This window comes from Enhydra lutris, unplaced genomic scaffold, assembly GCF_002288905.1.
Source record: "Enhydra lutris kenyoni isolate GAN:26980312 unplaced genomic scaffold, ASM228890v2 scaffoldscaffold57, whole genome shotgun sequence".
In the NCBI taxonomy this organism is placed as follows: Eukaryota; Metazoa; Chordata; class Mammalia; order Carnivora; family Mustelidae; genus Enhydra; species Enhydra lutris.
In genome coordinates, this window is record NW_019154141.1 from 10,147,218 (window position 1) to 10,291,396 (window position 144,179).

At 39.2% G+C, this 144,179-nt stretch overlaps 3 protein-coding genes across 7 annotated transcripts in view; 2 read left to right on the forward strand and 1 right to left on the reverse strand.

Moving 5' to 3' along the window:
• Positions 1-11,253, reverse strand: part of LOC111158127 (myosin light chain 4) — a 12,526-nt gene extending 1,273 nt beyond the window's left edge. Inside the window, exons 1-4 of the mRNA XM_022519995.1 lie at positions 11,053-11,253; positions 8,103-8,130; positions 1,892-2,041; positions 384-557 (exon numbers count right to left, since the gene is read on the reverse strand). Of these exons, the coding sequence (XP_022375703.1) occupies positions 384-557; positions 1,892-2,041; positions 8,103-8,130; positions 11,053-11,169 (469 nt within the window). The 5' untranslated portion in view covers positions 11,170-11,253. The remainder of the gene's footprint in view (positions 1-383; positions 558-1,891; positions 2,042-8,102; positions 8,131-11,052) is intronic.
• Positions 11,254-27,005: 15,752 nt separating this feature from the next.
• Positions 27,006-100,463, forward strand: LOC111158104 (cell division cycle 27). Of its 4 annotated transcripts, none has more exons than XM_022519947.1 (19): positions 27,006-27,185; positions 42,320-42,395; positions 53,186-53,333; positions 54,965-55,090; positions 58,500-58,597; positions 59,348-59,502; positions 59,602-59,813; positions 60,778-60,892; positions 63,572-63,687; positions 70,759-70,858; positions 71,843-72,050; positions 72,254-72,426; positions 76,032-76,184; positions 77,786-77,994; positions 80,111-80,228; positions 89,504-89,632; positions 95,275-95,349; positions 96,155-96,311; positions 98,133-100,463. In XM_022519947.1, the coding sequence occupies exons 1-19, from the start codon at positions 27,159-27,161 to the stop codon at positions 98,213-98,215; spliced, it is 2,478 nt and encodes an 825-aa protein (XP_022375655.1). In that variant the 5' UTR covers positions 27,006-27,158; the 3' UTR covers positions 98,216-100,463. The 4 variants fall into 4 exon arrangements, with proteins under 4 accessions (XP_022375655.1, XP_022375657.1, XP_022375656.1 ...); XM_022519949.1 differs by having other exon boundaries at positions 96,219-96,311; XM_022519948.1 differs by having other exon boundaries at positions 72,257-72,426.
• A 21,069-nt stretch (positions 100,464-121,532) lies between these two features.
• The window catches only part of LOC111158065 (KAT8 regulatory NSL complex subunit 1), a 180,705-nt gene continuing 158,058 nt past the window's right edge, over positions 121,533-144,179 (forward strand). The window contains exons 1-2 of one of the 2 annotated variants that reach the window (XM_022519871.1): positions 121,533-121,631; positions 122,666-122,803. The gene's annotated coding sequence lies outside the window, so the exon portion shown is untranslated. Of the gene's footprint in view, positions 121,632-121,846; positions 121,886-122,665; positions 122,804-144,179 lie in introns of those variants that run through there. The other variant, XM_022519870.1, reaches the window with a different exon arrangement.

Sequence of the window (144,179 nt, forward strand, 5' to 3'; positions counted from 1 at the left end):
GGGAACTGGACATCCAAGCTTTGCAGGGAGAGCCAAGTGTCTTAGATCTTTCCTACTCTCCAAGGCCTCTTCCTCTGCCCTACAGCCAGCACTGAGGGGGGTGGGGGACCAGGGACCCCATGATTGAGGCAATGATAAGGATGGGAGCCCTGGGTCCCACATCTCAGGCCTCAGCCCTGCCCTGCCAACTGGGTCTCCTTTCCTCCCGCCCAGCTGAGCAGACCCAGTTGGGGGAAGATAGTTCCTGAAGAGCCTGGGGAGACAGGGCCTGAATCAGGACGTGATCCTCAGGAAGCAGGGACCCCCACCTACCCCCTACCTACGCCACCTGGGCACTTCCCACCCCCCCCTTCCACCCCCTCAGGCACCACGAGCCTGCATACCCAGGGTGGCGAGGACATGGCGGAGCTCAGCACCCATGACCGTGCCGTTGCTCTCCTTGTCGAAAACACGCAGCCCCTCCACAAAGTCCTCATAGGTACCCTGCTCCTTGTTGCGGGAGATGTGCTGCAGAATGGGCAGGAACGTCTCGAAGTCCAGCATCTTGGCATTCATCTCTTCAGGCGGGAAGGAGAGAGGATGTGATGTGACTAGGTGCTCAAGGGGAGCAGCAGGTCCTCAGGGGTCCTTGCCCCGGCTCTGCCAGGCCAGGACCAGGGCAGAAGGGGAAAGCCACGGTGACTCCACCCAGACCTCTAAGCCCCAGGTGGCCAGCCAGGTGCGGGGAGCCGGGGCGGCCACGGCAGGATTTGAGGGGCCCAAAGGCTCACAGAACCAGGCCTCACATTCACAGTTTAGACTTTTGACACGGGATGGACACGTCCCAGAGGTAAACTGATAGGATTGTAAAGAAGGAATTTTGCATCATTTCTCCTTTGGGTCTCATCCCTAGACCACATTAAATGGAGTAAGGCTGAATCAATCATTTTTACAAATTTGCAATTCTTTCGTGATGAGCCAGCCCACCTCTCCCACACGATAGCATGTTAAAAGCTTCATTTTTAAATACCACAGATGTTGGCAATTCTGTCTTCTATAATAGCACAGGGACCTTCAAATATGGAAGCGCCCAGACACCTTTGACTTCTGACAAGCCCTGCTGGTCCTCTGGCCCTTTCCTCCACACATCCTTCCCCCACACTGGAGTTTTCACCAGCAGGAGGAGGAGGGGAGGGCCCAGAACCAAGGAAAGGGGAAGGGAGCTATATGGGGCCCAGGAAGCCTGTAGAGAAGCCTGGGGGGCTCCCGCCCAGGTCTGCCTGTCCCCACCGGGTATGACACCTTTTGGAAGGACATGTGTGTCAGAGCAGCTGTTAACTCTACTACTATGCATAACAGATGACATTCACAAATGGGACACATTCCCCTGCACTCCTTTTGAAACTCATTCACCAAAACCTAGTGAAGGCAAATGAGCAAAAGAGGCATCTTTACGGAGCTCATCTTGAGTCTGCTTTGACTTAAACGAATCATCTGCGATCTTCAGTGCTCTCACCATCATAGGAAACAAAGTCTTCGTGATACAATTCATAGTGGCCACAGGACATTTCAGTGCATTAACACTGCAACTAGCATACTGGGCGTGGGGGTGCGGGCAGGTGGTGAGTGGTGAGACCCCCAGCTCACCTCCCTGTACCCTGGGGTGTCAGAGGAACACCCTGAAGCAGGTTCTTCCTGCTCTCCAGGAGCTCCAACCTCACAGGGAAAACAAGAGCAAGCCCTGGCCACATTCTTCAAGAATCCACTGTGGGAGACTTCCATAACTCTAGCAAGGGGAGAAGGGTCACCTGGGGAGGAAGTCTGGTCTTGAAGGGCTAACATGGGAGAAGAGAAGGAGCCCCAGGGGCCTCGGGGCAGACACCAGGAGGTGGAGGCCCAGGCCCACGCTGACCTTCAGGCTTGGGTTTGCCCAGGACACGCAGCACCTCGGCGTTGGTGGGGTTCTGGCCCAGGGCCCGCAGCACGTCCCCGCACTGCCCGTAGGTGATCTTCATCTCTCCAGTCGGCGTCCGGTCAAACAACGAGAAAGCCTCTTTGAACTCTGCAGAGAGAAGACCCGACTGCAGCCTCCCCGGGGCAGAGAGAGGACGGTGGCCAAGGGCCATCGGCCTCCACCCAGGCTGAGAGCCGGTCACTGCGGCTGATAAAACATTTCAGTGTTTGCCCTTGGCCGTCATTCCAGCCCCTCCCTGGAAGCCACCCCACGCCATCTTCTGACAACCAAAGGGGCATCCGGGAGCCTCCACGATCTGTTCCAGCACTGGGCCTGGGATCCCTTCTATCAGTTCTGTCACGTCACCTGAATCCCCCCAGCGGGGCTCCTCCAGCCCACTCTCCCGGCCCTGCTGCAGGGGAGGGGTCCGGCTGTCAAAATGGCAGGGAAGTAAAAACAGCACCGGCTCAGAAGTCCGGATTCCCAGCTTCTCAGCAAAGTGCAAACATAGAGAGTAAAGCTTCACCCTCCCCTCCCTTTCCCCTTAACCGGGTCAAAGGAGGTGGTTGTGCACAGAGGCCCTTTCCAAAATGTTAAGACCTGTTCAAGAGTCAGCGAACAGTGCTGCCTGTTCCAGGCCAGTCTGACCACCCCAGCTCTGCCACTGACCTGGATGCAGCCTTGGGCACGCTGCTCACCTCGGCGGGCCCTCCTTTGTTTTAGCTCTAAGTACGGACATCATGTCCACCAGAGTGGGTTGCCGGGGGGGGGGGGGGGATTATGAAATGTGCAAGTGGCTGTCTAGCACATGGTAAGGGAATCAACAAAGGGTGGTTATTATTGTTTCCCTAGTTCTGGAGCCGGCTCGGAGCTCTAGGGGCTAAACGCCCCGAAGTTACCAGGGCAGGTCTCCAAGGAGCAAGGTCAAATTAAGGCACTCCTGGGCCCTTTGGAAAGAACCTTAATTCCTCATGAATGTGGATTCAACCAGTCCATTACTGGGGATAATTTGGACTGAAACTGGCAGAGAAATGGTTTGACTAAACGGATTAACAATATAAACCGAAGACTGTATGAACCACTTAGGAAAAAAGCTGCTTTTAATCCTCACCAAGGACTCTAGAAACACTTAGCCCTTAGAGGTTGCCTACGGATTATTTACAAATCACTCCATATATCAAAGCCATTCCCCAAGATGTTTATTTGCAAGCCTTTATTAGCCTTTGTAAGAATTTAAAAGATACAAAACCACATGTCTTTCAATTACTGAATAATTAAGTTCAAATTCCATTTCCATTGCTTACTAGCTCTGAGACGTTGGGCAAGTAAATATTTAACCTCCATAAACCTCTTCTCCTCTATAAATGGCACCTACCTCATAGGATTTTTGTATTACATTCAAATTAGATATAATAATGTATATTTAAAAATCTTAACAAAATGTCCTGTGTATAGTAAATGTTCAAACAATGCTGCTAGTCTTATCTTATTGCATTTAATCTCAATTTTACCACTTAACTATGTGATTCTGGCCAGGTTACTTAAACGTCACTGACCTTCATTTCCTCCTTTGTCAAAAGGAAATAATCCCTTCCTCACAGTTTTGTTAGAAGAATCTAATTTTTTTCTTAACTTTTAAAGAAATTAGCATGGCTTCTGGCACAAATTCATTGCTCAATAAATATGTTAGTTGAAACTGAACTCAGAACTTTTCTTAAAAAAAGATTTTACTTATTAAACAAAGAGAGCATGAGTGGCAGGGAGGGGCAGAGGGAGAGGGAGAAGCAGGTTCCCCACTGAGCAGGGAGCCCATTACGGAGCTCAATCCCAAGACCCTGGGATCATGACGAGCCTAAGGCAGACGCTTAACCAACTGAGCCACCCCGGTACCCCTGAACTCAGACTTTTTGATCTCCTAGTTCATGCGGAAGAATGAGGTCAGATTTGATAGGAGAAGGAGCCTCCTCATAGAAGAATATAACGATCTTAACAGAAAGGTGGAACATGAGAAGGAAAGCAAAAGAACTGTGACCTATGATTTGATCACTTACAACAGACCAAGCTCTGAGCTGATAACATCTAAATCTTTTTTCTTTTTATTTTATTTTGTGTTTTTTAATTAACATATAATGTATTATCTGTTTCAGGGGTTCAGGTCTGTGATTCATCAGTCTTACACAATTCACAGCACTCACCATAGTACATACCCTCCCCAATGTCCACCACCCAGTCACCGCATCCCTCCCCTGAAACATTGTCTAATCTTTCAAAAACCTTATGCTAGGGACGCCTGGGTGGCTCAGTTGGTTGGGCAGCTGCCTTCGGCTCAGGTCATGGTCCCAGCGTCCTGGGATCGAGTCCCACATCGGGCTCCTTGCTCATCAGGGAGCCTGCTTCTCCCTCTGCCTCTGCCTGCCATTCTGTCTGCCTGTGCTTGCTCTCTCTCCCTCTCTCTCTCTCTGACAAATAAATAAATAAAATCTTAAAAAAAAAAAAACTTATGCTATAGGTATAATTATCATCATTTATAGACCAATGCACATGTGACTTCTGGTCAACTATTCAGAACACCAAGAAAATAGTGAGGAGGAAGGAGGAGGAGGGAAGGACCTGCTGTACCCGCTAATGCTCCAGCCCTCTGCCAAACCTGGTATACACATAAACCCCAAACACTCAAGCTTAGGGCTGCTACTAGATTGAAGACAAAGCCAGTGTGATCTTGGGGTATATGAGAGGCGATATTCATGGGCTCAGAAGAAACCTCTTCTCAACAGTCTGTAGTAGTCTGGTCCTTGCTAGAGCAATGACCAAAGGTGATAATCCCTGCTATTAAGAATATGGAAATCTGGACACCTGGGTGGCTCAGCTGTTTGAGCATCCAGCTCCTGATTTCCATGCAGGTCATGATCTCACTGTCATGAGATCAAGCCCTGCCTCCTAGCTCCGTGCTCAGCGGGGAGTCTGCTTCTCTCCTCCCTTTCCCTCTCTCCCCCCTCCTCCCCTCGGATGTTCCCTCTTTCTCAAATGAATAAATAAATCTTTAAAAGAGAGAGAGAGAGAATATGGAAATCTGGAGAGGAACCAGTAAGTCAGTCAAGAGTTAAAAACTAGTTTCTATAAGGAAAAAAAAAGAAAGCATTGAAATAAAATGGGGCCATAAAGCTAAGACTGGATTTGATAACTACAAATAAACAGAGGATATCTAAAGGATGCTGAATAGAGTCACAGAATTTCTGAATTGAAACAAACCAAATATTCTTACTTTGCAGATAAGAAAATTAAGGTTCAAAAAAGTGACTTTCCGAAGTCTCATGGCCAATAGTGGCAGAATTAGGGCCAATAATAAAATCTTCTGATTCCAAATAACATTCTTTCTAGCACAAAATGAGAAAAACATCTTCAGCTTCATCAAAGAGCAAATGAAGAGACAGCAGGAGTAAAATACAAATAGAAACTATTCCGATCCAAAAAAAAGGACATCTTCAAGATCAGAGGAATGACAGACTGAAATGAGTTAGACCAGAGCCCTGAAAATCTTCATGGAGAAAGGAGGCAACCAGCTGTCCCAGTTGGCTTTGACCACGATTCCCATTTGGGAAATGAAAAATTTTTTATCATTAGTTGACTCTCTAGCCCTCACGAGTACCACCATGCTTGTATCTACAAACAAGTGTATATTTAACTAAAATGCATTTCAATCAACTTTGAGTATTTTACAGCACACCAAACTATTGACTGAAAGTGAATGTCCACAGGGTATTGCAAAAGCCAGATTAAATTCACTAGTTTCAAAATGCATCTGCTAGTTCTCATGCCCTATTTGTGAATAAATTAGTATCACTTTTTGGGAAGGCAATTTCACAATAACTATTACAATTTAAAGTGTAAGTATCCTTTGACCCACTTCTAGAAAGTTCCCCGGGGAAAGCATGCTGATAGCTCCCAATTGGAAACAATCTGAATGAAGGTCTATCATTATCAGCCTGATTCAATCAAAAGGCACATCTGCCCGCGAGAAGCTATGTAATTCTTTGAAAAAATGAAGTAGAACTGTTTGTTAACTATAAAAAAACACCAAGGAATACTGGGGTGCGTGGGTGGCTCAGTCAATTAAGCATCTGCCTTTGGCTCAGGTCATGATCCCGGAGTCCCAGGATAGAATCCCACATCGGGCTCCCTGCTCAGTGGTTCTTCTTCTCCCTCAGCCCCTCAACCCACTCGTGCTCTCTCTCTCTCTCTTTTTCTCAAAGAAAATCTTTAAAATAAATAAATAAATAAATAAATAAATAAATAAATAATACCAAGGTATCTTGTTAAATAATATATACTAAATATCAATAATTCCAAATATGTATTAAATAAAAGATACAGGAAAGTCTCTATCACATGACTCAATTTGTGTAAATTTTCTACATACATACTTGTATACCACTATATATTTTTCCTGAGGGACACATAGGCGTATTAACAGTGGTTATCTTCGGAAGAGGGATCAACATGACAGGAAAGCAAGAGGAAAATATTTTTATTTTTTATTTACTTTCAAATAGTATATGAGTTTTTGCTTTTGTTTTACCATACACTGGCATTGGCTTACTTTTTTTTTTTTTTAAGATTTTATTTATTTATTTGACAGAGAGAGACAGAGTGAGAGAGGAAACACAAGCAGGGGGAGTAGGAGAGGGAGAAGCAGGCTTCCCACTGAGCAGGGAGCCCAACGTGGGGCTTGATCCCAGGATCCTGGGATCAGGACCTGAGCCGAAGGCAGATGCTTAACGACTGAGCCACCCAGGCATCCCATACTTTTAAAAATATAGTAAGTGCTGGGTGTCTGGGTGGCTCAGTAGGTTAAGCATTTGCCTTCAGCCCATATCATGATCCCAGGGATGGAGCCCCAATTAAGCCCCAGATCCAGCTCTGTGCTCAGCAGGGAGTCTGTTTCTCCCTCTCCCTCTGCTCCTCCCCACTTGTGCTCTCTCTCTCATGCTCTCTCTCTTTCTCTTTCAAATAAATTAATTAAAAAAATAAAAAGTAAGAGTGCTTGGGTGGTTCATGGCTCAGTCTTCGGCTCAGCTCATGATCCCAGGGTCCTGGGATTGCCGAACCTACTTCTCCCTCTCCCTCTGTTGTACTCCCCGCCCTCTCTCACTTTCTCTGTCAAATGAATAAATAAAATCTTTTTTTTTTTTAAACATAAGGCTAAAGGAAAGCAATTATTATTAATAAATAAATAATAAAATTGCACACTTTTTAAAAAAGAAGTAAATAAACTAAAATACAGTATGTGCTTAAAATCAAGGGGTTGGAGGAGATGACCTTCCAAGGTCCCTTCTAACTCCTATGATTTTATGTCCTAGAGGCATGTGGTGGGGAAAAGAGAGGGGTAAGTTGCAATGGCAATGAGCCCAGCTATAAAGCACACAGAACATGATGAAACGTTCTATTCTCAAAACACCAGACTCCTGCTGGAAAAGGGGCAACAATCAGGTGGGAGGGTAGGAGATCTGGAGGCTTGTCTTGAAGCTGCTGGTAACAGCACTTCATAGAACATTGCGAAAACAAATTGTCTTCCTCAAAGATGGAGAAGGGTTGGTGATGGGGATTACAGGTGGACTAGACACCCCCAAGTCACCATTAGCCCTGTCGCCATGAGCAGGTGATACCCTCAGCAGGCTACAGGATGACGGGAGAGGATGCCTGTGACCTGAGGAGGGCTTTCCTATCACAGGAACAGAAATGAAGGTTCTAATTATCTTGAATAGTGGGTTTTGCTGGTGGAGGGGAATAAAGACCTGTTTGCTGTGCATCTATTAGGTGCCAGGCAGTCTGGCAGAACGGTTGAGAACCAGGTCTGCAATCAGCTTGCCTGAGTTTGAGTCCTGGCTCTACCACCAGCTGGCTGTGTGAGACGGGGCAAGCTACCAAACTTGTCTGTGCCTCGGTTTTTCACAGTAAAATGGGTGCAACAATTGTTCCTACCTCCTGGGGGTGTGGTGAGAATTAAGTGAGTTAATCCACATAAAGGGCTTAAGTCATCACATATCCTGGGTGAAAATGAGCAAATATGGGTGAGCGATGATGAGAACGGGGATGACTATGAACCCGTCCTCCTCCTCCAGGGGAGGGTGACAGAGGGTGTCCTGGGGGAGGTGCAGCTGTTAGTACTCACCTTCGATCTGGTCGGCCGTGAAGTCTATCTGTGGGGAAGGAAACACAGGAATGAGGCCTGAGACAGCCAAAGGCTTCCAGAGGGAAGCAGAAGTAGCTTCTACCACGGTGGGGGGGAGGGACCTCCTGCAGGGCACCAGGGGGGGGGGGGGGGGGACAAAGGGCAGAACCCCAATCTCCTGACGAATGAACTACAATCGGCTATCAAATAATGCAGCCATCAGAGCTCCCTACCACGCATGAATGATGGCTCTGAACGAGAGGGAAAGAGAGAGAAATACTCCAGAGAACTCTAGAACCTACGCTGACTCCCCCTGGTGATCGCTTGCGGTCAGATGTAAATTGCTCATGCTAACTGGCCAGAAACTGCCCTCACATTCAGCCCAACTCCACCATCTGCCCACAGTCAGACTTCTTCTCCCTTTGGGCACCCACCACTTCCCACCCTCGGCCTCCCTTTCCTCCCCCCATCCCATCCCCACCCTTTTCCTCGGGCCATGTCCCTCTTGGGCATCCAGACAGCAAGCCTCACTTGGGTGCACCCTCGAAGTTTCCTAACTATTCCTCAGTCCTGCCTCTAGGGGTGCCCAGGCCCCCCAAAGCCAGGGTTCCCACCACCCGGGGTGAGGATTTTTGTTACTGTTCACAGAGATGCCTGGCATAGAGCAGATACTCAAAAAATATTTGTTGAGCGAAGGAATAAATTTTGGATTCGCCCCCACAAGACATAATAATTCACTGCTGAGTACAGAAGAGGCAGGTGGGAAGTTCTGAAAATGAATGACAATGAACAAGCATGAGTCATCATTGTAATTTGGGATTTTGTGTATTATTTCATTGTCCTTAATCTGCCGCCACCCCCCCGCCCCCCGATCCCCTTTTGGGGGATTGGTAACCAGCCCTGGCGCCTCTTTTTCACGGACGGGCATTTCTAGTCCTAACTCTGCAGCTTGTGCTCTGCCCCCTCAGGCAATCTCCCCCCACCCCCTTAATGAGGACCTCCAGGGTGGCTGGAATGATCTAGAAGGAGCTAGGAGAGTGGAGGGGTTACATAGGGTTGAGAAGGAAACTAGCTGTGACCAGGACCAGGCTTAGCCGTAAAGATACCCCTGAAATAGAGTAAAGGATGCTTTGCACAAACTCGCTGAGGGAACGGTGCGGTTGCCTTGCCTTGTAACCCGGTAAGTCCCAGGCGTAAATGTGTAAGAGAAATGAATATAAAAACATAAAATCAGAATCCATGGTCGTAACCACCCATATTGAGCTTAAGTTTACTTTTTTTGTTCTGTCTTTTTGAGCAGAGTTTTCAAAGCAAAGGAACCAGAGAAGCACAATAATAGGAAATCATATCCTTCCAATCATAAAGGATACCTTTTTTTTTTTTTTTTTTTTAAGCAATTTCAACAACCCTCAGGATTGGGAGATCCAGATGTGGGAAAGAAGACTGCAACCACGGGAGAGACGGTGGCGGAGGTGGGTAGATGGAGGGAAGTGATGGGTCAAAGAGAAAGCTCTGATCTGAGACCACTAGGCAGCTGTCGCCTGGGCCAGGCTGCCTCACAGGAGGAATGCATTATCAGAACAAATCAGAATAAGGGCAACCTGATGGAGGCAGGGAAGAGTCAGTTTTTCTTGTGAGGCTCCACCCATAGTGGGAGTAATGAGTGACCCAGGTACTTTCAAGGTCTTACATGATTGCCTCCACGTGTACCATAATCAAGCCCAGGGACACGCAACTGCCTCCATCTCTTGGCCAAGCCAGTGATGCTTGACCCTGACTTTTGTTGGGATTACTATAGATCAACCCCAGGGTCCTCGGCACACAGGCAAGGTCTCCTGGGTCTGTGGGTGGAGGGAGGAATCCTGAGAGGGCTAGGGAGGGTCACCCAAAAATTGGAGCCCAGAGGTTCAGTTTCCCTAACTTCTTGTCACGGAACCGGGTCCTGAGTCTTACTTTGATCTGATCCCTCACCACCCCCAGCCCTGCCCTCGTGGCTATCCCCAGGGGCCCACCACTCCCAACCTGTTATTAATAGCTCTTCATACCAGTAGCACTTGACCTCTTACATTCTGGTGCCAAGGCTTAGAACTGCCTCACTCTCCAGAGGCTTCTGACCCCTCCTTCCCAGCCCCTCCCAGTTCCATTCCTTCAGCAGCTGGGCCAGATAGCTGGGAGGCCTGAAGTGACTGAGTCAGCAGGCAGGCAGGGCTCCTAGACCAGCCTCAGGGAGAGGAACCTTCCAGGGTGAGGGGAGCAGGGCCAGCAGAGAGATCCAGACCCCATTCCCTCACCAGGTTAGAGGCAGGGTCTCAGCCTGGGATGGGCCTGTCCACTGCATACCCCAGGCAGGAGGCCTGGCTGAGGCCACAGAAGGAGGAGGACCACTTTGGTAGGGGAGAGAAGGAAGCAGTCTCCTCTCGCCTTATCTAGAGCCTCTCTGCCCCCAAGACCTACCCACTGCAAGGGTCTTCTCGAACAAAGCCTTGCCCAGACCTCCGGCTCCCTCACTGCTTTACGTCACTTACTCCAAGTTGCACTGGTGACTATCATTATGTGTCTTTTCTCCAGAAAGATAGCGTACTACCTCTGAGGAAAGGGTCAGTCATTTTCTCTTCACTATGATGGCTCCCACAGCGCCTTAAAATTTAAGGCTGAGTAATTGGTTGGTTGTACCTCCCTGCCATCCCCGACTCTGCTGGGTCAATCTGGGGTGACAGAGCAGGGCTTCCTCAGAGCAGAAACCTGTTCCTGAAGGGAAAGGCCTACAACCCCAAAAAACCCTCACCAGCCCTAACGCCAGCTCCACCACCTCGGGCACCATGATGGGGGGCATGGACCCCCACAGCCGTCAGCCCAGTCCAGCCTCCAGGAAATAGAGCTCTACGGTCCAGGACAGTCAGAATCCTGAACGTGATCCCCACCTCCATCCCAGTGTCTAAGCTTCACTCACCTTTACACTCTTGGGGTCAAAGGCAGGTTCCTTGGGGGGCTCAGGAGCTGGGGCAGGGGCAGGGGCTGGGGCGGCCTTGGCCGCTTCCTTCTTGGGCTCAGGCTTCTTGGGAGGCATGTTGTCTCGTTGGGATCTTCGGTGGAGATGGGAGCTAGGAAGGAATCGAGATGTGGCGCCTGAGAGATGAGACAGGAGACTGGGCTGCCTCCCTCCCCTTTTATCCTGGGCAGCAGCCCCCACAGAGGGGCTGGGTGAGAGCAACAGCAACTGGTCTGACTATAAAAGGAAGAAACACCAGCAGGGTACAGCTGACAACTGTGTATTGTCACCAGGTTTGGGACGACGAGCCTCCCCTCCCTCCACACCTCACACTCCTCCTGGCCTCCACCTCTGGGACCTGCTGACCCCTTCCTGCCAATGGCTGGAAACCCAGAGGGGCCAGGAAAACAGACCCTCTCAAAAATGCCAGAGTCCAGCCAGAGAGATGAGCTGACTTGAGCAGTTGATAACCCTCACACAAAGCCCAGGGGAGGGTAAGGCTTTTTTTAGCCCCTCCTGAGCAGAGGCAACCCACTGCACATTCCTTTTAAGCCAGGCTCCTCTAAGCTGAGAGCTACTCTGGGGCCTCAGCTCTGCCCTGAGGCTCAGCTCTCGGGCCTGGAGCCCCAAAGCAACAGCTGGTCTGGCCAACCCACACCATCCCCACACCCTCCCAATCCACAGGGTGAAGCCCTCCGAGGATCCTCCAGAGCCGGCATCCCAGGAGCGCCACCGACCTCAGATCCCTGGGCTGACCCCCTGCCACCAGCAATCTCAATCATTCATTCAACAAGTACTGGGCGCTGAACCTGTGCCTGGGGGGCCGGGGTGAGAGCCAGGGAGGGTGGCTAAGAGTCGGCGTGACTGGAGGTCAGAAAACTTGGGTCTTGTTGTCGCTATACCTCTAACTCACTCTGTGCCCCTGGACTCTGTGTGTGGGCGTGGGCGTGCATGTATATAAGTTCGTGTGTGTGTACGTGTAGGGCCCACTGTGTACCAGGCACTGTGAAGTGCTAGAATATAAAGTCTCATTACACCTTCACCACAATCCTGTGAAGTAGATATCATTATTACTCCCATTTTACACTTGAAGAGATTGAAACTAAAAGTGGTCAGGTAATAAGGTCACTCAGCTAATTAGCTATCAGCTGGATCAAAACCCAGGTGTGTCTGATTTTAAAGTTTTTGCTTAAATCGTTGAGATCAGAATCCCATTGACGGGGGTGGGGGGCAGGTAGTGCGTACATGGTGTGTTTGTGTGTTCATCCGAAAGGTCAGGATGAATACATACTAAAGGGCTAGAAAGAAACACCCCTGGGACCTGGGGGCGGTAAGGAAGGGGCAATGATGGCAATTCGTAATTTTGCACTTTTTTTCACTTCCTCTATTAATGGAAATTTTTAAAACAAGCATATACTGTTTTTGTAAAAACCGTTGAAAGCCTATAAAATGTTCAGAAAACAACAACAAAAAAGCTTATCCACTGCACAGAATTGCTTGGAGCTGAACTTTAAGACTCTCCAGTTCAGAGGAAAAAAGTCTAAGCTGAGAGAAGCCGAAAAGTCACTCTGCCTCTCTGGGCCCAGTTTCCTTCCTGTGAAACAAGATGGCTGCGCTATGGACACCTGACCCCTACTAGCGCCTAAGTCCAGTTCCAGGTGCCTGGGGCCCACATCTGCTCCTTCCCCAGGCTCCATTTCCCAGACCTTTCTGAGCTAAAAGGGCCCTTCGAGTTGGTCTCATTCTACCTGCTTTTGTAGGTGAGGAATCTAATGCCCAGAGAGACTTTTCAGTGGCCTGGAGACATTCAGCCATTTAGAGGCAGAGATGACCTGGCTAATTCTGGCTCCCCATGCGGTGTGTGGAGCTCTGCCCCCGCCCTGCCGCTCCTTGAGCCTAGGTGTGCTCTCACCACTGGTAAGCAGAGGGGCCTTCAAAGGAAACTGAGGCAGGAAAAGAAGCCAGGACTTGCCCGAGGAGATACTAGAGAGAGCAAGACCCGAACCCCGGACAGCACTGGCCCTGGCTGGGACAGCAGCCATTGGCCCTTTCACCTCACCCTATTTAACCCCTCTTCTGCTTCACCTTCTCTGTGCCTTCTGACTCAGTGTCCCCTGCTTCTAGGGGCCTTGGCTGTGCCCTTCCAGTTTCCCTATCTTTCCCTTCCCTGACTTCTTCATTCCCCCAGGGATTGGGAACTCAAGTTACTGCTGGTGGTGAGGAAGGAGGAAAAAGGAAACCCAGCCTCTCCTCTCCTCTCCCCCACCACACCCCCTTCCCAGACTAGGTGTACTGTGGGGTTTGCAAAGATACACAAACTGGTGTTTGGTGGAAAGCTGCAAACCGGAAGCTGGAAGATCCAGACACCAGTCGTGACCTTGCCAGCCACTCCCCCTCTCTGGACCTCAGCTTGCTTATCTCTAAAATGAAAGATCATGAGGAGCTTTCAGGGTTCAGCAGACACCCCAGGCTCCCTTAACTCGCTTGTGGCTATAAGGGACGCACAGAGGCCAGGTTGGGAGCTCCCCTTTCCATTTCAATCAGCACCACTCCTGTGTTTTCCTACACCTGCATCAATCATCAAAGAAATGATTCTGCGATTTAATGAGATGCTCTTGTATATCCCCTTCCAGTTAAGAAACAAGTTATTCTAACCATTCTAGTAAGAAGTTCGATCTTCAAAAGGCAGAGTCAGGAGTTTCCTCTTCTTTCATTTATCTTTCTCTTTTTTCCTTTTTTCTTTCTTTCTGTTTTAATTCTCAGGAGGATCAAAATACCCAGTCTGCTCAGGAACAGAGCTCTGAGGTTAGACAGCTGGTTGAGCATTTGCAGACATGATAGGGTGTGCAAGTCAGGGACAGGGAGGCATAGGGCTGAATCCTGCATTGGCCATTTCCTAATCTCGGGCCCAGTACCCTAAGGACCCTCAACAGTAAACATTTCCTTATTATGAGATCTGTATGAAACGATGACGTAAGCAGAGCACCACAAGCCATCCCTGGCACATTAGAAACACTTAGAGCTGTTAATTTCTTTTTTTTTTTTTTTTTAAAGATTTTATTTATTTATTTGGCAGAGAGAGATCACAAGTAGGCAGAGAGGAAGGCAGAGAGAGAGGAAGGGAAGCAGGCTCCCTGCTGAGCAGAGAGCCCGATGCGGGACTCGATCCCAGGACCCTGAGATCATGACCTGAGCTGAAGGCAGTGGCTTAACCCACTGAGCCACCCAGGCACCCTAGAGCTGTTAATTTCATTCGCTTTCCTAGATAAAGCCAGATGTGTGCTGGGGTGTCTCGAACTTCCTGGAAGGAACTCCAGGAGAGGGGAGCCCATGGGGGAGGGACAGGTAAGGTGGCAGTAAATACTGGGATTGTGAGGTGTGGCTTTAGGAGTGAGGACGAGGCGGAGAGGGGTGGGGGAGGAGGGGCGGCGGCTGGGTACCCATGGTGTGACATATTTGTGGCTCAGAAAGCATGTAGCAGGTCCCTGGGGCCAGGCAGCCTGTCCATCAGCCACACTCACACAAGGAGCCAGCCTGCCTGAAACCTTAGGTGACAAGCACCCCTGCGGGGGAGGAGACACTACTCAAATCGGTTTCTGATTCTCTTTCATCAATATCAGCTAAAAGATTCTGGCACTTCAGAAGCAACTAGAGGAGAGTGTGGCTTTCCAGAAAGATCCATGCCTCAAGAGTCAAGCTCCCTGCCTCTGGCCTTGCTCTTGCCACAAGTCAGGATGCCCACAGGTCAGAAAAGCCCAGGAACTCAAGTCAGAGTTGTACTTCCGCGACCCTCATTCTGCTTCAAGGTCACTGACTTTTACCTTCTTGTCCCTTTAGAGTAGCTGGTACCAGGTCTTTGTCATAGGCCTCCTCCTCCAACGTTTGCTGACCAAGCAGAGTAAAGGAAAGAAAGAGGAAAGGACAGAAGCATAGACTGAAAAGGCAAGTACAGTAGCGTGTACTGGCAGCCTAACCCTCGTCTCTGAGGCCTCTCATGGTTCCCAAGCCAGAGGAGCTCCAGCCCACTGCAACGCTCCCGCTGGAAGGACGTCAGACCCAGTACATGGAAAATGTAGGACGAAATTTCACAAACCCATTTACAGCCCGCGTCAAACCCGGGGACAGACGCATAGAGAACTGACATCAGCCCTCATTTGGGCTGGGCTTACACTCGCTCACTCTTCTCCCTTCCCCTCCAACCACACACATCCTGTGTCCTGTCCTGAAAGAGATCCATCAGAGTCTCCTGCCTGGGATCAAATGCTGCTGACAGCAGGCCTGGCTCTTAATGCCTTGTCTCTGTCACCCTCCCTCCTCTCCTCTGGCCAGTGTCTCATAAGCTAGACACCATGGGGCAATGCCCTGGCCAACACGAAGCTGTCCCCAGAGAGGGCACTGGGTAAATCAGGCTCTACTGCAAGTCAGGGGGTAAGAAGGCCCACTCAGGAGCCAGACTGCCCGGGTTGGAGCCCTGACTCAGTGGGCTAGGCAAGCTAGTTCACTTGTTTTTTTAAAGATTTATTTATTTGAGAGAGAAAGCACACATGTGAGTTGGGGCAGTGGGAGGAGGCAGGGTGCAGAGGGAAAAAATCCCCAACAGACCATTCCCTGCTGAGTTCAGAGCCTCGATCTCATGAGCCTGAGACCATAACCTGAGTTGAAATCAAAAGTTAGACAATTAAACGACTGAGCAACTCAGGCACCCCTCGAGTTAACTTTTTTTTTAAGATTTTATTTATTTATTTGAGAGAGGGAGGGAGAGCAGAGAGAGAGAGAAAGAAGAAGGCCAACTCCCCTCTGAGCAGAGTCGACGGGAGGCTCGATCCCAGGACCCTGAGATCAGGACCTGAGCCGAAGGCAGATGCTTAACAAATGAGCCACCCAGGCACCCCTTGAGTTAACTTCTTTACGTCTCATTTTTCTTATCTGTAAAATGGGGCTGCTAATATAACCTCATAGATTGGTCATGAGGATTATGTGAATTGGAGGAGAGAGAAAGTAGGGGCCAGGAGTGCAGCAAAAAGGCTGCTAGGAAGTCGAGGCAAATCTAAATTTCCATTGTTCTTGGATCCTAGCTGATTGGAATATGGGATTGTTGAGCCCAAGGGTCAAGAAAGAATCCTTGAGACATTTTATGGTGCAAAAAGGTGTTGGGTGACATGCCTAGAACAGTGCCTAGGACAGAGCAAGTACCGAAATAGCTGAGCCTGGGTCCTGATTGAAATAGTGTGGTGGCTGCTGCCTCTCCCAAGATCAACAGTGGAGGAATTATACAGAAAAAACACCAAGAAATTAAAAGAACTGTGAGAAACCCCTTGGATGAAGGGTAGCCCTGTTTTGAACTGGTGTGTGTGTGTGTGTGTGTGTGTGTGTGTGTTGGAAGGGTGGCTTTGGTTTGGGGAAAGATGCGGCCAGGCATGGCTGTGGAATGACCCAAAAAAAAAAAAAGGAGTGCTGGGGTTCTGATTTTTTCTCCACTACTGCCCTTCAACATACAGCGATGCCCCATCGCCTGTGATTCAGGTGCTGGTTAGAGTAACATCAGGGCCCCGGAGACGCACTGTGCTTGTGAAGAGCTAGTAAAAAAATAGGTAGGGAGCAACTGAACATCAGACAGTGTTTTCTCCCTCCTACCCTAACCTCTCAGGGCTGGTGAATTGCAATAAATCTCCCCTACTAAATATTAATATTTCATATTAATAAGTACTAATAAAAGCATTTATACTAATAGTATTTATTAATAAATACTAATAAAAACATCTCCCCTACTAAAGCTGCTCCACTCTGACGGGGGTACGGGGGACTGTTCTCAGTACCAGGGCTCATTCACCTCCAACCCTTACCCCCTGAGCTCAGAGGCACTAGCTTGCCCTGTTGGCTAAGCAACCTATGTGCCCTTAGGTAAAATGACAAGACAGATGAGGAGCACAACTAATCCAAAAGGATATAGCCCACTTGATTACAGATGGTACCTGAAATAGAAATATGACAACAGACAGGCCAAGATTTAAATGGAGATTAGTAAACATGGCCAAAAGAGATGGAAGGAAATGTTACCAAAATGATACAGAACAAGAAGACATAAAGAAGGACCAAACGGAAATATCAGATATGAAAAGTATAATAGTTGAAATAAGAAAAAAAAAATTTCATAAAACAAACGATATGTTAGGTCTAAAAAAATTAATCATTAAAATAGAAAACACAATAGATTTGAAAAGTAGCCATGATGGACACAGCTGGGAAAAATAGTAGGGTATTGAAAGGCAAAAGAAAGAATATCTTCCAGGGGTGCCTTGGGTGGCTCAGTGCATTAAAAGCCTCTGCCTTCGGCTCAGGTCATGATCCCAGGGACTTTGGATCGAGCCCCGCATCGGTCTCTCTGCTCAACAGGGAGCCTGCTTCCTCCTCTCTCTGCCTGCTTCTCTGCCTACTTGTGATCTCTATCAAATAAATAAATAAAATCTTAAAAAAAAAAAAAGAAAAAAAGAATATCTTCCAGAAGAAAAAAAAGAAAGGTAAAGGAATAGAAGAGCTAAGAAATAGGGGGGATAGAAGTTGAAGGGCTTTGTGGCTTAGAAGCACAATCAGGCAAGTATACATCGGACAGAAATCTCACTCAAGTTCAGAAGAGGCGTGAATAAGGACGTTCTTGCTGCAGCATGACTTGTGGCTGGAGGCAGAAGCAATGTGGGTCTCCATTACTATATCCAGAAGAAAGAGTGATGAGTAAGAAGCTGAATAAGATATAAACCACAATTACAGTTCTATAAATTTAAAATACCTGCATGTAATCTCACTGATATCATATTGCATATGAATGAGCTCAAATGGAAGGTCCAAGGAAAGAAAATGCTTATTCGCAACTTAGCTAGATAGGTACAAGAATTTATGCTAAAATTGAAGCCTCTCACAATGCAAATTAGTGCACACTTTTCTAACATAAATATGCAGATTTTAATCAACAGCATTATGTAAACTGGCTGCAAAAATGACAAGAAAAGTTAAAATGTTTTGTGCATACTAATAAATTTAGTTGCTTTTCCATTTATGCAGTATCTCCTTGAATTTGGTGTTAGCAATACTGAGTGGACACAAGAGTTAGTGAGTTTACTTGACTTGGACATACTTTTTTTTTTTTTTAAGATTTTATTTATTTATTTACCGACAGAGATCCCAAGTAGGCAGCGAGGCAGGCAGAGTGGGTGGGGGGGGGAAGCAGGCTCCCCGCTGAGCAGAGAGTCCTCCTATATGGGGCTTGATCCTAGGACTCGGAGATCATGACCTGAGCCGAAGGCAGAGGCTTTACCCACTGAGCCACCCAGGTGCCCCGGACATACTTTTGATACTGAAATAATTCTTTTAAAACAGAGGAAGCAATTTTGTCCATTTGGATGCAAATATTAAAGGAAAATGGGGTTTTTCTGGTACTTGATTTGGTTATTGGAAAATTTTCAAGTATGCCTGGAAAACTTAGGTATGTGAATCTACTTTTTCAACTGTGAAATTATGAAATCTAAATACAGATCAAGTACTTGTGATGGAAGTATTGAGACATGCTGTAAGAAAAAACACATACTGGGTTTTGAAGACTTAGGACAAAAAAAAAGAAGAATACATATCTCAATAATTTTTATATTATTTACATGTTGAAATAACACATTGGCTATACTGGGAGAATGATATATCATTAAATTTTATTAAGTACACACATACTAGAAGCATCACTCATTATTCTAGAACACATACATCAAAAAAAATACACACTGAAAATATCTGAAGGTCGCTTATGGTGAATATTGTTTGGATGGGATGGAGCAACAAGTTAAAAAGGAATAAATAACTAGTTAAACAAAAAGCTTGGTATGGACCAGTGATGAAAGAAGGCTATATAACTCAAGGAGAATGATTAACTCAATCTCCTGTAGCGAAGATTCCTTATGACCAAAGATAAAGGAAAAAAGCAATGAAAACCTAAAATCTTAGTGACCCTGAAAACCCAGAGAACCAAAGGTAAAGGCGGAGAAGGAGTGGAAGGGTCTAAAATCAAAATTTTAAGGGCCATGATAGCACTGGCCCTCAGAGCACTTTAAATAATCCCATCCAGCTTCATTTCCTCAGCTGTTTAGCATAAGTGGCGAATGCTACACGTTTGGCCCAATCACTCAACAGTCCATCTAAATGGCTGAAACTCATGTCTGTGCTGTGATCAAGGCGGTGCAGCCTAGTGATGGATCTGAGAGCTGAACCGTGGGAGGAAGACATTGGGAGGGCCCCGACAGCAGGTGGGTCTTGGAGCCCGCCGGAGAATCCAAAGCAGAGGGCAGGACAGCTGGTGTCTGGCAAAGTGATTTATAGTTGAAAAGCAACAGAGAGCAAGTCAGAATCCTCACCAGTCATCCCAGCTGCATTCCCCCAGACATCCTGGCAGCTGCAAGGGACTTTAGAGGTAAAGACAGAAGTAGGGGACCTGCCCCAGGTCACACGATGAGTCATGGCAGATCTGAGACTAGAACCCAGGACACTAAGGGGACAGTGGGAGCTGGTAGAGCCAATGCAATTCCCTCATGGAGAGTCCTGGCCCCCAAGAGGACAAGGAAACAAGAACACATCCATGACAGCTAGCCCTGTCATCCACAGCATGGATGGCTCTCAGTAAGGAAAAAGAGACTCAACACCTTAGCAAGCACTTTTTCTCAGCATTTGGGGACATGTTTTTAGAGCTAAAAATAATTCTCTTTTCTTGGTTTCCCTTTCCACCAACAACTTCTTTTACTTCTCAAATTCTGACTTCCTCCCTAGCACCCCCACCAGTGACTTATCTGTGCCTAGATCTACTGCTCTTGTCTCTGGGCCTTCTCTGCTGTACTTATCACACCAAAGTTCTGTCACTCACCCTGCTCTCCTGTATCTCCTTTACCCAGAATACTCTCATTCATTCATTCATCCATTCAACTAACGCTTATGACATCTACAGTATGCACATGCTTTTACTAAAATGAGTTAGAGCCTATCCTGCCGCCAAGACGCTTCCTGTCTGGTCTGGAGGATGTGGATAAATAAATAGTTTGAAGGTAATGATAAATACTCTCACAAAGGTTTTATAGGGCATCACATAACCAAAACAGAATGCAGTTCATTCTACCTGGAAAATCTCGATTTTTTTTTAAGATTTTATTTATTTATGAGAGAGAGAGAGAGAGAGAGAGAAAGCACGAGCAAGGGGGAGGGACAGAGGAAGAAGCAGACCTCTGCTAAGCAAGGAGCCTGACTTGGGGCTCAAACCCAGGACCGTAAGATCATGACCTGAACTGAAGACAGACATTTAACTGACTGACCCAGGAGCCCCTGAAAAATCTCTACCTCCAGCCCCAACTTCTTTCTTAAATTGTTCAAGCTTCACATTTTCTTTTCTTTTTTTTTTTTTTAAGATTTTTTTATTTGACAGAGAGAGAGAGATCACAAGTAGGCAGAGAGGCAGGTGCAGAGAGAGAGAGGAGGAAGCAGGTTCCCCGCTGAGCAGAGAGCCCGATGCAGGGCTCGATCCCAGGACCCTGGGATCATCACCTGAGCTGAAGGCAGAGGCTCAACCCACTGAGCCACCCAGGTGCCCCAAGCTTCACATTTTCAATTAACATTCCTTCTTTTCTCACCGGAGGCCGCTTCAAACTCAGTATATTTTGAACCTAGTTCATCACCTACCTCCCAAATCATACACGTGTGACACACAAAACAAACTAAGAGCAACAACAGGGTCTACTCGAGACAACTATAGTGTAGACTCAAGACTGGCACATAATCACATCTGCGTTGAATTCACTGCCACGCAATTTATGCAGAGAAAAATGAAAGTGTGCCTAGGACCTAAAAAGGAGAGAAACAGAGAATCTACTATTCGGTGAACATCCTTTCCAGAGAAAAGAAATATTTTTTGTCTAGCAGTCAGTCATATATGTCCCTTCTGAGGAAAAGGAGGTAATAGCCAGCAAGATCATTCTATTCATTCTATGGTTTGGTCTGCCTGCGCTCAGTAAGCAGCCTTCTGCTTGGAATCTAAATGTCCTAAAGAGAAGGAACTGGAGAAAAATATTTCTCACTGTAAAAGAGTAACATGGAACTATTTTCATTTTGCATCTTTTTTTCGGATTCAGCTGATGAGAGAGCAAGCTAAGGGCAAAACACAAGAGCTGATAGCCCGCAACCCACCCGCCTCCAAGGCCCCATAAGGTGGGATATACATATAACATTCCTCAGGTACCAGAACCGGCCCAAGAACAAAGGCAGGGGAAAACAAATGGTCAACTGATAAAGATCACAGTCCTGTTGAACATGAAACTTCACTATAGTTTGTAACTGTCTTCATGAACACAATCTTAATAATAGCCAGACCTCCAGGAACCTATAGACTCAATTTCCTGGAGTCCTAGTATCATCTTCACCTCCGTAAGATAGAAAACCCTCTATGATCAGTCACTTGGCACAATCACAATGCAACTCTTTCTGCCCACAGTCCTGGCCCCCTGCTAAAATAAAAACACCTTTTGCACCGTAAAATGTCTCAAGAATTCGTTCTTGCCCACCAGGCTCAAGGATCCTGTAACCCAACCAGCTAGGATCCAAGAATAATGGAAATTTAAGAGTTACCTCGATTCCTAGCAGCCTCTTTGCTGCCCTCCTGGCCCCTATTCTCTCTCTCCTCCAATTCACATAATCCTCAGCTGTTAGCATAATCGTTCTCAAATTCCATTCTCGTGAAGTCACTCCCCAGCTCAATCACCACCAGCAGCTCCCTAGGTCTATTTTATCAACCTAAAGTCATCAGTTTGGAACCCAAAACTTATCAACTGTTCCCTACACTACCATTTCAACCAAGCTTATACAGACTCCCCTCCAGGCAAGCCAATTTGTTTATCTTCTTCTCTGTGCTTTTGAAGTCTGCCTACCCCTCCCTGCCATAGGCCAAGTAGCCCATCTCAGAGCTCACCTCAACCAGGATGCATTTCTGATTAGCCTCAACACTTCAGACTGCTTTGATTTGAAATCCCTTCGGGCCTTATGTACAAAACCAGCACGCTCTCTGGGTCCAGAAAGGGAGAGTCAGAAGAGCATCAACTTATGACCAATAAGAGATAACACTGAGTGATCATGTCTTTTCGTCATCGGATACATTTATAATATCTTAATGACTTTATATTTGTGCGGGGCACTCTACTAGATAATGGGGACATCAGGGTAAGCCAAAGTCCCTGCCTTCATGGAATTTCTATTAAACAAATGTAATTAAAATGACCATACATACTACAAAGGGAAAGAACAAAGATGCTGTAAGAGAGAATCATAGGACGGAGCTAATAATTTTGGTTTAGGTGGACAAGGAATATTCGGAGGACATAATATCAAGGCCTGAAGGATGAGTTTGATTTAGCCAAAGAGCAAGGGCAAAGTATTTCAGGAAGAAGAAGTAATATGTGTAAAGGCTTCCATTTTAATCAGTCAATATTTTTTAAGCATATACTAAATATATAATACTTTCCAAAGAGCAATATAGGGAAATATAAGACGGTCTTCCCTTAGGGAGATAAGACATAAATCATCTTGATTACATCGGAATGCTCAGGATCCTAGACCAAACACTGCAGTCTGGGTGGATTAAACAACAGAAATGTGTTTTCTCACAGTTTTGGAGGCTAGAAGTCCATGATCAAGGTGCTAGCCACTTTGGTTTCTGGTGAGAGCTTTCCTAGCGGCTTGTAGATGGCCACTTTCTTGCTATTTGCCTCATGTGACCTTCCTTCCACCCTCTGAGGTTTGTAGCATGGGCCCTCTGAATTAAACTGACAAAAGACAGATTAACAGAATTTTAAAAATAAGAGTTTAAAAACAAGAGGTGGTTAGGACTTGGGGCTTATCTGCTGTCTTAGCAAACAGCAATAAATTTGTGGAGAAGTGACAAAATAGAGGGGAAAAGTTTTGGCCTCTGGGGTGGTAAGTTATGGAAAGGTAAATACACGGGGAAACTAATGGAAGAAAAGGGTTATTTCGGCAAGTTTGTTTGTGCAGACCCAAATCAGTGCCAACTCCTTGTCTCTAGTGATAATGGTTGTTTTCCTCCTGCTGGTACAGGAGAAGGGAGAGGAAGCACCTTCACAAAAGGAAATTTACGTCCTGCTTTTAGGCAGATAGTGGGAAAGCAAAGAGCTCTTTTTGTGTTTGCTGCTTCCTAATTGATTTCAGGTCAAAATAATCCTTATGCCAAAGTGACATATTCTGGTCCCCTTCGTGGGAATGTAGAGTATAACAGGGAGATGAGACAAGGCTGAATAAGGAGGCAAGGACTAGACCTTGGAAGGCCTTATAAGAGAAGTTAGGGGTGCTTGGGTGGCTCAGTTGGTTAAGTGTCTGACTCTTGATTTTGGCTCCGGTCATGTTCTCAGTGTCAGGGGATCGAGCCCCTTGTCAGTGGGGCTCTGTGCTGGACATGCAGGCTGCTTAAGCCTCTTTATCTCCTTCTCCCTCTGCCCCTCCCCACTTGTGCACTCACTCATGCTCGCTCTCTCTCTCTCAAAAAAAAAAAAAAAAAATAGTGAACAGGTTTGAGCAATATCCTGAGAGCAATGGGAAATCTTGAGTGGGGTGGGAAGATTTAGGAGGGAGTCCTAACATGATCAGACTTAGTTTTGAGGACAGGTAAGGCTAGAGACAGGACGAGACATGAAGGTACATCCAGAGTAAAATTTAGTAGGGCTTTTGTCATTAGATGCTAGGGTCAAAGAGAGAGAGAGAGAGTGTGTGGTTTCAGGTTTGGGCAACAGAAAGGGTGCTAGTACCTTAAATTGGGGTAGGAATGCTTCAAGTATGAGGATGGGGGATGTCATTCTGACCAAGCCCCTGTGAGAGGTCCAGTTGACAGCTAGGCATTTGAATCTGGAATTCTAAGAAACAGTCCGGCTAGAGATAGAGATTTTAGAACAATTTTACTTTTTTTTTTGAGAGGGAAATGGGGGCCGGAGACAGAGGGAGGAAAGAGAGAGAGACTCTTAAGCAGGCTTCAAGTCCAGATCGGAGCCTGACTTGGGGCCTGATCTCACAACCCTGAGATCATGACTGGAGCCCAAATAAAGAGTCAGATTCTTCATCGACTGAGCCACCAAGGTGCCCCTGGAATAATTTTAGATGAAAGTGGAGGTGAAGAGAATGGATGGGTTTGCAAAGAACGAAAGCGTAGGGTGAGGAGAAAGCCTAGAACGAGCCCCTGAACCATTCCAATGTTGGGGGCAGGGGGACAAAGGGAACTAATGAAAACAGAGCAGTAGAAGGAAAACTAGGAGACTGTGGTCAGAGATGCCAAAAGAAGGGGATGATTTGACCAAGACGGAGGAGGAAACACAGCCGTAAAAGTCTCAAGATCAAGTAACAGAAGAATAAGACTGCAGCCTCAACAGGGACAAAAGAAGGGTACAGACAAGGTGCACTGAAGGAATTCAGAATGGTAAACTTGCTGGGGACCATATTTTAGTGCGACCTGCATCTTGGCACTGATATCAAGTCTAGCTTCTTGAATAGTTCCCTAAAAGCTGCCTCCGAATCTGACTGAGCATGAAACAGACCAACAGGCAGGCTAAGGAGAAGAGTTAATTTACCATGTTTGGAATAATGTTTATTGCAACCCAGATCTGCTCACCAGCTAAACATATGTGGATAATGGATGACAGACAGCAGGACGCCCAAGTGGTTGCTGGATGGCAAGTTTAAGTAGGTCAATCAGGAACACAGAAGGAAGTAAAAATGCTTTAAAAGATCCCACCAAAGCACAACTTCAAACAATGTGGCCTTGCTGTGGATGAGCAGAAAACCACAAGTGTTGTATTAGCCCAGTGAAGAACACTTAGAAAAGAGATGCTTTTGGGGGGGGTGGGGGAGGAAGAAGGGGCGCATTAGGCAAATTCTAAGCTTTAGAACCAGAACGTCAAGCATCACGGTCTCTCTATTTATTCTTTTTAAAGATTCTATTTATTTATTTGACAGAGAGAGAGATCACAAGTAAGCAGAGAGGCAGCAGAGAGAGGGGGGAAGCAGGCTCCCTGCTGAGCAGAGAGCCCCATGTGGGGCTCGATCCCAGTACCCGGACACCATGACCTGAGCGGAAGGCAGAGGCTTAACCTGAGCCACCCAGGTGCCCCATCATGGTCTCTTTAAATGCTGACTCTAGATAAACATTTTCACACACAAAAATGTCATCATTATGCATGCTGTGTTGTAAGTTCCTACATTTAGGTTTACAAGAATCTCTTGTACAAGTACTTTTCACGCAGCATGTTGTGTCAAAAAGAGCTGTGTATGTAAAATGACCACAAGCTTAGCATGATCAATGTCATGTGGCAATTTAAAATGCAAATACAACTTTAGTCTACTTTAATAGAAGTTATCCAGATAGGAAAAGCAATAGTCTCATCGTTCTCTGCATTTATCAGAATAAATATGGAGTGTTGCATTCAGTTCAAAGCATCAAATTTTAAGGGCGGTATCTCTTTCTTTGCATAACCATTACTAGATTCTCATCTCCTATGTGGTAGGTTGTTTCCAAAGATGGTCCAGAAATCAATCGCTCAGGGGCACAAGCCTTTTGCAGCGTCCCTTTGCTACTCCTCCCATCTAGAGGTGGAATCTATTTCTCTCCCTTGAATTCAGGTTGGCCCTGTGTCTTGCTTTAATCAACCAGAAGTGATGGGGTGTGACTTACAGACCTAGGCCCAAGACAACCGATTTTCAAAAACTATTTTCATCATCCACCAAACCCCCAAATTTTACTAGTTCCCTGGTTCACACATTTTGGGGGGAGAGGGAATAGGAAAGAAATTTGCGAGAGCCTATTATGTGTGTTAGACATACCAACACACATCAATGCATTTAATTTTTAGTCTTTTTTTTTTTTTTTTTTGTAGACTAAGGAAATACAAGTTCAGAGATGTGACTTGCTTAAGGACCTAAAACTAGTTAGCGCCAGAGGTAAAATTCAAAATCAAGCCTCCGGATTTCCCAACACACCACAAACACACCTCCGGATTTCACAACACACTGCCTTTCCTATCAGGAATAAAAATTTCTGCCTGCTTTCTGAGATTTTCAATGATCTGGTCACCTAAGTAATTATTTTCCAGTTAATGCCTTAACTCTTAACCAGACTGATCTGTTTCCCTTCACTTACCAGTTTTCTCTTCTAATTCTACCCATACCTCAGAGTCCAGTTTAAGTCTCCCTTTTTACCTCCATGAAACCTTCCTCATCTTAATCCCAATTTATTTCCCTCTCCTCTTAATTTTGACATCACTTATAATGGGCACCACATAACGCTGCACTCCGCTCCATTGCTTTTCCTTTAAAGAGACCGTAACGTCTTCAGTGTAGACAGCCCCGGATCCAAACTAAACCTTTGAAGGGTGGCAATCCCTCCAAATTTCCTATTTCCCTTTGAGCTATGATAAGTACTTCTGCAATGATAAATGAACTCAACTCAACAAATACTTCTTGATTAAGGTCAGCCCCATACTCTCGTGTTTTATCCTCTGCTTAACCCACCGCGCATCAACAGATCCGCAGAGGTTGAGCGGCGAATGGAGACCATCGATAGTCCAGCCACGTAAAGCTCCCCGCCCGCTTTAGCAAGCCACGCCCAGCCGGCGCGTCGCCGATTGGGCGTGGCCCAGCCTAAGGTGGCCGATTGGGCGTGGCGTGCGTGACTGAAGGCGTGGCCGAGGGGAGAAAACTACGCTCTGGATCGGACTCGGTAGTCTCCGGGAAACCTCGATAGTTTCCGGCAACGGTCTCCTCCTCCGCCGACCGGCCTCGGGCGTTTCCGGCCTCCTTCGGGCTTTTCCGTCTAGCTCCCGCGCGGATCTCTCCACTTCGGCTATTTCCGTGTCCCGCTCGGAGGTACTCGGCAATCGCTCGGCCTCCCCCATCCCCCGGTAACGGTCGCTGGTGAGTTTAAATGAGCCGGGGCTGGCCGGGCCGGAGCCGCTACGGGGGGGGGCCTGAGGCACTGCAGAAAGTGGGCCTGAGCCTCAAGGATGACGGTGCTGCAGGAACCCGTCCAGGTAATGATAACCCCGCTCGCTGAGGCTTGGCTCGCAGCCTCGGCCGGGAAGCCGCGTATGGCCACTCCGCGGCCTGCTGCGGCCTAGGCCCGGCTGCTTCTCCCGCCTCCCCTGCTGCCGGGTCCTGCCTGTCTTCTCGTCGGCTCCGAGGCCTCGCCCGCAGCCCGAGCCGTGTTACCTCAGGTCCCGCGTTGCTTCCGTCCGCGGTGTGAGCGCGGTTCGGCGATAATGCCGCCTTCCCCGGGCGGGTCAGCGTCCGGCCAGCCCCTCCTGTCAGTCCAGGGGCCTGGTCCCGGCCGGGGTGAGAGACGAGGGACTGGGGGCGGGGGCCGGAGACTCGCCCCAGGTGCTCTCTCGCCCAGAGGATGATTGGGAGGCACCTTTGATCAGAGCTTGGGCCACCTTCGTAACGGTGGGGCAAGTTGGCGGGGGGTGTTTGGTTTTGTTTTTGTGCTCCGGGAGCGGGCGGAGGTCCGATAGGATCGGTATTTTTGATCCCGATTTCTGTTTTGGTAACAGACTTCCTAGCCCACGTTCCTTTCCTCGGTCGGTGAATTCTCCCCCACCCCCCAACGGTGATCTGGGAAGAGAAAACTCCAAGGCCCAGTGCTGAGGGGCAAGCACCTCTACGGGGGGAGGCGGGGGGGCCGGGGGGTAGCAGCGGCAACTCTAGGGGCTCTCCCCGTGACCTGTGATGGGGATCCAGGAGTGTTTTATTGTGCATGTTGATAAGGCGTTCAGGAAATGAAAGACAAATAAGGGTTTTTACATCCATTTCACTGTCCTTACGACACCAGGGTATGCTTTGACGCGCAGTGCTCGGTTGGCATGGGAGAAACCCTATTGGATTTGAAGTGTGATGCAGTGCCAAGTCCCCCCCCCGCCCCCCCGCCATCTCAAGAAACTGAATCTTTTGTCCCTTCCTGACGGACCAGGTCTGGGAGACTTTCAAGTCACCGTAGGATCTTTGCCTGGAATAGAAGAGTTGACCTCTACCAACTGCTGTCATTGAGTTATGGGTTTGCTTTACTTGGAAGTTACAAAGCAAATCGATTTTAGAAATTACTTCATATAACCCTTCATAAGCCTGTGATGTCAAATGATAAATATTTTAATGCGTTGCCACTTCCATATTTCCTTAATTTTTCTAGGCAGAATGAAATAGAAATTTCTCCCAGTTGGCTTCTTCTTTACATACAGCTCTTTACATAGAAGAGCTATTAGTATTGGAACTAATGTAACATAGGATTCTGTCTTGGGAAGTTTACCTGTTTGTAAATTGTATCAATGTTTCCAAAGCTATTTCTTGCCATCCAAATCCCTCTTACTGGTAAAGGGTCCCTTTTAAGATTTTTTTTTTTTTTTTTTTGAGGCCTAATGTGAAATTAGTAGTTATCTGTACCTTCTTAAATGGATAAGCAGATCACTCAAGTTGTTTAATTTCTGTTTCATATCCTTGTAATTTTGTCTTACCTAATGTTACATTTGCTTTCTCTGGCCCCAGAAGGCTTCTCAAATGATAAACTAGTTTCATTGTTAGCCTATAAACACTATTTAATAACAATTTCAACTTGTACATAAACATGGAAAAGAAAAGAAATGTGTAGCCTACGCCTATAGAGTACCCATCAGGTTTACTCTTTTTTCCTTACACGTAGCAGTAATGCACTTCAGGATTTTTTAGGCTTAAAAGTCAAATATGTCGCCACCCCCCATACTACTTTTGTCCATTAGATTTGGGGACTGTGGTAAGAAGTTTTACAATATGGCTACGTGAGAATTTTGGTTGTAATTTGTGGTAGAAGAATCCATTCAAGATGGGGTGGAGTAAACAACTTTAGCTATGATGATGAACAACTGATTAGGGATAGGGCTGAAAATGGGAAGAATTGGCAAGGAGAAAATAAAAACAGGACAGATAGAATTTTTTTTTAAAAAACTATGGTAAGTAATTTTACTTATAATGGAATGAAAGTTTGTTGGAAAATTGTTTAAGGCATCATGAAATTACTAGGCATAGGAAAAAGTTGAGAGGAAAGATGAGCAACTGTTTTCTGTGTTTTTTTTTTCTTTAAAGTTTTTTTCTTTACCATGGAATAGCCAATCTGATAAACCAACTAAGCCTAAATATTAGCTCCTCCTCCAAATTGTCTCTCATAGAAAAGCATTACTTTATATATGCATCTTTACAAACATCTCTCCTATTATGAGACAGAAATTCTGTCAGTTATTTTTAATATAACTGTTTACGAAAGACATGCTAGCCTAAATGACTTCAATCAGTTTTAATTTGGATATTTATAAAATTCACCTGATGAAATTGATTTTAAAAAAGCAAAGACATTTTAATGGATTTATCAATTATTCCTGGGGATAGAACTTCACAGAAGTGTTGGATGAAATTAAACAAGGCTTGTAAAAATCACCTTAATAAGCAGTATAGTAAATGGGTACTATACACATAGTATTGGTTCAAACAGATTATTTAGATAGTGAAGGAATACTTTTGGCTTGGAATAAGATGTACAAGGACAGCATCTTTTTTTTTTTTTTTTTTTAAGATTTATTTATTTGAGAGGGTAGAGGTCAGAGGGAGAGAGAATCCCAAGCAGACTTCATGCAGAGCTTGGAGCCTGACACAGGGCTTGATCCCACCACCCTGATATCACAACCTGACCTGAAACCAAGCATCAGATGCCTGACCATGCCACCAGGCGCCCCTACAGTTAAAGCATTCTAACATGGATTCAAAGGGTACCATATTTCAAATAACTTAGAATTGAAGGTGTTGTAGTCAGGAAAATTATGTTAGATAACCCCCCCCCAAAATGGCTTTGTTGATATCTAAGATAGATGTGAATAGTTTTAGTGAAATTATTCTGTTCAATGGAAGTAGAAAATTTCTAAATATATTTTATGACTTTTAAAATATATATGTTGTAACTAAATTGATAAATCAATAGGCATTTGACTATTTGGTCGTTATTCAAAAAACTTATATACTTGAGTTTGCTGAACTCATTTGTTTATGAAATTTTCTTTTAGAAAATAGATTGCCTTATATTTAGGTACAGTGAAGACAGTGCTGTATAGTACTGAACTGAGAGAATCAGCTTTGGGGAATGGAGGTGAAGGAGGAGGTCATTGCAATATATGATAACTTAATTCCTTTACGGACTAGTGTCCTAATGTAGCCCTTTTTGTGCTTATGGCCTATAGAGAAAGCATTAGACAAATAATCACAAATTAATAATCTGTGAAAAGGGCACTATAAAGAGGGTGTTAGGAGAGAGAGACCTAATAGGAGGGATTTGACCTAAGCCCAGGTGTCCGGTTTGCAACTGAACCACCAAAAGAGGTACTGCAAAAAAGCAAAAGTTAAGAAGCCGTCTTGGGGAAAAAATCAAATTGGAAAGAATGTTATGCACCAGTTATGTACCAAGCACAGAAGAATATAAAAGACATTCGAAAATCTCTCTAAAAGTGGTGTCAGGAAAGTCTGTTTTGAGCAAATAACATTGAAGCTGAGATCTGAAGGTTGAGAAGGAAACAGTAATTTGAAGAGCATTACAGGAAGAGAAAAGGGCACGTGCAAAGTCCCTTAGACATAGCAGAACTTGGTGTTGAAATAATTGAAAGGAGGCCAGTGTGGCTGGAGTTGCATATTAAAGGGGGGGCCATTATAAAGACTTCACTTTTCATTCTAAGTATATGGGGGGGTCCTTGGAAAGATTTTCAGGAGAGGATTGACTTGATCTGACGTAGATGTTAGATCTCTTGGTTACTATATATGAAATGTAATGAGAGGAAGGAGGCAAGAGTAAAAACAGTCTTAGGATGAAAATAACAGACTGAGTGGTAGTAGTGGAGTAGAAAAAAGGTTGATATTCATGAGCTGTTTGGAGGTAGAACCAAGGAGATGTGCAAATTGATTGAATGGGAGAGGATGGGGATCAAGAACATCTGCCTGGATTTCATCTGGGTGGTACTGTTGAATAAAGGAAGAATCCTTTGAGAGGGAGACAAATCTGAAGAAGGACAGTCTATTTTGAACAAAATAAGTTAGAGATGTTTGTGAAGCCAACCCGTGGAAACGTGGAGACATAACCTCTGATCTTTTGAGGGGTCTAGTCTTATTGGGAAGATAAGAATGTTTAACAGGAACAATTGGATAATGTTATAAGTCAAAATGTATTTGATTGCATAGATACTAATAAATTCAGGAAGTAGATCCTTTTAGACTGGAAAAATAGGAATGGTTGTTGGATGGAGTAGAACTTAAAGCTTTAGAAGATAGGAAGGGTTTGAATTGGTAAAGAAGAGAGTGTTTTTGGCATGGAATAGCATGAGCAAAAGCCCAAATTTGAGAATGGTGTTTAGGAACCAAAAACAAAACAAAACAAAACAAAACGGTAAAATATCATAGCCTTGGTTAGAATGGGAATTGAGAGTAGGAAGACAAGGTTTTGCTAGCCAGGGAGAATCAGATTTTACAGGACTTAACCCAGGTTGAGGGGTTTAAGGTATTGGTAATAAATAGCCATTGAAGGTTTTGAACAGAAGGATTTGTAATAAAAGCACTGCTTTGGGAAGGTTAATCTGGTACTGTTGGGAAGAAGGGACAAGATAAGAGTTAGAGAGACATAGAGGCTAGTAAAATAATCCAATTACATGGTAATGTACACCAGGGTTTCTCATTCTTGGCATTATTGACGTTTAGGGCAAGCTAACTCTTCGTTGTGGGGAACTCTTTCGGATGTATTGTGGAATGTCATGCAACATCCCTGGCCTCTACCAACTAGGTGCCCCCCTCCGTTTGTGACTACCAAACACCCCCCCCCCCGGCATTACTAAATATCCCTTAGGGGGGCAAAATCACCTAGATGGAGAACCACTGATGTAGACCTAAGCTAAATTAGAATTCTAGAAATTAGATCGTAATGTATAACAGGAAAATTCCACAGTGATTTTTTTTTCCCCTTACACCTTCTTATCTTGTCCAAAGCTTTTATTATCCATTTTTTATGGTCCAAAAAAACGACAGCTATTTTCTTTTGACAAAAACAAGAATAAAACAGGGTAATTTATATGGTCACATTTAAGTCTGAATTAGTTGTACAATTTATAGAGGTTTGTTTACATTTTAAATAATGCTACATGTTTAAGAAGAGCAAACAAGGAGGGAACTTTGCTATTTCATTTTATGTTGATTCATCTTTTAAATTATTGCAACCTAGGACTAACCCATTCATTTAATCATTAGGAAATATCTTTAAAAAAAATTTTTTTTTTTTTTGAGGATGGGGCCGGTGTTGCTCTGTTTTTCTTCATAACTTTAGCAGCATTTCATCCCTCTGGCTTTAATATGTAGAACTCCTGAGGTGAGGCACTGAATAATTTGCTTTTAGGGGCAAGTCCCTACCAACAGTTGAGCAGTAGATAACTAGCCAAGGAGCAAGTCTTAGCCCTGCTCTTTATAAGCTACCAGTCTGTAGTACCTTAGAAAATAGTCCATTTCCCTCCCATAGAGACGCCATCACTGAGGGACTCTGAGGTGCCTGAGCAGAGTAGTGATGGAAGCTGTTTGTGGGGTTTTCCAAGCAGCAAATTATATGTCTGGGGTATATGAGAGTTTGAGTTGTCTGCCTTTACTATCGCCTTCTGACCCTCCTAAGAATTAATTGGTAATAAAGGAATGATGTTCTTCTGAGCAAAGCTTGCTTTAAAAAAAAAAAAAAAAAAGATTTTATTTATTTATTTATTTGACAGAGATCATAAGTAGGCGGAGAGGCAGGTGGCAGGAGAGGCAGCTGAGCAGGGAGCCCGATGCAGGGCTCCACCCCAAGACCCTGAGATCATGACCTGAGCCAAAGGCAGAGGCCCAACCCACTGAGCCACCCAGGCGCCCCAAAGCTTGATTTCTATATCAGAAATGGATAGAACCTTTGATTATAATACTTTTTCATTTCTTTAATTTTAATAGGACAGAAACAAATCCAAAGTTCTAGGACTTTATGGCCATTGTATATAAATGTGTCACATCTTCCTGGTGATCCGTAGTACTAAGTTAGCTGCTGAATCATTTTTGGGTCTTTCGTGGCTTATATGTTAACAAAATAAGCAATTGTGGCAGATATGCTGGGAGATGTTCTAATAATGGAAACTGTAGATGTATTGAATTTGTTTATATTGGGAGACAGGAAAGGATAAGGTTTTAAGTGTCTACTATGTGCTAAGAACACCATATCTGTATCATGTCATTTAATCCATGTCCAAGAAATAGAGCTCTATTTTCCAGATGAGAAAATTGAGGCTGAAAAAAGTTAAATAATTCCCCTAAAGTCATACTCTTGGAAGTGCTGGCCCACAGACCTCCAAAATTAAATCCTGGGTATAGTCTTTCTATTCAATGGGTTCTTTTCTTTACAACAAAATTAAACAAGTAGATTCTTAGGAAATCCCCGTATTTTATAAAGGAGTATTAGGTGATAACTATTCTCATTACAAAAGAGTAATTCTGTGTGCCACAGAGTTTCTTTAAGTGGAGATTTCCAGGGATCCTTAACTATCGGACATACTGTTGACTCTTGAGCAATGCGGGGAGCTAGGGGCACTGACCCCCATGCAGTTGAAAATCATTGTAACTTTTGACTCCTCAAACACTTAACTACTAATAAATTGCTGTTGCCCGGAAGCCTTGCCAATAACATAAACAGTCAATTAACACATATTTTATTCATGTGTTATATGCTGTATTATAATAAGGGTCGAGGAAAGAAAATGTTATTTAAAAATCATAAGGAAGAGAAGATACATTTACGGCAGTGTACTGTATTTATCAAAAAAGATCCACATAGGGGCACCTGGGTGGCTCAGTGGGTTAAAGCCTCTGCCTTCGGCTCGGGTCATGATCCCAGAGTCCTGGGATTGAACCCCGCATGGGGCTCTCTGCTCAGCAGGGAGCCTGCTTCCTCCTCTCTCTCTCTGCCTGCCTCCCTGCCTACTTGTGGTCTCTGTCTGTCAAATAAATAAATAAAATCTTTAAAAAAAAAAAAGATCCACGTGTAATTGAACCTGTGTAGTTCAAACTCATGTTGTCCAAGTGTCAGTCACATAATAATACTGAGAAACTTAAGGCTAAGACTAACCTAAGATGCTAAGAGTGGGAGGACTAGCAGAAATCAAAGATCAGCTTGTTATTCATTCAACATATATTAGTTAAGCATTTGCTTACGAAGTACATAACAGATGCTGGGAATCTAATAATGAGCAAAACCAAATGTAGTCCCTAGCTTTCTGGAGTTTGTATTATAGTGAGGAAGACATTATTCAACTACTCTTATCCTGTAGTATTACAAAGGAAAGGTACTTGATGCTGTTCGAGTGTGTAATAAGGATACCTGACCTCATCAGAGGTCCCCCAAAAAAGCATTCCCTGAGAAAGAAGTCCAAAGAATGAATCAAATCCACACAAATCAAGTTTGTGTGGAGGAAAAGAGGAATGTACCAGGTAAAGTGAACTATGTGTGTGTTTAAAGGACCTGTGGCAGGAAGCTAACCTGACAAGTTTGAGGAGTTGAAAGAAAGTTGTCCTAACACAGAGAACATAAGAGAACATGCTACAAAGTGAACTGGAGAGGTAAACATGGACTATACTACCCTCCCTGGTTTCGTGCTTTGGATTTTTATTATTAAGGACAACAAGAAGCTGGTGAAAGATTTCAAGTAAAGGGATAATATGATGAGATCTGATTTGTGAAAAACTCATAGAGAAAGAATGGATCGTAGGGTGGAAAAGAATTCAGAGAAGACAAATAAGATACTATTAAAGTAATCCAGAGGGGGAAATGATCTGCCTTAGAAAGTAAATGTTTTTGGAGTTTCTTCCTTTCATATTTATTGTAGTTACCTAATTTAAATGAGTATCATTTTGGAAGATGCCTATATGCACGGTACCTGAAGCCTAGGTCACGTGTGGTCTGGTGGAACACCACAGGGACAGATACATTCTTACGTGGGTCTAGAATTCAGCCAAGTACTGTACTAGGTTTATCTCAGAGGTAGTGTTTTTATCCTATTTTACAGATGACTAAAATGAAGCTCTTGGTCATCTTGGTTATTAGTAAGTGTTAGAGAGTTAGGGTTAGGGTTCATCTGCTGTGAGTTGGTAGTTGGGTGAATATATTAAATATTCAAGATATTGTTGAGTCACATTAGATTTGAACACCGTTTAACCTGTTTTCTGAATGACTTTTTTTGCATTATTCTTAGTGCAAATGTTGAAGTTCTCTCAGGAAAACACTCATAGTTTATCACATTACTTTTTATCTGTGTCTTTTCTGTGTCATAGTACAGAGGGACAGATAGCAGAAATTCTGTAGTATAGTTGACCTACTGTTACGTGCACTCCTTCCCAGCACCACACATTTTTGTTCTAAGGTTCATCTTCCTGTTTGATAAAAAAACAAAAGCATAGCGGTACCTGGCTGGTTCAGTTGGTAGAGCATGTGACTCTTGATCTTGGAATGTGAGTTTGAACCCCACATTGTGTGTAGAGATTGCTTAAATAAATAAACTTTAAACAAAACAAAAGCACAGTGGCCACAATGACGGTGACCAAATAGGGGCCTGTGTAATAATGCCTGGGTTATTCATAATTTTGAATTCATAATTCAAAATAAATAATTTATGTTGGGCAGAGATTTGAAAATCCAGTATATTGGCTTTCTACAGCCCACCTGAAGAATTTTATTCTCTCAGGTTGGTTGTCTTTTACTTGTTTTGGCTTTTTTTAAAGATTTATTTATTCAAGAGGGAGAGAGGGAGAGAGAATGAGTGAGCACGGGGTGGGCATATTGAGTAAGATGACAAGGCAAATGATCTGATGGTATGAAGGGAAGTATATGGCATGATCTAGGTTGCTATTAACCAGAAAAATCTTAATATCTTTCAGGTATTAATAGATCGCATCATTAAGAAATTTTGTTGCCCCCAGACCTGATCTATTCCAACCCCTTTGTCAGACTAACTGGTATTTCCTCATTAGATTCTTGATCCTTGCTTTTTAATGTTTAGGTTGCTGTGTCAAGGAAGAAACAGCTAGATGTTATTTTGTATTGTTTTATATTGTCAACATTAATGTTCCCTTTTATTTATATTAGTAAAAACTAATTATATTAAGAGTCCCTTACCTTGTATTTTATCTCCAGATTAGGCTTCTAAAAATTTGTAGTTCAGTAAGTGGAAAATAGATTCAGAGTTCCAAAACAAATACTTGTTCTATAAACATTTATTGAGCATGCACTATGGTTAAAGGCAGTTATCTAGGATAACTAGGGAAATAACAAGTTAGGTAGTATAACCAAGAAATTATAGAGAAAAATAGTATCTGGCTTTTTTTTTCCTCAAGAAGCTGCAACCTAGTTAAATAATATAATCAAATCCAATCAATAGCCTGATCATTTTATTTATTTTTTGAAGGAGAACATGCACGTTCACATGAGCGGGGGGAGGGAGGGAGGCAAAAGGACAGGGAGAGAGAATCTTAAGCAGGCTCTCCCAGTGCGGGGCTCGATCTCACAACCCTGAGATCATGACCTGAGCCAAAATCAAGAGTCAGATGCTTTACATCTGACTTTACTGGCTTTACTGAGCCACATAGGCACTCACAGCCTGATATTTTTAAAAGTATAAACAAAATTGTCTAGGACCTCAAAGGATTGAGTAATTAATATTGCAAGGAATACATCAGTAAAGGCAGAGGAACATGTAAGCTGAATTTTGAAGAAAGGATGACTAAAATTTCAGGAGATAGACAAGTTAAAGGATAACCCAAGTAGGCAAAGACTTTAGTATGAAAATATAGTGACTGTTCAGTGACTGATGGAGGCTTTTTCTGGTTCTAGACCATAGGCAGCTTTGGTGAGATGTGAGAACAAAGCTGAAAAAGAGAGATTAAAGCCAGATGGGATTTGAATAGTTTCCTAAGGAGTTTGTACTTTATTCTGTAGATATTTTGTAAACTTTGTGGAGCTATCCAAGAAGAATCATTAGAAGGTTTTGATCAGGGAGGAAGACATGATGATGATGATGATGATGGCACAGCTGAAATGTATTGAGTAATTACTAGGTATGTGCTAGGAAACATTATGTACTTTACTGGACTCTTACATTTTAAATGAAGAGACTAGGACTTAAGACGTTGTTACTTGCCCAAGACACAGAAGTGGTAAGTGGTGGAACATGGATATAAATCCACGCCTTTCACTGTCATCTTCTGTTTAGTATTGATGATATTTATGTTTGAGGAATGTAATTCTGGGACAGGGTGGATTACCTTACAGCTTGTAGGCAGGAAGACCATTTAGGAGGCTAAGAGTTTAAAGGGAAGAAGGTTGTTATGGAATAGGACCAGAAGAGTGGGGATAGACTCTAGATACGATTCTTTAGGTGCAGTTCTGTAAGTGATTGTTAGACAGTAGACCATTTGAACCATTTAAATATATAATGTACCCAAACTGATTTACCAATACATTCATTATTTCATGTATACTTAACCAAGCATCTGTGACCTTATGTGGTAAAAGATGTTTTGAGTTGCTCCTCCAGGCCCTAGTACTGCAGTAGTCTCCTATATGCAAAAGACAAAGTACCTTTTTAGGTCAGTAACTTGTCTCTTCTTTCTTTCGAAATCTAAATTCAGTCCTACAAATATTTATTGAAAACTGTTATGTATCAGGGTCTAATACTGTGTCCCTTTAGCTAGACCAGTGATACTTAATGAACCAAAATATCTGTGAACACCTAACGCTGTACACAGATTTTTCTGTATATATATATTTGTACATGTGCTTTTTTTCTGGAAAGAAGGACTGTAGCTTCTACAAGTTTTCACAAAAGAGTGTGCTGTAAAAGGACAGGGAACTACTTATTTAGAAGAGTAAAAGAATGATTCTGAGGGGTCCTGGGATTGAGCCCCACATTGGGCTCTCTGCTCAGTGGGGAGCCTGCTTCTCCCTCTCTCCTTGCCCCTGTTCATGTTCTCTTTTGCGGTCTCTCTCTCTCAAATAAAATCTTTAAAAAAAAAAAAAAGATTCTGAGAACTGAATGCTTACCAATGAAAAGGTTTAAAAGTAAAGACATCTAAACTCCATCTCAGCTTCCAGGGGTCGTGATGCAGTGGATTTGAGGTAGAGTAGGGGTGTTGGGAGCATCAGGCTTTGGGACAGCAAATTATCTTTAGTATGGAGTTTATAAGTATCTGAAAAATCCAGGATTTCTCTTCCCTCTCTCTTTTTTTAAAGATTTTATTTATTTATTTATTTATTTGAGAGAGTGAGAGAGAGCGCGAGAAGGAAGAGGGTCAGAGGGAGCAGCAGACTCCCCACTGAGCTGAGAGCCCGATGTGGGACTTATTCCCAGGACTTCAGAATCATGACCTGAGCCAAAGGCAGTTGCTTAACCAACTGAGCCACCCAGGCGCCTGTCTAGGTTTTCTCTTATTTAAAGTAGGTAAGTCATATTTTTTGTGTATACTGTTGGAATCATCCTATAAGTTATGCCAACTACTTCTGAAGATATCCGGGGTGGGGGGAGGGGGAGAGCAAGACGGTACATTTTAGACCAAAGGGAGATTTCTTTGTAGCCCAGCTAATTTGGGTGGATTGTGAAAGGAGATGGTATTGTGATTCATTTCTATTAGTATGTAGGGTGTTTTATTAGGTGTAAGAAATGAATTGGGGCCAAGAAAGAACATGAAGTCCTGCAAACAAGAGGCTTTGGAATTTGAGTAATTCAGGCCTTTCTTTTAAAGCTAAGGGATAAGGCCTAAAGGATTAGAAATTATTTTATTCATAACATCTTGAATTAACATTAGATGAGACAATCTCTTTGGCTTTGGGGAGTCTGTTGAGTGGGGATGTTTTTCATTAGAGTAAGTCTTTTTTAGATCAGTCCTTTTCAAACTTTAATATGCATATAAATGTTAAAATGCTGATTCTGATTTAGTAGGTCTGGGGTGGCGTCTGAGATGCCACACTCCCAGAAAACTCTCAGAAGGTACTGATGTTGCTACTGCAAGGACCACACTTGGAATAGCAGTTTTAGATAGTTCTTGAAGTAGTGGGAAATGACTGGATTAAGAACACTAACATTAGGGGTACCTGGGTGGCTCAGTAGTTAAGTGTCTGCCTTTGTCTCAGGTCATGATCGCAGAGTACTGGGATCAAGCCCTGCATGGGGCTGCTTGCTCAGTGGGAGGACTGCTTCTCCCATTCCCACGCCCCTTGCCTGTGTTCCCTCTCTCGGTGTGTCTTTCTCTGTCAAATAAATAAATAAAGTCTTTTTAAAAAAAGAATTTATTCATTTAAAAAAAAAACACTAAGAGGGAAAAAATGCTCTCTGGGTTAGTATAGATTATTAAAAATTAAATTTAAATTCCTTCCTTCCTTTCCCTTGTGTCTGTCTGGAGGTGGCCAAATTAGAACATCTCTGAGACTTTAAAAAATTTAGACTGTATAGACAGTAAGTTTAAACAGGAGGATCTAGAGACCCCAAATGAAAGTCATTTACCATTTTTTTCTTGAGGAAATAGAAAAATACACCCTTGGGCTAAATAAGTCATCAACTACTATGAGGATTTTAATATAAAAAATTATAATTAATAATATCCATAGAAATGTTATTAAACATTTGCTTATTCATTCAAATATTTCAGCTTTTACTATATCCAAGGCATATTAATCACTTGTTATAATGTAATCTAGTTTTACTGTTAAAATGTTAGCTAGTGGTCTTCATTAGGTAATTCCATCTTGCTGGTTTTATTGTAAGTCTATTAAATTATTCAATAAATTATGAGCTGGTATACATGCTAGAAATAAAAAAATGCTGTTGTATCATAATCAGTATTGTAAGATATCTCAATTTATAAGTTTATGAATTTTTAAAAATTAATTAATGACTTTTGTATCTTGTGATAGACTAAAAATTAAAAGAAACCCAGAGAGGTCAAAAGAAACTCCTGTGGTTTAGTGCTCCTAAAAATGCTAGGCAAAACATAAACATATATAAACACATAATTTATATATACATAATTTATACGACAGACTAAAAATTAGTGTTATATGACACATGGGAACTTAAACCTCTCTGGTTTAGTGCTCCCAAAAATGCTGGATAAAATAGTAAGGAAAGGTAAATCACCTAACAGAAAAATGTATGACACATAAACAGGCATTTTGCCAGAAGACCAATAAACATGAAATAAATTACCAGTGAACACAGCCTTATTTTAATATTCAGAGAAATGTTAATTAAAGGGACAAGATAAACATTTTATATCTATCAGACTAGTAAAAACTAAAAATTTAGGGGCACCTGGTTGGCTCAGTCACTAGAGCATGCGACTCTTGATTCCAGGTCATGAGTTCAAGCCACACATTGGGTGTAGAAATTACTAAAAGGAAGTATGTAAATAAATTTAAAAATTTTTTTGATTGTACGTAGTGTAGACAAGGATGTGAAATAATGGGAACTCATTCATTTTTGGTAAGAGTGTAAATTAAACCGACAATTTGGAAATAATTTGCATAACCTATTAAAGATGAACATGTATGTGAACATGAACTCAGCAGCCCCGTAATTTCATTCTTAAATATATGTCCTAATTAGGAGAGATTCTTAAAAAGATACCCCAAGAAACAAATACAAGAATGTTCTATGCAGCACTATTATAACCGGGGGGGGGGGAAACAACTAGAAATAACCCAAATGTTCATATGTCGTAAATAGATAAAATACATTTTGGTATATATACAATGGAAATATTATTTATCCAGCAATCAAAATGAATGAACTCCAGCTGCACAGATTAAGAATGAATTTTTAAAATGTAATACTGGATTACAAAAGCAAGTCATAGCAGAATATATACAATATGATTGTATTTATTTTATATTTATTTAAAATTCAAAAACAGAAAACCTAAATGTTGTGTTGCTTAAAGATGATACATGCATATGTATACAAACTGTAAAGAAGACCTAAAGATTAACAAAATTCAGGGTGGTGGTTTTAGAAAGAGGTTATGTAACTGATGAGCACATAGGAAGGGGGCTTCAGGTATACTGGTAATATTTTATTTCTTAAGTTAGTGCATGGGTCTAAATATTTTCATTTGTTATTAAAATATTCTTTTGATATATACTTTATAGATATGTTTCCTAACTCTAAAAAAGAAAAATATAGGGTGTCTGGGTGGCTCAGTCGGTTAAGCAATCTGACTCTTGACTTCAACTCAGGTCATGATCAGGTTATGACCTCAGGGTCTTTGGGATAAAGCCCCCATCAGGCTCCCTGCTCAGCATGGAGTCTGCTTGAGATTCTCTGTCTCTCTCTCTGTTTCTCAAAATAAATAAATAAAATCTTTTATAAAGTAAAATAATAGAAAAATATATTCAAATAGATTAAAGGTTATTCCTATAATAACTCTGCTTATATGCTAATATATTATTTTCCTAATAATATTTTCCTAATATATTATATTCCTAATATGCTTCCTTGAGTGGGTGAGAACAGGATAGCATTAAAGGTAATAGGTGAGGAAGTTTTTGTGGAGGATGACATACATTTCATGTATATCATGTAAAATTGTTTAAACCACTGTTGTAAGTTCAGAGCAGTATAGTTTAGTGGTGTGGGCAGACCTATAAACAAGTAACTATAACAAAATAGGAGTGCTTCACTAGAAGACATATGTTTACCAAGAAAATAGCTAGGAATCAGCCAGGAAATCTTTATGCAATAGATGTTAATTAAGCTGGGTCTTTAGGGATGAGCAATTTGTAAAAGGAGGTAGGTGAGGGAGCCCACATTCCTCTGTGGGGGAAAAGGAAGTACAAAGGCACAGAGGCCTAAATGTCCACGGAGAGTTGAATAAGTAAATTCAGGTATGTTACGAGCCATACTATGAAGAGCCTTTTCTAGGAAACTATGGAGTTTGCATGATGGGCATTGAGTTTTATTACTTAAACTAGGGTTGTTGACTGGTTTACTGTTATATGCAAGGCTCTGCTAGGATTTATTTTGAAATTCTGTATCTTTGTATATTTATGTTCTTTTTCCTCTACTTCCAGGCTGCTATATGGCAAGCTCTAAACCACTATGCTTACCGAGATGCAGTTTTCCTTGCAGAACGACTGTATGCTGAAGGTTTGTAATCTCTTCATCTCTATAGAACCATAAGTGAATAAAATATATGGAATTCTGTCATTTCTTAGGACATATAAGATTCTCGTGATGACTTTTATTTTTCCTTTATGATTGGCACTAATTCATAAGAACTTCTGAAAGTATCGTACATGATACTTTTAATAACTGTAGAGTTGTTCCAGGTTTTACACTATGGCTTACTTACTTACTTTTACACTATGGCTTACTTAATCATTTTCCAATCTTTAGATACTTTTTTCCAGGTTTTTTCTTAGAAAAGTCTGTATTCTGTGGCTAAGAGCAAGAGTTTAGTCTGTAGCCTTGGTACAAACCCTTAACCCTGTCACTTAAATATGAAGTTGTGTACCTTGGGCAAGTTACTCAGTGTCTGAGTATTTCAGATTTTTCATCTAGCAAATAAAGATAGTAATAATTGCTTCTTAACATTGAAGAATAAAACGAGATAATGTATTTAAAGCATTTGGGACAGGCTTCTGGCATGGTAATAAATGTTTAGTAAACATCTGGTAATATATGTTTTGTTTCTGTCACTAATTATTGTAATTCTCTTTCTAAGATGCTAATATAGATAATTAGGTACAGGCTTTTGTTCTTTTAAGTCCTTTCTTTGTGTTATGTATTCTAGAATAGAATTTACAACTTAAACAGTGTGATCAATTCTACAACAAATTACTTTTTGCCCAGTTGGTAATAATAATTTGGGGTGTTACCAACAGCATAAGATTTCCTTCATAATCCTGTAAATATCAGAGTTGATCAATTTAATATACTTTTGCTTACTTGAGAATTGTGGGGTATTTTGTCTTGCATTTTTATTACTATAAGGGATCCTGGATATTTTCTCAGGTGTTTGTTTTAAATTTATTCCTATTTCTGTGAGCTATATCTTTATTATATATTTGCCCCAGATTGTTGCTTTTTAATGTTAATTCTGTTGGTTTTTATTATTTTAATATTTAAAATTTTTACATAGTTGAACTCACCAGCTTTGTCATTCATACTTTCTCTTATTGCTTCAGTAGCTGGAAAATTGCCATCTTTCTACCACTACAGTGAATGTGTGGTTATTGGTGCTTTAAAAAAATTTAAAGAATTTATCATGGTATTGTTAATTTATTCAATATTACATATTAAGCAATGTTTTTTCCCTCCTACATGGTATTTTACTTGGTTTTATATTAAATTTTAAAATAATATTTTGTTCTATCTCCAGAATTTCTCCTCTTCCATTAATTACCTATCTTTAACCCAATATCATACCATTTTTAGTTAACACTTTATATTGTATTTCAGTATTTCATAAGGCCTATCTCCCATCATTTTTTTTCTTTCCAATTCATTCTCTGATAAGTCTTTACCCTTTTTTATCCTTCATTTTTCTATGTGTATTTTATTATTGCTTTGAAATTTCACAAAGATTTTGATCAGTCCTGACCTGTAACCGTATAATTCTGTAAATTAATTTAGAAGTATTGACATCTTACTATATACTAGCCTTCCCAACCAGAAATGGTGCTGCCTTCTTTTTACTCAGGTGTGTTTGCTTAACTCAATTTTTCTACTTTTTGTGACATTCCCATTGGATTACTTGCCAAGAAGTTTAATTTTTTTATGGTCCTAGATGAGCTTTATTTTTATGTATTTTGTGTGTTCTTGTATGAATTGCCAGTGGAACCTTTCAACTCAGTTGTATGATTTACTGTAGTAGTCAGTCCTTAGTAACCAAACTGTAAGCATAAGAAGGTAGATATTAGGGGTTTGCCAGGCATGTGTCACAAGAAAGGACAAGGGATAAGAACATTACGAACCTAGGCAAGATCTGGAACCAGGAAACAGAAACTGTATAGGAGAGTTAACCCAGAAGGGGATTGGTAAATAAGATACAGAGAAGTGCCAGCAGTCCTAGTGAGGTTGAATTGGGAAATGTATGGGAATAACATGGGAGCAGAAGACCATGAGCCAACCAGTTGTAAAATTCTTCCATTAATGAAGCATAATGTCCTGAATTTAGTAGCTGAGAGTTATGAGACGGTATATACTCAGGAGCAGGGAATATCACAAACAGGCAAAGAGTAATGCTTGGAAATAGTTTTAAGAAGCACAGAGGAGGGGCACCTGGGTGGCTTAGTCAGTTAAGCATCTGTCTGCCTTGAGCTTGGGTCATGGTCCTGGGGTCCTGGGATCAAGCCCTGCATCATCATCAGCCTCCCTGCTCAGCAGGGAATCTGCTTCTCCCTCTCCTATTCTCCTCCCCCCACCGCCCCCGCTCATGCTTGCTCTCCCTCTCAAATAAATAAATAAAATCTTAAAAAAAAAAAAAAAAAAAAAAAAGAGGAAACCTTACCCTGACTCTGATATAAGTGAGGGAAATAACATCCCTTTGAGAGTCCTGTCAGGTCCTTCAAGGGAGAACAGGTGTTCAGAGAGGACAGTGGGGAAGATCTGGGCAACAGGAGTCTGAGATCCCAATTAAAAGATTTAGAAGAGTGGGAGGCTTAGAAGATAATGCAATAGATTACCCTACTCTGCTCAATTATATAAAAGCAAGGTTTATCATGCATAATCTACTTACGTATATTTTCATTGATACCTGCACAACCCTCATGTTTTGCTGTCTTATACTTTCTTTTTTGATTTTGTTTATTAAAGGATTGGCAGTTTCTAGTTTATTATAGTTCTGCTTCAGAAGATTGTGAATTGTGGTTTCAAATTAAGATGATTAGATTTTCCCATAGAATTGAGGCAGGATTCCTGATGAATCTGCATAAAGCTGTTCAATTCACTTTCTATGTTTGATACAGCACTTGACACTTGGAAAGTTGCCCAGTAAGTCTTAGTGTCTCTCAGTATACAGTTGACCCTTGAATAACATGGATTTGAACTGTGTGTAGGTCTACTTATATGCAAATTTATTCAGGACAGTACTGTAAATGCGTTTTCTCTTCCTTATGTTTTTTGTTTGTTTTGTTTTGTTTTTGTTTTTGTCTCTCTTAAGGGGGGGACAGGGAGGAAGAGAGGGAGAGAGAGAGAGAGAGAGAGAAAATCTCAAGCAAGCTCCATACCCAGCCCAGAGCCCAATGTGGGACTTGATCCCACAACCCTGAGATCATGACCTGAGCCTAAATCAAGAGTCAGACATTTAACTGACTGAGCCACCGGGGCGCCCCACCCTTCTGATTTTTTTAATAGCTTTTTTTTATCTCTTAATCTTTATTGTAGGAATACAGTATATAACATACAGAATATAATCGAGTGTTTATGTTATCAGTAAGGCTTCTGGTCAGCAGTAGGCTTTTAGTAGTTAAGTTTTGGGGGAGTCAAAAGTTACTTGTGGATTTTTGACTGCAGGATAGGTGCCCCTAACCCCCTCATTGTTCAGGAGTTAACTGTAGAGCCTAATCACTCAACTCCAATTTCTGTGAGGGAAGATTTTAGAATTTAAGTGCAACAGGAACAGATACTATCTTCATTCAATAATAATGACAAGCATAACTTCTACCACTTACTGATTTCTTACTGTGTACTAGGTTCTCTACATACTTAATATTAATTCCTTATTTAATCTTCAGTAATCCTATAAAGTCGATGTTGTTATTGCCATTTTAGAAATGAAGAAACTGAGACCAGTGTTCACAGGCAGTAAGTACTAAATCTTTCTGATCCCATTTTATGGAGGGTAGCAAATACATGCCACTCTGATTTATGATAGACATCACTGATCTATCATACTACTTACTCCCCTTGAACCTTGGAATTGTCATTGACATGGTGTTGCTGGCTGACAGTATTAGTTGATTAGAGTTGGTGTACTAGATGTAACCTGTTTGCCCTTTTGCTCACTGGCCTCCCGTGCCACTAGTGGTAGCTGCTGTGTTTTAGGTAAAGACACCCAACAGCGCATGAGGCTAAAGAAGTAGATGGATAGGAACCCCTGAAAGCCAAATTCTAAAGTTTCACTAGTTCCTTGTCATCCATTTTTGTTTGCATAGTTAGCCCACCTAAGACCGTGGTATAAGCAAAGTGGTGTAAGAAAGAATGTCAACTCACATGTTCAGTAGCCTTTTGATCTCGAGTAAGAAGTTATTCTGAGCCTAATTTTCCTCATCTTTAAAATAGGAGAAGAAATATCTATTTAACAAGACAGTTTTCAGCACTAACTATAATCTGCTATGGTTTCTGGTACGTAGGAAGTCCTTGACAAGTTCCTGTCCCCTAGCATACTCTAATAGTGGCTTTTCAGATTTTTTTTTTTACTCATCTTATATAGGATGCACTCTGATATTTTTCTATTTGAGTGTTTTTTGTTGTTGTTTTAATGCAGGTTGATATCCTCTAAATTGATTTCACAATCCACAGTGAATTGAGACTTGCTGTTTGGAAAAACTGTCCTAATCTTATCATCTCCCTCCATATCCCCTTCTGCCATTGTAAGCACCTATTTTTCCTTCCTGCTGCCAATGCCTGATCTCCTTGACCAGGGTTTTTTTCCATTGCTAATTTATTAACTGTTGGACAGAATATAGATTCAGCTTTTCCCCTTGTCCTAATAGACAGCATGTAATACTTCTAAAATTTTCTAAGGTTTTTAATTGTAATTATATATATTTATCTGTTGGGAATGAATAGAAATGGGTGGTTAGGAACAAATAGAAACAGTCTTAGACTATATAGGTAAAGAATACATTAATACAATTAATATGGTAGGTCCTTGGAGAGAGATGAGTTATTTGTGTTCAGAAAACGAACCAGATACGAGTTTTGTGTGCATTTTGTTTTATAAGGAAATGCCCAAGACCTCTGGGGAAGAATGAAGAATTGCTTCTATGAGACCATATAGGACTGATGATTGTAACTGGTGAAAAGCAAGGAAAAAGTAGCTGAAGATCTTGTGTCAACCTGTGTTCCCTCAGTTATTTTGAGGGTCCTCTTGAAAACTTGGAAATCTAGTGTTCTATCTTGATGTAGAGTTTGCATCCTCTACTACAAAATGTTTATTTTTAAGTATGAAAACATTTTATATTACCATAAAATTGTTCACCAGTTTCTACCTGTTTTAATGATTAATGGACCAGATGTAGAAATTGCACTGGGTATATTGATTTCAGTAAATTGGGCTCAGTCGAAGAGAGGTGAACCAGAGTAAAAGGTTCAGCATCTGTTTCTTTTCTCTTAGCTATGATACTGAGAGCCTAAACTCACAGAAATATGTGACTACAAATGGCAACATTTTTTTTTTATAAACATATATTTTTATCCCCAGGGGTACAGGTCTATGAATCACCAGGTTTACGTACTGCACTCACCATAGCACCTACCCTCCCCAATGTCCATAACCCCAACCCCCCTCTCCCAACCTCCCTCCCCCCAGCAACCCTCAGTTTATTTTGCGAGATTAAGAGTCACTTATGGTTTGTCTCCCTCCCGATCCCATCTTGTTTCATTTACTCTTCTCCTACCCCCTTAACCCCCCATGTTGCATCTCTACTTCCTCATATCAGGGAGATCATATGATAGTTGTCCTCCGATTGACTTATTTCGCTAAGCATGATACCCTCTAGTTCCATCCAAGTTGTCGCAAATGGCAAGATTTCATTTCTTTTGATGGCTGCATAGTATTCCATTGTGTATATATACCACATCTTTTTTATCCATTCATCTGTTGATGGACATCTAGGTTCTTTCCATAGTTTGACTATTGTAGACATTGCTGCTATAAACATTCGGGTGCATGTGCCCCTTCGGATCACTACGTTTGTATCTTTAGGGTAAATACCCAGTAGTGCAATTGCTGGGTCATAGGGTAGTTCTATTTTCAACATTTTGAGGAACCTCCATGCTGTTTTCCAGAGTGGTTGCACCAGCTTGCATTCCCACCAACAGTGTAGGAGGGTTCCCCTTTCTCCGCATCCTCGCCAGCATCTGTCATTTCTTGCTAATTTTAGCCATTCTGACTGGTGTGAGGTGATATCTCATTGTGGTTTTGATTTGTATTTCCCTGATGCCGAGTGATGTGGAGCACTTTTTCATGTGTCTGTTGGCCATCTGGATGTCTTCTTCTTTGCATTTCTGCCCTGTCTGTTCATGTCTTCTGCCCATTTCTTGATTGGATTATTTGTTCTTTGGGTGTTGAGTTTGCTAAGTTCTTTATAGATTTTGGACACTAGCCCTTTATCTGATATGTCGTTTGCAAATATCTTCTCCCATTCTGTCAGTTGTTTTTTGGTTTTGTTAACTGTTTCTTTTGCTGTGCAAAAGCTTTTGATCTTGATGAGATCCCAATAGTTCATTTCTGCCCTTGCTTCCCTTGCCTTTGGCGATGTTCCTAGGAAGATGTTGCTGCGGCTGAGGTCGAAGAGGTTGCTGCCTGTGTTCTCCTCAAGGATTTTGATGGATTCCTTTCTCACATTGAGGTCCTTCATCCATTTTGAGTCTATTTTCGTGTGTGGTATAAGGAAATGGTCCAATTTCATTTTTCTGCATGTGGCTGTCCAATTTTCCCAACACCATTTATTGAAGAGGCTGTCTTTTTTCCATTGGATATTCTTTCCTGCTTTGTCGAAGATTAGTGGACCCAAATGGCAACATTTTTTAAAAAATTATTTGCCAATTTATGTTAAGGTCATAATTGAGGGGAAATGTCTAGAATGCTACTAATGATGTGGCATAATGTTTCATTTTTAGGTCATTATTGGAAAATTTAATACATATATCTAGTCTAAAAATTTAGGTCATTTTGTTCTGTGGCGGGGTGGGGGCATGGTTGGAGCTCCAAAAGGATGTCTGGCCCATTGCCCTAAACTTTTACTGTCATTATTAAATGCCTGCCAGTGAAAAAGATGATGCTGTTTGATTGTCATAGCTTTCATTTTTATAATGTGATAGTGATTAAGACTCAACTCTTTCCAACAACCTTTTTTAATTCAAAATTCAACTGTTTTATTGCATTATCTTAGCTGTTTCACACAAACATCACACACACCAAACTCAGTGCATGCAAAGCTGGATTTATGTTACCACACTAATCTAAGACATCTATTCTAAAAAAGCTTCCTAATTGGTTTTCCCATATTTACTCTTCCCTGCCTCTTCCCTTTCCACTTTCCAAATCAATCCATTCTCTTTATGTTTCTTCTTAAAATGCTTTAGAGATGTCTAGTTGCTAGAAGGATTTATCCCTATAGACAGCTTGCAAAGCCCCTGCACAGTCTGGCCATGTGCTTTCTCCTTATATATGGCCACTTCCTCCTCCCCGCCAACCCAACACTAAAGAGCCTTTCTGAAATTTCCTCCACTCCTCTTACCTGTGGTATATTTACTCTGAGCATGATTTCAAAGTGTCTTAAACCATTATTAACCCTGTCATATACAGTAAATATAAAACCAGTTAGTATTGAAACTTAGGATATAAACAACTGTAGAGAAAATAAAAGTGAAAACAATATTAAAATACTGAAGTTGTATATGTAAATGAGATATTCAACAAAAGAAATTACTCTAAAGGATGGAGTGAATCATGCAACATCTGAGAAGCACAGCACCCAGGCAATTGAAATCCTTCAGCAAAAGAAAGTTAGTAATTAAATGGAATTATTTGAGCTTGTGGCTCAGTGTCATGTATGTATAATCCACATTACTATCAAATGACTATTCATGTACTATATATTTAGGAGAAAGCAAATGATAATTTAATAATAGCACATATACCTCTTTCTATGTGTCAGGTACTATCCTCAGTACTCTCTTTCGATTAACTTATTTGCTCCTAGTAGCAAACCATAGAGATCAATGTCTCTTATGTCCTTATTTTGCAGATGAAAAAATTGAGGGACAGAGACGTTAACTTACCATAAGTCATGAAGCTAGTAAGTGGTAGTGCTGGAATCTGACCCTAAGCTGTTTGGCTCTGGAGTCCATAGTTCTGATGCATGTGCTGTACTGCCCATCCTTGATTTAAGAACTTAAAAGATAATCAAGATGAAACGTGTGTCACACATCATAGATGATTTCACAGTTCTATGCCCTTTGAATACTCACTCACAATGTTGAGTTCATGACAAGGCAGCAAGCAGAGTACTCTAACCTCTAAGCAGTTCTCTATGATAATCATAGACTTTATCAAGGCTAGAGAACCTTCACCTCAGACTTCTAAGTCTTGCCAAAACTGGTCCACTTTGGAAAAAGGCTGCTCATTCACATTGTAAGTCAGCATCAAGAAGAGGTGTCTTAACTGATTTGAAAGCTGTGAGGGACTGACTCACCTTCCTATTTGATGGAAATGTATCTGGAGGACGCAATACTAAACCCCTATTAATTGTTTTGGACTTACATGAAACCTTTTAGTTTTTGAAGCCTAATCTGTAAGAAGAGGAGCTCCAGTGTAGTTCCACAACTTCTTTTTTGTTTCTGCTTTTTTCACTTATGGTGCATTCTGGAAATCGTTCTATGTCTTTCTTTTTCTTTAACAATTCCAGAGTGTTCCATCATATGGATGTACCATAATTTAACTAGTACATGATTGAGTTCTCAGTATTACAGTAAGAGTGTGTGGAGTCAATGTTCACTTTATTTCTGATTCTAAAGTATAATATGGATCTTATAATTCCCAATCACCTATTGAATTAAGGCTCTAAGTGAAGGATGGTAAATAAGTGTCATGCAGACATCTGTAACCATTTCTAGGTCCGTTTACTTTGATATCTGCACACTTACTAGTTAAGTTGTGGTCAGCCTTAGAATTTTTCTGAATTTAGCACTTGAGGCAACCGCTGTCAATCAGTTGGAGTTACTGTTCCAGATGAAATCCATTTGTTAATAGTCTATGCTTTTTAGCTTTATTATAACTCCTCGCTACTGATTCGGTGTTCAGGACTGTCAGGTTATTTCTGGGGAGCCTCAAAAACCACCCAGGTCTCTCCATGTCTTTCACAACCCTTCAAGTTGTTCTGGATTTACTTCAATATCTTATACTTTCATTAACCTTAAGGTGTGCTTAAGCTTCCAATCCATATACCCATCTGAACTGGTAGATTTTAAGTTATTACATTTCAAAAAGGTAACTGCAGTATGACACTGAAATCACACACACCACACAGAATATTTGGTATCTTTATGTTATTAGGGAATTTTTCTGCAGTGAAAATGTACCTAAACATAATCAAGTACTTGAGACAAAACATTTGATGAAGCATTGTTGTAGTTGAAAGTTAAACTAGTTTAGGGGAGCCCTTGTTTATTGGTGCAATCAATAGTTTTTAAAAACGTATAAGGGGAAACTAGGCCTTTGCAAAATCAGGAAGAAATCACACTTTCTAATTTATGTGAATTAGCACTTACAGTTCAGTAAAATTAACAGTTTGTTGCAATAGAGCTCCCTATTCATTTTTTTGCTTCTGATGCACTAATACTAGGTCTGTCCCATGAACATGTTGCCAAAATTTCTTATCAATTGCTACATATCATTCATTGCATTTTTTTTTTCATAGTAAGGTTTCATGAAAAAAAAACGTAAGGTGGACCAGAGTGGAAGGGTTCTGTTAGTTTTTGCTTGCATCTATATATGACTCCCAAAAAACCTTTGTAGGAATAAACTTACAAATTACCGACTTTTTAATCTCCAACTTTAAGTGAACTTAACTACTTTTTTAATCCCAAACTTTGAGTGAAGTTAACTTTTAAGAGGATGTGGCAAATTTACCTTGTACTTTAGAGCAGTGATCCTCAAACCTCAGCATGCATCAGAATCACCTGAAGGGTTTGTTACAACACAGGTTGCTGGTCTCTACTCCCAGAATTACTGACTTAGTGTGTCTGAGATAAAGCTAAGAATTTCTCATTTAACAAGCTCCCAAATCATGCTGATGCTGGTAGAGGGACCACACTTAGAACCACTGCTTTAGAACATCCCTCAGCCCACTGAGATTATTACATAACCCATTTTTAGAAGCACAGATTTGTGATTTTTCCCTCTATCTCCCTTGTTGGTGCTTCTGTAGACTCTCACCTGCATTGGTTGGGAGCTTGCAAGGATAGAAGTGAGGTGATGGTTTGGGAGACAATAAGTAAGGAAAAAATGCCATATTTCATTAAGCAAGAAGGGGCATTTCCTAATATTAAGACTAGCGGACAGATTGAATAATTCCACTCTTGCCATTGCAGGGCAATATAATTATTGCTATAGAAGTGTTAAGTCTGTCAATTGAATGTTTAAACATTGTGTTTATTTTTCTTTTGTCTTAAATTATCTTGTATAATTTAGCTTGTATTTGGTATTAGAAATAAGCATGTGTGTTTTAAGTCTTGTCCTTTTTTAATGTAGAAAATAATCTCAGATTGATAATTAGCTTTATAACCCTGAGTTACCCTCTCATGAAATTTAACTTCTAGTCTCTCAAAGAGTCTATTAGAAAAATATTACCAAAAAAAAAAAAAAAGACAGTATACTGGTAGTCTGTTTAAAGGTAGGTATGGGTGTGTGCATGTGTGGGTGTGTGTGCACAAGTGCACACTTTTCTTAAGGATTTATTGAAAATACTATGACTGCCTTCATTGTATTATTTCCTTGGTTCTTTGTAAGAAGGTAATCAGGACTTGGGGAACTAAGATTTCTATCAGTAAAGTATTTCTCAATTCAAATTTGGATTAACAAATGATCGTTTTATATTAAATAACATGACTAATTTTTTGTTGCTAAACTTGTTTATTGCCAGATAAACAGTGATTACCATTCAACATACTGAATAATAGCCATTTTTTTTCATATGTGCTCTTAGTACACTCAGAGGAAGCCTTGTTTTTATTGGCAACCTGTTATTACCGCTCAGGAAAGGCATATAAAGCATATAGACTCTTGAAAGGACACAGTTGTACTACACCGCAGTGTAAATACCTGCTTGCAAAATGTTGTGTTGATCTCAGCAAGTAAGTTTTTAAATCTTTTCTATCTAATTTTGTTTACTTACACTGTAGAATTTTGGATAAAATCCTTTTGATAGATTAAACTCTGACTCCCTTTCTCCTCTCTTTTTTGTTGGTAGAGATTTGTCTATTTCAGTAACTTAAAATGTTTATACTGTTGCCTATGGCATTATCATTTTTGTTATGGAGAGATTTCATTGTTATGGTAATAAATAATAGAATTTAACTCTGGAGAAATTTAAGTTATAACTAATTCCTGTCATTTTCTAAAATTATCTGAAGTGTTAATTTCCATTCCTTCGCTTTTAATTGGAATAAGCCTGAAAATCTCCTTACCTGTTCACCTGAGATTAACGCTTCATTGTGTCTGGGGTAGTTGCATAATTACTTGCCTTTTGAGATCATTCTATTTGGGAACCACTGCTCCTGCCTCTTTGAAGCAAGGGGGCAGATTGAGGAGAACACTTCTTTTGAACATTACAGTTAAGTCAGCTGTCCCTGTTCTGAATCCGGAGGCAGCTATAAATATAGGTAGTTATCTTCTTTTAAACTCTTTTCTGTGCTGGAAGAGTTGGAATAATGCTAAAAGTGACTAAATAGATAACTGTAAAAGCCTATATGTGAATGTAGTTTGTAAGTTTATAGTGGAGGACACAACTAAGCCTCATGAAGTCTCCATAGACTAATAAAAATTGTATTTGTCTACTGTCTTACTGATGACTTTTGAATTAAAGCTAGCTAAAATATCTATAAAATTTCTGAAACACTTGTTATTGAATTATTTTTACTTCAAAGATTCTAATATTCTTAAAAATTTATTAAACTTGCAGTTTCTTAAGCCAATTCTTAACCTTAGACATTTTTATTCCATTTACAAGTATTCATGGTTTCTTAAAAGCCCCACTGTCAATAAAAGAACTATAGATATCATTTATGTTTAGGATATGCTATGCAAACTTACTCGAGAGTTTTCCCCATGATGTTTGGAAAAAATTTTAAAACAGAAACAATTACAAACTGATGTGCTAAAAATAGTGAAGTCAGGTCATTTTTTTTTCCTTTGGGGAACACTTATGATTTTCTATATCAAGAAAACATAATTGACAAAAAGAGATGAAGTGCTATTCAGGTTTCTTTTGTAAAAAGTGACTGAGACCATTAAGTATGCTGTTTTTAATTAAAATCTGTTGGTCTTGTTTAATTTGCTTGCTGATTCCTATTTCAAGGAATTATAGAACTAAAAAGGATCACTACATAGGGGGCGCCTGGGTGGCTCAGTGGGTTAAAAAGGATCACTACATCTGTTAGTGAAGAACCGTTCACATTTTCCCCCAGTATAACAGCCTTCCATTTCTTTTGACATGAGTAATATGTATGTTTCTCAGACTACATTTGTACATACAGAAACTAAATTTAACTGGTTCTGTTTTTAAAGGAAAGACTGGAATTTTAAAATCATAAATTCCCAGTCTTCCAAATGATTCTAAACACATGGTTATTGCTGTTCTAAAGGTACCATGGACTTCTTACTTTATCTATCTCCATATAAGGAAGTACATTGGTAATGAAGAATGTCTTCACACACAGTACTTTTTATACTGACTTTTGTTAATCTGTAAATTTGTGTTTTAAAGGCTTGCAGAAGGGGAACAGATCTTATCTGGTGGAGTGTTTAATAAGCAGAAAAGCCATGATGATATTGTTACTGAGTTTGGTGATTCAGCTTGCTTTACTCTTTCTTTGTTGGGACATGTATATTGGTAAGTAAGAATGATTCAAGTTACCAGAAGATTGTTTCCAGTGCTAGAAGTCTTTGTGACTTAAAAAAAACTTACATTATCTATATTTATCAGATAGCACTTGGCTGAAGAGTACACACACAGTCTTCCAGTTCTATGACCTTGTTAAACCTATAAAGTAATAGGGATGTTGATCCCATTTTTGACTATCCACCTTGCCTTAATAATAGTAGCTACAGCAACACTACCTAATAATTGAGCGCACATATGGGTTTTTTTTTTTACCTTGGGTGAGGAGAATATCTTCATGTCATCCACTGAGGAAAAAGAAATGAGTAAAGTTCTTTCTCTAGTATTAAATATCACTTTTGCTCCTTAGAACAAGGCTTGAAGGCAAATTTCAGTAATAAAGAATAGTAATTTCCATCTGGTTTGCCATACTAATCTTGAGGCATGTCATAGGAAACTTCCTACAGTGATAGTTGAAATAATAGTGATTTGCAAAGAATTTTAAATGTATTTAAAATTTCTTTACATTTATTTAAATTTAGTCTTTTGAAACCAAGTGAGAATGAATTCAAAGTCATCACTATAATAATATTGTTTGCACTAATTTTTATTCTGAAATATTCTGAGTTGGGAAGTAGAGGGTGGAGATATAATTAGATAACAGGAATTGTTCAGCTGCCCATGGGAGTGCATCATCACATGTATAAATGTCACCTGTTACATATTGTAGAATAAATGGTTGAGAATTGCTTGTCTAAAGAGTTAGGAAAGCATCTGTTTAAGATAAATTGAGGCTAGTTTGAATAGTAGTTTTTTAAAAACCTTGAAAATGTCTTTTTGAACAGAATAAATTATTTGGCTGAATTTTGGGGCTCATTTTCAGATGACACCACTCTTTTGAGAACAGGAGTAAGTAAAGATATAATATCAATATCTTCATTTATCTTAGTAAAAGGACTTGGAGTAATGAATTTTAGTTCATGCAACTATGATTATTCTTGTCATTTATTCAAAATATTTTGAGGTCTATCCTCCATTTATGGCTAGACACAGTACTTGACATTGGGAATGTGAAGATAAATAACTCACAGTCCTTGCCCTCAAAGGTTTATAATAGAGAAGCTGTAAACAAATTTTGTAAGTTTTTATCACAATAAAAAGGCCATGTTAAACTTTGAGCAGTATTTTGTCTGAAGGAGGAAATAATGAGTTCTACTTGGTTAAGAAGGAGGGGTAAGATGGTAAGTAGGAAAGACTTGGTAGAAACAGGTTGTTTCTTGAATTCTCCATAATAAGAAAATTAGAAATTAGGAAACTAATTTGAATGTGGGTGAAGTATTTGAATGAACATTTTACCAAAGAGGATATACGGATGGTAAGTAATCACATGAAAAAATGTGCCAAATCATTAGCTGTTGAGGAAAGGCAGATAAAAAACACAATTAGAAACCACTACACAGGGCGCCTGGGTGGCTCAGTGGGTTGGGCTGCTGCCTTCGGCTCGGGTCATGATCTCAGGGTCCTGGGATCGAGTCTCACATCGGGCTCTCTGCTCAGCGGGGAGCCTGCTTCCCTCTCTCTCTCTGCCTGCCTCTCTGTCTACTTGTGATCTCTGTCTGTCAAATAAATAAATAAAATCTTTAAAAAAAAAAAAAAAGAAAGAAAACACTACACACCTGTTAGAATGGTTAAAATAAGAATTGACAATACCGGGCACCTGGGTGGCTCAGTGGGTTAAAGCCTCTGCCTTCTGCTCAGGTCATGATCCCAGGGCCCTGGGATCGAGCCCCACAGCAGGCTCTCTGCTCAGCAGGGAGCCTGCCTTCCCCTCTCTCTCTGCCTGCCTCTCTGCCTACTTGTGATCTCTATCTGCCAAATAAATAAATAAAATCTTAAAAAAAAAAAAAAAGAATTGACAATACCAAGTGCTGGTGAGGATGCAGAGCAACAGAATTTCTTATAAAGCATAGATATGACAGAATTATAATGATAGAGACAGATCAGTAGTTGTCAGATCAGAAGGTACATTTGAAGCAAGAGTATGGCTATGCAGAGGCAGGTATGGGCTGTTGGGACAGTTCTGTATTCTGATCGTGGTGGTGGTTACACAAATCTTTATATGCGATAAAATTCCATAAAACTATTCATAAACAAATGAGTGCATGTAAGAACTGCTAAAATCCAAATAAAGTCTGTGGTTTAGTTTATGCTGTTGTTAATTTCCCAGTTTTGATAACTGTGCTATTGTTAGGTCCAATGTTGTCATTGAGGGAGCTGGGTGTAGAGTACATAAAAACTCTGTGTTATTTTTGTAACTTGTATATGAGTCTAACATTATTTCAAAATAAAGTTTAATAAAACAAAATGAAATGTTTAAATCACAAAAGTACTATATTTGTTTTACTAATTATTTTTAAACAAGATTATTAAAAGTTTTGAAGGTACAGTTGAATCAGGCCCTAACCACAAAGAAGGGTTCCCCCCACCCTTGTTTAAAGAATAAGGATGGGTTCCTTTTATTCATCATAAATATTAAAAGATTTAATATCCAGTGGAGGAAAACTCTGTTCCAAAAAAGAGGCTTTTCATTTCAGCCATTATGTGTCTGTCTTATGACCAAAATTGGACCCAGTAATCTAGATACATACCTGTTGTTGTTTTGTAGCTATAGCTAGTGGGATATCTTTTTTATCTCTTTATTGGTCTTTTTGTCTTCAGTAGCTCGTGAGACTTCTATGTTTAGGACACAATAATTAGTCTGATTCTTAGATTAACTGGTTTCTTCCCAGTACCATCTAAATAATCTTTTACCTCAGTTTGAGAAACTTGTTTCATTAAGAGTTGCCACCTTGGGGCACCTGGCTGGCTTAGTCAGTAGAGCGTGCAACTCTTGATCTCAGAGTTGTAAGTTCAAGTTCAAGTAAGTTAAGAGATTACTTAAAAATAAAATCTTTAAAAAAACAAAAAAAAAAAGCCACTACCTCTACTTCATTAGAAGATCTGATCATTTAAAACATTTAAGTCACTTTCAAAATTACCAATGAGATATTACATTAAAAATTAAGAATAGGACAAATATTTGGATATTGTCCATCTCTCCCCAGTAATTCCAGTATCTGACAGGAAATTAAAAGCAATTACAATATTCAAGAATCAATGATCGTTTATTAGGCTAGCACTCCTTTCAATTCACGTTCTGCTTGCTTTCACTGGCCTTTTGATTTGAACTGCCTTAAATAATAGAGATTGGAGAATGTTAAGAAGGGGAAATTGGTAATTTAGGGAAGCGTCAAGAAGAGTACTCGCAGAACTTAGGTATGTATTACATACATATATGATTACCTAATTTTTTTGTACCAAAAATTTCTTTATAATGTTTTGGGTTGTATAGCTTGTCTAATCTATTTGTTTGTCTTTACAGCAAGACAGATCGGCTTGCCAAAGGATCAGAATGTTACCAAAAGAGCCTTAGTTTAAATCCTTTCCTCTGGTCCCCCTTTGAATCATTATGTGAAATAGGTAGGTTTGTAGATGTGGCTAGGGGAGGGTTCCCCTACTTACTCTTTTTTTCCTCCTTCTCAGTTTTTGGAAAGTGATACAAATTATTCACAAGAAAAATATTTTTCAAAGCTAAAAGCTGTTAAAATTGAGAATAAGAAATAAGGTAATAGAATATGTTTAAGGAATGATTTGGCCTTGTGTCCTCTAGAATGAGTCATATTGTGAGTATGAGTCTAACACTAGCTTTCTAGGTAAGGAAAGAAATTAATAGAATGCCTGGAGTAGAAACTAGAAACTGTTAATGTAAATAAGACCTGGACAGTATGGGGAAAGAGTGCCTTAGTATATGTGCTCTAGGACGCATCAACGATCATTTTAAAAACATTGTGTATGTATACACGGAAGTGCTTGAAACTTTACTGTCTATCGGGTTTCAGCTCTTGACCATCACTCCTTACTTTGAGTAAAATGAGATCTACTTGCTTTCTGCTTTAAAAGAAACATAGAAATCTGCATTTTCCAGTGATTTATTATATTTAAAAATCAGTGCTTTTTTAGTTCCATTTAATTTCTAAATTTATAGCTTTATCTGAGGGGTAAATTTTTATAATAAATTGATAGATGGACTTTGGGGAGGTAAATTTGATTAGCTGAAACAGGAGAACTTTAAAACACTGGATAAGGCCTTATTTCCACTAATTTATGCATTCTTGAAAAAAGATATTAATCCTAATTTCCTCAGAGGCATATTTTTTTTTCCCTTCACAGGTGAAAAGCCAGATCCTGACCAAACATTTAAATTAACATCTTTACAGAACTTTAGCAACTGTCTGCCCAGCTCGTGTACAACACTAGTATCTAATCATAGTCTATCTCACAGACAGCCTGAGACCGTTCTTACGGAAACACCCCAGGACACCATTGTAAGTGTATCATATGCTAGTGTTCAAATATTATGAAAACAGGAAAGAGTGAACTAAATAATGTATCATAAATGACATGGTAGAAATTTTCTGTTTCAGGAATTAAACAGACTGAATTTAGAATCTTCCAATTCAAAGTACTCCTTGAATACAGATTCCTCAGTGTCTTATATTGATTCAGCTGTAATTTCACCAGATACTGTCCCTCTTGGAACAGGAACTTCCATATTATCTAAACAGGTTCAAAATAAACCAAAAACTGGTCGAAGCTTATTAGGAGGACCAGCTGCTCTTAGCCCATTAACCCCAAGGTAAGACAGACAAATCATGCTTTAAAATGTGCTAGAATATTAAATGATCTGTAATAATTCATATTATTAATATTAATTAATATGAACAGCAACTTCTAAATCATTATGGAAATAGAAGCATTTAATAAGTCGGTAATGGGCCTATTCTATTTTCAGAAAATGAAGTAAAAGAAATATAATACCTGTGATAAAAATTTAATATTAACTATTAAAGAAAAATGTAAAACTCTTAAATATGCCTTCTTCAACTAGTATATGTGTTAAAAGATACTGTCCTTTTGGCTGTATGTCCGTGAATATCCGTGAACCTTTTGAAATGTTGGAATGCTTATATAATCAGAGTGACAGCAGTGATTATTGTTAAAGTAGTTTTCCAAACCATGGAAGAAGGATTGACACCTACCAATAGGAAATACTTTGTCAAAATTATTAGAAATATATATATGTATAAATACAGGAACCCAGCCCAGAGAATACCTATCCAAAAGTGTCAAAATAAAAGATTCTGTGCTAGAACAGATGCTATGAATTGGGTCCTGGGGCCAGAGAGTTACTAAAACATCATGGCCACGAGATTACAACTCCCTGAATCACAGATGGATCCAGTGGTCTCTAGAGACAGTCTCTCTGTAACAGTGTCTAAATCCTGTAAATTCCAAGAATTTGAAATAATTTGATCATTTGGATCTTTGCTTTTACAAAGCCATTCTTCTTTATTTCCAATAAATCTCCTGATATCAGTAGTTGTTGCTCAATTTAATTCCTTGTTTGTTTTTTTTTAATTTAGTTATGGTGGGTGGAAAAGTCTACATTCACAGCTTATTTTAAATCTGCCCCTCAGATCCTCACTGCCCCCAAGACTGATTTGCCATTCTCTTCCTTTTAGACCTTCTAATTTAAGTATACTGCTGCTTTATATATGCCTTGATGACTTTTTGACACCTTGATTTCAACCTCTTCTCAGTTTTGGGATTTTGCCATTAGAAACCCCAAGTCCTGGAGATGGATCCTATTTACAAAACTACACTAATACATCTTCTGTAATTGACGTGCCATCTACTGGAGCCCCTTCAAAAAAGGTATTTTTCATGTAAAATACAGTTTTGATGTTTGTAAAAGAAATTCATTTAAAATTCCGATCTGTTAAAGGCAATTTCAGAGAGAATCTAATTTTATATAATGACCATTGCCTTAGAGTTGTTGATCGAAATGTAAAAGAAGGCCATCATTGTCATAAGCTGTCATGAGTCCTAGAGTAGGAGACATAAAGGTGGTTGCTCTTTGGCCATGTAAAATTGTAACTCACAAGTATAGCTGATTTTAGCATGTAGCTAAATAAACATTCGGATTTTTACTTTTGAATTCCCCTTTTTGAAGTGAAATTAGGTTGGTTTCTATCACTTTGAATATAAATAGCAGAAATTATACCTGCCATTTTTTTACTTGTCTCCACGACTATTTGTCTTTTAAGTGTACTAATTAACATTAACATGAACAAAACATTAACTTGCATAAAGCCAGCTATTTCTGATAATAAAGTTTTTTTATGGCAGATTCTTATAGATGTATAGTAACTTTATAGTAAATGTGTAGTAAAATAAAAAATACTTGACAGTATCTTTATAATAAATACTGCAGCAAGTCTTGAGACTTTTTAAATAATGTACTTATATATAGGTCTATGGCATTAGAGGTCAAAGTGCCATTTGCTTCAAATAGTTCTGTGGTAAAGGGTTACCTTCTGTGAAAAATAAGTTAGGTTGTGTATTTAAAATGCATATTGGCATCCTTAATAGGTGTTTAAGAAATGGAAGCTAAGTAAGTCATACTGGTAAATGACTGATATAAACCCTTAATCCTCCTAGAGATGTTTGTTCTTCTTTTTACTCCAAAAATTCCTTAGAGTCTGTGAAGTTTTGTTTCTATAATAGCTTCTTAATGAGTAATAATAGAAACTCTGAGACTAGTAAAAAAGGGGGGGGGCCTGCAAAGTACTTGATGTATGGATTACTTTAAATCTTGTTTACGAGAGTTGGCAGCTACCTAAAGTATAATTGTAGAAATCAGTTTATTACAATTATAAGAAGGCATAGTAGGATACTAATCAGCATACCAGGTGAAGTAAGCCAAAACGAGGCAAGCCATAGCGATCAAGGACAAGTCAGTCAGTGCTGGGTAGGTGATTTCAGTGCCCAAACAACAAAGCCACTTGCTGTCTCCTCCTCTTCTGCTCCTGTTCTCTACTTCCCCTGCTATAAGACATTCATAGGAAAGTTCTACTCATAGGTCTGCTGTAGTATCAACTAAAAATATCAAACTGAATATTGTGTACAGTACACAGATCTTTGTTAAATAAGGAAGGGCCAGAAATGACTTTAAAGTTTGTTCCTTGGGTGAATGTAGAGGTTCCATCTTGGCGAAGAAGAAGAGGAAGGATTATAAAGTTTTATTTTGAGGTGGTGGTAACTTAGATAAAACTATTTCATGGATAGTCATAGGGGAGAGAATATGGCCTGATATGGTGATAGAAATAATAAAGTTGTCAAAATAGCCAGGCTGTCCTAGGAAAAGAGAGTAGCAAAAGAACACAGAGCATACTTAATTTAAAACAGTGGAAGGAAGAAGAGCCTGCAGATGAAGTGCTAGGACAAATAATCAAGATACCATACTATTTTGGAAGTTATATACAGTTTCAAAAAGGAGGACATGATCATTCATGTTGAATACTGGAAAGGCCAAAATAAGGCTTTCATATCTGATGAGAAAGTTATTAATTATCATTATAAAGTTTGAGAATTATGTACAGTGGGTATCAAAGTAATAATAAGTTTTGAAGAAAATTATCTGGTATTAAAAAAAAAACTAAAAATAACCATTGATACAACAGTCACAGATCATTTTATAAAGAAGCCAAGTGATGGAAATGAATAGAAGTAAGTTGATAAATTAGAGAAGACAGAGGGCCAGGAGGTCTTTTACTCCTCCACGGGAACAGAGAGCAGTTAATGGGAAATTGAACACACTACAAAGAAGTGTTAATTCTAAGAGCAGAATGCTTGGAATATGGAAAATAATCGGGTAGTTTTTAAAAATGTATTCCTCTAAACTACTATAGAATATCTTTTAAGTGTCAAAGAAGGGATGTTAAATCTTACTATTATTTTTATATTAGATCATAAATCTGAGTTAGATTATAAATCTAAAGAGTAGTAGCTCTTAAAATTCTTGTAACACTTAGCTCCACCTGGAAAATGTGTAATAATTGCCTTTTTAGGAATTTTTAGGAAGTTTGAGCCTTTCCTTAAAAACTAAATTAAAAAATGGAAGGCTAGTATAAAGATAAAAGTACTGAAGTTAAGCGGACACCTGGGTTGCTTAGTCGGTTAAGTATATGTCTTCAACTCAGGTCATAAGCCCAGGGTCCTGGGATAGTCCCTGCTCAGCAGGGAGTCTGCTCCTCCCTCACACTCTCCCTCTGCCACTTCTCTAGCTTGTGCTCTCTCTCACTCTCTCTCTCTCAAATAAATAAATGAAATCTTAAAAAAAAAAAAATACTGAAGTTAAAAGGATGAAATAGTTTGATGTTGATCCTAACATATTAATTAACATTAATAATGACAATAATTTGTGTTTACAGATAACAAGTATGTGTTATGAAATCTTACATTGCGAAAATGTAGATGGGAGCATCATGGTTTCTTTTACCATTTTCAGTGCAATTTATAATTCACAAACCTTAGACTTTTCGTGTTTTACAGTCTGTTGCCAGAATCGGCCAAACTGGAACAAAGTCTGTCTTCTCCCAGAGTGGAAATAGTCGAGAGGTAACCCCAATTCTTGTTGCACAAACACAAAGTTCTGGCCCGCAAACAAGGTATTTATTATGGTGTCATTATTTGATATTGTTGGCTTTTCTTGCTATAAAACATGATTTTATTCACTTTAGGCAGGTTTTTACTCTCTCAAGAATTCTAGAATGACAATTATAAATTTTAAATATGTCAAATTAGAAATTTCTAGGGGTGTCTGGCTGGCTTAGTCAGTAGAGCATGCGACTCTTGATCTTGGGGTTGTAATTTTGAGTCCCACACTCGGTGTAGAGATTACTTAAATATAAAATCTTGGGGGGGGGGAGGCATTTCAAACTTACTGAGAAGACTAGTGTAATTTTTAGTTGAGTATTTTAATACAAATCAAGACAAAAGTAACCAAAATGTCTTTTTATTTTACTCTGATTCCCTCATGTATTTGTTTAAACTAGATATTCTGAACACTTCTCCAAAATAATTTTCTTATTACATGACCTTCATTGGTCAAATACAGATAGGTTTCATTCTCCCCTTCCCCCATTATGCACTTCTATATACAGATCATAAAATTAATCTTCTGGTTAATCTTTAAATAATGAATCCACTGCCACACAGAAATGGTGTTAAATAGGGTTTCTCTTTTCTGTTGAAGTATTCAAAAACAAACCATAGCTAATATTTTAGAAGAATGATACATGTACCAGAAGTTTTAAAATAGATACACATGTACATAAACCTTAACTATGTAAAAGGCCTCTATTTCTGAAATGCCAGGATGGCAAGTCTCATGAGTGCCAGCTCACAGACACATGACAGGGATTGCCTGAGGCTCAGTTATGAGAAGGAGCCTGAGGCCTCCTGCAGAACAATATTATATAGACTGAGTAAATGCTAATCCTAAAGAATATATAAACATAATTTACGGAATTATATATTTCACTTAAGCTAAACAATTATACTAACTTTAATAAACATCAACTATTGATGATTTTATGGGTTTTTTTGTATTTTTTATTCCATTTTCTCTCCTTTATTGCCTATCTTAGTTTCCTACAATTGCTGTAACAAAGTTCTTGCAAACTAGATGGCTTAAAACAACAGAAATGTATTCATTCACAGTTGTAGAAGCTATAACCCAAAGTCAGGGTGTTGACAGGGCCATACTCCCTCTGAAGCCTCCAAGGGAAGATCCTTCCTTGTCTTTTCCAGCTTTTGGTAGTCCCAGGCATCTTTAGTGGATGAGAGCATAACTCAGTAATGTGCCTCTGTCTTCACACGGCCATCCTCCCTGTGTGTCTCTATATCCAAATTTCCCTCTTACAGTCATACTGAATTAGAACTCACCCTAATGACCTCTTCTTAACTTGATTACATCGACGAAGAGTCTGAATTCAAACAAGTCACATTCACAGGTACTGGTAGGGCTTCAGCATATTTTGGGGGGAAACACAGTTCTACCTAACACTGCCTCATTAACAGTTACTCTGTTTTGTCTTTTTAGAGGCCATTTTAGTGTTTATAGTATATATTTTAACTTACCAAAGTCTATCTTCAAATAATGTTGTACCACATCATATATAGTATAAAACCTTATAACAGTGTGCTTTATGCCCCTCTCCCCATCTTTATGCTATTGTGACCAGAGATTTTACTCCTACATGTGTGTAAACCCCATTTACATTGTTATAGTTTTTCCCTTAAATAGTTGGTTATCTTCTAGGGAGATTTTTTAAAATAAGAAAAATCTATTTTGTATTTACCCACGTATTTACTATTTCCGGTGCTTTTTATTTCTTTCTATAGGTTCACATTTCAATTTGGTATCCTTTTCCTTCATCTTGAAAGACTTAAAATTTCTTATAGTCCAAGTCTGCTGGTAATGAATTTTTTCAGCTATTGTATGTCTGAAAGAGATTTTTATTTCACCTTTGTTTTTGTTTTTGAAAGATATTTTCACTAGATATAGAATTCTTGTTCATGGTTTTTTTCTTTAAAGATGTTGTTCTACTGTCTTCTAGCTTGTTTTGTTTCTGACAAGAAGTGTGTCTTATTATTTTTTGTTCCTCTGTATGTAATGTATTTCTTTTCTGATGGTTTTACAATTTTCTTTTTATCTCTGATCTTAAGTCATTTGATCATGATATGCTATCATGTAGTTTTCCTCTTTCTTGACCTTCAAATTGATTGAGCTTCTTGGATCTGTAATTTCGTAGTTTTTATTAAATTTAGCTAATTTTTGTCCATTATTTCTTCAAGTATTTTTTCAAATCATGTCCCCTCTCCCCTCCTGGGACACTGAGTATGTGTTTATTAGACTGTGAAGTTGCCCCTCACAGCTCAGTACTGTGTTCATTTTTGTTTCCAGTCTTTTTCCTCTGTTCCATTTTGGGTAGTGTTTATTGTTATGTCTTCAAGTTCATTAATCTTTTCTTCTGCAGTGTCTAATCTGTTATTAACCCCAGCCAGGATATAGATACACTTTTAATCTCAGATGTTCTATTTTTCATCTCCAGAAGTTTGATTTGGTTCTCTCCTTTAACATGCTTATTCTTTCTTCTACATTTTTGAGCGTGTGGAATATATCTATAATTATTTTTTTAATGATTTTTAGTGATTTTGTCTGCTGTTTTACTGTGTTATTTCTGGGTCTGTTTTTTATTGATTTTTTTTTTTTTCTTTTCACTATAGGTTGTATTATCCTGCTTCTCTATATGCCTAGTTCTGCTGTTGTTGTTTTTTTATGGCAGTTATTAGAAATTTTACATTGTTGAGTGCTGGACTATTTTATCTTCTTCTAAGTATTTCTGTTTTATTCTGGGAGGCAGTTACTTGTTAAGACTTTATTCCTTTTAGGTCTTGATTTTTAAGTTTTGTGGGTAGGACAAGAGTGGCCTTTAGTCTAGACTAATTTTGCCCCACTATTGAGGCAGTGTCCTTTGAGTACTCAGTGACCTGTTGAGTATGAGGTTTCTTCATTCTGGCTATTGAAAATCTGAGCTATTCCCAGTCTAGGGTGAGCCCCAAGAATTGTTCTGCCAGCTCCTTTTCAGTATTTTTTTCTCTAGATTCAGGTAGTTTTCCTCACTGTAATACTATAGTAAGTTCTGATACTAATTACCCAGACACAGCATAGACTCTGCAGGCTAAGATGATAGTCCCAGCAAGACTTAATAAATCTTGTTGACTTGGCAGCTACAATTTCAGGGTTTCCCTGGGCCACATTCATTTCTGACCAACTACCTACAAATTTGAGGGTTCTTGCTACTTCCTGAGGTTTAATACGCTAGAACAAGTCATAGGATCTAGGTAAGTTCTGTACTTAAAGTTTTATTATAAGGTATACCAGTCAGGACCAGACCAGGACCCAAGACCCCATAGGATGAGGTCTGGGAGGGTCCTGAACACAGAGCTTCTGTGTCTTTTCCCTTAGGTAAGACATGTCACCTCAACAGTGCATCAGTGTGTTCGCCAACCGGGAAGCACCACTGAGTTTTGGTAGTGAAAGTTTTTACTGGAGTTACATTACATAGGCCTGATAGCTTGTGTCATTGGTCATGTGATTTAACTCATTCTCCAGCCACCCTCCCCTTCCTGGAGAAGGTCAGGCTGTTAACAGCCAACTCAAAGCTTCAGCCTTCTAGTCACTGGTTGGTCTTTCTGGCAAGGCCAGCCCAGTATCCTGAAACTGTCTGGGGCCCCACCACAAGTCCTTTCATTAGCATAACTCAGGTGTGGTCTCAGGGTCCCACCTTGAAGAACAAAGACACTCATATCACTTGAGAAATTCTGAGCATTGGGATGCCTGGGTGGCTCAGTCGTTAAGCATCTGCCTTCGGCTCAGGTCATGGTCCCAGAGTCCTGGGATGGAGCCCTGAGTCAGGCTCCCTGCTCTGTGGGGAGCCTTCTTCTCCCTCTCCCACTCCCCCTGCTTATGTTCCCTCTCTCGCTCTTTTTCTGTCATATAAGTAAATAAGATCTTTTAAAAGAGAGAGAGAGAAATTCTGAGCATTTTGAAGCTGCTTCTCAAGAATTCAGGACAGAGACCAGATGAGGTTTTTTTTATAACATGCTTAAACGGTTGCACTACTCAGTTTCAACTGCAGATTCTAGGAAAACTTCCAGCAGATCTTTGTAGCTCTCCCTCTTTGTAGCTCCCCTTTCTAGTAGTACTCTGACCTTCCTATTCCAGCTGCCTTCACTTCCTGGAAGTCTCAACATTTTCTCAACATAGGAAGTCCACTGACTTATATTCCCCTTCCCTGCACTGGGTCCTCAGAATTCTCTTCAGACATATGTGCTTTTTGTCTGATATCTGAAAAGCATTGTTTCTTTCTTTCTTTCTTTCTTTCTTTTTTTTTTTTTAGTGTTATTGGTTGTTAAAGATGGGATAGTAAATCTGGTCCATTTTACTCCATTTACCATTGGCAGTGGAAGTCTGTTCTTTTTTTAAAGAAAGTTGTTTTTTAGAGATGATTAGAATAGCATAGTTCTCTTAGCTAAATTTCCCCCCAAAATTTTGTATGTCATTATTTTCTCTACATGTATTAACTTCTAAAAATCATTTTTATATTCTTTCCAAAGCATCTTCTTTATAATTAGCATTCATATTTTATTATGAAACCATAAAATATTATGTACAAAATTTTTTTTATTTTTTTTTAAGGTTTTTTTATTTATTTGAGATTGAGAGAGAGTGAGAACAAGTATGAGCAGGGGGCAGAGGGAGAGGCATAAGCAGACTTCCTGCTGAGCAGGGAGTGGCCTCAGGGCTTGATCCCAGGTCCCTGAGATGACCACCTGAGCCCAAGGCAGACACTCAACTGACTGAACCACCCAGGTGCCCCTGCAAAACTTTTTTTTTAACTGTTTAATATAATTGGCACATAATCACATAGGTAATAAGTGATAGAACTGATTTCAGACTTCAACAGTCTGATTCTAGAGCGCATTCCTTTCATTCTCAAGTTCCTAGTTAAACAGATGTAAGTTATAAAGAAATTAGTACATTTCATGTGCTACGACCAGTGTTTCAAACTCACTCAGTAACCTGATTCATTTTCCTGATGCCTGTCAGACTTTGGACATTTTATTCTTTTGTCAGATTGGCTTTTGGAGCTAACAGAACCATAATGAAAATTATGATATAGGAGGACTTTGTCTTCTTCATCCTCCTAGCCCCCAAATTATCTTACTATTATTTTTGCTTCTACCCCCACAAGATTGATGTTATACTTATGCAACTTTTTGTGGCTTTTAAGAAGTCTTAACATTTTTCTTTGGCTTGTCCTCCCTATAAACTGTTCTGTAGATGAAATTATTCCCTCCCACTTCTCAGACAAACTGTTTTCCATAATGAGGAAACATTATTGACAACATATAATTCACATTTATAGCATAAATTACATCATTCAAATAAAGGATATTGTACTTAAAAATGAATCAGCTTCTGGAAAAGGCAAAACTATGGAAACAATAAAAAAGGTCAGTAGTTGCCAGGGGTTGGACGGGGAGGGATAAGTAGGCAGAGCACAGAGGATTAGGGCCATAAAAATATTCTTTGTGACACCACGATGGATATATGTCATTATATATATTCACACATACCTATAGAATGAATAAAACGCAACGGTGAACTCTGTCATAAACTGTAGACTTTATAATATATCAGTGTAGGCTCATCACCTGTAACATGTCCCATTCTGTAGGGCATGTTGATAAGGGGGGATGCTGCGGGGGAGGGGGGCAGGTTTATATGGCACATCTCTCTGTACCTTCCCCTCAATTTTGCTGTGACCCTAATCTCCTCTAAAAAAAGAACACCTAGGGGAACACCTGGGTGGCTCAGTCAGATAAGCGTTTACCTTCAGCTCAGGTCATGATCCCAGGGTCCTGGGGTCGAGTTCTGCATCAGACTCCTTACTTGGCGGGGAGCCTGCCTCTCCCTCAGCCTGCCACTCCCTCGGCTTGTGCTCTCTTTCTCTCTTGCTCTTTCTCTCTCTCTGACAAATAAATAAATAAAATCTTTTTTTAAAAAATTTAAAATAATAAGAATAAAATCCTAATTTTTAAAAAAAATGTATCGAATCACCTGGGTGGTACAGTTAAGCATCTGACTCTTAGTTTCAGTTCAGGTCATGATCTCAGGGTTATGAGATCACACTCTGTATAGGGCTCTGCACTCAATAAAGAGTTTGCTTAAGACGGTCTCTCCCTCTGCCCCTCCCTCTGCCCTCTGTCTCTAAAATAAATCTTTTAAAAAAATATGAAAATTACAAATGCGTCTTTAAAAATGTATCATAAAATAAAATTGATTCATCAGTCTAAGTGACCTCACTTGCTCTAATCCCTACACTGAGATTCTGTCTTTTGAAAAGGTAAGAGCAGCCTGGGCTTTCTGTACTCACTGGTCAGTGTCTCTTTTGTTCTCAGAAGCCTTAGACTCAAATTCAGGTAACTAGTGGGATTTCACATACAAACTGTAAACCATTTAGTCCATAGACTTACCCTCTCTCAGGTAACTTGTGATTTTTAAGTTGGCTTACTTTCTAAAAATGGAACCCTGAAAATGTCTCAGGGTTTGCCTATTAAAGTTAAAAAAAAAAAAAAAAAAGTACCTAGGCAATCATTAGATTCCTTTAGCTTTAAACAGAATAGACCTTGATGTGGTTGTTTGAATTTATAAAGAAATAATTGTTCTAATGGTATTTATTTGCTGGCAAATATCCCACATTTAGGCTATCCATGTCCCACTATCTTTTTTTCTCTAACTTGCTATGGTTGCAAATGAGGGATAGAGAGAATTAGTTTATAGATGTGTTTATCACTTTTTGATCCACAGTTTTTATGTGGGTTGTTTTAAGTTCAAATTAGCAATTTCAGATGGTGTGAAGCTCTGTGCTGTAATCTTTATTATTATATGATAACACAGATAGCTTTTAAATTCTGAGTTTTCATAGAAAGATGACAGAGGACCAACCAAACTCATCAACTTTAGAGTACAAACATGGTGAATGTGGTTTTTTTTTTTTTTTAATGTATCTCAATTGAAACAAAAGGTAATGGTCATAAGCTGGATTTTTTTCTTTGGGTTTTTTTTGTTTTTTATTTTTTGATGTCTGCTTTTATCATTTTTTTAGTACAACACCTCAGGTATTGAGCCCCACTATCACATCTCCCCCAAACGCACTGCCTCGAAGAAGTTCACGACTTTTTACTAGTGACAGCTCTACAACCAAGGTAATTTAAAGATTTCCATATGTCACATTTACTTAATGCTTCCCTCTCCATCTCTAACAAGTAAATTCAGAAACGATTTAAATTTTTCTAATTTTTTTATTTTACAAAGCTTTCTATAACATTTATAAATTTTCTTGGTTCTTTAATAAATGTTATAAAACATTGTTCAAAAGACAAAATTATTGTGATGTGAAACAGATCAGTGGCTATTAGGAGTTAGAACTTGGAGGGGAAGCTACAACTACTAGAGCATAGCACAAAGGAATTTTTTTGTGTCGTGGTCAGACAGTCCTGTATCCTTACTGTGGTGGTCGATTACACGAATCATGCATGTGATTAAATTTCATAGAACTATCACATCAAAAAAAGTATTTGTAAAAACTGATGAAATCCAAATAAGATATATCATTTAGTTGATAATATTGAACCAATTCCAGTCTCCTGGATTTGATGGTGGCCTGTGGTTATGTCAGATATTCTCCCTAGGAAAATTAGGGGAAGGATAAATGGAAATTTCCGGTGTATTCTTTGCACACTTCTTTGTACAATTGGAGGACCTCATTATGCCCTTGGTAAATTTTCTTGGCTCTTTGACAAATATTATGGTTAATTTTTAACTTTGACATGAACAATTCAACAATTTTATAACTTACTAGTTATAATGCTCTCAATTAGGTAATATTGCATCCATTTATTTTCTTATTTTTAAATAGTAAAGTTATGTACTTTCAGAAAAGAGCAGCAAACAATACTGATACACCTTACACACTAATTCATTAATGCAATTTCTTTTCAGGATTGTTGCATTTAAAATTAAATGACTTTGAAAATTTTTGTTATTATACATTTTTTTCTGAGAAAAATTTAGACCAGTCAATTTTATTTTTTTTTTAATATTTATTTTGTGACTAATACTTGAGAAAGGATTGGGAGGTCTTAAAATATATGAGTTTAACAAGTGTGGAATTTTCCTCCTTTTTACAGGAGAATAGCAAAAAGTTAAAAATGAAGTTTCCACCTAAAATTCCAAACAGAAAAACTAAAAGTAAAACTAATAAAGGAGGAATAACTCAACCTAACATAAATGATAGCCTGGAAATTACAAAATTGGACTCTTCCATCATTTCAGAAGGGAAAATCTCCACAATCACACCTCAGATCCAGGCATTTAATCTACAGAAAGCAGCAGCAGGTCTGTTTTAAATGCTTAATATCTTCTTTGTGTTTTATTTTATTCACTTATTTTAAGCAAGTTTTTTAATGTTCATTAAAGTACCTTCCATTTTTTTCTAGATAAATGTTGGAATTTTTGATTATTTTGTAATTAGCCTTTCTAGAAAACCAAACTGCTTTATTGTGTTTTTCTCCTTTGTTTACTATATTGTTTTCTCCTAGAAGGTTTGATGAGCCTTCTTCGTGAAATGGGGAAAGGCTATTTAGCTTTGTGTTCATACAACTGCAAAGAAGCTATAAATATCTTGAGCCACCTACCTTCTCACCACTACAATACTGGCTGGGTACTGTGCCAAATCGGAAGGGCCTATTTTGAACTTTCAGAGTACATGCAAGTAAGTATAGAAAACTGTTATACATGCTTTTTTAGAGATAATTTAAATTTAATTAAAATGCTTGTGATTGAGACAGCTAGATCTTAAAGGTCAATATTTAGGGGCACCTGAGAAGCTTCATCAGTTAAGCATCTGTCTCTTGATCTCCGCTCAGGTCTTGATCTCAGGGTCATGAGTTCAAGTCCCACGTTGGGCTCCACACTGGATTTGCAGCTGCTTGAAATTAAAAAAAACAAACAAAAACCAAAAGGTCAATATTTATTATGTAATGCCTTTATATTTATTTTCTGAGCATTTTAATATATAAATAGATCATTTTTTTCTTGTGTTAAGGGTTGAGTAATTTAAATTTGAGAATATTGCTTGAGATAGATTTGTAGAGAATCCAATACCTATATTGTGGGTTTTTTTTTTTAAGATTTTATTTATTTTAGAACAAGAAAGCTCAAGTGTAGTGGTTGGGGGGGTGGGGACAGAAGGAGAGGGAGAGAGAGAATCCAAAGCAGACTCTGTGCTGAGCATGGAGCTCTACACAGGGCTCAATCTCAAGACCCTGAGATCAGGGGTACCTAGGTGGCTCAGTCAGTTAGGCGACTGCCTTCAGCTCAGGTCATGATCCCAGGGTCCTGGGATAAAGTCTGGCATCAGGCTCCCTGCTCAGCGAAGAGCCTGCTTCTCCCTCTTCCTCTGCCTGCTGTTCTGCCTACTTGTGCTCTTTCTGTAAAATAAATAAATAACTTTCTTTAAAAAAAAAAAAAAAAAAAAAAAAAGACCCTGAGATCATGGGGCTCCTGGGTGGCTCAGTCATCATTAAGCGTCTGCCTTCGGTTCTGGGTCACGATTCTGGGGTCCTAGGATCGAGCCCCACATCAGGCTCCCTGCTTGGCGGAAAGCCTGCTTCTCCCTCTCTACTGCCCCTGCTTGTGTTCCCTCTTTCACTGTCTTTCTGTCAAATAAATGAATAAAATCTTAAAAAAAAAAAAAAAAAAAAAAAGGCCCTGAGATCATGACCTGAGCCGAAATCAAGAGTTGGATGCTTAACCCACTGAGCCATCCAGGTGCCAACATCCATATACTCCTATGTGAAATATTTGTACCCTACTCAGTTGGATCTGAAAATATATATTACCATGTAATAGGTGTTTATAATAATTTTTCTACTATATGCGAGTTTCCACTGGGATGAATTTTTGGCATTTAGTATGTTTTATAAACTTCAAAAATGCTACGAAGAAAACTGTATATAATGGAGGACATAATGTCCTTCTCAAACCTTTTATCCTTTTAATTTTAATTACATTTGTTGCTTAAGTTATCTGTTTATACCAGAAAAGGAGACGATTATTAACACAAAGCCAAAGAAAATTCTAATTTCCAATTTAAATTTCCTACCCAGTTTACCTTCTGAGCATTTTCTCTCCCCAGCCATAAACTTAAAAAAATTATTTAAAAGTTCAAGAAATCTATATATTATAAAATTTCTCTAAAATAAATTATGAGGTTTATAACAAAGTTGTTTTTTTCCCTATTTACTTTCAGCTCCTCATTTATTCAGTGCATGTTATGTCTTAGATTCTCTTCTAGACTCTGTAATAGAGCTAGACAGATAATTGCTTGCCTTTATAGAGCTTGCATTCTAGTAAGAGAGAGAGATTGTAAGCCAATACATGTATAAGAACAGAATGCAATAGGTCATAGGAAGGAAAAAATGAAGCATGATTAGGGGATTACAGGACAATGATATATGGTGCTATTTACTAAAGTGTGCTCAGAGAAAAGAGGTGACTCCTTCATGAGCCATGCGAAGATCTGGGGGTGAAGTGTTCCTCTAGGTAGAGAATAAATAAAGAAGATACCAATTCATGTATTATTGTATGGTAAAGAAGTATTGGGGTTGCTCAGTTGTTAAGCGGCTGCCTTTGGCTCAGGTTGTGATCCCGGGGTCCTGGGATCAAGCCCCGCATCGGGCTCCCTGCTTGAGGAGAAGCTTGCTTTCCCTCTCCCACTCTCCCTGCTTGTGTTCCCTCTCTCGCTGTGTCTCTCTCTGTCACATAAATAAATAGATCTTTAAAAAAAAAAAAAAAAAGCTGCTGTAGACAGATCAGCCTTATTCATTGCTAGAAGTTCCATATTTGGATAATGAGCCTTTACTGATACATAGGCAAAAGCTGTGTTTGGCAAGCCCCTTTGAAAATTATTTCTAATTTATTATTTCACTAGTACTTTTTTTTTTTTAAAGATCTTTATTTTATTTATTTGACAGAGAGAGATCACAAGTAGACAGAGAGGCAGGTAGAGAGAGAGAGAGAGAGGGAAGCAGGCACCCTGCTGAGCAGAGAGCCCGATGTGGGACTCGATCCCAGGACCCTGAGATCATGACCTGAGCCGAAGGCAGCGGCTTAATCCACTGAGCCACCCAGGTGCCCCTTATTTCACTAGTACTTTAAAATACATAATTTTTATTATTTACCTCTAATTATAGAGCAGCATCCCAGATATTTAACTAAACAGAAGCCTTTGTTTCAGCTTAATTTCATGAGTTTTTTTTTTTTCCGTCTATCCACAATCACTTTTCAGAGGAAACAATAGATCCTGAATAATTTGAAACCAAAAGATTTCCAAAACCTATATTTGCCTTGTAGTTAGGTCTGTCTTCTTATAACCAGTGCCTATTGGAAAAACTTACCTGTAACTTTTAAGGGATTTCAGGGAAGTTATAAATCATTAAGCTAATCCTAGATAGTATATGGCCATTTCTTGGGAGTTCCTGGTTTTATAAATGCTGTTTCTGTATTTTCTGCCATCTTCATTTCATTAAGAACAGTCACAATATTTTTTTTTTTTTCTAAACTAAACTTGACTTTAGAATTCTGAACTTTTGAATGATAAACTAGGGAACTACTAGTTGGTTTCATATAACCCAAAGCCTCAAACTTCAAGGTGAGAGAAACTGTTCTGGGAGCTGTGAGTGTGGGGAGGAAAAAAGTAGCTGAGGAGGGACCCTAAAGTCAGTTTAGTGCTGCAGAGGAAAAGGGAATCACTAGCCTGGAGCTGCAGTCCCCCTGCAGGTATGACATTGGTGGGTATGCTCAGTGCTCAACATGCCATAACATTGGTGGCCAACTGAACCTTATTTCCCCTAAAGTTTTTAACTCAACCTCTTAATAAAAGTCAGGGCACAAGTAGTTTTATGTTACAGAAATCATTATTCTCTCCCTTTTCCTGAGAGTGTTATTCTATAAAGCCATTATTAAAACTTGAAAATGTGTTTTTTGAGAATAAAATAATTGACTTGTCCTTTATGAATTATAACTTTGTATAGATTTCTCCTCTGTCATTTTGGTGGAAATGTAGGTTTTCTTTTCACAGTTAATGTACTTATCATGAGTTGTGTATACCTAGGTTAAGTGTGAATATGATTACATCAATATTTGACCTATTGTGGAACATTGTTCATTGCGACCCTGCGTTGTTACTAATTCACATAAACACTATAAAGCAAAGCAGCATTTAGTTCCTATGAGAATAGTGCCCAGTGCTCTCCCTGTATATATGTAAATTGTGTCAACTTATTTTCCCATTAACTAGTTTTTTTTTTATTTCAGGCTGAAAGAATATTCTCAGAGGTTAGAAGGATTGAGAATTACAGAGTTGAAGGCATGGAGATCTACTCTACAACACTTTGGCATCTTCAAAAGGATGTTGCTCTTTCAGTTCTTTCAAAAGACTTAACCGACATGGATAAAAATTCACCAGAGGTATGATAACTGAAACACTTCCCTTACGCAGTTGTCTTCCAATCACCCCAGCCAAGTGGGAATGAAGCAGATAATTCAAACATCATTTAGCATCATCCACACTTACTTTTGCACCCTTCTGTACAGGCAGAGAGGGACTCAGAGAAGAGAAACTCCTAGAACATGTGGTACAGATTCATAAGCATATATTAAAATAAATTCAAGATTAATCAAGGTTTGGCTATATTAAAACTGCTGTTGGGGCATCTGGGTGGTGTGGTCGGTTCGGCATCCAACTCTTGGTTTCAGCTCAGGTTTGATCCCAAGGTCATGAGATCGAGCCCTGCGTCAGGCTCTGCACTCAGTGCAGAGTCCGCCTGGGTTTCTCTCCCCTCTCCTTCTGCCTCTACCCACTGCGTGTGCTTGCATGCACGCACTGTCTCTCTCTCACTGAAATAAAGAAATCTTCAAAAAAAAAATTGCTGTTGTCAGCAGCATTAGTGTTCATTAACCAGAAATAAATGTAAATTGGAAAAAGTGCTAATTTTGAATTAAAATAAAATAGTGGTTTTTTATTGTCATTGTAAGATATAGGCACAATTCATTTATTTATATGCTCCAGTCCTATAAGAATTATATTTCATTGCATCTCAAGAATAGTTAGTGGTTACCTTTATAACATATCTAATCTTAGAATTAAATTAAAAATAGTTAATTCTCACTATTCTTAGTAGTTATGATCAGTAGTTTCTGTAAACACTGAATTAACAAAGACTGGATCATTGCTCCTGGGGGAAATAGACACACACACACACACACACACACACACACACACACACACACACACACCTCTCACAGATTATAATCTTAAATCCTAAAAAGCAACACATTCTGGTAGATTTTACTATCTTTATTGTATATAAAAGAGAACACAAAGTTCAGAAGTGTTAAGGTGATTTGCCTGAGGCCACCCTATGACAGGTGCCAAATTTAGGGTTCAGTCTCTGTCCAGCTGGCCGCAGAGCCAGAGCGTCTTGCCCTCCCCTGCCCTGCACTGCCCCCTACACTCTATACTCTGGTCGGCTCTATATGAGACATGAAGGAGGTATAGAATCGCCTTTCTTGACCTCAACTGAGAGTGTGCCTGGTGGACAACCCATATGTTGGGTGACCACTAAAGCACTCCCAAGTGTAGAGTTTGGTTTTACAAATCCTATAAATTTTTACGAGTAGACAAATTCACCAATATGAAATCATGAACAATGAGGATCAACTGTATCTATTAAAACTTTAGGGGGTGCCTGAGTGGCACAGTCAGTTGAACGTCTAACTCTTGGTTTCAGCTCAGGTCCTGATCTCGGGGCTCCCCCTCTAGGCTCCAGGCTCAGTGCTAAGTCTGCTCCAGATTCCCTCTCCCTCTGCCCCTTCCTCATGTTCTCATGTGCTCACGCTCCCTTTCTCTCTCTCTCAAATGAATTTAAAAAAAAAAATAACTTCAGTTTTTGTTTTTCTGTTCTCAGTGAGGTCTAAGTCTTGATTTTAGTCGTAAATTTGGTTTTGTTAGAAAAATTGAAACAAAATTTTAATTATATATTTGTATTTTGTTTCCATCTTTTTTTAAGGCCTGGTGTGCTGCCGGAAACTGTTTCAGTTTGCAACGGGAACATGATATTGCAATTAAATTCTTCCAGAGAGCTATCCAGGTTGATCCAAATTATGCTTATGCCTATACTCTATTAGGGCATGAGTTTGTATTAACTGAAGAATTAGACAAAGCATTAGCTTGTTTTCGAAATGCTATCAGGGTCAATCCGCGACATTATAACGCATGGTAAGTGCTAATGAAGTGCAAAGACAATGTCTTACTGATGGGGCTGGTACTCAGGAAGTTTTCTTGTTAGACATCTCTTTATTGTCATGAATCTGGTTACCAGTACTTCAGAATAGTACGCACTGGTTGATAAGTTGCAACCCCAATTTTTTTTTTACGTGAAATGTATATCTTTTACAAACTCTTAACTAATGATCAAATACTAGATCCTTTTCTCCTGCCAAACTTTTGAAATAATTAATTTTGTTATTTGATTTGTTTCTTTTTCTTAGAACACTGAAACAGTGATTCGGATAGAACATGGTTTGGAAAGTGGAGGGGACTAGTATAATCACCTGTTGGCTGGTAGAAGATACACATTGAGAACTGTCCACTAGTTGTTGCTCTTTTACAGTGTTCTGGCTTATTAAATATTGGTCTAGTTCATTAGCTTTATTTAGAACTCAGTTCTCCAGTTTATTAAGTAATGTCTCTATTGAGGAAGTTACCTGGCTCTTACATAGTTCACAAACGAAGAAGGCACTAAAAAGTTTATTCTTACTTCTGCCTCAACACTGTATCCACTGCTGACATTTTATTGTATTTTTCTTGACTGAATAGTTTTACCTATCAAGAAGTGTAATTCTGACATCATAACTCTGCCACAGTCTTTATGTTGGTTATGGTGGGGTTGTTTTTTTTTTTTAATCTTTTGAGGTAATCATTATAGCAGTTGAATTTTTATTCTGTCACTAAATCTGAATCACTATATTATTAAAACATATTTTTTGATCTGTGTATATACATTTTTAATGAATTATATCTCATTTCTAAGTAGTTACATTATCTAAAAGATGGCCTGACAAGTAAGTGCTAGCTTCTGCTGACATAGTCAACAGTCAAGCTTACTGATACTGCTGCCTTCTCTTCACATAAAGTACTTCGTAATATTTTAAGAACTCAGTTCTCAATAGGGACTTGTGTTTTTTAAATGTTTGGGTATGTCCTATAGTATAATAGTTGCATTCTTAAAAAAAAAAACCTTACTATATCAAAAATTGTTGTAAAAATAATTACTTCAATTAGGAAAAAGAAAAGATTCAGATTGGCAGGCTTTTACAGGAAGAATTTAAATGTTGAGATATTTAGGTAACTTTAAGTACCTAACTAAACACTAAGTTAATTTATTTTATTATTCCAACTCCAGTGTAAATAGTCTTTCTTTTGTTGTTCCACCATCGCCATTATTAGCACAGAATTTTTTATACCTTTTCTTCACCCCAAATATAAGAAGATATATTGTACTTTCTTCTTACTCATTCATTTGGTGTTTATTCCCCCTTGTCATTACCTAGTTATAGCCAAGAGAGGTCTCCTTAATATAAATCAGTCACATTATGTTCATTTGATGTTTTGAAAATTCAAAAGAAATACCTGTATATTCAGTTAATATGCTATTACATAGCCTTTAAAATTTATAATTTTTAAGTCCATAGGGAGTATGTTTTGATATAGTGAAGACAAGGGAAGCAGAACATGACACCATGCATATGTAATTATAATGATATATATGCATTTACACCAGTAATATGGAAATAGCATTGTTAAGAGTTTAGGGTTTAGAATCCTTATTAGCTGTATAACTTTGGGCATGTTATTTAACCTCTCTAAATTCATTTCCCTTGTTTGAAATGTGAGAGATAACAATATGTATCTCCTTGTTTCCTTCTAGGATTAAATGAGATAATTCACATAAAGAGTTTAGCAAAGTTATTGGCACACACATAATTAGCTACTCAGTAAAAATGAGCTGTTAAATCTAGATTGTAATGATAGATTTAAGGATGTAGTTTCTTTTTTCCCCATTGTCAAAGTTCTATTTGATTGATTTGATTTATTGTTTTTACTTATAAAAATGATTTGTCTAAAATGCTTTGATGAAAAAAAATTTTTTTAATAAAATGCTTTGATGATTTTTTTTATCATGATTGATAGTTTTTGCCTTCTCTGAGGCCACCAGTATTTCTCTTTAGTTTATTAAAATGCCAGATTCCATAACATACCCTTTTATTAGTTGAACTAAATTACCAGCCAAAAGTTCATATCCCTAAAATTATACTTTATTTTATACTTTCAGGTATGGTTTAGGAATGATTTATTACAAGCAAGAAAAATTCAGCCTTGCAGAAATGCATTTCCAGAAAGCACTTGATATCAACCCTCAAAGTTCAGTTTTACTTTGCCACATTGGAGTAGTAAGTAGTTTTCTAAATATTTTTCAGTGAATCTCCCTTTCAAAATGTGTTTGTTACTGATTTAATTGCTATGGTGAAAATTAGGGCTTTTTGTCTGTTTATTTGTTTATATTAGAAAAATATCATGGATTATTTTATAGCCAAAAATATCACCTTTTCCCTTGGCATAAAGAGAAATCACTGGAGTACCCTCATTTATTGGGCAAGTCCATTTCTCTGAGCTTTCATTTTATAAATGACAAGTAATACCATCTTATCTAATAGGTCTGTTGTAGGACTCACATGAGATACTTCATATTTCGAAAGCACTTTTTTCCATGTTAATATTTAGCTCCTAAATTCAGTAATTATTATTTCAAGACAAATGCTTCCCTGTGTTTTAGCTGCTGAGTGATATAGGTATGTCAAAAACTAATTAAAATTCTCTTTTTATTTTATTTTTTATTTAAATTCAAGTAATTAACATATAGTGTATTATTAGCTTCAGAGGTAGAGTTCAGTGATTCATCAGTCTCATATGATACCTAGTGCTCATTGTATCATATTCCCTCCTTAATGTACATCACCCAGTTACACCATCCCCTGAAACCCCTCTCCTCCAGCTACACTCAGTTTGTTTCCTATGATTAAGAGTCTCTTTGGTTTGTCTCCCTCTGTGACTCCCTCATCTTATTTTATTTTTTCCCTTCCTTCCCCTATGATACTCTGTTTTGTTTCTTAAATTCCACACATCAGTGAGATCATATGATAATTATCTTTCTCTGATTAGCTTATTTCACTTAGCATAATACCCAAGTTCCATCCATGTCATTGCAAATGGCAAGACTTCACTTTTTTGGTGCCTGAGTATAGTATATTCCATTGATCTGTCTATGGACATCTGGCCTCTTTCCATAGTTCAGCTTGTGGACATTGCTGGTATAAACACTGGGGTGCAGATGCCCCTTCAGGCCACTGCATTTTTTATCCTTGGGGTACTACTGCAATTGCTGGGTCATAGGGTAGCTCTATTTTCAACTTTTTGAGGAACCTCCATACTGCCTTCCAGAGTGGCGGCACCAACCTACATTCCCATCAACAGTGTAAGGGGTTTCCCCTTTCTCCACATCCTTGCCAACATCTGTTATTTCCTGACTTGATTAATTTTAACCATTCTAACCAGTGTGAGGTGGTATCTCATTGTGGTTTTGATTTGTATTTCCCCGATGCCAAGTGATGTTGAGCATTTTTTCATGTGTCTGTTGGCCATTTGGATGTCTTCTTTGCCAAAATGTCTATTCATGTCTTCTGCCCATTTCTTGATTGGATTATTTGTTCTTTGGGTATTGAGTTTAATAAGTTCTTTATAGATTTTGGATACTAGCCCTTTATCTGATATGTCATTTGCACATATCTTCTCCCATTCTGTCTGTTGTCTTTTGGTTTTGTTGACTGTTTCCTTTGCTGTGCCAAAGCTTTTTATCTTGATGAACTCCCAGTAGTTGATTTTTGCCTTTGTTTCCCTTGACTTTTGAGATGTGTCTACCAAGAAGTTACTGGGGCCAAGGTCTAAGAAGTTGCCGCCTATGTTCTCCTCTAGGATTTTGATGGATTCCTGTCCTCACATGTAGGTTTTTCATCCATTTTGAGTCTATTTTTATATGATATAAGGAAATGGTCCAGTTTCATTGTTATGCATGTAGCTGTCTAGTTTTCCCAACACCATTTGTTGAAGAGACTATCTTTTTTCCGTTGGATATTCTTTCTTGCTTTGTCAAAGATCAGTTGACCATAGAGTTGAGGGTCCATTTCTGGGTTCTCTGTTCTGTTCCATTGATCTATGTGTCTGTTTTTGTGCCAGTACCATACCGTCTTGATGTTTACAACTTTGTAGCAGAGCTTAATGTCCAGAATTGTGATGCCACCAGCTTTGGTTTTCTTTTTCAACATTCCTTTGGCTATTTGAGGTCTTTTTTGGTTCCATACAAATTTTAGCATTTTTTGTTCTAGCTCCGTGAAAAAAGTTGGTGGTATTTTGATAGGGATTGCATTAAATGTAAAGATTGCTCTAGGTAGCATATACACTTTAACAATATTTGTTCTTCTAATCCATGAGCATGGAACATTTTTCCATTTCTTTGTGTCTTCCTCAATTTCTTTCATGAGTGTTCTGTAGTTTTCTGAGTACAGATCCTATGCCTTCTTGGTTAGGTTTATTCCTATGTATCTTATGGTTTTGGGTGCAGTTGTAAATGGGATTGACTCCTTAATTTCTCTTTCTTCTGCCTCATTGTTAGTATATAGAAATGCAACTGATTTCTCTGCATTGATTTTATATCCTGCCACTGTGCTGAATCCCTGAATGAGTTCTAACGATTTTGGGGTGGATGGAGTCTTTTGGGTTTTCCACATGTCGTCTTTGAAGAGTGAGAGTTTGGCTTCTTCTTTGCTGATTTGGATGCCTTTTATTTCTTTTTGATTTCTTCTGATTATTTATTACTTTGATACCTTTGATTTCTTTTATTTCTTCTGATTACTGAGGCTAGGACTTCTAGTACTATGTTGAACAACAGTGGTGAGAGTGGACATCCCTGTCATGTTCTTGACCTTAGGGGGAAAGCTTTCAATTTTTCCCCATTGATGGGCTTTTCATAGATGGCTTTTATGATTTTTTGAGGTTGTTTCCTCTCTCCCTACACTGTGAAGAGTTTTAATCAAGAAAGGATGCTGTACTTTGTCAGATGGCTTTTCTGATTCTGTTGGGAGGATTATATGGTTCTTGTCCTTTCTTTTATTTATGTAGTATATCACATTGATTGATTTGTGGATGTTGAACCACCCTTGCAGCCCAGGAATAAATCCCACGTGGTCATGGTGAATAATCCTTTTAATGTACTGTTGGAAACCTTTGGCTAGTATCTAGGTGAGAATTTTTTCATCCATGTTCATCAGGGATATTGGTCTGTAATTGTTTAGTGGAGTCTTTGACTTTGGGATTGAGGTAATGCTGGTCTCACAGGAAGAGTTTGGAAGTTTTCCTTCCATTTCTATTTTATTTTTTCCTTTCTTTTTTTAATTGAAGTGTAGTTGATACACAGTGTAACAATATTATATTAGTTTCAGGTGTACAACACAGTGATTCAGTAGTTCTGTACATTATTCGGTCCATTTCTTTTTTTGAAACAGCTTCAGAAGAATAAACATTACATCTTTAAATGTTTGGTAGAATTCCCCTGGGAAGCTGTCAGGCTCTGGACTCTTGTTTGTTGGGAGATTTTTCATAATTGCTTCAATTTCCTTGCTCGTTATGGGTCTGTTCAGGTTTTCTGTTTTTGCCTGGTTCAACTTTGGCAGTTTATACAACTCTAGGAATACATCCACTTCTTCCAGATTGCCTAATTTGTTGGCATATAGTTGCTCATAATATATTCTTATAATTGTCTGTATTTCTTTAGTGTTCGTTATGATCTCTCCTCTTTCATTCATGATTTTATTTATTTGGGTCCTTTCTCTTTTTGATAAGTCTGGCCAGGGGGTTATCAATTTCATTAATTCTTCTGAAGAACCATTTTCTAGTTTATCTATTGATCTGATCTATTGTTCTTTTGTTTTCTATTTCATTGATTTCTGCTCTAATCTTTATTATTTCTGTTCTGCTGGGTTTAGACTTTATTTGCTGTTCTCTCTCCACCTCCTTTAGGTGTAAGGTTAGGTTGTGTATGTGAGACCTTTCTTGTTTCTTGAGAAAGCCTTGTATTGCTATATACTTACCTCTTAGGACTGCCTTGACTGCATTGCAAAAGTTTTGGACAGTTGTGTTTTCATTTTCATTTGTTTCCATGAATATTTTTAATTCTTCTTTAATTTCCTGGTTGACCCATTCATTCCTTAGTAGAATGCTCTCTAACCTCCAAATATTTGAGTTCCTTCCAAATTTCCACTTGTGGTTGAGTTCAACTTTCAAAGCATTGTGGTCTGAAAATATGCAGGGAATGATCCCAGTCTTTTAGTTCTGGTTGAGACCTGATTTGTGACCCAGTATGTGATCTGTTCTGGAGAATGTTCCACGTGTATTCAAGAAGACTGTGTATTCTTTTAGTTTAAGATGGAATGTTCTGAATATATCCGTGAAGTCCATCTGGTCCAGTGTGTCATTCAAAGGCCTTGTTTCCTTACTGATCTTCTGCTTAGATAATCTGTCCATTGCAGTGAGTGGGGTGTTAAAGTCTTCTATTATTGTATTGTAATCTGTGGTTTGTTTTTTTTTTGTTGTTATTTATTGGTTTATGTAATTGGCTCCTCCCATGTTAGGGGCATAAATACTTATAATTGTTAGATCTTGTTGGATTGACCCTTTAATTATGATATAGTGTCCTTCCTCATCTCTTATTACAGTCTTTGGTTTAAAATCTAATTTGTCTGATATGAGGATTGCTACCCCAGCTTTCTTTTGATGTCCATTAACATGATAAATGATTTTCTGCCCCCTCACTTTCAATCTAGAGGTATCTGTGGGTCTAAAATGAGTCTCTTGCAGACAGCGTATGGATAGGTCTTGCTTTTTTATCCAATCTGATACCCTGTGTCTTTTGATGGGGTATTTAGCCCATTTACATTTTGAGTAACTATTGAAAGATATGAACTTAGTGCCATTGTATTACCTGTAAAGTCACTGTTTCTATAGATTGTCTCTATTCCTTTCTGGCCTATGTTACTTTAGATCCCTTTTGATATTTCTTGTAGGGCTGGTTTGGTGGTCACAAATTCTTTTAGCTTCTGTTTGTCCTGAAAGCATTTTATCACTCCTTCTATTTTGAAAGACATCCTAGCTGGATAAAGTATTTTTGGCTGCATATTTCCTCATTTAGCACCCTGAATATATCATAGCAGTCTTTTCAGACTTATCCAGGTCTCTCTGGATAAGTCTGCTGCCAGCCTCATGTTTCTACCCTTGTAGGTTATGGACCTCTTTTCCTGAGCTGCTTTCAGGATTTTCTCTTTTGTCTCAGATTTGCAAAGTTCACTATTATATGTCGAGGTGTTGACCTATTTTTATTGATTTTGAGGGGTTTCTCTGTGCCTCCTGGACTTGAATAGCTGCTTCCTTCCCCAGATTAGGGAAGTTATCAGCTATAATTTGCTTCAGTATACCGTCTGCTCTCCCTCTCTCTTCTTTGTCTGGGATCCCAGTTATTCTAATATTGTTTTGCTTTATGGTATCACTTATCTGTTGATTTTCCCCTCATGATCCAGTGGTTGTTTATCTCTTTTTCTCAGCTTCTTTATTATCCATTAATTCTCTCTTCTGCATCCTTTATCCTAGCAGTTAGAGCCTCCGTTTTTTATTGCATCTCATTAATAGCCTTCTTCATTTCGACTTCATTAGATTTTAGTTCTTTTATTTCTCCAGATTCTCTAGTGTCTTCTATGCTTTTTTAAAGTCTAGCTAGTATCTTCATAATTGTTATTCTGAGCTCTAGTTCTAGCATCTTTCTTATATCCCTACTGGTTAGGTCCCTGGCAGTCAGTACTGCCTCTTGTTCTTTCTTAGGGTGAGTTTTTCTGTCTTTCATTCTTGCAGAAAATGGTCACTTTTCTATTTGTAGAATTGTAGCAGTTCTTTTCTTAGCTCTTCAGCTGAGTTGTAGGTGTTTAAAATTATTTGATAGCTATCCAGCTAATTTCCTGGGGCCAGACAAAACTAAGGTCTCCTACTCCTCTGCTGTCTTGGACTCTCTCCCAGAACTAATTAAAATTCTTAAAAGGTGATGTGGATCACCATTTTGCTTTTTAAAGAAACTGAGTTTTTTACATGTAAAATAAAAGTTATCAATTCAAATCTTAGTACATTTTGTAAAAACAAAAGGTAATGTTGTAATAAAACAGCAGTAGCTTTGTTAGGCAACATACTATTTATTTACTCTGTGCAATAAAATACTTTGTTCATACTAGACTTATTCAACATGACTAACAGTCTCTGTGGACATTTCATGAATCTTCATGAGTCTCCCATAGACTTTACTGTTGAGGTGGGGAGACATTTACAGTCATAATGTGCCATGAAAACTTGAAAACATTACTTCTAGTAGGAGATAATGTTCATATTATTTGAATTGCTTTTAGATACTAAACAACTGAGTTACAAGAACTGAAAGTGGAAAGCATTCTAAAAGCCCATGAACACTGTTGTTCACACCCTTCTTCAGAACACACTAAACTTTAAACTTGTTTGACACATTTCTTTTCATACACAGCAAACAACTGCATGCAATAAAAGCCTGACAGGTAATGCTGCTGTGTAACTACAACTATTTCTGAAAAAAACACAGGATATATACTCAAACCTGTCCAGTTCCATAATCTGTATCGCATAGATCACTTAATCACACACATAGCTATATACATATGTACGCAAGAATGTAGTAGGATGACAGTGAAGTCTAGTCACAGTAATTTACAGGCTCAGTATATGTTTTACACTTGAAGGAAAATTTCAGTATTTTAGAATCATTTAGTAGGTGTTATGTATACTACACTTTATGAAATCTGAAAGATAATGAAATAAATTTTTTCCAACAATTTGATAATAAAACAGACACTATTTCCCCAAATACTTGTCCTGTCTGTCTATATGATCTGTTTGATCTTAGAACCACTAATCATAAAGACTGACTGAGTGGAGTAACTAGACAAATGATGAGGGCAAAGAAGATTACCAATTTGATTAACTCAACACAGATTTTGCATAAATTAACAGATCAGGAGTTGCAACTCAGTCATTTAAAAAACTCCATTACCGGTTATTTTGGTGCTGTAGGTAGAGTAGCACGTGGTAAAAAAAATATGAAGTATTGTCTCATCAGGTAACACTTAATGGAAAGGTGCAGTATCTGGTGGAATGGAAAAGCGCAACTGCGTCCTGACTGTTGGACTAAACATTAACGTTCACTGCACTCTCATTTTCTTTTGTTCTCTCTCTTTTTTTTTAAGATTTTATTTATTTGAGAGAGAGAGCGCGCACACACATGAGTGGTAGAGAGGGACAGAGGGAGAGGGAGGATACTCCCCACTGAACAGTGAGCCCAAGAACGTGGGGCTTGATCCCAGGACCCTGAGGTCATGACCTGAGCTGAAGGCACATGCTTAACTTACCAAGCCACCCAGGCATCGATGCCCATTTTTTTTAAAGATTTTATTTATTTGAAAGTGAGAGAGAGTGCACTCTCATTTTCTGTATACACAGTTCAAAGCTCTAAAGGAGTTTGGCTCTTACTTTTTTTTTAAGAAAGGAAAAGTTAAAAAAAAGTCAAAAGGAGATGATAACTAGCCCTAATACGTCCCTGTCAATATTATGAATATTGTCATAAAAAGCTGTTTTTTAAAAATCAGAACAGAAACTTAATTTTTTTAATCTTAAGATGTATATAGACTATTTCTAGGATAGGATATTAAAAATGATCCAAATCCATGCATGGTGTAAGATCATTTTTCTAATTGGGTTGAGTCACTTGAGTCAGTGTTAGGATCACCATTTTTAAAATTTTTATTCTTTTAAGTGTTTGATAATAAGTTGTACCTCAATCGGAGAAGAAGTATGTTTGCTTTTTGAAATCTCATTTATTAGTTTCTCTGTAAACACGGTACCAGTAGTTCTTGTTCTTGCCTCTTACCCATGTCTTCCCTCTCTCCCTCCCCTACCCTTCACTTTCTCTCAGCGAGCTTGTGGGACTGGGCATACAGTGAGGAAATTATGTGAGTTGGGAATTTCACTGTTCATTTTGGGAGAAGAATTATAGTTCTTTATAACATTTTCTAATTGCCATGGTAACTTTTTTCATAGTTAGTTACTATGCAAAATATATCAACAAAGAATTTTTCTCATCACTTAAGCAAATCAAACTTAAGTACCATTTGATACACTTTAGTGAAGTTGGACATCTTTAAAGTAGGCTTTCTTTTAAAGTTATTGTGGAATAGACAGTTTAAAAATTTTGTGTGGTTCGTTTGAAGTTGTTTTCAAGTAATAGAATATGCTTTTCTCTGTTAGAGAACTAATGTTTAGGATTTCAATCTGGTGGGCAGAATATTTGGCCACATGTAGCAATAACCTTCTACAAAGATCTCATCGTGTAGATGAATTTAGCAACCAGACTTTGGGAGTACCTACTCTCACATTCTTGTTACAGTGAATGGTATTTGTTCAGTTTCCACGGCTACATCCATGCACTTACACTTTCTTTTTAACATACAGTTTGTCCAAGGAAGAGCATGGCATAGCATGAGTATATGCAAATGAATGAATAGTGATGTTGGGATTGTGTGGGGTTTTTTTTGTTTGTTTTTTTTTTTAATATATTTATTTATTTGACAGCAGGAGGGATTACAATTAGGAAGAGAGGCAGACAGAGAGAGGAGGAAAGGAAGCCCGATATGGGGCTCGATCCCAGGACCCTGAGATCATGACCCGAGCTGAAGGCAGAGGCTTAACCCACTGAGCCACCCAGGTGCCCTGTGTGGGGTTTTTTAATGTTGTTTAAAATATTTGCTTCCCTGTATTCCAGATCAATGATTTTCAAATTTGTAAAGCAGAGGAATTATTTTTAAAATAAATTCCTAAAATAAGTAGAGATATAATTGTTCTGAGTGAAGCAGTGCTGGTGGTAAGGGTTTAGAGCCAAATCCTCTAGTGTTTCTTTGAACATAGTTTTGAAAAGCCTAATATTTAATAAACATATTGAAATGTAAGTATTCTCTAACTAAATAGTACAGATTTTCTTGTGAGGGAAAAATCAAGGTTTTTCTTGTCTTTTAGACTTAAAGGTACTAAATATCTGCCCTAAAGATAAAATAATCACCGTGGATTATTGTTTGGGTTACATAATGGTGGATTGGGTGCCAGAGGACCGAGGTTCTGATCCCAGAGCAAGTTATTTAACATGATGTCCATATTCTCACCTGGAAAGTTAAGCAGTTGAATTAGAATTAGAAGAGATTTTAGAGATAATCTGTTAATAGTCTGGTAATCAACTATTAAGTCCTCTTAACTCTTAGAAAACCCTCTCACACCATACAACTTCAGTAGATTTAGTATCTTTTTTTTTTTGAGTAATCTGTATGTCCAAGTGTTACTCAGACTCATGATCCCGAGATCAAGAGTTGTACGCTCTACCAATTGAGCCAGCCAGATGTCTCAGTAGTCTTATTATCTTCATGTTGATTTGAGTCACAGTATATGGTTCTTCCCTTTCTTCATAAATGTCAAAAGGAAACATTAATATGATGTTTATTTCTTATAGGTTCAGCATGCACTGAAAAAATCCGAGAAGGCTTTGGATACCCTAAACAAAGCCATTGTCATTGATCCCAAGAACCCTCTATGCAAATTTCACAGAGCCTCAGTTTTATTTGCAAATGAAAAATATAAGGTAAGATATATATCTTAATGGTTTTCCACATTTTACTGCTTAAGTTTTGCCCCTTCTTTTAATAGACCAAAAGTTATTTATACTTTTCATCTCTAATAGTTTATTTTTGCCATTTTCAGAAGCTGTTCATTTTCTTTTGTGATTTTATTTCTTTATGAAATACTGATAGGTAGGATGGATTGTATGGATATTTAGGAATATGTGTTATCCCTCGTAAGAATTCCATATATAGAAAGACAGTTTTTCCATCAGGGAGTTATCTTGAAGGGAAGACCTAAACCATTCTCTTAGGACCAAAATATCTGAGCAAGTGGCAAATGAATGTGTGTGCATTCATTATTCAGCAGATATTTACTGAGTACCTGTTACATGTCAGTGACTAGGAGTATAGTGGCAAGCAAAGCAATCACATTTCCTGCGTTTGAAGAACTCACCAGATGGTACCCTTTTAGAGGGGCAACAGACATTAATCAAATAATGACAAAAATAATACATGTTGAGTACATAAAGGAAAAATAATAGTGAGTTATGAAAGCTTATGATAGAGATACTTGGTCTAGCGTGATGTGTTTATCTCTTTACTTCTCACACTGTTTTCCAAATTGTGGAGCTGTAGCATGGAAAAAAAAAAAAAGAAGAAGATAAGGAAAATTGAGAAAGAAAAAAGAGACCCAAAGTGACATGGGGTTTTTGTCATCATTTACTCAATCATAAACCGTGAATCCAAAGTTTTGATTTAAAGTTCAGGTTAGTTGTTTAATAAATTTAGGCTCTTCCTAAAAAGAGTAAAAACCTACCAAACAAAAAACAAACAAACAAAAAACTCCCAAAATTTAAGTGCACAGAAAATGTTGGGCCAAATAATCCATTTCAGTAGACTCCCCTAGGAATCAGTTCTTCCAGGACACATTGGCATTTGCTAAAATTGAAAAATACAAAACCAATGATAAACTCTTAATATTTCCAGACTAACAAAGATACATAAAATCAACCATTTAATTTATTCTTTGTCATTTATTCAGTGATTCCCCTATCTCACTCTGGTTTTCTTTATTAAGAAGTAGATGTCTAGTCCTACTGTTTTTGTTCTTCTGTAAAAGCTACTTTTAAATCTAAGAAACACTTTTCAACTTTTAACTTGCTCTTCGAGATACTATAATTGTAATTCACCATTTATTTTCATGTTTCTGCTTCATTGTACCTCTTTACATTTGTGGTCAGGTTCTTCAATTGAAGGATTTTAATCAATTTATTACTCTCAGAGCCGTTTTAATGCCAACATCTCTACCCAAGTATGCCATATAAATCAGCCCTGGGCTTGGTTCAAGAAGCCCAAATTCTGATCTGACCCACTGTTGAAGTTATAATGGTCACAGTCATTTTTGACTACCAGCTTAGGGTTTGGCTAAATGATAAGGCCTACCTTGATGCACGGGTATACCCAATATAACGCTACAAAAATAAAAAGGAGTATGGGGAAAAGTTACTGATTACTTGTGAAGTATCTTGGCTTGAAAAATGAAAAGCAAATGGTGGCAACCTCTCTGTGGCAAAAGCCTTGAGCTGCATTGACATCAGGTAAGTCTTAAGTCTTTCAGGCAGAAATGAGAACTCTGATACTATGTTAAATACTGTTTCTCAGTGAGTCTTTGTAATTAGATTATCAGGGTGGCAGGTATGATAGATGCATGAAATGTTTATAACAATTACAGCACGCAGTTATAGAAAGAAACCCTATCCATTCTGAACTGTGTGTGGTGAGCAGTGAAGGACTGGGGTTTGTTGTCCCGATTAATATTTCTTTAAAACAGTGGTTCTCAGTATGGCCTGTGAACTTCAGGGAGTCCCCAAAAGTCCTTTCAAGGAGTCTACAAGGTCAAAACTATTTCCAGAGTAATATTTAGATGTTATTTGCCTTTTTCACTCTTGTTCTCTCACCAATGGACAGTGGAATTTTCCAAAAGCTACATGGCGAACAGATTGAGTGCAGAAGCAGATAAGCGAGTCCAGCTGTTTTAACCAGAGATTTGAAAAAATGTTAAGCAGTGCCACTATTCTTACTGACTTACTGTTCTGAAAAGTTATTTTTCATTAAAAAAATATTATCTATGTTAACATGTAATGCTTTGGTGTTGTTACTTTTAAATTAATGGATAAATGTTTTTAAAACTTTTCACATTTTTATTTCTGATATAATAAGTATTGATAGCTATAATCCACATTAACAAAAACTCTTTGGGTTCCTCAATAAGCTTTAAGAGTATAAAGAAGTCTGGAGACCCAACCAGTGTGAAAATTGCTTTTTTGCGATATTAAAATCAGTCTCAGGCTTCTTCATTGTGGTACAGGCTTCATCAGTCTCTGTCAGTAATGTTTGATAAGTGTTAACAGTGATTGTAAGTAAATGATATCTGTGACCACAGATCTTTTATCTTGATTCTTTATTCCATGTATATTTTACAATACTTTATAGTATGGAAGGACTAGAAAACAGTCTACCTCATAGAATTATCATGTATAATAAGTCTTCCATTCCTAGACAAGCAGGTGTGATTCTAAGACCCATTCAGCCCAGCAGTATTTTGAGTTTTTCTGTTAGGTTGCCAGCAGTTAGGAAGACAATGAAGTGTTAAGGATGCTCCAGAGCCCCTTACATATTTGTGTAAAAAACATAGCACTTTAAAACAAATACACTAAGAAAGTGCACATGCACGTGTGTGTGTGCCTTTACTCTTCTTTTTTTTTTTTTTTTTTTTTAAGATTTTATTTGTTTATTTATTTGACAGAGAGAGAGAGATCACAAGTAGGTAGAGCAGTAGGCAGGGGCCGCGGGTGGGGAAGTAGGCTCCCTGCTGAGCAGAGAGCCTGATGCAGGGCTCCATCCCAGGACCCTGAGATCATGACCTGAGCCCAAGGCAGAGCCACCCAGGTGTCCCATATTTTTTATTCCTTTTTATTAGAGAAAACTTCAGACATCACTATACTGTGATAATGAGTCCATGGAACCTACCACCCAGCTACTTTCATACTACTTCCCACAAAAATATTTTTTGTTAATCTTTTATTTTAGATAAAAGTAAAAAATAAAAAATTTATGTAGTATTTTTTACATAAAAAATTTCAAAAGCCAAGAAATTACATTTGGCCTTATGTTAAGAGAGGGTCAGGTAAGGATGTATTAAACTCTCTTAGAACTGTGAAATAAGATTGGTTCCTTATCTTTTATACCCTTCTTAGATAATACTAAAGTCTTATACCAATCAATGAATAAATCCCCTAATGTTACCCAAATGCCCATATAATCCTCTGATACCTTTACGAGCCCACTGTCTTTGATCACTGCTTTATTCGTTATATCTCTTTGGGGGCTTTTATGAAAGTAACAGGCTTATTACCCAAAAATTCAAATAATATGAAGGTATAAAAAAATACGAATTTGAATGTGCCTCATAAGGGGACCTTTCAGGGAGGAGCATTGTTATAAACTCAGAACATACTTCTTTAGATCTTTTTCCTCATTATTTATGTATTTTTAATTGTACCTAACAAAGTGGACTTACCCTGTTGTGGTAGGCAGGGTAATGATCACTTAAGGATGTCCATGCTCTAATCCTGAGCACCTGTGAATGTGTTACCTTGCACAGCAGAGAAAACTTTACAGATGAGATTAAGGATACGGACCTTGAGTTGGGGAGAGTATCCTGCCTTATCAAGGCGGTCCTAGTCTAATCACATGAATCTTAAAAGTGGAGTATCTTTCCCAGCTGTAGTCGGAATCAGCATGAGAAAGACTCAACCAACCTTTGTAGCCTTTGAAGTTGGAGGAAGGAGGCTACAAGCCAAGAACTGTGGGTAGCCTCTAGATGCCAAGAAAGGCAGGGAAGCAGATACCCTCCAGAAAGGAAGGCACCTTGATTTTAGCCCAGTGAGACTCATATTAGACTTCTAATGCACAGACTGCAAGATTAAAAAAAATGTGTCTTGTTTTAAGCTGTCATAACTGTGGTAATTTTTCACATACTGTTCTATAATTTGCTTTTTTCACTTTAACACTCCTGTGGAGAGATATTTGATACTTACCTTTTTTTTTTTAATCCTAACTTATATTGGATTTTGTTTTTACTACAAAGAGGCATAGAGAAGAAAAGTATATAACCTCTGTGGACATTAAAGAGAAATAAAATATATTTATGTTAGAAAATTCAAAAAATAAAGCTACCAAGGAAAAAATAGAAGGTCCCTTCTCCCCTTTTACCTCAATCACTCCCTCCCCAAGAGTCAGCCATATATATGGGGCATATATGTATTGATTTCTGCCAGAAAAAAAGAAAAATTTATATATACGCTCACATAAATATAAAACATGGGCAGACCCACATAACTTTGTGTATGTGTGATATATATTTTGTTACGAAAGAAATAGTATTTTTGCATGTACTCTTTTGCATCTCGCTTTTTTTGTTGTTGTTTTTTCTATTCTTTTAACATATGGTTGAGCATATGGTTGAGGACCTACAGATGTAGTGTCCCATAGAGGACGGACCACAATTTATTTAGCTAGGCTGTGATTAGACACACCTGGCAGTGATTTGCAGCAGCATGGTGGATTGAATATTCTTACAAAGATGACTTGGTGAACTTTTTTGAATATATCCCTGAGATAAATGCCTAGCAGCGAGATTGCTGAATCCGTGGTGCAGTTTTTAACTTAATAGGTAGTGCTAAATTGTCCTCACAAACAGCTTGCATCAGTTTACAATTCCACCTTCAGGGGTGAGAATGCCTGATTCCTCTCTCTCATGGTAACTTTATGCAACATCAAGTTATTTTTATTTTTGTCCATTTGCCAGGTGAAAAATGGACAATACCTCATTTGGGGAACCAGTTTCATTTTTGATCGTCATGTCTTTTAAATGCAAATCTATTTCTCTATCTTTTCTCTCAATTTCCCCAGCCCTTCAACAGTGGTCAAAAGACTTCTAGACAGTTTTGACTTAATTCAGAGGGTTAAATTTTAGACTCTTCGTCATTAGTTAAAATGACAGGTTGGTATTCAAAGCTTAGCGTTTGCATCAGGGAAAAGGTTTACTAATAGAACTTCAGAATTGTTGGGGCGCCTGGGTGGCTCAGTGGGTTAAAGTCTCTGCCTTCGGCTCAGGTCATGATCTCAGAGTCCTGGGATCGAGCCCCACATCGGGCTCTCTGCTCAGCAGGGAGCCTGCTTCCTCCTCTCTCTCTGCCTGCCTCTCTGCCTACTTGTAATCTCTGTCAAATAAATAAATAAAATCTTAAAAAAAACAAACAAACTTCAGAATTGTTCTGCAACTTAGTTTTCAAAATGCTTTTACACAATGTAATGGAGTATTGTTATTTTAAATAAAATGGTGACAAAAGCAAGCATTGTCACCTGCATGTGTGTATTCTCAGTGTACTCTGGTGAATTCCTGCCATTTCTTAGTTCCTGTTCTTATAGTATTTTCATCCGTTTTATTTTCACAACAAGAACTAATGCAATAAGGAAGTGCGTTGATTAAGATCTAGTATAAGCTTTAGGTATGATGACTTGGGAAATCAAATAAAGACACTTGCTTAATTAGAACTTTGTAAAATTTTGCTACTCTGTTTTTCTTTGCTTTTTTCAGTCTGCTTTACAAGAACTTGAAGAATTGAAACAAATTGTTCCCAAAGAATCCCTCGTTTACTTCTTAATAGGAAAGGTAAAGATTGGGGCCATGGTCCTAAACTGTGACTTTGATAACAAATATAACTTCTGAAGAAGAAATATAATACATATTGTGCAACATCTGTTGAGCAAATTCAGCTAGAGCTCTGAACTAAATGCTCTGGGAATAAAGAATAAATTAAGTTAAAACATTTAAGAAGATGATATCCTGATGTAGGAGCAAGAACACACACTCCATAATCCTAAACATACTGTGGTTTTGGAAATGTGTTAACACTTAACAGCCAGTGGCAGTCCAGAGTTCATAACTGAGCTTGTATCTTGGAAAGCTCTTAGCCTCCAATGATCAACAAAATACATAGGCATCCCCCAAAAGAAGAAAATTAATGGTTCTGTGTTGTCTTAATGAGAAGAACTGGCTTCCAAGATTTCTAAGACAGACTAGTCAAGACTTTATAGACTTGGCCACTAGATGCCCACTGGTTAAGGTAACTGGGAACAGTGAACAGGTGTTGAGAGTTGATATAACAGCCGTTAAAATCAGTGTAAATAAATGCTAATCAAGCAGCTTATAGTCCATTTCTTTTAGTTGTCATTGATCCAGTCAAAGTATGATTTATTGGAGGCTCACTATCAGAGGCAAGGAATTCTGAAAATATCTGAATATATTAGAAGGAACTCAGGTTAGTCTTGAGTTTTTCTATAGGATGAAAATGGCCTACTTATCAGAATGGGTTTGTAGCATGTAAATCAGAAGCCATTTAAATTACTAATGTATAGGATTTTATAATTGAAGCTCACAACTTAATGAAAAATGTAGTGCTGCTGTTTATTTTTAGGTTTACAAGAAGTTAGGTCAAACGCACCTCGCCCTGATGAATTTCTCTTGGGCTATGGATTTAGATCCTAAAGGAGCCAATAACCAAATTAAAGAGGCAATTGATAAGCGCTACCTTCCAGATGATGAGGAGCCAATAACCCAAGAAGAACAGATCAGTGAGTATCATCCATAAGAACCAGGTTTGTATGTGTATCAAACCAGAGAGCTAATGAAACATCACCTCAGAGCTAGGCAAAGGGGAACAGATTTTTATTTATGACCTAGAATAAACATGGAAATTTTCTTGAGTACTAAATATTCAGAGAGCTACCTTTGCATAAGGTTGTGTAGGCTGCTTTTTATTTTTTTAACCATGGTATATTTTTTTATACTAAATGGAATTTTAGAGAAATTAAATAGGGCAATATGTTAACAAGTGCATGCGGTGTCAGGTAACTAATCATTTTGGATCTAATTTGCTGTGTGACTTTGATAAATCCATTGCAAGTTTTTCCTAGGACCTCAGTTTAGGTTTAAATACGTAGCTAATGCCTGCCTTACCTGCTTCATAGGAATGCGGGGTGGGATGGGAATGATAGATGTGATAGTATGTTGAAGACATTGTAAGTGCTAAGTGAATGAAAAATAAATTCATTCACATTAAAAAGTATTGACAGATCTGCAGTATGACTATTCAAATTCTCTGAAACTCTAGCAAATTCAAAATCTAAAAATATGGCTAATGTATATAAATTGAAGGGTCAAGAAAAGAGTGAACAAAGAAGTAGTTTAAAGCAGTAGTAAATACTCTATCCCTAAATTGAGTGCATATCTATTTTTTTAAGATTTTTCTTTAAATTTTTTTATTTGAGAGAGCATGCAAGTGGGAGAAGGGGTAGAGGGAGAGAATCTTCAAGCAGACTCCCCGCTGAGCGTGGAGCCCTGCAAGGGGCTCTGTCCCAGGAACCATGAGCTCATGACCTGAGCTGAAACCAAGAGTCAGATGCTCAACTGACTGAGGCACTCCTAACTTAAGTGTATATCTTAAAATAACTAGTGAGAACTGAGTCCTTTTTTAAGATTTTTTTTTTTTTTTTTTTTAAAGACTGGGGCGAGGTGGGTGGGGGAGTCGGGAGAAGGAGCAGAGGGAGAGAGAGAATCTTAAGCAAGTCTACACCTAGCATGGAGCTGGATGCAGGGCTTGATCTCACAACCCTGACTGAGATCACGACCTGAACTGAAACCAAGAGTGGGTCACTCAACTGACTGCCACCTAAGACGCCCCTAATAGTATTTTTAATAACAAGAGAATTGAGAAACTTCTGATGAGATGAACTAAGATGCCTTTGTTCCAGAAAACTTGGCAGAAAGCTTTAATTAAAATCATAATTCCTGTAATCCCAATAACCCTTTTTAAACTGAGGGTATATTTTATATTTCTGTGAACTAGCAGGGACTGTTCCCAAAGTAGAGTCAACAGTTGGAGAGAATGTCAGTCTTTTTTCAATGTCTTGAAAATTAGCTCTAATTCCTAGGGTAGGAATAAGGAATTCATTAGGGAGAGGCAGCTTTAATATTTAAAACTCTTAACGGTTAAATGCAATGAACTGATCTTCTCAGACATGCTGTAAAATAAGGAACCTGAGTTGCATTTTATTGAAGGATATCAGGATTTTTTTTTAAAGATTTTATTTATTTATTTGACAGAGATTACAAGTAGGCAGAGAGGCAGGCAGAGAGAGAGAGAGGAGGAAGCAGGCTCCCTGCCAAGCAGAGAGCCCGATGTGGGGCCCGATCCCAGGACTCTGAGATCATGACCTGAGCCGAAAGCAGAGGCTTAACCCACTGAGGCACCCCGGTGCCCCGGATATCAGGATTTTTAAGGGACTTAATTAAGATCTCTCTCTGCATGGAATAGTTTTCCTTACTTGTTTTCATGAACCAAGAAGAAATATTTGTCAGATACTTACTGTAGACTTCTATTTTTATTTTTAAAGTGGGAACAGATGAATCCCAGGAGAGCAGCATGACAGATGCAGACGACACACAACTTCATGCAGCTGAAAGTGATGAATTTTAACTTCTGGAAATCAGACTTTTGCAACTGGATGTGTGACTAGTGCTGACATGTTTCTTGTCCCTCCATATACTGAGTCTTCACTCTTGAGCCGGCAGTGTCATCATCCATCACTTATACCATGAGTGTGCCACTTTCATTGGACCCTGACTGTACACAGAATGAAAGGCAGTGCAATATTTAGCTGCTAACAAGACTGGCTCTTTCACCAGTATGAATGACAATTTAGGGGGGTAGGATGGGGAACTTTGTTTTCTTTTTCTTTTTTTTTTTTTTTTTTCTTTAATCTCCCTTTGTTGGAAAGCTATCATGGAAGGAAGAGTTATGTTTTATCTTGAAGGAACCATTAGATACGGAAAATAGTGATGAACCAGAATTTCTTGGTCGTTTTTCCAAAAATTTGTTTTTATTTGGTTCTGTTCCTGATTAACAGAGTGACCTTCATTTCTAGGTTCTTCAAGAATGGTGTTAGCAAGTGCCAGATGGAACAATAAAAAGACATTGCCTATAACAGAGTAACTTGATTGCCAAGGAATGTAAATTACCTTAAACTTACAGTGTCTCCCATAAGCAGATGTAATGGGCACATTGGGACTCATGTGTAGGAATCAAATATCCCTCCATACAGTGTACACTTATTCTTGGCAAGAATGCTTTAATGTCTAACCAAGAATTTTAATTTATTCATATTGCTTCAAAGTGTTGATCATTGTCTTGGTATTGCAAACTTTAAAGTTGTCCCTTTACCATATTGCCTCTTCTCTTTGAGCTCTGTGGGATCACCTTTAACATTCAGAGATGGTAGAGTGTTTGCCCACTGAAAAGCCAAAACAAGGCCCTTAATAGCCATTTAAATTCACCATAAGAATCAAAATGAGAACACTAAAGTGGAGAGACTTTAAGAGATCATGATAGTGAAAGCCTTAATACAATCAAAATTGTACCATAACCTTGAATCTATATTTGTTCAAGAAAGTATCCCTTTGACTTTTCTAAGTGTTTAAGCAGGGTGCAAGAATGTGTAGTTACCTTTGGTTGAGGTCATTTCCATTCTTTCCGGCTCTCTGCTTCAAATTATTTTCAGTAGTGTGAGTCACCAAAACGTTTACCGAGAGTGATTGGGTTTAGGCTATTAGAAATTTTTAGCTGCAAAAGAAAAACCCCATTCTTATGAAGGAGGTGAGTTCTCTCCTGAGTTTCTCATAAATTGGTGTCTTCGGGGAATGGCCACAATTTTAAAGATCTAATTATGCATAATAAAATGGGAATTATTGGAATTTCACAGTAACAGATTTAAAGTCTTAAATTGTGTATCTCCTTTATTGTAATGTATTGAAATTTTTAGAGAAACTTTAGTTGTTAACTTTTTTTTAAGTGCCAATGTCAGAATATAACAAATTATAGTTTCTTATGAATGACAGGCCTACGGTTATTATTTTGGATTATTTGATGAAGGACAAATTTATCTACTGGTTACCTGTACTTGTTAGTCGAGTTGTAAAAATAAGGTGGATTTCAGAAGATGCGAACAAAATTTTAACCTGTAGATTCAGTAACTTCCTATCATTTACTGTTAATCTGTTCATTTGAATGTGGGTGGATTAAATACCATCATAAATTAATTCAAGTCAGAGTCCTAGATTAGGTATTGGGTGCCAGAGAGATATTTAACAAAATTTCCTACCTAAATCCATGTAATATGTGCTGCTTAAAGAAATAATTTATAAGAAAAAGGAAAGGTTGGGAGTAAATGAATATCATTAAAAATTCCCAAAGGCTAGCACTTGGATTCTAACAAATATTCCATTTTATTCATTAGTTCTGTAATATTTAATTTTATATTCCTTTATTTTTTTAATTGGCGAATCATAAGCCAGCTATATAACATTATCAAATACAAAATTTCATAGAAAGCTTCAACCTGAGCTCTATTACAAAGCCTGGAGAAAGCTGAGCTAGAACATAATTTGCTAATGTATAATTATCTTTTTGTACAAAGTAGGAATTTATGTCCTGTGCCAGAGGTGAGAACCTTTCTGGTACTAATTTTGAGACCAAGGATAAAAGGATAGTTGTGGAAGGCACACCATGGCAATGGCTGGCTATGGGACGCTCAGCCCAAGCTTAGCCTGATTTCATTTTCCTCATACCTACTCTCAAAACGTTTAGGTATTTGAAACCGTATTCCCATCTAGTAACTGTTTTTGGCTTGCTTGCTTGCTTGCCTTTTTTTTTTTTTTTTTCTTTTTTTTGCCTGGAATGAGGATCAAATAAACAGAAAAGGACATACATTTTGATCAAGCAAAATGTTTGCTTGAAATTTCAGTAGTTACTTTGAAGGAAATTTAAAATACTACGAATAACATCTTTTTTAGTCTCTTTAAGCTTTTCATACACATACATATATGTGTACACACACACACACTTGTTTGGAAGTTATGTTGTGGCATTGGATATTTTTCCCCCTTGGAAATGGTTCTTAACTCTGGGATTTTTAGAAGGTTGGAAATATTTTTTCAAGTGAACAATGATACTCAAAATAATGAAAGGTGGTCCCTACTTTTTCTGTATTTCATTATTTTAAAATTTTTGGTTTTTTCCAAGAACTGCAAGTTACATTTGAACCATGCTGCTGTTGTACCTTAAACAAAAACTCAGTGATAACCAGTATTTAGTCTATTAAAAATGCTCTTTTTGAAGAAAAAAGTTTGGAAGTCTCTGATTAGCCAGAATATAGTATGGGTCTTCACTGAGAAATAGGGTGACCCATTTTCTTTGTGAAAATCCAGGAAAATGCAAGTGTGGGTGTGATGTGTGTGTTCTATTTGCATTGAAACAATGTAATTTTGTGTCTTTTTTTTTTTTTTTTTTTTTGCTTTTCCTGACTTATTTCAGAAATTGTACAGTCCTTGGGGGCGGGGAGAAAGCCTTTTCTGTTAATATATTTGCAATTCATTAAAGGATACGGAAAATCCCAATAAATTACTTTTGAAAGCAATTTATAATCAAGTTGTTGAAGCTACGTAACAGCTGTGCCATCTGTATTTTTATAGTAAGGCACAGCAAAATAGTGAAAAATTAAGTTTTACACTCCACAAGTCTAAGGCATTGTTTCTCTAATTTTTTTTTAAACTTAGACCCTCTTCTAATACATACATACACTTAAAAAAAAAAAAAACTCACATCCTTTTTTAGTATTATTTGGAGTTTCCAGATAAATATTGTGACAAAAATGTGGTAATTTTTAGAATATATTTTTCTTCAAACTACAGAAGCCTCTTGCCAGCAGCTGCTACTTTGCAAGTCACCTGCTTATTCTTTAATCATATGATTTCTGAAATGTATTTAAAAGTGACACGGACATTTTTGTTCCAATTAGAATCTTTTAAAAATCAAGAAAGAAAAATTTTTTTTCTTTAGATTTTATTTACTTATTTCTCAGAGAGAGCACGTAAGCAGGAGGAGCAGTAGGCAGAGAGAGAAGCAGGCTCCCTCCTGAGCAAGGAGCCCGACTCGGGACTGGATCCCACGACTCTGGGATCATGACCTGAGCCAAAGGCAGATGCTTAACCAACAGAGCCACCCAGGCATCCCAAGAAAGAATATCCTGAGAGAAGTAGAATGTAGAAACTAAATTTTACCCTGGTCTGGTTATCTTGGATAAAGTATAGAGAGCTGAATGGTTTTGTTCAGACTTGAAGAAGGGGTAGAAATCAAGAAGACACATGAAGTGGGATGAGTTGGGCAGATCATTGCGAACGACAGGCTTTATCATCTTCCCTAGGACCTGCCATTTACTGTCAGTTGGACAAGGATAACTAGTAGAAGTGTAAACAGGAAGCAATCTTTGGCTTGTTTATCTGCTAATTAATGGTTCAGTATAAGTTTCCTTTTTCTTTATAAGTGCAAACTTGGCTAATGAGCTGCAGTTAATGAAATCTTGCCATATGTACTGTGTTACTTGATCTGCCCATAGTATTTTCAGTTCTTCAACCCTATAAACTAGGTGATACTCCATTTTACAGAAAAGGAAAAGGCTTCAGGTATTAGATAATGTAGCTGGACACTTGGGCATTAGGGTATTTCAAAAAAGAGGACTTCCTCTGGCAGTTTCAAATCGTGTCTCATGTTGACTCTTCAGTGTCCTCTCCGTTTTTAAGTTATCTGCTATAGCGTAACATAAAAGTTTGGGTTTTACAGAGGAAATTTTAGTATCAACTGTAGGTTCAGGTCTAGTATATGCATAGTCCTTTGATGGTGGCTTGATCTATATCTTGCCTCTCTGTTTTTCTCCTCACACTAAAATTGAAAGTGTGTTATCCCTCCTTAAATGACTAGAATTTGCTTTAAGTTAGAAAACAAAGTTAAATTTTTTACTACCAATTTCTTCTCCTATCACAACCATTCTTTTTATATTCAGTACCGTCAAAATAGAATTTTCAATTTGACGCTAAAAGCTACATTTAAGGAGTAAACTCAAGTCTTTAAAAATGCATAATGCTTCACAGGAGTTTGAATAAGAAAAGGATTAACAGTAGAAGCTAAGAAGAACAATGAAGTAGAATTAAGGTTTCTAGTTGTATATTTTTAAAAAGCACTAAACAGATCTGTAGGAAATAGAGATTTTGCCCCTCAGTAGCTCTGTGACCTTAAATAGTTTAAGCCTTTTTCTGATCAATACAAAGAAGATGAGAGCTACCCTTCTTAGCTCACAGAAACTGAGGATCAAATGTGATAAATCACCATGAAAGTGCTTTGGTTGCACTGTGGTAATAATAATACAATGATAATAATAGGGTTGAGATGATGTCATGAAAAATTGATTAGGATGATCCCAAGACATGATCCTGTGAGACAAGTTCACTGTAAAACAGTAAGCTCTTGAGTCTAGAACGAGGATTGTCTATGGCCTGCAGGCCAACTGGCTCACTGCCTGTTTCCTTTTATTGGAACAGCCATGCCTGTTTGTTTACATGTCCGTGGCTGCTTTCTCGCTTCAAGGACTATGTGGCCTATAAAGCATCAATAGTTAAACTATATGTATTTGTGTTTATTTTTTTTTTAAGATTTTTTTATTTATTTAACAGAGATCACAAGTAGGCAGAGAGGCAGGCAGGGAGTGGGGAAGCAGGATCCCCCTGAGCAGAGAGCCGGACGTGAGGCTTGATCCCAGGATGCTGAGATCATGACCCGAGCTGAAGGCAGAGGCCCAACCCACTGAGCCACCCAGGCACCCCTATGTGTATATTTTTAAATATATATACATGTAGTATAGATTATACTGTATATATGATCTGACATTTTATATTTTGCAACTCCTGATCTAGAACTTAACAGCTGTAGAGGTGTAACCATCTGCAAATCACATGTTCTCTGTGGTGCTAGATTCTTAGTCTTTTGTGAGTTAAATCACTGGGCCAGGTGCTACATAAAAAATTCATCAGTTCTTAGTTTTTTAATAATAAGATTTGATTGGGTAAAGGGATTTGCTTGTATATAATGGCACTCCTTAAACTTACTGCCAGTCTGTAGCATTTATACCAATGCTACATCTGTGCTCATAATCACTTGAATATCTTGAATAACACTAGCATTTACTTAATTTTTATTTCGCATTTATAGATCACTTTGATATGAGAATATCTCACTTCATCTTCACAGTCTTAAAAGGTAAGGCATGTATGATCTGACACAAGAGGAAACCAAGGCTTAAAGAAACCAGAAATTTGCAAAAAGTGGAAACTCCCAGGAACAACTTGGCAGACTTTTGCTCACACATTACTGGCCAGGACTTGGTCATAGACTCATCCCCAGCTTTGGGGGATGCTGGTAAATTTAGAATCTGGTAAAACAGAATGGGTTTGCTATGACTGGTTTAGATAAATCATGACTTATCTCCTGATGTCGTACACAAAGAAACAGATTTTGTGAGCAAAGAAGGGGGAATGGCTGTTGGTTGGACAGCCAAGAGCCCCTGCCACACTGCGGTAAAGAAATTCCTGCTTTTTGGCCATTGATCTTGTATTCAACTTAGTGAACTTTCTTACCTAAGAGTTTGTAGGGTTTCTATTTAAGATTATACTATCTTCAAATGATATTTATTCCTTTTTAATGCTGTTATAACATCCCTCATTTCGTTTTGCCCTTTTTAACTGCTATGGCCAGGACCACCAATATTACATTGAGCAGTAGCAGCCTTACAGTAGCAAGCACTCGCTGTCTTGCCTGCAGTCTTAAAGAAAATGCTTAAACGTTCTCAAACTTTCAACTTGTTAAAGTCTCAAGCCACTGTTACGTGGCATGTCCCCCTTGCTAATCTTGATGCCAACCCTAACACTCAACTCCCACTTCAACTACCATTTATGACCACTGATACTCAATGAAGATACATGTATATTGCTGGTTTTCAATGGCTTTCGTCATGACTAGGTCCTGAAATGTATCCCTCTACTAAGCATGTTGAGACTCCTGGGGCTGAAAAGCAATGGCAGTAGCCTGATTACAAATCTGCCCCTCACTTTGCCAAAACAACTCTCAAATCGACCAGAACAAATAAAAACTACACCGGGTTCATACCTTCACTACTAGAGCCTGTAACTTCCAATCACCTCCAAGTAGTGGTGGCGGGGGGAGCGGACAGAGCAGGGGATCCAGTAAGGATCCTGCTACCACCATAAGCCTGTAGGTGTAGAGAGTGAGGAAAGGAGCTGAATCACTCCATGAGACAGCAGAAGGGAGGCAAGCATTTAGAAGAAGCATTAACAGAATCTACAGGGGGGAAAATGGAACAATAAATACAAAATACTGAACACAGTTTGGCACTCAGTAGGTCACAGTCATCGCTTTAGGGAAAGGTTTGAAAATGGATAGAGCTGGGGCAGCAGTCTCAGAAGCTGTGTTCCTGGGGGAGAATGGGTAATGAAGAGGTAATGAAAGAGAAGGCGGGAGTGTACGACTGACAGAAAAGAGCGCGTCAACCTTTCTTCCCACCCCGTGGGCAAAATCCTTAAACTGCACGAAAGAGGGTGGAACTGAAAGATAAGGGTTCTGAAGCTAACAATTCTGTCCATGAAATTACTTGGAATAGAGTACAGCCATCCACATTCTACGAGAAGTCAGAAAATGCCAAAGACTTTCTGCTGGTGAAAAGTCTCCCCAACAAACAACCACAAAGCTAAAGAAAAGACATATCCTTTCAAAAGCATCTGAGAAAGTGAAAAGCCACCCAATATCAGGAAAAAAGAAACAAATGAACAAAAAATGCTGGATTTGAATACACTAAAAACCTTTTGCATGACAAAAAAAATACAAATGACAAACTGGGAAGAAATATTTGCCCATATGTCACAAATAAAAGACTAATACTCCTAATGTATAAAAAGGTTTAGTTTTGAGAGAGGACATGAATAGACCCAAAAAGATTTTTAAAAATGGCTCTTAACCATGTAAAGTTGTTCACCTTCACTCAATAAGAGAAATGCAAATTAAAACTACATTGAGAGGCACCTGGCTGGCTCAGTTGGTAGAGCACGGACTGGATCTCAGGGTCTTGAGTTCGAGCTCCAAGGTGGGCATAGAGTTTACTTAAAAAAATAAAGATGCCTAGAGATGTCAAGTCACCATGCTGTACACCTAAAACATGTACTCTTGTGTGTGTCAACTATACTCAAAAAGTTAAAAACTACATTGAGATACAATTTTTCACCCAATAAATGGACAAAAATTCAGAACTTGAATATAAATTCGGTTGGCAGCTGTGGGAAAACAAGTCATCTCCTACATTGGTGGCGTAATGACACAACCCTCATGAAGAGGAAATCAGCAGTATAGAACACAACTTCATATGCTTCTACTTTCAACCCAGTGATCCCACTTCTAGAAATTTACCCTGAAGATGTACCTCAAAAGAATGAAAATACATATGTATAGTTTTATTTTTCTAAAGGGATTCTACAAGTTGCTTTTTACTTTTTTTAAATTTTTAAAAAAGATTTTATTTATTTATTTGACAGACAGAGATCACAAGTAGGCAGAGAGGCAGGCAGAGAGAGCGGAGGAAGCAGGCTCCCCACTGAGCAGAGAGCCCAATGCGGGCTTGATCCCAGGACTCTGGGATCATGACCTGAGGGGAAGGCAGAGGCTTTAACCCACTGAGCAACCCAGGTGCCCCTATGATTTTATTTTTAACAGGGTTATTTGTCATTGCAAAATATTGGGAACTATCTAAATGCCCAAGCATAGAAGATGGGTTGGATAAACCAGGACACGCACAATGGAAAACTACGGAGCTGTAAAGAATGATGGAGGAAACTGCCCTTCTGGCTCTCCCCACTCCCTAAGTAGCAGTAGCAGCCTAGAAGAGTTCTCATACCCAACAAGTCTTCCAGGAATGCAACTACCACCTTAACTGAGAAAAGGCTGCTTTGTTTTGTTTGAAACTTTATCAAGAAGCTGGTCACTGTTCAGGAAAATGAGGTCGCCTATAGCAATGCCGTCTGCCCACAGTATTGGAGCAGGCAGTACTCACACACCTCTGTCTCTCCGCTTTTGAATTTTCAAATGCAACTATGTAACGGAACTGTTTAGAGTCTCCTCTTAACTGCCTTACAACCAAAAACTTATTAAATGATCAGAAAGACATGAATACAAAAATCTAGTTTAATTGCACTCAAAAGAGTCTTCAAAAAAATCGAGGACGATCTCTATGAACTGTTATGGAATGATTGTCAGATGTTATTAAGTGAAAAGTAAAGTGCAAAAGATCGCATTACTTTTTATGTAAGAAAAAAGGAAATAAAAATATACATCTATCTGCTTATCTTCACAAAAGGAAACACTTGGAAGGACAAACCGGAAAATAGTGAAGTTGGTTACTGATAAGGGGTGAGGGGGAATGTAGTGGAATGGATTCAAGGAGAGTGACACCTCTCTGAGTATACTTTTTTGTAATATTTTTACTTTTGAGAGCATATTGATTTGTCATACACCCAAAAAACAAGAACGGAAAAGGGGAAATAAAATTGAAATAAAACAAATGAACCTAACTGTACTGCAAATGAGTAACATAACCATCCTGTCAAGGGAAGTGCAGAGAGGGACTAAGAATAATTAATCAAAGTGACTTATGAACACAGTATATGTTGACTGTATACCCTCAGTCTTGGACAGGGAAAGATATGTGTTCAGGGAAGGGGGTAAAAGTACAAACAAGTCCTGAACTCGTTAGCAGGTATGCTTTAGTGGTATGGGTGAAGTGATTGGGAGACAATTTTAAATACCTTACAGAGTCAAACAAATGAATAAACACATCGATATCACTAGTGATCAGAATTCTCACTGTAGAAGAAGATACATGTAACTATGGAGAGGAAGAAAGCAAGAAACAATGCTGTGGAGATTAATTGGAATTGAAATTATTGTTTTGAACTCATGATTTCTAAAATACGTATATGTATATGCATTTATACATCTTATGTATACACATGTATGTATCATATGTATATTTGTAGGTATGTGTGTGTATTTGTGTATATACAGGCATATATTTTCAATTCTCTTCTCTGAAAGGGCCAAAAAGCAAAGACATCCTAGTAGCAATGAGCACACTTAGTGTCCCTATCTTGGTCTCATAACTTTCCCCATTAAAAGAACCATGGCTCAGAGAAATGGCTGATTCTAGGGTTAGGACAGGGAAAGTACACATTTTGCTATGCCAGAAAGTAAGAAAGAGCTAAAAAATAAAACAAAACCACCCTCCCCCGCAAAAAAGAGGAAGTTCTATCACAAGGATGCAGGAGCCAACCTGAAAGGTCTCCCACTGGCCAAACCTGAGACATTTGATCCCCAGGTAAGTATAATAACGAATTATAAGCCATTTGGAGAAAAATAAGGATTCATGAACTCATGCCAATAATTAAGAAAGAGGGAAGGAAGGAAGGATGGGTGCACACATGCACGACATCTCTCAAACGATTCTTTTTTTCTTTTTTTTAAAGATTGATTTATTTGAAAGAGAGAGAGAGTGTGTGCATGAACAGGGGAGGGAGAGAATCTCAAGCAGACACCCCACTGAGCCCAGAGCCCAACTCAGGACTCCATCCCATGACCCTGACATCATGACCAGAGCTGAAATCAAGAATTGGACACTGAACCAGTCAAGACACCCAGATGCCCAAATAAATAAATACATCTTTAAAAGAAAGGAAGGAAGAAAAGAAGGAAGGGAGGGAGGGAGGGGGAGTGGGAGGGTGGGAGGACGGAAGGAAGAAAGAAAAAGTGAAGGAGAGAAGAAAAGGAGGGTGTTCAGACTACAATAATAGGAACACCATAGACCAGATGGCTCAGACAACATTCTCACAGTTCTGGAGCTGTGAAGTTCAAGATCAAGGTGCCAGAAGATTCAGTGTCTGATGAGGCTCTGCTTTCTGGTTCATACATGGTGGTCATCTAGATATATCCTCACATGGCTGAAGGAGTGAGGGAGCTCACTGGGACCTCTTTTATAATGGCACTAATCCCATTCATGAGGGCGCCACCCTCCTGATCTAAATGCCTCCCAGGGCCCCAACTCCTAAAACCATCACATTGGAGATTAGGATTTCAACATACAAATTTGGGAAGGACATATTCATTCAATCTTTTGCATTCTTTCTCTGGCCCCCAAAATTTATGTCCTGCTGACATCCTTCCTAACAGCACAAATGTCTTATTTTTTCCCATATCAACTCAAAAGTCTAAAATTCCAAGTCTCCTCTAAATATCATCTAAGTCAGATATGGAGGGTACGATCTATCCTGAAGCAAATACCTCTCCCGTTGTAAACCTGTGAAACCACACAAGGGGTGTGCTTCCAAAATGCAGAGAGAAGACAGGCATAGACTAGACATACTCACTCTAAGAGGGAGAAATAGGGAGAAAAGCAAAGAATGAATGGTCCCAAGCAAATCCAGAACCAAATGGGGCAAATTTCCTTAGACATTAGGTTTGAGGATAATCCATGCAGCTCGATGCTCTGCCTTCCTGACCCACTGGTGACAATGTCATCCCCACAGCCTGGTAAACGTAGAGGGAGTGCTAGACTCACCCTGTAATAATGATATTAATGATTGAATGAGGCAAGAATCATCGACGGAAGATGAAGCTAGAGGGGAATTTTGAAGACAAGCACTATATTTGCATGGTTTTAAATTGTTTCCTCCACACAGTTTATTAATTACAAAGGAGAAAGAAGAACCAACAGTGGAGAAATCAGCTCCTCAACTGGAGAGTCAAAACCACATCCAATGAAGGATAGCTAGATAATGTGTGCCCCCAGGTAGAACATCCTGAAAGAGACACATTACCTATACAGTATTCTAATCGAGGATGCATAACCTTCATTTAAACAAAGGAAACGGGGTGCCTGGGTGGCTCAGTGGGTTAAAGCCTCTGCCTTCGGCTCGGGTCATGATCCCAGGGTTCTGGGATCTAGCCCCATGTCGGGCTCTCTCTGCTCAGCAGGGAGCCTGCTTCCTTCCTCTCTCTCTCTCTCTCTGCCTGCCTCCCTTGCCTACTTGTGATCTCTGTCTGTCAAATAAATAAATAAAATCTTAAAAAAAATAAATAAAGGAAACATTGGACAAATACAAAATAAAGAACATGCTATTTTAAAAAAACAAAACCTTTTTTGGAAGAACCTCTATACTGTTTTCCATACTGGCTACACTAGTTTGCCTTCCCACCAAAAGTACAAGAGAATTCCCTTTCTCCACATCCTCCCCAACATCTGTTGTTTCTTGTATTGGTTAAAAAACAAAACAGAATAAAGCGTCAGGGGTGGGGGAAGACATCCTTCAAGAATGCTAATGTCATAAAAGATGTCTGTGGAAGTGTTCCAAATTAAAAGTGATTAAAGACATGACAACAGCAGAAGTGGTCCATAAATACAGAGCAGAGATTGGGGGTTGCCAGAGGGGAGGGGAACTGGGGAATGGGCAAAATGGGTGAAGGGAAGTGGGAGGTACAGGTTTGTCGTGGGAGAAAGGGTCACAAGAATAAGAGGTACAGGAAAGGGGATATAGTCGATGGTATTTAAAAAAAAAAAAAAAAACACGTATGACAACTAAATGCAATATCTGATCCTAGACTGAATCCTGTCCTGGAGGGAAAAAAATCTTCTAAAGGACATCATGAGGTCAAATGACAAATTTAGAATATCTACGGTAGGGGTGCCTGGCTGGCTCATTCGAAGAACGTGCAACTCTTGATCTCAGAATCGCGAGTTTGAGCCCCATGTTGGGTATAGGGATTACTTAAATAAGATTTTTTTAAAAAGACTATGTATGGTACAATATGGTATTATAAATTTATAAACTGTTGTTATGTAAGAGAATATCCCTATTTTTAGGAAATAGACCCTGATGTATTGAGGCATTAAAGGGCCATGATATTTATAATTTATTTATAATTTACATATTTAAAATTTAAAATATTTATAATTTACCTGAAATTCTCAGAAAAATAATATATACATATATATGTACACACATATATAAATATGAATATAGACAGATATAACTATTATACATATTAACAATGGTGAATCTGGGTAAAGAGTGTTTTTTGTAATATATATATATATTTTTTTTTCCTTAAGTAGGCTCCATACCCAATATGGGTTTTGAACTCATTACCCTGAGATAAAGAGTCACAGGTTTTGCTGACTAAGCCAGCCAGTCACCCGTGTACTATTTGTGTTTTTACAGCTCTTTTTTTTTTTTTTAAGATTTCATTTATTTATTTGAGAGAGAGTGAGCAAGAGAGAGAGTACAAGCAGGGGGAACGGGAGAAGAAGACTCCCTGCTGAGCAGGGAACTTGACTGGGGCCAGTCCCAGGATCCCTGAGATCGTCACCCAAGCAGAGGCTCAACAGGAGCCCAAGAGTCCCAAGTTGTTTCTTTTTAAAAATTTTTTTTACTTTATTTTTTTATTTACTTTATCCTTTTTTTTTTTTAAGATTTTATTTATTCGAGAGAAAGAGTGAGTGAGAGAGAGAGAGTACACAAGCAGGGGAAGAGAGAGAGAGAGAAGCAGGCTCCCCACCAAGCAAGGAGCCTGACATGGGGCTCGATCCCGTGACCCTGGGATCATGACCTGGTACAAGACAGAAGCTTAACTGACTGAGCCATCCAGGCGCCCCTACTTTTTTATTCTTATCAAAGATATACATTTGTATAGTTTAAATAGTGAGAAAAATTCAAAATTGCCTGTTCCTCAGAAGGAATCACTTTCATCTCTTTTGCCGGTTTTTCTGATTATTTCTCTCAATTCTCCAATTACAGCAACTGACTTTTCAGTGTCAGGAGTTACCTATTGACTGCCTGTGGAGGTTTACGTTTCCTCCTTTGCTTCCCCCTGAGCACATAAACTTCCCACTCTCCCTTCAATATAGTCAAAATTGTGGTTGGAATACTATTCAAAGTTTAGAATTTCATAACTTTTTAAACCCTGTTCACAACTGAGCCTTAGACAACCCATAATTTCCTTTCCTGTACAATTTTGTTTTCCCTAGAATTGGTTGCCTCATTTCTCATTTTAATCTTTTAAATATATATCATTAATTCAACTCCAAACTCTACCACTTGTCCAAATCTCCTCCCAAAATGGTTGACTATTTCAGTGATCCCATCAATTTCATCTTGAAATATCTTCTGTAGCTTTCAGAGCTGCTTCTGTCTGGTTTGGTTGCATTCTGTTTCTCAACAGCTGTCCCCATAAGATCTCTCTTTACCTCCCAGAGATTCCCTTTGCTCTTTTTTTATGATGGTTCTCTTGTTTCCCGAACCCAATACCTTCCACATTCTTCATTTATACCCAGATTTTGTGAAGCTTTTTTATTAAGGAATGTTCTTGGGATCAACATCGATAGAAGAGAAGCAAAGGAAGCAGGATTGAACAGAGGGAGAGGTTGAGCTAACCATGAAGTCTCAGTGAAGGTTTCAGCTAACTCTGGGCAGTTCCGAAGCTGGATATTTTAGGAGCATTAACTCAAGGTTAAACCTAAGACCCTTAGATTCAGGATGTCAAAGGGTAGGCAATATGAGGGAAGTTACTGAAGACCTATGCTTGTTTAGTGCAGTATTTCCATATTCGCTCAACGAGTTAAACAGGGAGCAAGTTAATAGAGAGGCACGTGGCTGAAAAGGACACGTAATCTTATCTGAAGAGCTAGCCCAGGGGGTGCCTGGGTGGCTCAGTTATTGAGCATCTGCTTTCAGCTCAGGCCATGATCCCAGCGTCCTGGGATCAAGCCCCACATTGGGCTCCCTGGTTGGTGGGAGGCCTGCTTCTCCCTCTTCCCCTCCTCCTGCTTGTGTTCCCTCTCTCGCTGTGTCTCTCTGTCAAATAAATAAATAAAATCTCTAAAAAAAATAAAGGTTGGGGGAGAAGATGAAGAAGAGCCAGGCCTTCTCTACCTCAGCTGCTGAGGACTCCCAACCAATGTGGAAGTCTCTTCGAGCAGAATTTTCTTCCTCTAATCTGCACGAGAAGACGGAACCCACCTAACAATTTTATCTGGATGTTGCCGTCTGCAGACACTCAATTTGACACTTGCCCTGAGAGATAATGGGAGACTTCTCGCCTCAATACAGACTCCGTGGAGGTCAGGTGTCTATACTAAACATTCACTGGGGGACCTGTGGGGCTTCAGCCGCCAGAGTCTTCACACAGATGCTTAAGAGTAATTCCGCAGGCTTTCTGACAAATACAAACATCTTGTTTACTCAATTTCCAAGTAAAAACATATTTTCCACCTTTTAGAAACTTTTCTCAAAAATATATTAAAAACAGGTTTTACAAAATTAGGCTTATGACATTTTTTAAGAAAACTGTGTTTTGGGGTGCCTGGGTGGCTCAGTGGGTTAAGCCTCTGCCTTCCACTCAGGTCATGATCCCAGGGTCCTGGGATGGAGCCCCACATCAGGCTCTTTGCTCAGCAGGGAGCCTGCTTCCCCCCTCCCCCAATGCCTGCTCTCTGCCTACTTGTGATCTCTGTCAAATAAAAAAAATAAAGAAAGAAAACCGTGTTTACACTTTGACAAAATGGGGTAGAAACAACTCAAAACAAGTTCACTCTTAGGGGGAGGATAAGATATACTTTAAAAATATTTGTAGCTGTCATACTAGGTAGCCCTTTAGAATCGTCCTGAGTTGGGACAAGGGGACAAGCCTTCATACCCCCCCACCGCCCGCCATGTTGAGCAGCCCCTGGATGCAGGCTGTCCCAACAACGGAAAGTGACCTTCAATGAAGCAACTTTCAATAAGGGCTTTGAATCCCTTCTTCAAATAATATTTTAAATGCACAAAAGAAAAGCACATACACTCAACGAATTTGGACTAGAAGGAAATTTCCTCAATTCAGTAAAGGGTATCTATGAAAATCCCACAGCTGACAGCATACTCAATGATGAAAGACTAAAACTTTTTCTCCTAAGACCAGGAACAGCACAAGCTGCCCACTCTCGCCACTTCTGTTCAACACCGTACTGCAGTTTCTGGTCAGGGCAATCAGCAGGAGAGAGAAAGAAAAGGTATCCAAAGTGGGAAGAATGAAGCCAAATTATTTTCATTTGCAGGCAATGTGATCTTGTACATCAAAAAATCTCCTAACTGGGGTTCCTGAGTGGCTCAGTCAGTTAAGCGTATGGCTCTTGATTTCAGCTCAGGTCATGATCTCAGGGTTCTGGGATTGACCCTGAGTTGGGCTCTGTGCTCAGCAGGGAGCCTGCTTCTCCCTCTCCCTCTCAGTCGATTAAGTCTTGATTTCTGCTCAGGTCAGGATCTCCAGGTGATGGGATGGAGCCTTGGGGAGGCTCACTCTGTGCTTCCCTAAGATCTGCACCCATGGCCACTGGGACCTCCGTTCCCCTGATTCTCAACACAGAGTAGTGTAATCATTGGTAAGGATGGTATTTGGTTTTCCTGCTCCCTACACTCCCTCTGGCCCAGAACCTGGAAGGGTGAGGCACCAAACAATCCAGTACCAAACAAACCAATCTGGGACTAACACAAGCTCCTTAACCTCGCCTGCTCTGCCTGGTCACAAAGATTTTCTCTTAGTGGCTCTGTAAAGTACCATATAGGTTTCTTTGTATGGAAACTTAAAAAAAAAAAAAAAAAAGGATGGAAAGTCCCAGTTTACTTTAGATAGTGTAGTTTAGAATTTAAATTCCTGTTCTGGCTTTGGAATGTCACATTAGATACCTATGTGTATCCCTTTACAATTTTTAAGAAATATTTCGGCCAGCAATTATTTACTCAGTTGTGCTTCTGTGCCTGGCAGTGCACTGTACAAAATAAAATATAGAAGACAGTTAGAATATTTAACTTGATTTTTTTTTAATAAGTGACACTTTGACGTGTTCAAAAGCTTAAAGAGAGAAAAATTCTTCCCTTACCTCATCTTCCAGTGGCTTGTTTTCCTCTCCTTGGAAGCAACCAGTGTTCTTTGTGTACTTTTCCAGGAACCTGTTTTAAGAGTATACAAGTATATGTGTAGATACATGTTTTTCCTCTCCTTCCTTCCACAAAAGGAATCATGTCATAAATGTTGTTTGATATGTTTTTTGTTTTCTCACTTAATATATTTCAGAAATAATTCTCTAGCAGGGCACGTGGGTAGGACTTGCCCCCCCCCTTTTTTTGAATGGCTGGATACTATTCCGTTGTGTATTTGCTAATAGAAATACAGCAATAATCATAACATTTAATACTTAGGTAGTAGCTAAACACTATTCTAATTGTCTTTAATTAGCATGTTTAATCCTCTCAAGAATACTGTAAGATAGATATGATTATTAAACCCTCCCATTTTGCAGAGAGGAAAACACAGTCACCCAGCATTTAAATAACTTGCCCAGGGGCACCTGGATGGCTCAGTAGTTTAAGCATCTGCCTTCGGATCAGGTCACCATCCCGTTTCTTGGGATCGAGGCCCACATCAGACTCCCTGCTCTGTAGGAAGCCTGCTTCTCCCTCTCTCTGCAGCTCCCCCTGCTTGTGCTCTCTATCTTTGTCAAATAAATAAATAAACTTTAAAAAAAAAAAAGTTAACTAACTTGCCCAATGCCACAAAAAAAATCTATTTTTAAAGATTTTATTTATTTATTTGACACACAAAGAGAGTGAGAGAGCACAAGCATGGGGAGTGGCAGAGGGAGAGGGAGAGAAGCAGGCTCCCTGCTTAGCGGGGGGCTCCCTGATGTGGGGCTGGATCCCAGGACCCTCGAATTGTGACCCGAGCCATATTGGTACCCCCAATGTCACAAAATCAGTAAGCAATGACAGGACCAGCTACCTAATTTGAGGAACCCAATGCAAAATGAAAATGTGGACCCCTTTATTCAAAAAGCAGGAAAGAGATACAATTAAAGGTACTAAAATGTATAAAGTCTTGTTTTCTTTCATCGTCTCTGTCTTGACTGACGGTGTTTTTCATTTGAGATGTCATCTAAGTAAAGAACAATTAAGAATTTAAATCATTAGTATGAATTTTACCGTCTGTCTTTATATTGTGCGATGCCATTTTTAAAGACATTTAATTCCTATGTTGAACCGCTGACATTATATAATTTGTATTCTGTAGCTTGTACTTGCACATGTATTTTGTTCTTACCAGGACTGTGGGGACTCTGGATAAAGTAACTCAAACATTTTGATTTCTCTTTTTGATACACGCACATCCTACCAACACTTCACTTTCCACTTACTGATGAGGAAGGAAGGACTGAAAGGGTAAGGAACTCTGGGTTGACTTGTCTGCCTTTTCCTTCTGTGTCATCATTTTTATTTTATTTATTTATTTATTTATTTATTTATTTATTTTTTAAAGATTTTATTTATTTATTTGACAGAGATCACAAGTAGGCAGAGAAGCAGGCAGAGAGAGATAGGAGGAAGCAGACCCGCTGCTGAGCAGAGAGCCCGATGCGGGGCTCGATCCCAGGACCTTGGGATCATGACCTGAGCCGAAGGCAGAGGCTTTAACCCACTGAGCCACCCAGGCGCCCCTGTGTCATCATTTTTAACATGAGCCATGGGCTTATAGGGAGAAGTAACATGAGTAAGAAAAGATAGGATACGGGTCCTTGGTTTTCCGTGTTTCTTAGACTATGTCTTCTTTCTGGGTTTGAAGCAAGTTCTAGTTTGAATGGAAAGCATGGCTTCTCAGGGCTTATTCAGTCATCCATGTAACAGGCATATCTTGCACTCACTCTGAGTTTGGCTGAGCTCCTGTGCATCACGGGCCCTCCAGAATTCTGTGTTCATGGGGCATCACTGATGCTATTAGTGAATGGGGTGGCAAGGAACGGTGACACCTCGTTGTGCTCTTGTCCTCCGCTCATGCATTTGCTTCATGCTGCATCAGACTTCACATACAAAAACCAAGTCCAAAAGTAAAATTGTTAAGAGTTTCAAAATGGCAGCAGTGGAGTGTGTGTGTGTGTTGGGGGGGTCGTTCTGAACCTGGGACCCTGTACGCTTGCACAAGTAACATGCAAATGAAGCCTACTCACCGTGGTGACAGAGCAGGGTTCAAATCATAATTTATTTAACCAGTCCTATAATGATGGGCACTTAACTTTTATTTTCCTCGTCTTTGGTTATTAGAAACAGTTAAAAACAAATAAACCGATAACTGTGTTTATATAGATTGTCTAAAAATTTGAAAGTAGGGAAAAAATTGTTGTACTTTTTTCATTTTATTTAAGGTGCGCAGATCTAATCGGAAGTATGTTCTCTGGTTGAGAGTCAAGCCTTCTTCCTCATGAACCACTTCATGATGAGAATGAAATAAACAGCCCCATGTCTCCAGACTTTTCAGAGACTATGTCAGTAAATTAAGTTCTAGAGCATAAAACAGTGCCTGTTATATAGTAGGTACTCAATAACTATTTGGGGAATAAATGAATATGTGTCCAGAGATAGGATTGCCAAATTAAAGGGTATTTGCATTAATAATTTTGATGGCTATTGCCTAATTGCCCTCTGTAAATTTTGGAACAACTTTTATTTTCTCCAGTGATGTATGAAAATAGCTATTTTCTCCTCCACTGCCAACACAAATTATTAGCAAATGTTTATCTTCATGACCAGCTAGATGAACATAGTGGAGCCTTAAATGCATGTTTTTTAAAAAAATTGAACATCTTTAGTTTAAGAGCTTTTATTTACTATTTTCTGCTTTGTGAAATTTCTGTCACATTCTTTGTCGATTTTCTAAAGAGATGTTGTTCTAAAAAATATTATCATTGTGAAATGTAACATTCACACAGAAGAATATATAAAACTTTCTTGATGCATTCTGACAAATAGTTATAGAGCAAATAATTGTGTACCCATTACCTGATCAAAAAGTAGAACATTGTCAGCCCCTGAGAACAACCCCCACTCCCAATTAAACAAAACTCCTTCTGCCCCCTACTGGCTCTCCTGACTTTTATTGTGTTCACTTCCTTTACGTTAGAATTTTACCACCTGCGTATGCATTCCTCAATAACACGGTTTAGTTTTGCCTGCTTCTGAACTTTATATAAATGGAATCAGACTATATATATATTTTTTGTATTTTTGCGTGTATTCAATATTACCTTTGTAAGAATTTATTCATGTTGTTGAATATAACCATTGCTTATCAGTTTTCATTGTACAAAAATACCACATTTTAACCATTTTATGCTTGGTAGACATTTGGAATGTTTCTAGTCTGGGGCACTGAGGAGTAATGCTGCTATGAATAGCCGTGTACAGCAATTCTAACCCTTAAAATTCTGCATTTCCTTATAACATATATCTAGTAGAGGGATTGCTGGAATAGAGTATGCATATCTTAAATTTTCTTAGATTATATCAGTCTTCCAAAGTGGCGTGCTAGTTTACATTCTCACTAGCAGTGTACCAGGATTGTTGGTCTTTACTGATTGGTAGAATTATGGAAATTAGCCCTTTTGTAATACGAGTAGCTAAAATATTTTTCTGAAGTTAAAATCTGCTTAAAGAGGCACTGATGTTTTTTCCCACTAGAGGAACAAAAATATAGCTGGTGGAAGTGGAGTCTTCTAATTTTGAGGCATTAAAGGAAAAACAAGTGTTCTGGGTTAACCCCTTTTGCTTTTCATTTGCTATTATATATGTCATTAATACAATAATCATACCACCAGTTTTCACGGAATAACCTGGATTACATGATGCCAAATATAATAATAATAATAACAATAACAATAATAGTAGTAGTAGTTAAAAATTGAGTGTTTAGGGGTGCCTGGGTCTCGGTGGGTTAAGCCTCTGCCTTCAGCTCAGGTTATGGTCTCAGGGTCCTGGGATCAAGCCCTGCATCGGGCTCTCTGCTCAGCATGGAGCCTGCTTCCCCCCTCTCTCTCTCTCTGTCTCTCTGCCTACTTGTGATCTCTCTCTCTGTCAAATAAATAAATAAAATCTTTAAAAAAATTGAGTGTTTAGCCAAGTCAGGTAATATTTTACATCCATTATATGTATTGACTAATTTAAAACCCTAGGAAATAAGTACTATTTTTTCCCCCATTTTGCAGATACATGAAATAAGGAGCTGAATTGAAGATGTTTTTTAGGGCTGGTTTAAACAAAATCAATTCAGAGAAAACATTTTTTCATAGCAGATACGGATTTTTTTTCAGATTAAAAAAACGATTTTATTTATTTATTTATTTATTTTAGAGAGAGAGAAAGAGAGCTTTCGAGTGCATGAGAAGGGTCGGGAGTCGGGGTGGGGCATCAGGAAGGACTTCAAGCAGACACCTTGCTGAGCGTGGAACCTGATGCGGCTGGATCCTGAGTTCATGACCTCATATGAAGGGAAACGCTTCACCGACTGGGCCACCCAGGTGCCCTAGGGTATAGTTTTTTAAACCTGTGATTCACAGATTAGGAAATTCATGAATTTAGATCAGGAAAAGTAATGTGCCTTTATTTGTGCTAAGATGTAATGAAAATTAGCATTATCATCAGTTCCAAGTGGAGAAATAAACCAAGTAGTATTAGCATTAACTGTGAAATTGTCACTAATAGAAATCACGGATATTTTCCTGTTATATGACAGTTGTTGCAAATATCTTGAAATATTATTTATGCTCATCTACTGCCTCAGAATTATGGCGATTAGGCCTGCCTTTGGATCTTATTATTCAATACATTAATGTAAAGCACGTATATTACTATATCACACTTATAAAATATTTTGAAAATTGTGTTTTGATATAATTGGTTTCCTTTGAATTTGTAGGTATGTTTCTTTTTTTTTCAATTTTTTTTTTTTTAGATTTTATTTGTTTATTTGACAGAGAGAGATCACAAGTAGGCAGAGAGGCAGGAAGAGAGAGAGGAGGAAGCAGGCTCCCTGCAGAGCAGAGAGCCCAATGTGGAGCTCCATCCTAGGACCCTGGAATTATGACCTGAGCGGAAGGCAGAGGCTTTAACCCACTGAGCCACCCAGGCGCCCCGTAGGTAGGTTTCTTAATGCATTTAAAATATTCTGAGAAGGGGTCCATATGCTTCACCAGAATGCCAAGTGTCCATGGAAAACCTTAAGAACTCTGCCTTACCAGTATTTTCTTGGCTTGCTTTCTTCTTGAATGAGGCTAAAGAGGGTTCCTGGGGGGAACTTCAAGGACTGTGAGGCTCTCATGGTTTTATTAGTCTATTTTTTCCAGGTACCCTCCCTCCCTTAATTTTCATGCCTCTTCAATATGTATTGTTTTTCTTACACTACTCACCATGTTTCTATTTCTTTCATTGACTCTGACTGTGGTTGTGTTTGTACACTTCTATGGGGAGTTTATCCTTTAGCATGTCATAGACCACCATATTGCATAGAGAAGTGGAACTCTCCCCTAGTCCAGATTGCCCACTCTTTCCCCAATTCCATAACCTCGGCTGCCTCTGGGACACGTCCTCTTGCTTTTATCCCTGATATCTGCAAGGAACAAATTAAAAATTGAGATTCCTCCCCACATCTGCATTTTGTCCCAATTTGCCTGGATGATCTTCTTGTCTGTTTCCCTGGTTTTGTGGCCTTGTAATGATTTAAAAGTATAAATCAATTAATTAAAAAAAAACTGGAATCTTTGAGAATGGTACAAAATTCAAAAGATACAAAAGGATGTGCAGGGGAACGCAAGTATTCCTCCCCTCTGTTCTCCTAGGCACTCAGCTCCCCTCCCAGGAGGAAACCACTGTTACTAGCTCTTAGAGTGATTTTTGATTCTTTCTTATTTTTGGCTTTATGTCAAGTCCTTCCCTGTCAGTAAGATGAGTGCTCTTTCCTCTCCAGGCCCTCATGATCATGTATGTTTGACTTTATATATAAGTATGGGTATGTGTATATTTTATGTACATACATAAAATCTCCCCCAGTGGCCTTCCGGCCTAGAGTTTTCATCACGTCGCTTCCTGGATGAGGAACCTACAGGGGTGAGGGGCCGGGGTTGGGGGTGATGGAGAAGAGGATCTACAGGGCACTTAGGTAGGGGGCCTTTGAGTGGTAGATTGGTGGGAAGCTCTGACGGGGTTCCTCTTTTTATTCCTTCCGCCTGGGGCCCCCTTCCCTTCGTCTTGTCCAAATGCCTCTCGTTTCCAAGAGCCGAGACAGAGACAGAGACAGCGAGATACACAGAGACTGAGACGCCGAGGCACCAGCATCTTTCTGCCCCCCCTCTGTCCCGCCCCAGCGCTCTGACGGACGTCCTCTATTAACCAATGGCACTCACGATATGCCCCGGAAGGGCCAATAGGAGACAGAGGAGGGCGGAAGATTCCCCGCCCCCACTTCTAGGCTTGGTTGAGCCGTGCAGGTAGGTCCGGGGCCGGGGGAGCCGCGGTTGGCACTGGTGCCCGGGGGGGGGGGGGGGGGGGGGGCAAGAGTCGGTAGGGATGATGGTGGGGAAGGGGAGGCGGCCCCGACTGCGGGAGCCTGAGGGGGTGGCCCGGCGGGTAGGCTGGGGGCCGAAGGGCCCGGAGAGCGGGCGCCGCCGAGGGCCCTGGAAGCGGCTGGGCTGGGGGAGCGGGGACGCGTGTGTGGGGCACCGGGACCCCCGCCCGGCGCCCACCAGAAGGCCTGGGCCGAGGGCTGCGGGCCGAGGGGCCGGGGGGCCTGGCTGCCCGGGGGCGGGCCGGGGCCGGGCCCGGGGCCGGGGGCGCCGAGCAGATCCCGGGGCACCAGGCCGAGCCGAGGTGGGACGGACCGACGCGGGGAGGAAGGGAAGCTGCATCCCGCGGGCCGCCCCTCCTGAAGCAAGCCGGGGCAACGGCCGCAGGCGCCCTGCCCTGAGCCCACTCCCCCACTCGCCCCCGTCCTAACAATGGGGATGGGGCAGAGGGAGTCGCCCCACAGCAGGAAGGAGCGGGGGGTAGGTTTGGGACTAGGGTCCAAGGCGGGGGGAGGGGTGGGAACTCGGGCTCTCCCCTTTCTCTTTTCTCCTTGGCTTTTGCGGTGGGGATCATGGAGGAGATATTAAACCTCCTGAGACTTAGGTCAAGAGTCAAACTCCTCCCCCCTTGAACCCCCAATCCCCCCAAAAATCCGGTGAGCGGTAAGGAAAGTGATGCCAAGTCTTCGAAGCAGAAGTGACAAGCGCATAGCAAGAACAAATCCACTCCAGAGGTTTTTATTTTTTAATTTTTCTTAAAAACGAGGGCATTGTAGTCTTTGGTTTTTCAAAATTTATTTTACGGGGCGGGGAGGGGGGTGCTGTTATTTTTGTCTCTACTCGGGCAAGCCTCCATTTTAAGCGAAGCAGTAACTGGTTAAGCTGGAATTTTCATTCTGGCCTAGGACTTGAACAAGGATCCTACAGGAGGTCATTTAATCGATCCTCCTTCCTCCACGCAAACATACCTCCCTCCCAAACTCAAAATTAAGTTGTTTGGTCTGCTTTTAAATATCTTTAGGAAAGGAGGGTCTTTTATTTGCTTGTAGGGTATCAAACAAGAATAGATTTTCTTTTTCATGTAGAATGGATTCTGAAACTTAAATTTAATAAAATTTAGGACAATCAGAATGATCAGAGAGGTTTTTATTAAGTAAAATTAAATGTGGCAAGGGTCTTTTTAGATGGTCAATTAACAGATCAGTTTCAATAGTGTTTTTGAAGTACCCTGAACATTTTTTTTTTTTGGATTTTGGTTTTCTGATTATTTGATAAGCAATTTTATATTATCTAAAACATGTGTTAGACATTTAATCCACATTTTATGTAAAGTATGTTTCTACATATATATGGAGATATGCATAGACACATTTGCCCTTTTCTAAGGGGACTGTGATCTGTACCTCTTTTTAGGATGGTGATGCAAATAGTACTTTGAATTTCTGTCCCAGTAGCTTAAACTATTTGGTTATCCTTGATTAGCTTTTAGTCTAATTGAAAGTCCTCTCTTTCAGATACCTTCTTGAGACCAAAAATTTTCCTGCCTGCTTATACTTGGTGACTGAGGGATTACTAAGATTCCCTTATTGCTCATTTCTGACTATTGTCTGAACTCTTCTGACACTATGAATGCTACTTGGATGCCTCTCAAGGTAGGATGTATTATTTTTAAAATTCAAGTTCTCATTTTATTTATTTTTCTTTGGAATTGAGAATATTTGAGTCCTTGAATTTGCAGTTCTTCAACCCTCTTACCTGACACTCCTTTCCCCTCCAAAAGTACTATTCTGTTTGCTTCCAGGACTGATTGGTTACTCCTTACTTTGTATTGCTCCTGTTCTTGATTATTGGTGTTAAAGTATTAGTAAAGTTCTTCAATTAACTTCCATTATAATGATGTGTTTACTTTTTAACTTTAAATGATGAGAACCCACATAGTTATAAAATTCTGTTTCAGTCTCAGTAGGATGGATTGGCAATCAGACATCCAGGTCCACTTTTAAGCAGGTGCTTAAAGTCATAGGTACTAGGGTGTGTCCCACTCTTGCAAATCTGTAGCTGATTCATGTGTTACAAAAGATGTGTCATTAACCATGTGTTTACTTGAGACTTCCTATAATAGATCGGAACATTCTAAGACCTGTTGTTTTCTGTGTACAACTCTGTCGGGAGAGTCCTCCTGCTGCCCCCTAGTCCTTTGCACTTGAATTTACACTATTTTTCTCAACAGGTAGCATTTTGTGCCGCGTTTCATCTCACAGGATAAACTTTTTGGGCAGTGTGGACAGCTGATCTTTAGATGAAAAAGCTTCATTGATATGATGGTTCTCCTGTCTGTTGTTTCCTTCCAGTTTCTTGTACAGCGGTGGCCAGAGGACTTTCCGTTAGGACTAAACAGATGGTAAAGCTTTACCAGGAGGGCACAGGTTGCCTTCCTTTGGAGCTAGAGACTAGTGTAGTTAAGACTGTTGTGAGGTAGTCTGGCCTGTGGAATTCCAAGTTAGTGCAATGAATAAATCCGAGAATAAACGCAGTCTGGGTAACTTAAATATAGGACTGTGGGAAATCTTCAGGTAAATGTAGACTGAATTCTCATCTTCATTTATGTTTCAGCTGCTGTTGTTGGATAAGGAGTGCTTATATCAGTATAAAGGAATCCAAAGTGACACAGTTTCTAGCCATTCTCCTTGTAGAGTTGGAGGGGTTGCATGGGGAATCCAACCAGAAGTCCTGAACCCATAAGAATTGAAGGACCTTGTTTAAAAGTATCTGTCTTTGGTACCAGGTGTTTTTTTATTTTTTATTTTTCGTTTTCATTTATTTATTTATTTATTTTTAAAAGATTTTATTTATTTATTTGACAGAAAGAGAGCACAAGTAGGCATAGCAGCAGGCAGAGGGAGAGGGAGAAGCAGGCTCTCTGCTGAGCAGGGAGCCCGATGTGGGACTCGATCACAGGATTCTGGGATTATGACCTGAGCTGAAGGCAGGCGCTTAACTGACTGAGCCACCCAGGCTCCCTGGTACCAGGTGTTTAATCCCAGGATCCGGTGGCCCCTCTTATCTTTAAGAAGTAGGCAAGGGGGTACGAATGGGTACGAGTTCTCTAGAAACCCGAGGAAATTGAGACCAATATATCAGATACTATTTTTTAGTCACCTTAGTTTTAACAAATGTATTAGGTACGAAGAGCCGTGCTGTTTAACATGTATATGATGTTTAAGATTTTAACTCTAAATCTCTGAATCTGGGATGTTACGATAGGGTTCCACAGTAACCCTGAAGTTGTATGAAAGGCCTCTGGCTTGGCAGGAAAACAGAATGGAAGTCAGTGTTCCATACGATGCATTACCTACTTAAGAATTTAGTTATGTGGCTGCCTTAATTTTGTGTTCCCTACCAATCCTTTGATCAGTGGGAGACCTCTTCTGAGTCTAAACAAATTTTTTATTTGCTGACATTTTCCTATTCCTTTTATTACCTTAAAAACAACAACAACAACAACCTTGAAACTTGTGTTGGAGACCTTTTGGGAGGAAAAGGGCACCTTTTGGGAGGAAGAGGATAGCATTGAATATAAAGGATGGAAAACTAAAAGGGAGAGAGAACTTTATTCTCTTTTTTATTGTGAATATCCTTAAAATGTTTCTTAGATGTATTTTCAGATTACAGGTGCTTATTTTTAAATTTAAAAAAAGGTTAATTAAAATGTATATTTTGGAGCCAAAGTGCTCATTTTTTATAGCTCTTATTCTTTGTTTCTCATTTTCTTGTTCAGAATGAACTCTAGTTCTGTCAGGCTTTACTTACATGTTAGACCTGAGTATGTGCTTGTTTTCTGTGTGTATAGAAAATAGCGCCATCATGCGCCCTTTTCGCAAACCAAAGTACCAAAGCAAAGATAATTAACTCTGAACAAATACTCCAAACAAAATAACTCCTAACAAATACTCCTCAATTTAAGGCACTCTTATCAATTACGAATTCCCTTGGAGATTACTTACCCGTCTTCTGTATGTCAGGGATCTACAGCTTTGTCGTTGCTAGCCATGACTAAGCACTGTGGATAACGTTTGATGTCCCTAGGTTCAGTTGTCAGGGTTGAGGCATGGGTGAGATGGAAGAGGAACAGGGAGGAGGAGGAGAAATGGGCATCCTGGAGACAAGAGTGAAGAGAAGTTGAGGTAGCAGAGAAGGGATACATGGGCTTTGGGACGTACTATGGCACCACTGTCGCTTCTCTCAGGTAGCTTTACGAATTGCTGGTTGCCTTGTGTGCTGGACTGAACTATGATGGAAGGAGAGTAAAAAAGCATTCTTGACAAAAGGACAGAATTACAGTATAATTCAATGTGATATGGAAAGCTCTCCAAGATACGTAGTTAGGTGATAAAATAAAAGGAAGATATAGAATAGTGTATGTGGTATGTTACCCTTTATGTTTTGGGGGGGTGGCGGAAAGGAATAAAGAAAATTTGTATTGGCTTGGTGTATATGCATTTTAAAAAACACTTGAGAAGAATAAACAAAATGATACATTATATGTTTATAAAAAATTTTTAAAAATTAAAAAATAGGGGCGCCTGAGTGGCTCAGTGGGTTAAAGCCTCTGCCTTCAGCTCAGGTCATGATCCCAGGGTCCTGGGATCGAGCCCTGCATCGGGCTCTTTGCTTAGCAGGGAACCTGCTTCCTCCTCTCTCTCCTGCCTGCCTCTCTGACTACTTGTGTTCTCTGTCTATCAAATTAAAAAAAAAAAAAAACAAAAAAACCCATAAAAATTAAAAAATATATATATTAAAACCAATGCATGATTGCCTTGAAAATGGAAATGTAAGTAGAAACACCCCTCATGTGCTCCACTTTCTCCCTTGCAATAAATATGTGACATCAGTTAATTTGATATAAACACATAAATGGTAAAAAAAAATAAACAAAATGGTGACATTGGTCACTTGTTAAGCCTAGGAACTAGGTGGGTTGAGGACAGGGTGGGAAGGAGTCTTCTCTCTGTATTATATTATTTTATACTGTGTGACATTTGTATCAGAATTTAAAAATTTAACACAAAATTTAAAAAACCCTTAAAAAACAGTATTTTGGTCCTTAACATCTCTTCTTCAGTGTCTGGAAGTCAGAGAAATAGCCAGGGCTGCCACTGAAGAGAGCATAGAGCCCTTGAACAGTGGCTGAAGGGATACTGTCACCTAGGATACACGTTCTCCTGAGATCTTAAAGAATTTTGAACTTATAGATGTGGATTTCTAGGATTGAATTAGGTCAGGCATTTAAAATTTTTACTTGCTCTTTAAGTTTTAGTAAAAAGATTTTCATTGTTTCCTCTCTCATGTTGGCAGTTAGATACACTGTCATGTTCTTCGTTGTGTGATCTTGGGCAATTTCTTAATCTCTGAGATTCAGAGTTCTCCTTTGTATTGGAAAGAATATTAACATTTACTTCACAGGATTGTTGCGTATATTATAGCTGTAAGGGACATCATATCTGGCTTAGTGAACTACTATAGTTATTACAGTTATTGCCATTAATAATAGTTCCTTATAGCCTGGTGGTAAGAGTGAGGGCTCTGGCTGACCTTGGGCAAATTCCTTGACCTCTTAGAACTTTGGTGTCCTCATATATAAAAGGGCGTGATTCTAGTATCTAGATCCCTGGGTGGACTTCGGAAGAACTAAATGAGTTTGTTGCTGCAAAATGCTTCGACTGACACTTCATATGTGCTCAGTAAACACGGGCTGCTAATTCTCTTCGTGACATCTGTTTGCCAGGGCTTCCATAACAAAGTGCCACAGAGTGAGTGGCTTACACAACAGAAATGGTTGTGTCACAGTCCTGGAGACTAGAAGTCTGAGGGCAGGGACATGCTTCCTCTGAAGGTGCTAGGGCAGGAACTGCTCAGTCCTCTCTTCCAGCTTCTGGTAGTTCCCGTGGCCCATGGCCACATGACTTCAGTCTTTAATATAGAGTTCACCCTGTGTGCATGTCTTTGTGTTTAAAATTTCTCCTTTTTAAAAAGGACAACAGCCATACTGGATTAGGACCCACCCCATTGACCTCATTTTAACTTGATTACTTCTGTAAAGACCGATTTTTGCTCTACTGGGCATTAGGAGTCCAAATCTTTTTGGGGATACAGTTTAACCCATAACAACATCCAGAAGCCTTGTTGTTCAACATGGGGACCCTCAACACCTGTATGTAAGAAATGAAAATTTTGGTGCAAATTAGTAACATGATTTAAAGAAGTAGATTAGTTCTTTAGGCTTCTAATGGGTTTATCTTTTTTTTTTTTTAAGGTTTTATTTATTTATTTACTTGACACAGGGTGAGAGAGAGTGAGAGAGAGAGAGTGCGCACGCACAAGCAGGGGGAGCAGCAGGCAGAGGCAGAGGGAGAAGCAGGCTTCTCACCAAGCAGGGAACCTGATGCGGGGCTCGATCCCAGGACTCTGGGATCATGACTTGAGCCGAAGGCGGACGCTTCACTGACTGAGCCACCCAGGGACCCCTGGATTTATCTTTATTATGGATAGATTTTTGTTGCCATTGAAATTTTAGATTTATATAAAATCAAAACTTTACAAGGTTAGATTCTTTTTTTTTTTTTTTTTTTTAACTTATTTGTAAAATTCCGGGACGCCTGGGTGGCTCAGTTGGTTGGACGACTGCCTTCGGCTTGGGTTGTGATCCTGGGGTCCCGGGATTGAGTCCCACATCGGGCTCCCGGCTCCATGGGGAGTCTGCTTCTCCCTCTGACCTTCTCCTCGCTCATGCTCTTTCTCACTGTCTCTCTCTCAAATAAATAAATAAAATCTTTAAAAAAAAAAAAGTATTTGTAAAATTCCAAATTGAAAAATTAAGGTCAGGATTATAGTCTTGTTCTCTATGTCTCATCCTTTGTGGAAATTGGTAGAACTTCGGGATTTCTTTAATCTGTAAGAATAATGCTCAAGGTGTCTGTTTCTAGGGGTTTGGGAGTTAAGGCTACCCAATGAGGAATTAACACCCCCCTTCCCTGTGTGTTTTCTGTGCAATCAGATGCCATATTTGAAGAAGCGGGCATGGTTATCCTCTAACAATTTGCTTTCAAATTGTCGTTTCTGGGGTAGACAGTATGGGTCACTCCCAGAAATAGGAAGACCTTGAAGAAGTTCCTCCTGTGGCCTAAGTTGGTCAGCCCTCTGCTTCCATTCCCTTCCTGTGTGCCATTAGGGTAAAGTTCAAACTTTTTTTAACGTAGTGTATCTACTCCTGATGATCCAGCTGCTGCTGACCTTTCTGTTTTGTTTTTACGCCTTACCTTTCACCACTGGGCTGTGTGTACCTTTGTCTGAGAGTTTCCTTGTCCTGAAACTTCTAGTGTTAAGACTTAAACAGTTAGTATTTAGGTGAAAGTTTTTGTAAAGGTATTACATGCTTCTCTGCCACCTTAAAGCATCCTGCACAAAATTTTTATCTTTTAATAAGAATCCAAAATTATTGAAGATCCTCACTATGCCCAGTAATTACTGTACTGGGCAGAACTATAATGTGCCTTTGGAGACCATAAAATATATTCTATAAACAGACTAGTATGTATGTGTTCTATACTCTTGGCTTATTCTTTTTTTTTTTTTTTTTAATTTTATTTATCTATTTTAAGTAATCTCTACACCCAATGTGGGGTTCAAACTTAGGACCCTGAGATCAGGAGCCACATGCTCGTCTGAGCCAGTGAGGCGCCCCACTCTTGGGTTATTCTTAATATTCTTTTGTCTGTTATCATCTACTTGCATGATCTCCAACCTTAGTGTCATGAAGTTTCTGTCTTCATTCCAGCCTCCAGCAGCTCTCCCCTCTGTAATGCTTTCTTTCTGGAGTAGGCTAGGATACCAGCAAACTAAGCTTATATAAATTATTTGCCACGGAAAAGTAAATAGATCTTTAGTGATGACTCCTGGAGGGACTTTTCTATGGATAAAATACATGAAGGGTGACAATTTTCTGGCAGTCTGATACAAAATGATATGATTTTGTTTGTGTGCATTTTATGGAGAGGAAGGGTCCGTTGCTTTCATCAGATTTTTACCTTGGTCTGGGACTGTTTTTAGATAAATACGTGTTATGAAATTGCTTTGTGAGTTGTCACCAGAGGTCAGTTCCTAAATTCCTTCTCCTAGCTCCCTACCCTGACATGAAGGAGTTCACAGTGTTGGGTCATTGTTTAGACTGTGGGAGGAAGGGCCATTCAGCTAGGCCAGAGAGTGCTGACCAGGCCAAGGCAGAGCACCAGAGGCAGGGGCTGGCACTGGGGAGAGAAGTCAGGTAAAGGGTAGAAGAGCAGCACTGGGCTTTGTTGACTGGTTTGCTCCAGAGAATAAAGGGAGTGGCCATAGTAATTCTGGAAGCTCCAAAAATATATGCAGGTACTTGATTTGAAGAAATTGAGAAAAAAATTTTTTTTTAAGATTGTATTTATTTATTTGACAGAGAGAGAGAAAGCACAAGTAGGCAGAGTAGCAGGTGGACGGAGAGGGAGAAGCATGCTCTTTGCCAGGCAGGGAGGCTGATGCGGGGCTCGATCCCTGGACCCTGAGATCCTGACCCAAGCCCAAGGCAGCTGCTTAACCGACTGAGCCACCCAAATGCCCTGAGAAAAATATTTTTTGGGTTTTTTTTTTTTAATATTTTTATTTATTTGTCAGAGAGAGAGAGAGCGAGCACAAGCAGGCAGAGGCAGAGAGAGAATCAGGCTCCCTGTTGAGCAAGGAACCCGATGTGGGACTCAATCCCAGGATCCTGGGATCATGACCTGAGCTGAAGGCAGCGGCTTAACCAACTGAGGCACCCAGGCCTCCTGAGAAAAATATTTTTAAAAAAATTATCTTTTTATTCTGAATAGTCTAGTGATTTAAGTTTCTGCTAGATTTTTTTTCTTCTTTAAAAATCATCTTATAAAACGTTTGCAACCTGGATCATAAATTGTGAGACAGCCAGATGAGAGTGAAAACAGGGGTAAAGGAATCAAATAAAAAATTTAATTAACATTATAATTCTAAAAGCATCTTACTGTGGGGACTTCTTCGGAAGTGAAACAGCTGCCTTGCTTATAAAGGTAATTGCCCTTCCCCCAGGGACTTTGCCTCTTGGGTCAGAGAGCACACAAAGCCTGTCAGGAAAGAAGACCTCTTGGGTGCATCCCTATGTCTGTCTTGCCTCTTCCCATGTGAGGCAGCCCCCCGGCCTCTTGAGCTATTTTCTTCCTCCTTGTAGGGACCTCTGGCTGTCAGTTGTCTCTTTTCCCAGCCAGTTTTCCACCTCCTGTTCCCTGTTGGCTCTTGTGCTTCAGCTTATAAATACACTGAAGTCTCTTTCACTTTTTAAGAACACACAATCTCTACATTACAACCACCTGTTGGTCCTCTGGTAGCTTCTACCTATGTGTATCCTTACAGATTCATCCCTGTTGCCACATTCAGAGGATCCCTTTTTGCCCACATCTTCTGAGCCCTTCGCATAGTGTTTAGCACTGTGGACCGTTTCCCCGGCTGTGGTGGCTTTGGTCTCTCCTAGCCTCTTGACTTCATTTCTAAGAAGCAACGTAAAGGGTGCTAATAGAGCATAAACTCCAGATCCAGAATCCTAGATTGACATTTCAGCCCTGCCACCTACTGTGTGCTGTTGGGAAAATAATTTAACATCTCTATGCCTCAGTTACTGCCTCTAAAAAATGGGGAAAAGGACTCTTGTGAGGAGGAGATGAGCTAATATGTGAAAAGTTTATGGAAAGGTGTTTGGCACAGTCAGGTACAAACAATGGGGGTGCACACTCTTTCTGTCAGCATTGTCCCATCTGGCTGCTCTTTGTGTTTTCTTTGCAGACTTTTTTCCCTTTTATATCACTGTTTGCTGTACCTTGGCCCTCTCACCTCTCAACCTCTGCATTTCCTGGGGCAGGGTGGGGGGCATCTTACAGAAGTTTGTGTCTCAGTCTCCATCCATATACTGATGATTTGCATCTATGTTTTTTTCCAGCTCCCCATGGTCTTAGCATCTCTGATCCCATGCATACTGTTGCCTCCTGGACATCTCCACTTGGTTGTCCCATGCTCGTTTCAAAATGACGTAATCAGCTATTCCCCCAAATCCAGCCTCTTCCCATCTTCCTGTCCCTATGAGTGGTCCATTCACCCACCCAGTCACTCAAGTCAGGATTCCTTCTTCTGGCCCAGTGGTCACCATGTTCTTGAGATCCTAACTCGTAATGTTTCCTTAATTAACCTCTACTTCTCTCTCCCGAGTTCAGACCTTTGCCACCTGTTGCCCACATGAGGTCCGTCACCTTCCGATCTTCTCCTTGTCTGCTTTCTGTCTTGCAAGTTGCTGCCATGGTGATCTTTGTAAAAATGTCGGGGTAGAATTCAGATGCTCTTGAATTCTTGAACGCAAAAGTATGCGGGCCTGGGTGATCCGGCTGGCTCCTGCCGGACCTCCTCTCCCCTTCCCGAGCGCCCTGCCCTGGACGGCGCTGACATGCTTGCAGTTGCTGCCGTGCGCCTCATTGCTTCCTGCTTCTTTGCCCCTGCGCCTTCACACGAGTGCTTGCTTCCGTTTAAAATGGCATCCACCCCTAGATCTTTAATCACAGGGATGGTAAGAGTAATAGCAGTAGTAGCTGACACCGAGAGCGCGCCGTGTACTCACTGTCCTTCGGTGTGTGTGCTCGCACCTGGCACTTCTGTTATATGGGGATTGCAGCTTTGCGTCTCCCCCAGCTAGTCTCCAAGTCCTTTGAGAGTGGCGGTTCGTGTCTTGTCTTTTATCATCGCTTGCCATGTGATGGCACTGAGTGAATGTGCGTTGAATGTTTGTTTGTTTGTTTGTTTTAAAGATTTTATTTACTTGACAGAGACAGATCACAAGTAGGCAGTGAGGCGGGCAGAGAGAGAGGAAGGGAAGCAGGTTCCCTGCTGAGCAGAGAGCCCGATGCGGGGCTCCATCCCAGGACCCCAGGATCATGACCCGAGCTGAAGACAGAGGCTTAACCCACTGAGCCACCCAGGCGCCCCGTGGGTTTTTTTTTTTTTTTTTTAAAGATTTTATTTATTTATTTGACAGACAGATCACAACCAGGCAGAGAGGCAGGCAGAGAGAGAGGAAGGGAAGGAAGCAGGCTCCCCTCTGAGCAGAGAGCCTGATGCTCTGGACCTGGTCCAGGACCCAGGACCCTGGGATCATGACCACAGCCTAAGGCAAAGGCTTCCACCCACTGAGCCACCCAGGCGCCCCTGAACGAGTGGTCTAAGGACTACATTGCTCAGTCTGTGGAGTAGTCTTCAGGAGGGTGTGAGTGGAAAAGCTGAGTTAGTTACAACTACTCACCAGTCCTGGCCTTCCCCTTTGGAACCCTAGGATCCAACCTCTTCAGTGTGAGCAGCTGTGTAGCTTGGAATAAGGATTACAAGGAAGTTGTTGGTTTTTATAAATTCCCATTGAGGGGCACCTGGGTGGCTCAGTGGGTTAAAGCCTCTGCCTTCGGCTCAGGTCATGATCCCAGGGTCCTGGGATTGAGTCCCATATTGGGCTCTTTGCTCAGCAGGGAGCCTGCTTCCCCGTCTCTCTCTGCCTGCCTCTCTGCCTACTTGTGATTGCTGTCTGTCAAATAAATAAATAAAATCTTTAAAAAAAAATAAATCTTTAAAAAAAATAAGGAAGATAAAATACATTTACAGGACTGTACTGTATAGATGCTGTCAGTTTATACTGTCTCTATAAAATGAATCATGTGTCTATCAATATCTACATCAGTATTGTCTTTTATGATACAGATTGCTGTAGATGTTATATATATTACTAACACTAGATATCAAAAGTGAAAAGATGGGCGCCTGGATGGCTCAGTTGGTTAAGCAGTTGCCTTCGGCTCAGGTCATGATCCTGGAGTCCCAGGATTGAGTCCCACATCGGGCTCCCTGCTTGGTGGGAAGCCTGCTTCTCCCTCTGACTGTACCCCTCTCATGCTCTCTCTCTCTCTCCCATTCTTGCTCTTTCTCTCAAATAAATAAATAAAATCTTTAAAAAAAATGTGAAAAGATAATGTACAGTCTGTTTGTGTATATAAGTTTTAATAAATTTTAATATTTATAAATTTGTATATATTATATGGTAGTGATAAAATAAACTAGTATCTATGTAACATTTTTTGCATTCATGATTTCCCTAACATTTTCTTAATTTTTTGGATATTTATAGACTATATGGTTCATCTGCCAGTTTTTTTCAATTGTTGCAAATCTTCAAAAGTTTTTCCAATATACTTATTGAAGAAAATCTTTGTGCAAGTGGCTTGGCGCACTTCAAACCCTTGTTCAAGAGGGTCAAATGTAATTGTAGAGTGTGGTTTATTTTTATCTAGGTCTTAATCAGATAGTAACTTTTGGCCAGCAGGGGGAGCTGAAGCCACTGATAAGTGATTACGTCTCAACAGGTTTTCATATGACACTACATCTAAAACTAATGATGTACTTACTAAATGTTGGCCAATTGAATTTGAATAAAAAAAAATTTTTTTTAAAGTAAAGAAAAGCCTTACTGACAGAGAACTAATCAGAGTTTTCAAGGAAGAAATAAAATTGCCAAGAAGCATATGAGGAACATTTTTATTTTGCTAAGTAATCAGGAATGCAGATTAAAACAATATACTCTTTTATAAAATTTTCTAATTTTTTGAGTAAACTCTACCTCAATGTGGGGTTCGAACTCATGACCCCAAGACCTAGAGTCATAAGTACTACCGACTGATCCAGCCACGTGCCCCTAAATAGTATTTTTATTTAACCTATCAAATTGGCAGTTGGATTGTGCTGTCAAAGGTAGTAAGGGGGCAGTTTCCACAATTACTAGCTGAAGTGTACATTTGGCCCAGTTTTTCTGGATCGTGTTCTGGCAACTTACATTGAAAAACCTAAAGATGCCCTTTAACTTAGTTTTTTCCACTTCTAGGAATATACCTAAGGGGAGAAAAATAGAGATCTATAGAAAGTTTGTGAACAAAGGTATTTGTCATAGCATTATCTGTACTAGTGAGAATTCAGAATAAACTTAAATGAGCAGTGAGATTAATGGATACATTATGGGGTGCCTGGCTGGCTCGGTCAGTAGAGTATCAGATTCTTGATCTTGGGGTTGTAAGTTTGAGCCCTATGTTGGGTGTAGAGATTATATAAAAATAAGATCTTAAAAAAATAGGAACATTATGGCATTATTTAAGGATGGATGATTATACAGCCATAAAATAGTATTTTTGAGGAACTTTTAATGTCTTAGAATGTTGACTCTTTGATAAATGAAAAATTCAGAATATAGAGCTATATAAGGATTCTAAATGTATAAAAGATAAAGAAAAAAAATAAAAACACAAATACATAAATAAAAGAATGAAAGGAACTATAGCAACAAACCTCACTGAGCCTATTACACAAGGGTCATCAGCCAGTTCTGTCACCAAGGGATGTTTTGATGTGAGGCTTTGTTACCTTATAAGCTGTTAACCCCAGAAATTTAGGGCCCCACCTAAGATAACACTTCTATCCTGTAGGACCCCAGAATGCACTTAATATACATAAATTTATGCACTCCTTCAGTATTCTTCACCCTAAACACCTCTTGGTGATAACACATTCCACACATTTCTTTTTTTTAATACTTAATTATTTTTTTATTATGTTCAGTTAGCCAGCATATAGTATATCATTAGTTTTGTATGTAGTGTTCAGTGATTCATTAGTTGCATTTAACACCCAGTGCTCATCACCACACATGGCCTCCTTAATACCCATCACTCCCTGCTTTTTTTTTTTTTAAGATTTTTAATTTATTTGAGAAAGAGAGAAAGAGAGGAAGAGAGGGATCATGATTAGGGGGGAAGCGTAGAGGGAGAAGCTGACACCCCGCTGAGCAAGGAGCCCGATGTGGGATAGGGTTAGGGTTAGGGTCATGACCTGAGCTAAAGGCAGACTTTTAACTGACTGAGCCATCCGGGCACCCACCCTCCTCTCTTTTGTAACCCTCAGTTTGTTTCCCAGAGTCCAGAGTCTCTTGTGGTTTGTCTCCCTCTCTGATTTCTTCCCATTCAGTTTTTCCCTCCTTTCCCCTGTGGTCCTTCGTGCTATTCCTTATGTTCCACATATGAGTGAAACCATTTGATAATTGTCTTTCTCTGCTTGACTTCCTTCACTTAGCATTATCCCCTCCATGTCGATCCAGTTCCATCCATCCAGTTCCATCCATGTCGATGCAAATGGTGGGTATCCATCCTTTCTGATGGCTGAGTAATATTCCATTGTACATGTGAACCACATCTTCTTTATCCATTCATCTGTTGAAGGACATCTCGGCTCCTTCCATCATTTGGCTATTGCTGCTATGAACATTGGGGTGCCACACATTTCTTTTTTTCTGTTGTGGGGAAAAAAGACTACCTTTTCAAGTTTAAAAGCTTGATATATTGTACCAAGCTGGGGTGAATAAATTAGCATTTTTGTCATATTGATATATTTTCTGATTTTGATCATAGTGCGCGTTAACTTTCTCAGTTGAAGATGATGATTTTAAAATGTAGTCTCCTGTGAGACTGAGGACCTTCTAAAATGTAGTCTCCTGTGAACCTCCTTCAGCCTCTTAGTCATTCCATTTACATTTCTTTGGATCCTTGTCAGCATTTCTTTGCCTTTCTGGATTTATGGTAACCAGTCAGAACCACATTTCAGAATTAGCTAAATCGTGATTTGTTAGAAGGATAGGAAAATATGTTCTATTTATAGTCTTTTTTCCTTGTTGTTGTCAATAGAATTTCCAACTACCCTCCATCCCCCGCCTTTGCACAGAACATCACAGTCTCTTTAGAGGAACATTCTATAATTACTCAAAAATTAATTTTTTTTTTTTTTTTAACTGGAAGCCATGAATTCTTTAGGTACAACTTGGGTTTTTTCCTGTAGGTGCTCTACTTTCCATTTGTCCGAGCTGTGATAACCTGCCATTTTCCTGTCTGGGTATCTTGGCTTTCTCTAGCTCACTGGGCTCTTAGAGCTAATTCAGGGTAAGAATCACCTTCTTAGTTAGGTTTGATGGTTAGAAAGCTTGACCTTATGTTGAGTTGAAATATGCCTCCCTGTAGTTTCCACTGCTACACAGGAACTGCCTAGAGCAACTCTAGTTTCTCTTCTGTTGGACAGATCTTTTAGGTATTTAGACAACTTTCATGCGTGCCAAAGTATTCTCTAAGCTGAAAATGAATCCCTACTTTTTGCAAAGGCTTCTCATTTGATACACTTAAGAATCCTTTCCACCTCTCAGTTCCCTAATTTTTCCAGCTCTGTATTATTTCATTATCAGGAAGCTCATCCCTCCACCTGCAAAATGGGGAATTTTCTCTATGTCTTTTAATATAATTTATTCAAAATGTTAAGTGTAGCATTTCCAAAATGTTACCTAATATCCGTCTTGTGCTTATACTTCTTCATTTGGGGAAGTGCCTCAGCACCCATTATAATTTTCCATCTAACTTACAACCCATCTTTGGTAAATATTCTCAATTTTGTGGTCACTTAGGTTTTTTGTTTTTTTTTTTTTTTAATAAACTTTTACTTAGAATCTTGTCAAGACTTTTATAAAAGCCCACGTAAATCATATTCACATACTTACTTACTTCTTAGAGAATTTGGGTAGACTGGTATGGTGTGATTTCCTCTTTTAGAAGCCATGATGTCTTTTCCTCAGAAGGTTATTCATGCTGATATGTCTTCTGATCCAGTCTTCTATTAGAGATTTGCCAGTTTGGCTGATTTAAAGCTTATAGCCAGAGCCCTTCTCTTGAGTACATGGGAGTTATAATGATGGCATGTTTCTGTTCATTTTTGTTGAACAAATATTTGTTGAGTGCCTAACTATGCCAGGCTTTGAGCAAGGGGCTGGATAAATGTTGATGACAGAAACAGATCCTTCTGGGGCTTGATAGGAGGTCACCCCTCTCATATGACAGCGAGTTAAGTTCTGCCCTGCAGTTTTATAATTTTATACTCAACCTTGTTTTAAAATGCAGAGAATACTTTGGGATTCCGTGACCTAACATCTGATATATTAGTTAGGAAGCATCTGGTTTTTTTAAATGATGATTTTGACTGACTATCAGTGATTATATGCTTTGATTTAGAAATAGGTTTTTCTTCCTCATGTTTTCCTCAGTAAATATTGAAGCAAATTAACGTTATCAGCTATTAGCTATCTTGCTTTTTTTTTTTTTTTAAGATTTTATTTATTTATTTGACAGGCAGAGATCACAAGTAGGCAGAGAGGCAGGCAGAGAGAGGGGGGAAGCAGAGGCTCGATCCCAGGTCCCTGAGATCATGACCTGAGCTGAAGGCAGAGGCTTAACCCACTGAGCCACCCAGGTGCCCCAGCTATCTTGCTTTTATCACTGTTTATACCCTATTTATAAAGTGACCCATCCGGTATTTATTTGGCATATTTTTTAAATATATATTTAAACCACCTCTTTTTTTTTGCATTTTTGCATTTTCTTGCAACGTTTTCGTGTTTGTTTTTGTTCTTTGTTTTTAAAGATTTATAGCATGGGGGGTTGGCAGAGGGAGAGGGAGAGACGGTCCCAAGCAGACTCTGCATCAGCATGGAGTCTGAATTGGAACTTGATGTCATGACCCTGAGGTCACCACACTACTGGAAACCAAGAGTGGGCCCTCAACTGACCGCACCACTCAGGCGCCCCTCTTGCAAGGCTTTGTTTGTTGTTTTGCCTACGTATGTCTTAGTGCTCCTGATCAGCTACATTTATGGTCTTTTACTGCTTTTCCTCATTTTTGTTTTTCTATTTTGAGTAAAGCTTTCCCCTTCTTCCACCTGCCCCTTCTCTCCCCTCTTCCATCCCCACACTAGTTCGCAATTTAAAATGTAAACATTTAAAAAAATTTGGGTTGAGCTCCTGACTTTTTTTTAATCTCTCACGCTCAGTACAGTATTACAAAGTCCACCTCTATGTTTTGTATTACTCACTTGCTTTTTAAGCAATTTTAATTATATCTAACTAAAGTCTGTATTTTTTTTTCTAAAATTAGGTAACCATATAATACATTTTTTTTGATAAGCACATTTTTTATGAATGTGTTTAGAATAGAAGGGGCTGGGCAGAAAGGAGAGGAGTCAGGAAGGTGAAGGTATCCATATAAATATTTTTATTTTTCTCTCACTCTCACTTGGTTAAGTGTGTTTTGTATTTCTGTTACCTATGGATTATGTATGTCAGTTTCTGATTATAATTTAGAACCAAGTTCTGTTATATGTGTATGTTGTAGGTTTAATCTTTTTTAAAAATTTTATTAAGAGGGCGCCTGGGTGGCTCAGTGGGTTAAGCCGCTGCCTTCGGCTCAGGTCATGATCTCAGGGTCCTGGAATCGAGTCCCACGTCGGGCTCTCTGCTTAGCAGGAAGCCTGCTTCCTCCTCTCTCTCTCTCTCTGCCTGCCTCTCCGTCTACTTGTGATCTCTCTCTGTCGAATAAATAAAATATTAAAAAAAAAAATTTTATTAAGAGAGAGCAAGAGAGAAAGCACAAGTGAGGGGAGGGGCAGAGGAAGAAGCAGACTCCCTACTAAGTAGAGAGCCCAACACGGGACTTGGGACTCCATCCCAGGACCCTGGGATCATGACCTGAGGTTAACGCAGATGCTTAACCGACTGAACCACCCAGGTGTCCCCGTTCCAATAATTAGTGAGAAAGCATTATTGTAATTACTTAAAATCTTATCATTCCCCTCCCAAAGAAGTTTTGTGTCAGTAAACACATAGATTGTTGAACCCCACATTACTGTTATTGTTGTAGTTTTCGGGTTTCTGAATCATTGAGCATTAGAGTTGAAAAGAAATCTTGATTTAAACTAGTCAGGCTCCCTGGTTTTCTACATGAAGAAACAGAGTGGTGCGGCCAAAAAGTCACATTTGCCCAAAGTCACATAGCTACCAAGTACCAGAGTTAAAACTTCAGCATTAATTTTATCAGTCTGATGAGTAGTGGGGATAGATTTATACACACATTTATATGGAATCATATGGAAGCAAAAAAGAATTGTTGATTGATGGGGGAAAAACAAATGATTAATCTGGCTTGGAATTGAGTTGACTGGTGAGCATAATTCTCTGTTCAGCCCATACTCTTCCTCTCAGATCCTGTAGCTGTGGATCAGGGTATCATCTTTACACTCTGAATAGTGCTGGGGAGGACAGAGCCACATTTTTTCTCTGAACTACCCATTTATAGAAGCCTTGTCAACCATCTGTTATAAAATTCTTATAAAATTCTTAGGGCAGAGTATAATATCGTTGCTTTTCTTTAAGCTTTTAAAATAGTAATACATTCCAATCCTGTCTCATTCAAGATAATCTTTGCAGTAATAGGATTTTGTGTTCCTTAAACTCTTCCCTCACTGTTGTTTTAATTTGTATCTACCTATAGATAACTGTTTGTATTGCTGACATGTTAGGTTTTCCTCATTTCATTCTCATATAGAGTTAATTAGAGTAAGGTGAGTTTGATGGGAACCTCATTTTTTGCTTATGTATATTGGTGGTAATGAGTTTTCAAGTGTTACATGGAGGCGAATTAGTGCTCTGAGGTTACCTCTGAGGGGAAATAAAAGAATTATGGCTTGCCTTTTCTTGAGATTTTTGCAAGTGGCTGAAGATTTTTTCTTTTCTTGAAATTGTTTAGAAATTAGGTATTATTTTGGCTCCATCCATTTTTTTTGCAGCTTTATTGAAATACATTTCACATATAAAATTTACCCATTTAAAATGCACAGCTGTTTTCTTTTAATGTATTGACACGGTTGTGCATCTGTCACCAAAACCTAATTTTAGAACATTTTCAACACCCCAAAAAGAAACCCTGTATCTATTAGCAGTCACCCCTTATTCCCTTTTGTTCCCCAGTCCCTTTCAATCACTAATCTACTTTCTGTGTCTATAATTTGCCTATGCTGGACATTCACATAAATAAAATCATACAATATGTGCTCTTTTGTGACTGGCTTCTTTCATTTAGCATGTTTGCAGAATTCATCTATGTTGTAGCATACATCAGTACTTTATTCCTTTTTAAGGTCAAGTAATATTCCATTGTATGAATGTGCCCCATTTTGCTTATCCGTTAATCAATTGGTGGACCTTTGGGTTGTTACTATCTTTTGGCTATTATGTGTAATGCTGCTATAAACATTCTTGTGTAAGTTTTTGTTTGGACACCTCTTTTCAGTTCTTTTGAATATATACCTAGGGGTAGAATTACTAAGTTATATGGTAAATCTATTTAACTTTTTGACAAACCACCAAACTATTTTCCAAGGTAGGTACATTTTACATTCATACCCGCAACGTATGAGAGTTCAGTCTCTCCACATCCTTGTCAATACTTCTAACCGTCCATCATTTTGATTATAATCATGAGGGTAGTTGTGAAGTGGTGTCTCACTTTGGCTTTGCTTTCATTTCCCTGATGACTAATGATGATGAGATGTTTTCATGTGCTCATTAGCTATTTGTATATCTCTGGAGAAGATTCTTCTGTCAAAACTTCTACCCATTTTTTAAACTGGATTGTCTTTTTATTGTTGAGTTATAAGAGTTCTTTATATATTCTGGAAAGAAGTCCTTTGTCACATAGGATTTTCAAATATTTTCTCCCACTCTGTAAGTTATGTTTTCACTTTCTTGATGGAATCCTTTATTTATTTTTTACAAAGATTTATTTATTTATTTTTAGAGAGAGAGTGTGTAAGTGAGCATGAGCGGGTAGAGGGGCAGAGGGAAGGGGAAGAGAGAGAATCCTGAGCAGGCTCTGTGCTTAGCAGGAGTTTGATCTCACGGGGCTTGATCTCACAACCCTGAGATCATGACCTGAAATTAACAGTTGGACACTTAACTGACCGAGCCACCCAGGTGCCCCTTGATATGGGGTACTTTAATGCACAAAATTTATAATTTTCATGAAGTCCAAGCTACATATTTTTTCTTGTCACTTGTACTTTGGTGCTATATCTAAAAACCATTGCCTAACCCAGTATAATGAAGGTTTTACTCTGTTTTCTTCTAAGAATTTTATGATTTTAGCTCTTACATTTTGGTCTATGATTCATTTTGGTTAATTTTTGTGTAAGGGGTGAGATAAGGGTCCAACTTCATTTTACTGCATGTGAACATTCAGTTGTCCTCATACTGTTTACTGAAAAGACTATCCCCGTACCCCCTCTTGAATTATTGTGGTACCCTTGTCAAAAATCATTTGACTGTAGGGCTCCTAGTTGGCTCAGTTGGTTAAGCATCTGCCTTAGGTTCAGTTCATTCTGGCTTTCTACTCAATATTTAGCTGGTTAAATATTAACTTGGGAGCATGTTTTTTATATATATATATATACATATATATATATTTGTTATATATTCTTATTATATCTATACTGGCAATGTGAGTTTTGCCCCCTCCCCTACACAGAAAGTTTTTTTCTTTTTTATATCACAGAACATATGGTTTCACTTAGCAGTTTAAAAAAATTTTTTTTTATTTCTGTTTGTTCTGCTAGTTCAAGTTCATTTGGGACAAGTTTTCCTAGATAAATTTGTCTAAATTTGATTGTGGAAATTAATTTGGAATATGGCTGAAAAATACTGAATATTATATTCTTTTTGTCTAATTCAGAAATGAGAAAAGGTTGTTGTTAAGGAAATTATATATAATTTCTTAGTAAATGAGTGACAGAGATAAGACAGGGACTTTAGCATTTCCTGAATTCTAGTCATGTTCAGTAGTTTTATGGTCTCATTTATAATATTGTATCCATGACAATTTTTACATGAGATTTTTGCAAGTTTCATTATTTGTATGGAGGGATTATGTTCAGGATTTTGGGGGATTGCATATTTATCTATAAATAATCTAAAGCAGTATTTTCCCAACTTTTCCTTTAAAATACGCTCAGTCTGGGGTTGTCCAGAGCAACTTGTTACAAAAAGGACATTTTTCTGAAGACTCCTCTATCTTGAAAAAAATGAGAATTTTGCATTTTTCTCTGTAATTTTTTGTGTTTATTTTTAACAAAGTGTAGGCGATTTTACTACAGTCTTTAATTGAATTGACACTCCAGAAAGGTGCCTCTTCTGATTATTTGTTGGCTTCAATTACTCCCTAGTTCATAGCTCTGTGCTCCAGAGTGTACATGAAAACCCGGTGCAAGAATCCAGGAATTAGTGAATTACAAAGGAATGTTTCTTTCCGAGAATGGTGTGCTTCTCTACTGGAGGAAAACAGGTGTGCTGTGTCCAAAATCCCTGGGTTTGCTTTGCCATCAGAGTGAGATTTTAGAAGTTGCACCTTAACTTTGGACTCAGCAACTGACTTCATTTTTTTTTTTTTTTAATGACATTTGCATTGTCCACCTGTTGCCTCCTTTTCTCTTTGAACATTTTTTTAATCTCTGACTCTCTTTATAGGGCCCTCTACAGGTTCTTTGCTCATGGCTTCCTTGAAGTTATTTTGCGTGTTTACCTTTATGTTTCATTTGGAAAAGAAGCCAGGTGGTTTCTTGGCAGATTTTGGGCAAATTCTGACATTCAACTTAATTATCTGAAACAGGGTTTAGGTCCTAGACAGATTGCTTCATTTGACTTTGCCTCATATGCAAAATCAGTATATTGGAGCACTGTCTCTGTTAATGTTTAGTCAATTAACTTTTTTGGTAAATTCTAATTATTTGACAATTCTTTAATGTTCTGTACTAAAATTTAAAGCAGAATTAATTAAAATCCACCTTTATAATCAGTGTCGTTTTTTGTTTAACTTGAGAAACTTTATTAAAATAGTCATATAAAGTCCTTGTTTAACTGCATGCATCAGAAGTCAGTGCTTGTACGCTTTCCCACAGTGCTTCTCCACAGAGGAGAAAACCATCGACCTTGGATGTTAGATCCTAATGTAGCTGATGGCCAGAAAGAACCTGACCTGTTTCTTTAAGTGGTATAGTTGTATTCAGTTGAATTTTAGTGCTGTCTTCTGAATTATCCCCAAATAGAGTACTTCTTGATTTAGGAGTGTTTTCAAAGTTAACCTGTAACTTTAGTTATTGTTCTTATTACTAACACAGTTAACTAGTCTTTCTTCTCAAAGAGTTACTGAATCACTTCTATGGTGAAATGGTAAGGTTAACGACTTTATGTAAATTTGGAAGCCTATCTCTAGTATGAAGAAAATTATCTTGTTTTTAGGTGGGATTGAAACTAAGGAATGCCATGCATTCTTATAATACTTTGCCATTTACAAAAGTTTTTTACATGCCTTAAGTTGTTTAATCTTACTGAAAGTTTGCTACTGGACTGAGTACATAAGAATATATATTTGGAATCAGTTGAGACCTCCATTTAATGAAAAAAAAATACTGATTTTTGAGCCTTTACAGTCATTGTAGTCACTGTGAGGATTTTCTTTTACTTACATTTGGCTAAGTCTTGATACTTGTGAAACTGTGAAATAGGTAGTATTGTTTGGGTTTAATACCTTTTATCACTCTTGTTAGTTCTTGTCAAGTGAGTAGCCTGTTATTGTTGAGGGGATGTAACTCTGGAAGGCAGGTGATGCAAGGGGGAAAGTGAGAATTGGAGACTGACCTCTGATCCCAGCGTATCCTGCTGTAGGGTTTAGGGTAGAATCCTAACTGTTCTCTCTTGGCCTCCCCTCATTTTTGCACTAATAAAATTTGGAGGTTTAACTGGATGAGCTTCCATGTTCCTTCTATGTCCAAAATTCTGTGATTTAAATTTCTTACCTTTGGCTCAGTTCATTCTGGTTTTCTACTTAATATTTAGCTGGTTAAATATTAACATGAGAGCATATACCAATTTCAGTTTTAAAGATGTTTCTTTCATGATATAATGTAATGTCTTAAACAGATTGATGCATTCATTTCTGTGATATCTGGAA

Bases quoted from the DNA above. Each gene is read 5' to 3' on its own strand.
- LOC111158104 (XM_022519947.1), top strand. From the start codon at position 27,159: ATGACGGTGCTGCAGGAACCCGTCCAG. The intron at 58,598-59,347 runs GTAGGTTTGTAG...TTCCCTTCACAG, and splicing joins TGAATCATTATGTGAAATAG to GTGAAAAGCCAGATCCTGAC. The intron at 59,814-60,777 runs GTAAGACAGACA...ACCTCTTCTCAG, and splicing joins CTTAGCCCATTAACCCCAAG to TTTTGGGATTTTGCCATTAG.